The sequence below is a fragment of the Chrysemys picta genome, chromosome 4, assembly GCF_011386835.1.
Source record: "Chrysemys picta bellii isolate R12L10 chromosome 4, ASM1138683v2, whole genome shotgun sequence".
Taxonomy (NCBI): domain Eukaryota; kingdom Metazoa; phylum Chordata; order Testudines; family Emydidae; genus Chrysemys; species Chrysemys picta.
The window spans coordinates 114875798-114997693 of NC_088794.1; the positions used below are offsets into that span (position 1 = coordinate 114875798).

The following is a 121896-nucleotide window of genomic DNA, read 5'->3' on the forward strand; positions in this document are numbered from 1 at the left end:
TTCATAGAAATTAGAGATAGGAAAAAATATGAGGTCTTATCTAGTCCATCTCCCCACCCCATCCTCTCACCAATGCAGGATTGTTCCCTGCCTTTAGTGCTTTAGCCATTCTAGTTTTAAATCTCCCAAGTGATGGAGCTTCAGCCTCTTCCATAGGAAGATTATTTCACTGTCTAACAGATCTCACTGTCTGGAAGTATTTTCTGAAATTTAACCTATATTTTACTTTCTTACATTGATCCCATCACTCCTAATTATACCTGCTGATCCCATCCAAATAATTCCTCCTACTCCTGGCAAATACTTATAGATGCTTTTCATATCCTTTCCACAACCCCCCCCCCCCCCTCTGTTTTAATTTATCCAAAATAAACAGATATAGTTTTTTAAATCATTTTTGGTAAATCCATCTCTCATCTCCTTAATTATTTGTTGCTCCTCTTTGAAATCCCTCCAGTTTGTCTGAGGTATGTAATGCTGAATGTAGTATTAAATTAATGGAGATATCCCATCTCCTAGAACTGGAAGGGACCTTGAAAGGTCATTGAGTCCAGACCCCTGCCTTCATTAGCAGGACCAAGTACTGATTTTGCCCCAGATCCCTAAGGGGTCCCCTCAAGGATTGAACTCACAACCCTGAGTTTAGCAGGCAAATGCTCAAACCACTGAGCTATCCCTCCCCCCCAATAGCCTAGGTGTGGTTGCATCAGAGTTATATAGACAGGGGTTATCATTTCCCAACTTCCTGCATTATTATCCATCTTCTTATGCATCCCAAAATGCTGCCATATTTAACTGGAACCTCATATTTAATTTGTCCATTTTCATCCTATCATCTCTAGGTCAGTCTTGGCACCGCTGCTAAGTTTGCCAGGTTTTCCACTCCTTTGCTCTCCTTCCCCATCAACACAATACCCATCTTCCCCCTTAAACTCCTCTTTCCCAGAAGATAATAAGATCTGGTTAGATAATGATGCTGGATCGTAGTTGTTACCAATCAAGTTGTGACATTACCAATCAAGTTGTGACATTACCCAGGTTACAATCTAGACTGTTGAACAGCTGTGTCACCTCAATTCTCCAGCCTGGTGTGTCTTTTACACTGCTTCACTGTGAGAGCAACCACTCCTGGTCTACTCACACATAGCCTCCAGCATGTAAATTACTCCCAGCTATACTGTATGAGTGCTATGGCCAGCCATTCTTGAATTACACTGCAGAGCAATGCTAGCAAATTCCCAGTCCCAGACTTCCTCCAGAAATGTGCATCTTGTACTGCCGGGTCTCTCCTTCTGGATAATACAGCTCATAGAAAGTCTGTCATTTATTAATAGAAAATTATATGCACAAATCCTGTTATCTCAACTGGAGTTTCCCAAACACTTCAGTACAAACACAATGGTCTAGATAAAAGAATAAAACAAGTTTATTAACTACAGAAAGATTGATTTTAAGTGATTACAAGTAATGAGGCATAAAAGTCAGAATTGGTTACAAAGAAATAAAAGGTGAAACACATCTAATACCTAACTTAACAAGCTAAGTGAATTCAAAGCAAAAGTCTCTCTCACCACACGTTCTAGCAGTCTTACTGGCTGAATTTATTTCTGCCAGGATCCCTACACAGTCCAATGATGCTTCCTTTGTCCTTTAAGTGCTGTCGATGCCATGAGTAGAGATGAAGGGAGAGATATCTTAGGGTGTCTGTCCCACATTCTCACACTTTCCCTCTTCTTTGAGAATCATCTCCTGCTGGGGTTCAGGAGACAGAAAGTATATGGGGATGGGAACCTCCAGATTTTTTTTTGCCATTTCTCACTCAGACCCTTTTTCCTGCCAAAGAATGGCCACTTAAACAAGTGATAGTCCATTTGATTCTGTTGACACCTGATGAGGCATCAATTTGTCTTTTATCTCTGAGGAACTGGTTTGTGGCTGCTTTCCCAGATTTAGAATATGTCTTAGTAACATCATACAGTAGAATCTTATAACTTTTAAAATGTTGCCACACATATTTTACCAGGACAATAATGATCAGCAAATCATGAGTTTTCAGGAGATACCTTACAAGGCATAATTTGTACAAAATTTATCATAGTTTGAAAAAGGGGTGGAAATAGGAATGCAGAATGTCACATTCAATACAATGTGAGCAAATGAGAGATTTTGTGGCTGTGGTGTTTGCAACCAGCCTAAAATGCAGGGGGTCTCCTACTCAAACACTTGGTCTGATACAGCATTTCCATCTTGTATGTGAGTCCCATGATTGAGCTAAGATGATTCTAGTGTGCAGATTGCCCCACTGTGCAGCAAAGTCCCTACTTAAGCTAATGAATTTCTTGCTGCAGGACTAGAGGATTTGCCAAGCTGATTGTGCTTGCCAATTTCACCGTCCATGTAGATGATTTTCTGAATCAGCTCAAGATTTCATGGCTAACCTGACAGGCATGGGACTATCTGAAATGGTGGTAGGCTCAACTCAGACAGCCTGTCATAGATTGGATCTGGTGTTTGGGCTGGGATTGAAGGTTGGGAGGTTTGAAATTGGACCTGTGGTTTGAAGTCGGGACTCGGTTTTCCTGGGAGGGTGAGGTGTTACCCAGGATTACCTGAACTCAAAGCTATGGTAACTAGTCTCTGTTCTCCAGGTGGTGTCAGGAAATAAATCAATGGGGGATACAGCACCTCCATCTGATTGGCACACACAAGAGTGCTTCCACCTAAAAATCCTTGTTTTTATTGAGTACCTCTAAAATCACAATAGTTTAGAGCACCCCAAAATATAATTATCCAAAGTCTGAGATGGTGTTGAGTGTTTAGCAGCAGGGTTCTGGTGGCCGGCCTTCCTCCTAGCCACTGGGGAGGTAGCAGTCAGGCTCCAAGCTCATAGAAATCCTCTTAAAAGAACTTCTCCCAAGCTTCTCCACACTAACTAAACTCTTTTATAGGTAACTCAGAACAAAGCAAAACTCAAAGAAACCCCTAATGGGCTGACTGTTTCCCTACTAACAGCAAAAAAGGCTCATAATTTCTACTTATCAGTAAAGCAACTCCAGCAAGAAACTTATAATTACAGACACCCAGACTCAAAACCAGTTATTCTTGTTCCCTTTTTATTCTTGTGAATCTGTCATTTTATCTACCCCTGTTAGTAACTCTGCATCTGTGCAGATGTTTTTGTCGGCCTAAGCAAGGCCAAATTCTTTCTTGCTACGTGCTGTCCTCACTTCCAGCTTATGGTGCCCAAGTGCAGAAGATGGCTGCTTCTCTTCTCTGGCAGTGACATTGCACTACGAGCTTTCATTTAGTTTGGTCTCTACTGTCACTTCTAGGACTTTTTCAGACTTCAGCGAAATCACCATTTTTTGAAATAGCCACTTTTCAAAGTTCAGTATCTTAAACCGTATTAAGGGCCAGAATGTGCCTGGTCCCTGTGAATGTTCACAACCAACAAAGAGGGTGTAAGAAATGGGGCCATGAATCAGCTTCCCTAACCCTGTACCAGCCAATAGAGCACACCTGACTGGACTCAGAGAGCAGCATCTGATACCCCCTACCCCCTGGAGAACCTTATGGTGCACTCCACCTTCACACCACTCTCAGCACAATGCTGGGCTTTCAAACATGACTAAGCCCTTAATATTTAGTTTTCAAAATAGTAGAAGCAATTAGCCCCTGTTAGAGACCATCACCTTGCAAAATGTGTTTTTATTATTGTAATTGTTGTTATTGTTATTCTGAACATTAAGAAAAAGCTTTCCAAAAGCTGAAAATGGGAAGAATTTTTTCCTTTACTTTTATCAAACTTTAGAACCATCAAACTGATTTCCTGAGAATTTGTAGGAAGTAACTATGTTGCTCTTGGGCTTGGACCTAATTTGCCAAGTCTCAGCCAGGAGCAAAGGTTCTGGTTGGAGTTGTTAAAATTTGAGTTCTTTTCCCTCTGGGATTTTGATGAACCCTTAGGTACCATATAGAAGAGATGTCTGGGTGTTTGGATAAGTGAGAAGCTCTGACAACTGCTGCTCCCAAGGGACTCACCACTCTTAGATTTTTGATGTTGCAGTTCACAGAGTTGGGAGGAGAGCAGAGAGATAAGCCAACATACAATACCACAATAATGTTACATTTCTATAGTGCCTTTCATCCCAAAAGACATTAATTGCAAGAAGATATACAAGCAGAAGTCACTTAACTACCACTGAAATGCAGGCACCTGTAGCATGGTTCAGAAAAGCTATTTAACAGCCCACATAACACAACACATCAACTTAGGTCAGGAAGTGAGGAATAACTGAAATTGCAGGAGGAATTTTAGGGAGTCACAATACAGTTCCCCATACTGCAATTTGGCTGTGATACCAGGATTAACACTTGCTAAAAATGTGGAATTTTTTTATGACTGAAATGGTCAGGATCTTCCGTCAGCATAGCTGTCTCTAACACCAGGCTGGGGCACTGGTTACTGATTTGGAGAGAATAGTGATTTTTACTGAATCACTAGCATTACTTTGTGTAATATCTGGGTTTTCCTTGGAAGTTTCCCCCTTCCAAGTACTGAGCTGGCCCCTGTAATATGTGATACCTGATGAGATGACAGTCTGAGGTAGCATGTCTGCAGGCAGTGAATAGCAGGAGTTGACCAAACCGACAGTGCCAATAAAATGGCACAGGCAGAGGATGAGAATTCCACAACATAATTTCATAATTTGTGCTGACACAAAAAAAGCTACTGGCTGAAGTCTTGCAAGCCTGTCCCCTTTAGGAATAAAAAATAGAATCAGTGATGAGAAGAGGAAGTTGGATAGCTAGACTGTGGAATAAGAATATGCTGGGAATACTTCTTAGGTCAGGCATACAGTGCAAAGTGCTTCCTCACAATCCAATAACAAGGGGACTGTCAGAAACAATTAATTCATTTCCTAGTTGAGATAGTGTCAAGGTGAACTTTTCTGTTGTATGGGTACTAGTAGGTAGTAATTCACTTGGACAAGCTATCTGTGGATAATAATAATAGTAACACTTCTCTAGCACATTTCATCTGAGGACCTCCTAACACTTTACAAACACAAATTAAACCTCACAACCCCCCTATGTTATTAGATCCATTTTCAGATGGGGTGACTAAAGTAGAGAGATGAAGTGGCTTGCCCAAGGTCACACAGTGAATTAGTGGCAGAGCCAGGAAAAGAACCCAGGAGACCTGACTCCTAATTTCTTCCTACTATACATATAAGGTGGCTAAATATGCTGTTATACACATACATGTCCACACACACAAATAGAACAAAAGAGCAGCTAAAGATCACAACATCCAGAAGATAACTTAAAAAATCAAAACACTTTATTGTTGTCTGTTAGTGAAAATACAGCATACTATACATGTAAATACTGGTGTGTTCATGCGAACACACATTCAATGTGGAAAGAATATTGTTTATGTGTGTTCTACCTACACAACTAGTTATTTCTGCAGTATATTCTCAAGATCACGCAGCTCATCACAATGTACTGTGTCTGTTTGTTACTTGTGTACACTCTGGGATCATGCTAGAGCTGTCTGTCTGTAGGAATGACTGCTGTGCACTGCTATGGGAGAAACACAACTTTGATAGCAGGTATTATGCTCCTCCCCCAGGATAGATTAAGAGTGGTGTTCAAGGAAGAAATACAGCTTTCATTGCTTAACAGCAGTCCTTCCAGTCTATTAAGAGAAGTAGTGGATTCCCATCCAGGCCACACTGGCTAATGCAAAGATGACCATAACAGAGGCTTCTTCTCATTATAATAAGCCCCTGGGAATAAAGCACTGTGATAATTTTTGAAATGTGGTAGTGTCTTTTTTTAAGGCACCTATCAGCATGGTGTCTCAGCACTGATATGATGGGGTTTGCTGCAGCAGGACATACTGACATACTGGGCTGATTAATCCCAATAGTAACTCCGTTAACTTCTTTGTTGGAGATACACCATGATGAATGTACCCCACTATACCTGGGCTAGAGGAAATGTCCTAAAGCATTTGTTCTCAAACTTGATCGCACCCCCCTTCTTTGTGTCTGTTGTAATTTACTTGACCTCCCCCCACCAGCACCTGGCCAGCAGCTGCCGCTCTTTGACTTTCCAGCTCTGAAGGCAGAGTGGAGAGTGGCAGCTGCTGGCCAGGCAGCCAGCGCTGAAGACAGCACTGCTGCCAGCAGTAGCGCAGAAGTAAGGATGGCATGATATGGTATGGCCAGGGCTGACAAGGGGGTGGGGGAAGCCGGTACAAATTCCTGGGGCCTGGCATTCCGGAAGGGGGTCCGGGGGCCGGCTTCCCCCCTCCCTCTTGTCGGCCCTGTTTAGCTGGTCTGCACTTGGTAAGGGGCCCGAAAAAATTCCGGGCCCAGCTTCCCCAGCTTCCCCCCCTCTCGTTGGCCCTGTTTAGCCGGTCTGCCCTTGCTGGGGGGCCCAAAAAAAAATTTTCACCGGGGCCCGAACCTGCTCTTGGCGGCCCTGGGTATGGCCACCACTCTCTGGCCACCCAGCTCTGAATATGCGCAGTAATTTTTTCCCTAAAGCTTCTCATGCCCCCCCAGAACACATTCCACGCCCCCCCCCCCAGTTTGAGAACCTCTGAAGAGCCTATGGTAAAGGTATGGCAGGAATGTTTGAGGTAATAATTTTGTTAATTTTTAATACTACTACAAAATGATAGCAAAGTGTCACGGTCTTTGGAGAACCCCACTGTCTTCCAGTGAGGTCTGAACTCTGAACACCACTCAACATGGACGGACCATCTTTGACTGTGTGCTACATCAGGATGTACATTTAAATGCTGCCACTTACACTCTCCTGCCAGCCCAGTCTGTATGCATGCACTTTCTGTCACTCACTCACGCAAGTCACCCCAGCCTATCTCTGTCACACAATCACTCACACACAGCCCAACTCTCAAATGCATCTTTTCCATTCATGCTCACAGTTTTCTTTCCTTGTATCTCTGCCTTATTTGATCCAAGGTCCATTATTAGATCCGCTTGCTGATCCTTGGAGCGGGATAGACAATTGTGCCATGGACTGTGTCATAAGGCAAGGGTTGGGGGTGGGGAGTTGAAGAAGAAATACTCTGAGAAGCAGCCAATAGAGTTGCAATCCTGATAGGCCTCATGGTCAGTCTATTAGCTGCTATCCCTTCATACACCTACGAAGGGAAGAGATCAAGAATAATTGGAGATCAAGAGACCTAATAAGTCCTTTCCATCCCTAATTTCTAGTCTATCAAGACTAGACTCTCTCTGCCTTCCTAGCAGCCTCTTCCTAGAGGGTTTGGCTGCACTAAAGTTTTATTGTTAAATGCTTCTTTCTGTTTCAGGTCACTTTGCTTCATAAAGCTCCAACTTGGAAACCCCCCACAGGAACATATACTTTGCTTACAATCTAGTCATTATAGCATGGACTATCAGCTAAATGGAGAAGGATCCTGCTGCCAGTTGTGGGAGAAGGCATAGGTTAGATAAGAGAGAGAGAGAGCAAGAGAGAGGGGGGAGATAAAAGAGTGAGAAAGGAGCCTAAAGGAGGATTTGAATATTATTTTTCTAATAGTACAGAGACTGTTGCCATGTACACAGGTGCAGTGATGTGTCTACAAAGCGGCAGTATCTCTTCATCTACATGGTTTGTGATCTCCTTATTAATATTTATTATTTGTATTAACATAGCGGCTAGGAGCCCTAGTCATGGATGTGGACCCCATTGTGCTAGGCACTGTACAAGCACAGAACAGAAAGACAATCCCTTATTTCTGTTCAGTTTGCTAGCCAATCCCTTCCCCCCAGAGTCTGCAGTACTGAGAGATGGAATATCCCAACTTTGCCATGTTGCAGCAGAGTATGAGAAAGTAGGAGTATATCAGTGTGTATGTGTTGTGGAGAGTTACTTGTCTTTATGCCTGTGATAGTCACTTCCCACATTTAGTATAGGAATGAGAAGTCCTATTAGCCACCTCTTCCCAAAGACATCCTGCAGGTTCTTCCTCCAGGGCCGGGCTCTTACCACCATCCCCTTCCGCACCTGGTAGCGAGTTTGCCCTCGTAAGATCAACAGTATCTGGTGGGAACAGAAGCCAGCACAGGCAAGTCCAATTCCAAGCCAGAGGTACAGCATGAGAATGACAAACATTTCAGAGCTAAGGAGAGCTCCTGCAGTTCCAGAGCCAGGAGAGGGGGAAGAGAAAAAAGAAACAGCATTTTATACACACCCCACATATTAGTATATTAGCCCTCCAGAAATATTCAACCTGAAGAGTCCTGGAAACTGAATTATATTCTGTAACAATTATACAACTGGAGAGCTAGAAGGAAAAAGAGAATTAATCATTCTAATTATTCTAACTGAAGTATTTAATTCATGATAATCAATGCAACTAATACTGTTGGGGAAAATATTAAAATGGTAGAGGTTAGAGTAGACTAGTGTTTATACTGTTAATATGTAGGATCAGGGCTTAAAGGAATTTTTGTGAAAATTCCACAAAATATAAAATGTATTTTAATCATTGTTAGTAACATTTTCAAAAGTGCCTAAATGACATAGGACTTTTCTACACGGGATGTTTTTGCACAGCAAAGCAGGGTCTGAATCTACAATGCACTAGCTTGCAGCACAGTAGCATCTCTTGTGTACATGGCTACAGCACGCTAAAAGACTTATGGAAACACTGAATCTGAGAGGTACTTCTAATCATTGTTTTGAAAAAGTTATATATAATTTTATACACATATAAGTACTAAAAAATATGGGCAGATCCTCAGCGGGTGCAAATTGGCCTAATTCCATTGAAGTCAATGGAGCTGTGAAAATTTACAGCAGCTATAATTCTGGCCCTATATATCTATCTATATATATAGTATGATATCAGTATATAGGCCAATTTGCACCCGCTCAGGATCTGCCAATATTTTAGTACTTATATAACTATGAAATCTATCATAACTAATTCCTTACAGGTCTTTTAAAAGAACTTCTCTAATGTTACCTTTCCCTCCTGAAGAGAAGAATGTAGGAATGGTGCAGGGGGGACAACTCAAGTTACTCTAATCCAAGCCTCTCTCAGCAGAAGTCACCACAGGGAACCATGCAGGAGTGCTGGCTAGTCTTACAGCCAGTCCTGCCTCATCCTCTCTCACCAGGAGTCACCAGAACAGGGCTGGGTGGCTGGCTGTAAGTAGCTCATGGCTCCTCCAGTTATTGGAATTGTGTGATACAGGAGTTCAGAGTAGATGATCTAATAGTCCCTTCTGGCCTTAAAATCTATGAATTCCAGCTTCTCCATCTTGAAATGCTGTAATTAATAGTCTAGCTGTTGGCTGCCACAAAATTACACTTTGACTTCACTTCAAGTTTTGGACTTGGCTAGGCGAGAACATTCACACAATGGTTTTTTTTTCAAACAGATTACAGCATCTGGCTTTTCAGTCCTGAACACTTGAACCATTAAACATTGCTTTTTAAATTCAATATCACCTTTCTTTTATTGTCAGATCCCAGTAGACATCATGCACAACATGGCAAGGGGAGAATAGATCCCCTTAAGGAAATGAAGAATCCTCATACTAATTCGGTTAGTGAGGGTAACTTGAAATATTGAATAGGAAGGTCAGATACAAGCATGGGCTTCTCAGCATTTATTGGAAGCACAAGAGTGAAATGAACATAAGGTTTATTCATCTTATTCTTAGGTTATCCAAATAAACAGTAGTCTATAGTTTTGTCAGTAGATCCAATCTGACAGACATTTACAAAAATACCCCTCATTTGCCCATCATTACCAGAGACCATTTTAAACCCAAATTTACTTCTGTTCCTTGTGAACCTGATGTGATCTCACTCTTATTGCTGCACATTATTTATGCCAGAAATGCTGAATCGTTATGCTGAATTTATAGATACTGGAACAAATTCTGATATACATTCTGGCTCTTTTGTGCCTCCTGGCCACAACTAGCCAGCTGAGAATTAATCCAGCTGGCATAAAACTAACAGATCCATCTCCTATTCCAGTGGTCACTTGCTGCCAGCATAGGGAGCATGTCAGAGGAGGAAAAGGATGTGTTGGAGTGTGATGGAGTTCTGCTCTGCTGCACTGATCCTCAGTTAATACATGGTCCCTTAGAGTCCATACACTAGTGGCATAAATTAGTGAAGCTTAGGGTTTTGCTCTAACATATGCCAGGGTTGATGCAGATCAGCCCACAGAATCAAAGAGTCATAACCAACACCCTGGTAGCCTCCTCACCTCTTTCCCCCACTCCATTTTGCTGTGTCAAGCATAGCTTAGAAGAGGAGAGCATCAAGTCTGGCGTTATTCATTCTGAAGAAGTTTATCCAATGTTATTTAAAATGTGGTTCTACTTGGAAAAGTGACTCCATCAAAATCTCATGGCAGGGTTCCATGTCTATTGTCTTTCAGTGACTACCATGCCAAAATTGGATACTTTTCTAAGTAAATTTCTGCTTGTTTGTTTTTAAATGCCAGCCTTCTCAGCCTGGAATCTGAAAATCAAGCTGGGTTCCTTCCGGTTCATGTATCATTAGCAAAATTCTGTATCAAAACATAGTAACAGTCCTGTTGATTCATGACCCCAGAATACAATCCTGATCCTCTCCCTGAGCTGAGTGGCTCTGCAGGGGTCAGAGCAGCAGTCCTGTTTTAGTCAGTAAAGTGAGGAGATCTGATTCTGATACACACAGGCTGCAGGTCTGATGGTTAAAAGAATAACATTTTTACTTAGTCACTTTCAGAGTACCACTAGTCTATAAGCTTTCTGTGTAGCGACTTTTCAAATGCCCTTCATTCTAGGGTTTTGTTTCAAATTTAGACTTGGTGCATTTGGAGAGGCTCACGGGCATGGTGAGATGAGGAGGGACAGAACTAGAGGTGCTGAGGCAGATTTGTGGGAGAAGGATCAGGAAAAGAAGTTAGAGGAATATGGGGAGAATTGATGAGGAGCAGGAAAAGATGTGGATGGGGAAAGGGCACCTTGAAAGGCATACAAAGGCAGAGTCAGCAGCAAGAGATTATTCCTCTGAATACATTTGCTTTTGGCGTGGGGCGCTTTCAGAGATCAATGGTGGCTCTCAAACTGTGGTCTGCAAAGAACTATCTGGAGGTCTGTGGAGAGCTGGTTGGTCACATCATACTAATTCTCTTCTTTGTTTCCACCTGCTAGATAGCATTGAAAGAAGCTAACATAATTTCCTAACACTGATTTTCCATGCGAGCAGCTGCTGTACTTGCCACAGGGAAGGGATGTGGGGCGAGGTGTGTTTATTGGGAGGGGAAAGGAAGTGGGTCTGGGCTTGTGTCTAATGAGAGGGGTGACTGGGCTGGGTGATGTCTAATGGGAAAGGAGGTGGGGCTGGTGTGTGTTTTATGATGGGGAGATGGGGCAAGGTGATGGCAAATTGAAGAGAAGATGGGGCTGGATGGTGGTGAATGGGAAAGGCGGTGGGGCTGGGTGTGTGTCTAATGGGAGTGGAGGTGTGACCAGGTGAGGGCAAATAGAAGGGGAAGTGTCCCCCAGTCAATTTCTATTAGGATATGGTTCCCCCCTCTGAAGAACTTGAGAACCAGCCCCAGCCACCCACGGAGGCACCCCTCTGCTTTAGGATAATGAGTGGAATTCTTTCTCCTGCTGCCTAGTTGCACTGGACTCTCTCTGTGCCCACCAGCCCTGCTCCCTGACGCTTTGTCTTTGGCGCTGGGTTTGGGTTTTTTTAGAACCTAATAAATTATGAAGAGGGCTGTGTCTGGAACCTGGCTGGGCCCCAGCCAGCCTCGATTTCAATAGGACCTTTGATCACAGTGCTAAAGTCCTGCAGGAAACGTACACCAAGCCTCAATGAAGAGATCCGTGAGCACAGGAACCCCTCCCTTCCCTTTCCCCGCCCTCCGCCCCTCACAAAGTTGCCTGGGAAAGAGCAGGACCCAAGTGACGCATTTGGGCAAAGGGAGACCATGTTCTTTCTCTGGGAGAGAGGCCGCTTACCTGAGAAGAACTGGCTGATGGAGTGAGGCAGGAGGGTGAGGAAGGCCAGTGGGTTTGCAAAGGACATAGAGAGCACTGCAGAAATGTAAGCCACCCCTGCCACCAGGGAGTCGAGACAAGCCAAGGAGGTGTAGAGGCAGAACATGACGAAGTTCCGCATGTTCCTGCTCCCGATGCAGTTCCCTGTGAAGAAACAGTGGTGGTCATGCCTTTGGGTGACTCTGGCACACAGTCTACAGAAGTGGGTGCTGGGCAAGGCTGAGCAAGGGGACCTGCTTCTGTCCGGCCGGTCCGCCACCACTTCGGCTCCTCCGCCCGAGTTCAGGCACTTGCCAAGGTCCTCAGGGGAGTTCTGTATCACAAGGATGTAGTTCCCCAGGGCATTAGCTGAGAGGAAGAGGAAGAGGGCCCCATGCAGCAGAGCAGGAGAGAAAAGTGGGGTGGTGGAAGGGTCTTTGAACATGCTGGGGATGAAGAGAAAGAGCTGGAGGACGAAGGTCACTAAGGAGATGCACAGGAAGTAGGCTGGAGCAACAACATTGAGCACCCTGAGAACTAGCATTGTGGATTACATTCCTGCAGGGAGAGCAAGAAGAGAACAAACATCACCGCCTCGGACGGATACTTGATGCGTCCATTTCCTTCCAGGTTCCCCATCCCCCCGGCTCCCCTGTTTGCTCCTGGCAATGCCCTCTCTGCTGCTCTCCCCCATCCCTCCCTCCCGTCTGCCACACTCACCCCCTGCAATGAAACCCCCACCAGTTCAGTGGCGTGTGACAGAGACAAGCTCCTTGGGGAACGATCGCTCCTCATTTCCGAGCTGTTACTGTCACAGCCCCCGTGCCTGGCTTCAGGGAGCTTGCAGGCGGCATTGCCACTGAGATTCCAGAGGCTGCGGTGTCTGGAGCCTCTGTCTGCCGGCTGCATCAGCACCAAGCTCGCTCCGCGGCTCCCCTTTTCTCTGCTACAGGAGTTCCTGTTACAGGCAGGGTCAATTTTTGTGTTGCATGTCCGAAGGAAGGTGGGGGAAGAAGGGAAGAGAGAAAGGGTGGTTGCTCTAATCCCCTGCAATACGGATCAAATCCAAAACTCTAATTTATCCGTTGAAGCCACAGATCTGCAGATTACCTCAATGACTGTTGTCCCTACATGCGCAAAATTAGGAAATGCACAAAACAACTGCTAAGTGCTGCCCCAGCTGCAACCTTCGGCGTTGTGCGAGGAACTCTGTAACAGCAACAGAGCGCTGTGCGTGTGTGTCTGGCTGTCGTTATTGTATAGTCAATGCACATGATTACACCAACTAGCAAACAAAATCCCCTAAAAACCAAAGGTACAAAACAGCAGCCATCTCGGCAGGTCCATGTCAGCTCCCCCAACGCACCGATGACTACGTTTAGCTCTTTCTTTTTCCATCCGTGCCAGACACATTTAAAATGTACAAGGGTACAAGGACCTATGACAAATAAATGAAGCAGGGAGCCGCCTGTTCCAGCGCTGCCTGCTTTTTACACTCCCTGGCTGGACCTTATCCACCATTGTAAGGAAACTTCAGCCTGGAACTTACATCGGAAGCACATTTGTCCCTTAAACTTTAAAGATTTAGTAGCCACTGGGAACTTTCTTTGGTGCCAACACTGGCAGCCCCATCCTGGGTCTGGCGGCACCGCTGGGCAGTCTCCAGATCGGCTCACCCCCCCTCTCCGAGCTCCTCTGGCTTGCTGTCTGGCTGGCACACGGAATAACCTTGAAATCCCCTTGCTCGCTGGTTTTTAGGAGTGCATAGTTGGTGCTCTTGTTACCTGGCTGCCCGGAGCTGCTGTGGCCGGAGTCCAAGGGAGCTGGGAAGAAGCTGGTGTCCCTTCGAGGCCAGCCGCTGGCTTAGCAGCAGCGGCGGTGTGAACAGCAGAGGCTCGGGGAGCTTCTCCCTTAGCAGCCCTCTCCCAACAGCCGCAGGCGGCTCAATGGGGCGCTGTCCCTTCAGCACCCCCAGCAGGAACCGCCCTGTGCTTAATAGGCAGGAGCCTCGGGAGAAATAGGGAGCTGTCCCTTCAGTGCCTCCGGCAGGAGCCCTCCTGGGAGCAGTGGCACTGGAGGCAGCTGTCCCTGCAGCACCAGAGTCTTGTGTGCCGCCGGGCCCCGGCACCTGGGATCCCTCCCACCCTACCAGCACCCGTACGTAGTGGGAAGGTGTCCCTGTGCGCCCTGGAGCCTGGGCTCTCTGAAAGCCCATCACTTCCACCAGTTGTAGCACCGTGGAGCTGCTGGCAGTGGGGCAGGAGACGGGAAGGAAGAGGAATCTGAGCTCACTTACCCAGAGCCCAGAGCAGGTCCTGCCCGCTGCAGCCCGGCCGGCTGGAAACTGCTGCTCCAGCAGGTGCCTCAGAAGGGGGGAGGATGGAAACGTCTCGCCTGCTGCCGACGAGCCACTCCTTGGAAGAGCAGCAGCCCCGAGGAACAGATTTGTGAAGGCTGGAAAGTTTGGGAGGGGTTCTCTCTCTCGGCTGGCAGCCTTCTCTTTTTTACCCAGATCCAGGACCTCTGGCACCCTAGTCAACTAGTGAGCATTGAAGGGAGGGGGGTAAAGTGCACTGTGCTGTATGCTAAACGGGTCCCAGAGAACCTGTGCACAGAGCTTTAATTACTCCACGTCCATAAGTGCTGAGTAACTAGCAAACTCTTTCCCCCCCCCACACACACAATGCACATGCACGCTCTCTCTCTCCAAAATACGTGCACACACACACACAAACACCCACACACAAGACATTGACAAACACTCACAACTTGTCAAATAAATGTCTGCCTTTTGAAAGGGACACAAAGAGGCTCCCTGACTTAGTGCTTTGAACCTCTGGAGACCAAGATTCAAATTCTGAACTGGTCACAGGAGAAAGAAAATACAGGTTGGTGGCTGCAAACTGGTCCTAGGATTGATCCCTTTCATAAGAACCATCCTGTGATTCAGACTCATTAGCAGGCTCTGCTTTTGCCAGGGAGGCCCATCACTCACATCTAAGTGGAGTGCATGGCAGGGCAGGACTGGGGTGTACTCCTGTGTCTCTGCTTCTAAGGAGATACACATTGTGAGACAAAGAACTACCCCCCACCACCACCCCACACACACTGTGGGGGTTAGTGACAGTCAGATTTTTTTATTTAATGCTTTTTTGTTTTGTTGCATAAATAACGTTTTTTTCTCAGCTCACTTTCATGATTCAACATATCAGAGAAAAAAACATTTAGGATAACAAAAGCCAGAGGAAGCCAGGCCTGTGCACAATGGAGCTGAAATGAGACATGACTGAGATGCACTTCAGCAGAAATGTGGGGAAAACTGGGCAGCATTCACCCAGCCTTCACTCCCATCCTAATGATCTCCCTGTCATGATCCCAAATAAACAAAATCTTTTAATATTTCCTTGGCTTATTGATTTTAAACTAGAGTGAGCCTTAAAAGAAGGAATATACCAGCCTAGCTTCTACTGTTAAACAATCAGTGTTTTCTTCTTATTTTAACAGCTTACATCAAAATAACAGAAAAAATACATTGAAACCTTTTCATGTAATGGAGGATCGTTGACTGAAGGGAATGAATAACATGAAAGACATTAGTTCTTCCTATACTGGTAGCACCACAAGCTACAGTTTATTAATGAAATGTATAAGAGAAAGTGAGCAGCTTTTCCCACTGGAGTGGTACAGTGGCTAAGTTATGCCTGCTGCTTTCATTAACATGCTCTTCCAGACTTTGATACTCACAATTTTGTGACTAGCAAAATACTGACTTCATATTTAAAATATGGTATAAATTGTTTTTCTCTGTTCACATTATTGTGTTTGTGCAGTGGGAGATTGGGGAGGAGGGGTCAGGATTAATTCTCGTATAATTCCATTGACTTCAGTGGAGTTATATCAGGGAGGAATTTGAGTCTGTGTTTGTGTGTGTGTGTGAGAGAGAGAGATTTGAGAAAAGCTAGACAAATTAGCTTGTCCACTCACTGAAATAACAAGAGCAATGGTTAATTTGTGGGTCTGTATTAAAACAAATGACATCAATATTTACTTCAGGAATTAGTATAATTCTCTCCCTTCCCCTGCCCCCAATGTCATACTGGTGAAAGAAGCTAGACTGATTGAAGTCTCCCATTTTCCCTTTTAGAGAGGCAGTGTGGGCTAGTGTACAGGAGACATGGGTTCTTTTCATAGCTCTGCTGCTGGCTTGCTGGATGCCTTTAGATAAATCACTTGAACACTCCATGCCTCAGTTTCCACATCTGTAAAAACAGGGATAATAACATTTACCTCCTTCATAAAGGCTTTGTGACCTCTGTATGAAAAGCCCTATATAAAAGGGCTAGGTATTATTATTATTACCCATTGCACTGGTACTTCTTGGAGAATGGCACTGTGAACTTCTCCCACACACCACTCCAGAGCCAGCCCCCAGTGTCTCACCCCTGACTTGGAGGGAGTTTGATCTCCATGGTCCACTGACCCTTTAAACTCTCTCCTGAGATAGGATCAATTAGTGCCAAGTGTGAAGGTGATTTCTCTGATGTGGACAGTTGTCTACTAGGAAGTAGACTGGAAATTCACTAACTCATTCCACACAATCTATCAAACAGCCATCATTTGATTGCATCTTTTGGTCACCACTAACCTGGGCTACAGTTGACCATAGTAGATAAAAGTCTCTATAGCAGGGGTGGGCAAACTATAGCCCAGGGGTCGCATCCGGCCCTTCAGACATTTTAATCCAGCCCTTGAGCTTCTGCCGGGGAGCAGGGTCATGGGCTTGCCCACTCTGCACACGCTGTAGCTCCGCGCAGCTCCCGGAAGCAGTGGCATGTCCCCCATCCACTCCTATGCATAGGAGCAGCCAGGGGGCTCTGCATGCTGCCCCCACCCCAAGAGCCACCCCCACAGCTCCCATTGGCTGGGAATCGCCTGAGGACGGGGCAGCACGCAGAGCTACCCAGTGCCATGCCCCCACATAGGAGCCAGAAAGGGAGACATGCTGCTGCTTCTGGGAGCTGCTTGAGGTAAGCACCACCCAGAGCCTGCAACCTCCCTCCCCCGTGCCCCAACCCCCCTGCCCCAGCCCTGGTCCCCCTCCCACCCTCTGAATCTCTCGGTCCCAGTCCGGAGCCCCTTCCTGCACCCTGAACTTCTCATTTCTGGTCCCTCCTCAGAGCCTGCACTCACAGTTGGAGCCCTCCCCCCTCCTGCACCTCAACCCCCAATTGTGTGAGTATTCATGGCCTGCCATACAATTTCCATACCCAGATGTGGCCTTTGTGCCAAAAAGTTTGCCCACCCCTGCTCTATAGTCTATTCCCTGAAACATCTAATCCACTATGCTTGGCCCATGTTAAGAAAAATAAAATGCAGTACCAGTCTATTCCATGTTTCATGCTCTCTGGCTTCACATCTAACAGAGATAATCAGTGAACTCTCACTAAATCACAGCCCAAATTATGTTTTCTTTTATATTTTTCCAATAAAAATGTACATAGCTTCAAACAGTCCCATTAGGTTTGCATTCAGGAGACAGCCCATTGGTTATATTTCACAGAAGTGAGTAATTTAATACATGTTATTTGATTCTATAGTTTGGATGAAATGGATCCCGTCTGTAGTATGTTCAGTGGTGCTTGTTTCAAATTTTCACTTAAGGTCCAAATAAACCTTATATCCTTCCAGTTGATTTTTTTCTAGTCAATTACTTTTCAAAATCTGGACATCCATAGTATCTGGAGGGTTTTCTGTTTCGTTGTGTTAGGTAAAATTGAATGCTAATCAAATGTGGCAGACAAAACCTGATGTCTTCTGTTTAGCCATGAAATAAAGTAAAGAATGGGTATCAGAATGGCAAGATTACCCCACACCACTCACCAAGAGACCTCAGACCTGTATTGATGAGGCCACCAACATTATGGGGCAGAGGGGAATTCAGTACCAGGGCTTTGTTCAGTCCTTAGCTACTCTACTGAAATTGTCAACAAGGGCCAAGAATTCCTAAAATCAGAGACTAAATTTAAGCTCCTGTCTATAATTGAGAGCTGCTAGCCATTGAGCAGTGCTGAAAGGCAGGCGGGATGAACTCGGGAACATAACATTATGTTCCTGTTTTTTGACCTAGGTTGCCAGTCATGCTGTGCAAATTGTGCTGGTGGCTTTAGTGATGAGGACACCGTCAATAAGGGAAAGGATGGAGATCAACTTGCTCACATTAGGGCAACTAAACAACTGATAGAAGGTCATGACTTTCTGATATTATCAGACTTGTGCTGTATTTGAATCTGTGGCTTAGAGATTGAAAATGAAGTATAGGTAGTTCCCCGATCCAGCCAATCTTCATCCTCCTCCTTCTCCATCATTAGCTTTAATGTGGAAATACACTAAATGACAGCAGCATGTTCCCGTCTGTGTGGGCCATGCTTTTGTCTGATTTGTTTGTTTGTTGATGTCTCATTATGTCTTGTCTTTTCCAGGGCTTATAACTCAGCTGTAAAAATATGCTGTGGGCTAAAATTTGGCATATAATATATCTGTGAGGGAACACATTATGTTTTCACTCTTTGTTGCATGCCAAAAATCAGTCTGGGCTAGTTTTAAGGTGTCTAACTGGAAAGTTTGCTACCTAAAGACACATTCTTAACCTGCTGTATTTCAGACATGTCTTTGTATGTCAGACATATTCAGGTCATTAATCCATGTAGTGAATAGGGGGAAAGGAAAATGAAAAAACAGTTACTTTTCATTTAGAACCATATTCTTTTGCACCTGCTTGTGCTAACCTTGTCCAGTGACAGTGTCCTAAGGAACTTTAGCACATGGATTTATAACACTTAGCAGATTGAGCAAGGCACAAAAGGGTCAATAATCTGTGAATTGATAAAGATTTACAGAACAGGCTGTAATGGCTCTTTGGGTGGTCTGAGTCTATCAGGCAAAATCTCCTTTTAAAGAAGTGTCTAAATACTAATTTATGCAGAAGATCAAGATGTTGTCATTCTCATTAGAAAAGCCAAAAATCAAATGGACCAAGAAGCATGAACTCTAAAGTCAGATCTAGATAAGGAAAAGTGGTTGTGTTTTAAAATGTATTCACTATCATATTTGAACTAACATGATTTTAAACAGGACTTTGCACCTAGTTTACACAGGCCAAGTCAAGTTTAAAAATATTATCTGTCTTGATTTGCAAAGCCCCATATGAAATTGGACCTGGCTACCTGAGAAACTGTCTGTCCTGCAGCAACCCAGGACCTCCCACAACACTTCACTTAATGATGTTGCTGCGGACTAATAGGGGAAGGCTTGTGACCATGGGAGACGGAACCTTCACAGGAGCCAGACCAAGAACTTGGAACTCTTGCCACAAGAAATAAGAATGGCCACTAGCCTTGTCACATTCAGAGTCATATATAAGGCCCCTCTCTTCACTCAGCCTTTCCCATAATAGTACCCTAATTTGCTCAGTCATTCATCTTCAAGAAATGCCCTAAGCCCATTTTTGGTGGCAGAAAAGGAAGAGCAAAAGACTAGTATCAAATTTTAAGTTATGAGGGGTGTTTGGATACTGTGTTGGTGAAGGCCATGTAAGTACCTGGTTAGGTAGCTAGATAGAGCAAGGAAATATGAGGCCTGTTAAAAACAAATGTACCAAGTAACAATTTAGCATGTGCTCTTATGTGTCATGAAAGCTGTTGCAGAAATTAACATTTGACTCATTTGCTGCCGGCTGCTGATGTTGGGAAACACCAACTTTCTATGATCAAATAAACTTCAGCAAGCCAATAAATATCTGCTAAAAATAGATAATATTGGAAGGAAAATCTCCCATGGAAACAGGTGGAAAAGGAGCCCCACATGAAGGGAAAGGTGCCCGTGCCTTAACTTAGTTGCAAACAGATGACTGAAAGCCCAGGCAGGAAGGTCTATAAGAGAAAATTTCTCAAGCAGCCCTGCAAAAGAGAGTGGGGGCAAATCAAAAAGAGGCCAACAGCAGAGACCATAACCAAAGGCTCAATCCTGCAAAGTTCTGAGCACCTTCTGCAAGGTGTGAAATGCCCCCAATTCTCATTTTCTTCATTGGGACTTGAGGGAGCTCAGCATCTTTCAGGATCAGGCTCTATGCACCTAAGGTAGGTTCACTCATGATCCAGCTCCCAGTGAACTCAACGAGAATTTATCATAGTATCTGAACTAAATTCCATGAAGGCTGACAGCAAAGGTGCCTAACCACATCAATCTGATTTCTGTGAATCATTTTGTTTAAACCTGATTCTTTTTAAGCTTTTGGGTATTAAAAGCTCCTGAGAAGGCAGCAGTCCCACTGCTCATGGAAGAATATTGTAGTTAGAGCCAGTAGCTGGTTAATGTTCCTTTAATGCTTGGTCATTTCCATGTAGAGTTCTGCAGGAACAGAGCACTTCAGTGAGTATAGAATGTAAAATAATAAATGTAAATATTAATTACAGAAGCAGATTAAAAACCTACATAAACAGCAAGGAATGTGTGAAAGTGATCAGCTAAAACAACCTGCTGTCAACAGGAACAATCACCATCTTCAAGAGCTGTCCACTCCTGCTTGTGTTTACTGCTGCCGCCCCCACATCCTCACACCCACATACCATGGTGGTCTGTTGCTATTTTGTGTTGCATTCTTGATCGAATTTATATCGTACAGCCCAAGGATTTTTAAAGTGTCATGCACATCTAGGGCACCCTATAAATAATAAATAACGATAACACGTTCTCATATTCATAATCGAGTCACTGCCCAACAGATGGTTCTTCTTTTGCTGCCTCCAAAATGGAAATGACCAGTTACTAAAGATAAAATGTTCCTTCCCTTTTGTTGTTTCCCTGGGGCTCTTCCTTGAAGAAACTGCCGCTTCCTAGAGAAAGAAACCTCTCAGTCTGGAAGGGAGTGAAGTCCGATGTGAAATATGACACATTTCACCATGGAGAACAGAACAAATTTCTAAACCAGTGCTATAAAATAGATTGCCGTTGCAATGTGTCCTGTGGGATAATGCTTGTTGCTTCTAGTTTCACCTGGCTGTCACTCTCTACCCTAGAGATTGACTGTATTTCAATGGTGGTGTAGGAATGTAAGTTTGTAAACTACTTTGAGTGCTGTTGAAATGTAAAATATTATCGTTATTATATATGTGAGTACTGCACATGCTTATATTATATATATCTGCTAAACAGTGCATATATCAATGATTCTAACTGAACATATGTTGTTAGACTAAATATCTTACATTATATAGCTTTTGCCATCTTAAAGGCTCCCATAGTGCATACCTATGCAGGGATCACTTCCCTCATTACCAAAGGGCTGCCACCTCTGGGGTAGAACATGGCAGCTGTTTAACAGCATACAAAGATACAATGATTTAAGACTGGAAATGAAGAACTGGGGGAGGGGGGAATCCTCAGCTGGTGTAAATTGTCACAGCACCATTAAGTAATTAAAGCTGCAAGGGAATTTAGGAAGGCTGAGTATAGCTACCCAAATTGAAATTTGGGCAGAATACAAAGATTAATCTACTAACTCTTTTGAAAAGTGCACAAGTGATTTAGGATTTAAGGCAACAAGCAATTAGGACTTCAAGTTAACCTCTCATCTGAAGCCAAGTAACTCCCACCGCAAAGCACTCCCTAGCTGCCAGGCTTGGCAATGTTTCAGTACTGACTCAGGGGCAATGTTGCCACTTACAGAGTCATCAGCACCACTTCCTGTAACAACCTAGCTCTACTTGGGGATCTTCCACACAAACATTGATCAGGCATAACTCAGATAAACTAGTGAGCATTGAGGAGAACACAACCCATGGTGACAAGGCAGTAAGTGTGATCAGTGGCAGTAAGATGAACATTGTACTCCATGCTTATTTTTGTGTCTGAAAAACTATAGTGTGTCTGAGTGCTTTGTGTAATGAATTCACCAGTCTCAGCAGGACTCTGGGAAAAGAAAGTAAGTGCTATCTAGGGAATCCAGGGCCTGATTCTGCTGCCCTTACTTAGGTTGAATATCATCTTATTCTGCAAATAAACCCATTTGCTTTAATGGGACAAATTAAAGTTCTGCTCAGTAGAAGTAAGAGTGGCAGAATCAGGCCTTCAGTTTTGGAATTTTTGAGGCAGCTGGGCCTGTTTCCCTTAGTTGTATGGTCTTGGTAGTCTATTTCCAGGATCTCTGGTGGCAAAATTCACAGAGCAGGGCTCCTACTTCCCTGTTCCCTGAGATGTGCAATCCTGTGTTTCTGTCTGAGGGAATGCAATGTCATAACATCAGTATTCCCATATGTGTTGGATGGAGAGGTAAGTGGAGAGGCGCACACACAGATCCTGCAATGCTGTCTCCCCTGAATGAGCCACTTGAGTTTTTGGTGCTAGGGGACACGGATCTCCTCAGTTTCAGAGTGAATATAGAATAGATGCCTATCTCTTTCTGAGTCTTCCTGAGGATGGGCAGCCTTTTGACCATTTTTAAATAATTTCTGGTGCCTAAACATTGTTTAATCTGCATGTGAACTAATGAGAGACCAAGAGCATGTCCACATTGCAAGTGCAAACATGCTGAGGGTCAGAATTCCCAACACTGCTAAAGCACAGATCCATTTTGCAATATAGACAGGATCTTAAGTATGTCTCTGATCTGTCCTAAAGGCTTGGGCTGTCCAACTCTAACTGTGTAGTAGCCAGGTCCCCCAACAAGGTTATAGCCCAGTCTCAAGTCTGTGCTATTCACTCAGAGGGGTGTGCCCTTCCAGGGAGAGATTGGAAGCATTTAGTGGAGCAGAAAATTGATAGGCTGTTTTCCTGCCTCAGGCAAAGAGAAAAAACCAGTTTCTTAGTGTTTTACGGTAACTGATGACTGAACACAGGAGCCATCACACCTGTTTAATTTAAAACAAATAACATCCTTATTACCCCTGTGAATAAGCCCAAGCTAGTTTCACTGTATTGCTGTCAGGAGCTCTGTGCTTCAGATACACTGGAGAAAGGGGGAACTCTAGTTATTTTTAATTTTTTCCCCAACCCTAGGCCTCAGCCTATAGCAGGGATCAGCAACTTTTGGCACGTGGCCCGTCAGGAAAATCCACTGGTGGGCCAGGACGATTTATTTACCTGCAGCATCCGCAGGTTCGGCCGATCGCAGCTCCCACTGACGGCGGTTCGCCGCTCCAGGCCTATGCGGGCTGCGGGAAGCGGAGCAGGCCGAGGGATGTGCTGGCCACCACTTCCCGCAGCCCTCATTGGCCTGGAACAGCGAACCATGGCCAGTGGGAGCTGCAATCGGCCGAACCTGCGGACGCTGCAGGTAAACAAACTGACCCGGCCCACCAGCAGATTTCCCTGATGGGCCGCGTGCCAAAGGTTGCCAATCCCTGGCCTATAGGAAGATTTTTGAGGGATAAAGGTAGCTGGGAAAATTAATAAAACCAGTCTATGTGCTGCTTGTACAAATCACTTTATCCCAACTCCTCAGTATTACGGGAACAGTTACATTAGGGATTAAAGGGGGGACATAAATCCAAAAGAATTCGAAGGGTGCGAACATCAAGAGAGAGATTAATTATTTAGAGTGGACCTAGAAAGTATAACTAGAAGAAATAGGATGATATTAAGAAGGGAAAATACAGCTTAAATGTCTGAAAAGATTCCCTGGTAGTGAGATGGATTAGGGGAGAGAGACCCATTGCTTGGAACATGGAAAATGGGAATAGAAAGAGGCACTCCCTCTTTGGGATTTTAAAATCGACTGTTTGAAATCCCAGATGAAGCCCACAGATGGTGCTGCTTGTTTAACTAAAACTCCCCACAACCCCCGCCAGTGGACACTGCACAAGTCACAGTCAGGAAATGAGCTCACGCCTAACATTAAACACAGCCAGCATGAATATCTCCATCGAGTTGATTTTAAAAGCTGGTCTTGGCCCTCCAGGACAGACAGTGCTGTAATGGGTAAGACGGCAGTCAAACTCTGCAGTATATAAAAACCACACACAGAAAACCTCCTTATGAAATACACAAAGAGAGAGATACAGAGACCTTAATGTGTTACTACATTGGTTTGTGAGGCACTCGGCTATCGTGATGAGAGACAGAATATAGATGGACACAGATAACCTCTTCTCTCCTACCCAGACAGGATATGCTCACTTTCCCCAAAATATTTTGCCATTCTGTCATCTCATGGAAGGGGGAAAATATCAGACCAACGGGAAGTATTGGTAAAAATGAAGTGTGCAGCATTTCCAGGCCATAGGTTTTAGGAAGGGGCTGGGCTTCAGCCCAGAATCAACTCTTACCTGCTGGCTTAGAGAGATGAAATAGTCAATCCAGAGTTAGTTCAACTTACTCTAAGAACATGTTTCTGGTGAACTCTCTTAGGCTGTGGAATCATCTCCAAAGGGAAGTGCTGGAAGCCCCATTGTTTGAGGCATTTACAATGAGATTGGACAAAGCCCTAGTACAGAGGTGGGCAAACTACGGCCCGCGGGACCCTCCTGCCCGGCCCCTGAGCTTCTGGCCCGGGAGGCTAGTCCCCGTCCCCTCCCCCCTGCTTCCCTTCCCCCACAGCCTCAGCTCACTGTGCCACCAGTGCAATGCTCTGGGCGGCCGGGCAGCGCAGTTGCAGAGCCACGGCCTGACCCGGTGCTCTGGGAAGCGCAGCTGTAGTGCCACCAGCCACTGGTGCTCCGGGCAGCGCGGTAAGGGGGCAGGGGAGTTGGGGCTGTGGATAGGGGTCAGGGCGGTCAGAGGGTGGGGAACAGGGGGGTTGAATGTGGGCAGGAGTCCCAGGGGGGCAGTCAGGAAGGAGAGGGGGGGTTGGATGGGGCGGGGGGCAGTCAGGAGCAGGGATTCCGGGGGCAGTTAGGGGACAGGGAGAAGGGGTGATTGGATGGGGCAGGGGTCCCGGGGGGTAAGTCAGGAATGAGAAGGGGGGTTGGATGAGGCATCAGGGGGCATCAGGGGTGGGGGGGTCTGGGGGTGGTCAGGGGACAGGGAGCAGGGGGTGGTGGATGGGGCAGGAGTACTGGGGGAGCCGTCAGGGGGCGAGAAGCGCGGGGGGGGGGGTCAGATAGGAGGTGGGGGCCAGGCCATGCCTGGCTGTTTGGGGAGAGACAGCCTCCCCTAACCAGCCCTCCATACAATTTTGCCAAAAAGTTTGCCCGCCCCTGCCCTAGTAAATTTACAACAAGCAACAATCATTCATAGGCTGGGAAATTGATTAGATCAGCGGTTCTAAACCTTTACCATACTGGGACCACTCCCTCTTCTATCTAGCTGGGAATCCCTCCTCCCACATAACAATATGGGAAAGGCAGGGTACTCAGCCTCCTGACATCTATTGGGTCACAATCCCCAGACTTAGAGCCCATGGATTAGAAGATCTAAAAGATCTTTTTTCTGTTTCTAAGTCCTGTGATTCTGTGATCGAAACAGTGAGAGATCTGATGAGCAATGCAGCTAGGCTTTGGTACAATTATACACCAGAGCCAGACAGAAAAGAACAGTTTCCCACAGCTGGCTCCACTCCTATCAGATAATCCCAAACTTCCACATACCAAGTAACCAAGGGAAAGGAGGCATTGCCGCACTGGATGAACTCCAGCATCAGGTGTTGTACAGATCTGAAGCACAGTGTCCCACACACAGACCTCTTTAAAGAGCTCCAGATAAGAAGTTTGCTATTGGCCAGTGAAGCTACTGAACTGAACCTGGATAAAACCTCACTGATAGGGAGACTGATAATAAAGCACATGGGACCAAATTCAACTTTGATGTAAACAGGTGCAATTCCTACTCACAAAAAAGGGATTTGCACCAATTACACCAGGCCTGAATTTGGTCCCAGATCTCTACAAACTTTTGCTTCATTTCATCACTTTACGTGGCCTTTCATAACGTGAGTCTGACAGGAGTTGATGTCTTGGGAAGAGATTTGCAATGCTCTTTGGTGGATGAGACATCAAGCCAATTAAATCCACACCTGGCTTCTGGAGACCTCTTTGAGTAACCGTTTACTGTAAATGGATTATAGACAATACTTCTGCCTGAGTGATTATTCCGTGGTTAACTCCAGAGTCCCTCCTACCTGGCTGATATGTGAGCATCCAACCTTCTGTTCAGTTTAACAGAGGATTTAACAGTGAACTACCAGATTATGTTACTTTTCCAAACTAGATGGTTGCAGGGTTTGAAGATGTGGTTTACTCACCCCTCTGTGGTACTGGCCAGAAAGAACAGTGGGGAGAGGAATCCCGCAGCCGTGTCAGGCTGGATTGATCTATTGTTGCAAGTGTTGCAATAAGAAATGAGACACAGTGTGATGTAGTGCACTGAGCTTAGAGTTTTAACCAGAAATCCTGAATTCAAATCAGAGCTCTGACACAGACTTGCTGTATGGCCTTATGCAAGGTACTTCCCTCCTCTGTGTCTCAGTTTCTCCATCTGTACAATGGGGATACAAATACTGTAACTGACTCTACTGCAGGGTGCTGTGGTGACTGCTGTGGTATGTGGATTCTACAAGCTGTAGCCCTCACCGGGTACCCAGAGACACATTCCAAGTAAGGGGGATTACTTTACTAGGGCTGCCAGAAACCAAAAGGTACAAAGACCCTTGGCACAATTACTTTAACAGTTTCAGCACAGACCAACCCAATATCAACCCCGGGGGCAGTCCAACCCAGGAATATAAAGGTAACAGTATCCAGTGGATACCTCAGGCCTCATGCAAGTCAGGGATACACCCTCCAGTCCACCCCTCTCCTGGAGCACCTCCACCAGCCAGAGCTCAGTTCTTTTGTGCATTATGTCACTGGAGCCTGAACGCACTATCCTCCTGACACCCCAGTTGTCCCATGCCTCCTGTGCTCAGACTGCTGCCCTCTAACTTGCTGTAGCAGCTGCTGGCCTTGTGCCAGCCCAGCTCTCAGCCTTACACTCCCTGATCTCAGGCTGCCTGCTACCTGGTCTTCCCTCAGTACAGTAGCCAGTTCCCGGGCTGCAGCCTCTGTCTTGCTGCTCACATGCAACCCCTGGCTCTCTCCTGAGCCAGTCCCCTGCGACCTTTGAATAGCCTATTTCCTGTGATTTAGAGATTATCGAGCCCTTTACCTCTGGCTTGATGTAGAAATGGTTAATATAGCCCCCTCTCCTGGCTCTTTCCCTCCAGCTCAGCTGCACTGGGGGTAAGGTACTCATAGTGAGCCCAGGGGCGGCTCTATGTTTTTTGCCACCCCAAGCATGGCAGGCAGGCAGTTTTCGGTGGCACGCCTGTGCCAGAATCCTGCTGCTTGACTGACTGCCACTTTCACCTACCAATGTATATTTCTGTTCAGTTTCTAAACTGTAGCCCTCTGGCGACATATTAATATAGCCTGAGTAAATCATGAGGGAACTACCACTCAGTGTCAATCACCCTACAATGCTCACTAAATCTTCCCCTGTGGGGTGCAAAGAACTACTGTATCCACCTTTACACCATTGCTAGGTGACTTTCCCTGCCTTCCTTAGGTCTGGGTTTATTTGTTTAACGCTTTGTGAATATCTTTCTGTCAGAAACTGATTTGCTGTTCTTTGTCATTGTAGGGTACTGACTTGAATGAAAAGCACCACAGGCTTAGAGCCAAACTCTGATCTCAACCCTTGAAGAGCTCCCCCACACTACCTCCCTTTAATAATGAAGAGACAGAGCACAAGAAGATTTCTGCTTTGTTCTAGGTGGCATCTTATGTCATGCCCAACACTGTACTATGTGAGTCAGAAAACATACAAGGTGATTTGTAAAGGAGGCAGTGTGGCCTTGTAGCTAGTAGATGGGACTGGGACTCTAGAGACATAGGTTCTAGTCCCAACTCAGCGTCTGTGGGTAAGTCTCTGTGCTTCAGTCTCCGCATATCTAAAACGATGCTCTCGGCTTTGAGATCTAGTGCTGACTAAGTATTATTATAAAAGTAATTTATTTAGGAAGGAAAAATCAAATGCACAAAACGGGGTATAAAAAACAAGCCCGGACTGGTGGGATCACATCATAATACAGGTTTGGGATGAGGGGCAGTGGCTGCAGAACTTTCGGACGCACAAGGCCACGTTCCTGGATCTGTGTGCTGAGCTTGCCCAGCCCTCCAGTGCAGGGACACCAAAATGAGAGCTGCACTGACAGCGGAGAAGTGAGTGGTGATTGCACTGTGGAAGCTGTAGATCATTTGATGATTACCTGTTCTGTTCATTCCCTTTGAAGCACCTGGCATTGACCACTGTCGGAAGACAGGATACTGGGCTAGATGGACATTTGGTCTGACCCAGTATGGCCATTCTTAGGTTCTTACGTTCTTACTTGCAACACCAGATTGCTACCAGTCAGTCAGAATCAATTTGGAGTCAGAAAATCCACCGCAGGAGCCATTGTCATGCAAGTGTGCAGGGCCATTAATCGCCTCCTGCTATGCAGGACCGTGACTCTCGGCAATGTGCAGGACATAGTGTATGGCTTTGCAGCTATGGGGTTCCCGAACTGCAGTGGAGCGCTAGACAACACACATATCCCCATTATGGCACCAGACCACCTTGCAGTAGGCAGGAAAGGTGCATGATGCTCATATCTTTAAGAACCAGGACTGTTCAGAAAGTTATAAGCAGGGACTTTCTCTCCCGACTGGCAGATTATCATTGGCAATGTTGACCCAGCCTAGCTCTTGATCCCCTGGCTCATGAAGGTATACACTGACCATGTCGACAGCACCAAGTAATGATTCAACTACCAGCTCGGCAGGTGCAGAATGACAGTTGAATGTGCTTTTGGTCGTTTGAAGGGTCGCTGGCATTGTCTACTCACAAGATTAGGCCTCAGTGAGAAAAATATCCCAATGATTATAGCTGCCTGCTGAGTCCTTCATAATATCTGTGAAGCAAAGGGGGGAAAGTTTCCATCAGGGTGGAAGGCTGAGGAGCAGCGGCTGTAGGCTGAATTTGAACAGCCAGACATAAGGGCTATTAGAAGAGCTCAGCACGGAGATATATGGCTCAGAGAGGCTTTGAAAGACCATTTTAACAGTGAGCTAGAGCAGTGTGTATTGTTATAGTGTGCTCTACCTGACCCTGCTCTTTTGTGGCCTGGTAGGAACTGTGTGGCAAGTGCTGTACATGCAGGAATATAACATTGTCAGTGCACCTATTCATTTATCCTGTGAATTGTGTGACACTGTGCAGTAACAGATAATTGGTTGCTTTCAGAACTGCTGAGTATTTGGCAGTATATGTTGTGAACTAATAAAGATGAATTATATTCCAAATAACATAACTTTGTTCTGTAATGAAACCAGTGCAAAAAATGTGCAAATACATCAAAAACTTAATAAAACTTAATAGATTAAGAGAACTGAATTTATGAAGGGGAAACAACATTCCTGTGCATTTCAGCTACCTATACACCAACTGTGGCTTTCATGGGTCAGCGCATGTCAAGCTGTGATTGTCTTTAATGTCCCCTGAGGTGGAGTGATAGGCATAGTGCAGTGACCCTTGATGCCATGTGGAATGTGGAAGGAGGTGTCGGGAGTCCTGATATTGAGTTCTCAGTGGACTGCAGAGGGAAGCGAGCTTGGGATTGTTGAACCTGTAAGTCCACCAGAGTCTGCAGCATCTGTGTTTGCTGCCTGAGAAGCCGCATTATGTCCTGGTGCATCTCCCCTCTCCTTTTCCTGCTGGGACTCCCAGGCCTTTCTCCTTTCTGCTCTTTCCTTTTCCAGGCTGTCCACAATGTTCATACTCCAGGTCCTGTGCTCAGTCTGATGCAGCACTGGCCTGCAGGATCTCATTGAACATGTCATCCCGAGTCCTCTTCCTCCTCCTCCTCGTCTGGTTCAGCCATTCTGCAGGTGTGGAGGGGGAGACCCTGAAGGACCCAATAGCAGCAGCTGCAGATAAAACACCCAGAGGTACTATTGTCAGTCTACTCACTAAGGAAAGCTAAACTTAGGATGTTTAACTTACTCCCCTTGTTCCCCTAAAGTTTTAAGCACTACGTTCTCACTTCTGCTTGGGATTGCTTGTACACGGCGCCAGTCACTGCACCAGCATTGGTGAGTATGGTCCACTGGGGATTGGGGAAATGAGGAAGGAATTGCTTGGTTGCAGGAAACTAGTAGTAGTATAGGCCAATGTTACTCAATACTGACACTGTTTTCCACAGGTGGTGATGATTTTAGCTGATATCTCACTCCTGAGGGTCACAAAGGCAGAGAGAGCACAGCTGCTGCTGGCATTCTGATGCCACCAGGGCCCATATGCTGCTAGCCTGTGTACTTCAATGGTGCCTGCTGAAGTTATCACTGAGTGGTGTTGGAAAGAGTCCAACCATCGAGGAAGAAATAAGGCAGCCATTCCTAGAAACCTTCAACAGAGGATTGCAGAGTACCTCCATGAAAGTTTCATTGAGATCTTTCAGGAGGATTCAAAGGACTTCCCTGTGTACATAAACTGTTCTGCATGCCCTCCCGTCCCTAATTCTAGAGGGGAATTAAAAGCTAATAGCAACTCTCCCTCTCTTGGTTGTACCACTACCTCTTCTAGCCTGAGTAAAGTAATGAAAAGTCAAAAGATGTGTTCTGCTACTTTGGGAGTTCCATCCCTGTAACTGAAAATGCATCTACACACTTACCCAAGGTTCCTTCCCCTGCACTGGGCTTGCCCATGTTTGACTGGCTGGACTGTGATGGAGTAAAAAACAGGTCCTAGCTCTCTGCACAGCTGGATTCCCTGGTTGCCTGTTCCCCATACGCCACCTCCTCCTCTTCCATGTACACCACCTCCTCCTCCTTGCTGTTCATGGCAGGGGTCTGTGACTGGGGCTCCTCAGAGGTATCCACAGTGCTGTGTAGGGTGGTGGTGGGGTCTCCAATGAGTATGTCATGCATCTCTTTGTAAAAGCAGCAGGTCTGCGGCTCAGCACCGAATCACTTGTTGGCCTCCCTGACCTTCTGGTACGTCTGCTTCAGCTCCTTTGCTTTCACGCAGCGCTGCTGCTGGTCACTGTCATACCCCTTCTCCTGCATCCCTGAACAATCTGCTTGTAGATGTCAACATTTCGATGGCTGGTTCAGAGCTGTGCCTGCCCAGCGTCTTCTTCCCCACAGGCCTAGAAGATCCAATATCTCCTTTCTACTCCAGGCAGGAACCTGTCTGGAGCATGTAGCCGGCATGGTCAGCTGGGCAGTTGCACTCTACAAAGGAGAGTTGCTAGGTGCGCTTGCCAAGCCAGGCAATCAGAAAAAGGAATTTCAAAAAATCGCAGGGCTTTAAAGGGGAGGGAGGGCTTCAGATCTCTGTAACTCCTGGGCAGTGGAGTTCACAATGGTGACCAGAGTGGTCAGTATGGGGCATTGTGGGATAGCTGTTGGAGGACAGTTAGTCAACTTAATGAATGCAGTGTCTATACATGTATTATATTGACCTAAGTACATTGACCGTGGCTTTAAACTGCTTGGGGAGGTGGTGTTACTATGTTGGCATAACAGGGTGCTTAAAGCAGTGGGAGACCAATATAAGTGTGTAGACACATGCACAACATGGTCAGTGCAGGCTGCCTTGCATTGAGTTAACTTTGAAGTGTAGACCAGGCCTATAACTGACCTGACACAAAGCTGAGAGATACGGGATTTGTTCAAGTTATGGGCTTTTCTACACTAGGAAAAATCAGACATGTAATTGACCACTGGCGCAGCTCCATTGATGGGAGTGTACTGCAGACAGTGTGCAGGCATCTTACCCTGCTCAGAGAGAGTGGTTATTAATGTCTGTGCCCTGGTTACTACAGCTACAGGATTACTATAGCTTTCACCATTGCTCTCATGAATGAGGCTGCACCAGTGGTAAATTCCAGGTCCAAATTTTGTACACAGCAGAGTGTCTGAAGATGTTAAAAAAAAGCCCTGACCGCCTGTAGTAATTATATATCTGAAGATGTTTTGGAGAATATGGTGTTAATCCTGGTGTCCATGTCAAATCCAATCTGAATAGCCTATAAAACACTACAGTATTCTATAGTAACCCAGCCATTTACAATCATGTTTCATGATGGTATGTGCCTTTATTATGGTATACTGCAGGGGTCGACAACGTTCAGCACGCGGCTCACCAGGGTAAGCACCCTGGCGGGCCGGGCCAGTTTTATTTACCTGCTGACGCGGCAGGTTTGGCCAATCACAGCCCCCACTGGCCGCGGTTCGCCGTCCCGGGCCAATGGGGGCGGCGAGAAGCGGCGCGGGAGAGCAATGTGCTGGCCGCGGCTTCTCGCCGCCCCCATTGGCCCGGGATGGCGAACCGTGGCCAGTGGGGGCCGCGATCGGCCAAACCTGCCACGTCAGTAGGTAAATAAAACTGGCCCGGCCCGCCAGGGTGCTTACCCTGGTGAGCCGCGTGCTGAACGTTGCTGACCCCTGGTATACTGTATTATAATTTTATAAGGCCAAATATGCTCTGCCTATCAAAATCTCCTGTGTAGTTTCAGTTGGATACAGAATTCTTCTTCACTTCCTGTTCTAGGTGGTTGTATATGTAACTGTGTACTGTTAAACAGCTGTTGCCTCCCATTTGAGAGGTAGTTGCAGTCCAGTCGTGGGTGAAGTGATCCTTTAGGAATAAAGGTTCTATACAGGTAGAAGATAAATTATATTTAAGGTGAAAACCTTGTCAAAGTAACCAGCTTCTTTGTCCCTTTGTCTTTTTGAACATATTCTATAAATAGAGACGGTATCTGTCTGATATTTAGCACAGCTGTTTTTGATGAGATGAACACTTCCTATATCAGACTGACCATTTAGTTAAACTTTAGAGTAAAGGATGGTGCTGTGTGGTTACCCATGCTGCCTGCCACATGTGTTCTAGCAGTGGAAATCTTCAGGATCTCATGTTCACTTAGCACTCCATGGAAGGCAGGGGATGTCCTGAGACACATTTTGAATGCATATCTGTGAGCTTGTTCTGGATTATAATAAAGTTCATTGCATGACATGCATCTTCCTTGCTGGTTCTCCCCAGTCATACTGCTAGTCTAGCTATTCCCCACATAATCCACTAACATTCTCATTAAAACTACTGTACTATCATTTTCAGACATCCCTGCAGTTAGTCTTTCACTGCTGGAAGCATCAACACAAATATCATTTACCTAGTCAGTAGGTCAGATGCTCAGCCTGGAACTTCTTCTAATCTGTCAGGTGTTGAAGGACAGGCCTTTTGCCATAAAAAAGGTAAGGAAGGATTGGGTTGGATCTCTGGCCTCCATGTCATGAAGTATTAGCAATCTCCAGGCAGGCTGTTCACAGGGAAGTATATAATTTGTTTTAAACAGACACAGAAGAGAGAGGAACACATTTTCCACAGCTTGAATGGGCACAAATCCCCATATACATGCACCTGTAGGGGCATAAGAAAGAGATGCACATGCAGAGAGGACATTGGGCATGCTCAGAGCATGTGTGTATCAAAGGACAGGTATGTGCAAATTAGTGAGCAGGGGGTATGGCTTTATCGATAGGGACACTGCTCCTATTTTCAGAATTGTGTGGGCACACTCTGTACCCCAAAACTAGGGTGTTTGAAGCAGGTGCAGGCCTTCAGTGAGACCTCCCTTGGATGTTGGAACAGATGCTGAGGTTCATAAGAGGCAGCAATTGAAGTAGGGAAAAGAATGTGGAAAGACAATGAATCAGGCAAGATTTGGGTGGTTAGTAGGAAGAAAGTGGGGAACAGACAGGGGTCTAGGATGGAGATGGGATGGCCAAGGGACAAGCAGCAATGCTGTGGCTGTTTAATCTCAGGAGGATGAGGGAAGGGGCAGGAGGACTATTAGAGAGACCGCTAGTATCAGCCAGTTAACTGCAGCCACATGCCGTTTTGCCTGTGGGTGGTTTTGGATGCACAGAGCTATTGGCCTGTAGAATTTTATCATTACTATTTATGATGCATGGGCAGGAGAGAACCCAGCTTGGTTCTCAGAGCCCACCCAGAGTTGGCAAGGCTGGTATTTCGAAAGGCCATCCATTTACTTGTAAACCAAGCGGGTTTCACCTGGAGCCATTGAGAAACCATAAACATGGAGCCTTGTGTTGCCATTTTACAGTCCCTTGTCAGAGCAGAGCTGGACTGTAATGATCAAGTAGCACCTTGTAACTAGTTAGCACATTTTAATACAACATGTTGGGGCCTGGCCATGTGGCCTGAGTGGCAGGTGATTTTTGCAAATTGCTTTGAAATTACAAGGGTGCACAGAGCCCCGGCATAAGGGAATCAGCAGGGGGGCAGATAGTTTCACCGCATAGCAGATTGGGCACCTGCTGCTATGCTATACAGGTCCCAGTGGTTTATTCCAGTGATTGGTTTTGTGCTGCCCATGGATCTGCTCAGGCATCCTGGGAGGCTGTGTCCTTACACAATGCAAAATGACTATGATAGCAAAGGAGGGCAGGAGGCTCCTCTGACCGTGGAGCTGGGAGTTGAGCCCTATAGCACAATGAGTCCTTCCTGGGCACCAGGGGGGCAGTAGCTCTTCTGTCACGTGTACAATATTTGTTCTGCTTTCCTTGCCGTCATGAGTCTCAGCCTGGGGTGCGCACGTTGGCCAAAGTCACAGCCTGCTGCAGCCTGCAAATTCAGGCCTCATTTACAAGAGCAATTAATGATTTTCTTCTCTAGGATTTAGAGCGGGGTGGGCAATAATTTTCGCACTCCACGAATTTTGGTAAGTCGTCACGGGCCGCACATTTCTACTCTATTAATGGAGGGGGTGTGGGGTCTGGAAGGGAGTTTGGGTATGGGAGGGAGCTGGGGCAGAGTGTTGGGCTGCAGGAGAGGGTGAGGGGTGTGGGCTCTGTGAGCGAGTTTGGTGAAGGAGGGGATTCCGGGCTGGGGCAGGGGATTGAGGTGCAGGAAGGGGTGCAGGGTCTGGGAGGGAGTTTTGGTGCGGGAGGGGGTTCTGACCTGGGGCAGGAGGTTGGGGTGCAGGTGGGCGTGCGAGATGCAGGCTCTGGCCAGGAGGCGCTTACCACAGGTGGTCCCAGCCGGTGGCACAACAGGACTCAGGCAGGCTACCTGCATGCCGTGGCCCCACGCCGCTCCCGGAAGCGGCTGGCTGCTAGCACCATGGCATGTCTCTGCACACCCCTTGGCAGGAGGGGGGCAGCGGGTCTCCATGCGCTGCTCATGCCTGCAAGCACCATCCCCGCAGCACTGGCCAATGGGAGCTGTGAGGATGGTGCTGGGGGCAGGGGCAGTGCATGGAGCTGCCTCCCCCCCGTCAGGGGCGTGCAGCAACATCCCAGCAGCAGCCGGCTGCTTCTGGGAGTGGCGTGGGGCCACTGAAGGCCGGCAGCCTGCCTGAGCGCCCCGCTGTGCTGCGGGACTTTTAACGGCCGCCCTGGAGATTGTGAAGGGACAGCCAAAGAGCCTGTCAGGCTGAATAGAAAAGTTAGACGGGCCAGATTTGGCCCGCAGGCTGTATTTTTCCCACCCCAATCTAGAGACATGCATGATCTGGGCCAGAGTCAGGAAGGAGCAAATCTCTCTAGGGATTCTCTCCAGCCCAGCTAGGTCTTCCTGCCTTTCATGTGGCTCTGATCCCAGAGGGGACTTTATGGGTAGGGAGGGTGAGCTGGAGTTCTATTCATTTGGGATGGGGGATGCGATAGATAATGTGCTGGTTTAGAGCTAAGGTCAAGATATAAGACCAAGATTTTCCAAAACGATTAGTGGTTTTGAGTGCCTTAGTTTTCAGGAGTCCAAGCTTGAGAAGCCTCCAAAGGACCTTGACTTTCAGAGGCCCAGTGGTCTGCACTTTCTGAAAATCAGGGGTGCTTAAGGCATCTCCAGGTGGTGACCCAAACACCGAGGTTCCCAAAATCACTATTCACTTTTGACAATCTTGGCCAGTAACTTGAAAATGTAACTAATTCTCACGGAGAATCCATGAGCCTGGTTCTCCCCTGATGTGGACTCAGTGTCACTATTTATATCTGTGCAAAGCAGGTGCAAAACTGGGTCAGAACAGGAGCATTTCATGGCCACTCTGTACAGAGATAAAGGATGTCACATGCTCCAAGGCAGGAGAAAGTCAAGCCCACTGGGCCTGGAAGGTACCGTGGGACTGACACCAGCTCTGTGCTACGCTCAAGTAAGTTCAAGCGTTTAATGACTTTTCCCTTGTTTTTGTCTATTACAGGCGCTGAAGGAGACGACAGTGCAAGAAGTGAGAGACATTTTAAAAACTTTCTTGTCTAAAGTTATGATGATTTATTTTTTGTATTGTGGCAGCTCTAGAAGCCCCCAGACCAGGATCAGGGCCCAGTTTCTAGTGAGGGTTTATTTAAGTATATGGCACTGTGTCCAGCCTGTTCTTTATGACCTGCTCAGCAGAGCAGAGATTAGCTGAGTGATGCCTTTGGACTCTTTTCAGGCCTGCCAGGATTGGGCAAAGGAGTGAAAGAGAGAGGGAAGGGCATAGAGAGGGCAGGCCCCATTGCAGAACCTCTGTGCTGTCTGTGCACACTCAGACTGTGGACCTGGCTCCTGTTGGGCCTAACTTTCAAATTGCTTAATTTCAGCCACAGTGTTTTTGAAAACAGACACCATTTCAGAGAGCAGAAAAGCAGCTGCCTGCAGGTTCCACTGCCAGTGGGTAAAGGACTCTTTGAAAGTTTCGCCCCATGTAGGTAAGGAGTGAAAAAGCAAAAGCAGGAGATTGGGAATAGCACAGGGAGCCTTTCGCCCCTAGGCCATTGACTCCAAGCTGTCCCAGGACCCTTGTCCTCAGACACATTACCATGATGGCAATTCTGGTAGAGGGGCTGCCCTGGGAGGCTGGGCGTGTGAGAATCCTTCCTCTGTATTCAGTCAGGATTGCAGGGCAGAGAGAGAAGCTCCCCTTCTGAGAGCAGTCTCGCTCTCGGGCTCTGAAACTGGACCTCTTGTGCGAGGTTGACCTGACCGGGGACTGACAATGAACAGAACTGTGAGCAAAGTGTATTGAACTCCTTCTCCTAGGGATGACGTGGAGAAATAGGCAGGTTTGCTGTGGAGGAATGACCATGTTACCAGAGACCTGATATCTCAGGCTGTGGAGAAGGTGCTACATTTGACACCCTTTTGGCAAGAGGGATAACAAAGAGTGAGGCCTTAACTTGGGGCCTCCTCCATTGACATCAGTGACAAAACTCCCATTGACTTCAGTGGGAACAAAACTGGTCCCTTGATGAGCATCTTACCTTGGACAAGGTGACAGTCCGTTGTTTCTTGTGTGGAACACAATGCACCTGTGCTCCATTATCTGCACCGGTTTGTTTTCAGGTGCAAATCAAGAGATTGTTTTTGACTGATAAAGCATTAAGGCCCTTACCTTCAAAGATATTTAGGTGCCTAACTTCCATGGGAGTTAGGTGTAGAGCTCTGCTCAGGCCTCATTTTAAAGCCTGACTCATATCTGAACCTGAGCTGAGCACAACCAACCTGAACGTGACTTGAGTGTGGCCAGTCCTATTCAACCCAAACCCGCCCTGTCGGATAGCAAGGCTCTAGTTAGGCACCTAAATACCTTTGAGGATCTGAGCCTAAATGCTTTGAGTCCTGGATACCTTTGAAACCTCCATTCTCCTCAGGGGATACCACAGCAGCTGAAAACACTTGAGTTAATAGCCCCTTGATTTAAAAAAAAAAAGGCCTTTATCACTGGAACTCGCTCTCACCCCACTTATTTCAACAGACCCCACATATGATGTTTAGGGAATGCTGCAGGTTGAGCTATTCACTAAGGTGCCTGAGGATTATATACATGGGGGCTGAAAGTTCTTATCCCTGACAGACTGGAAAGGTAAGTTTCCAGCTGATCACACTTTATTTTGTAAGTTTTGGGAGGGAAAGGTTTATTGCACATGTGCCTAGAGCAGGGGTGGCCAAACTGTGGCTCGCAAGCCACATGCGCCTCTTTTACAGTTAAAGTGCAGCTCATGGAGCCCCCCAAACTCCCCACCATTCTCCGCCTACCAGACTGGGGGCAGGGAGCTCGGGGCTTCTGCCCTGCAGCAGGGCGGTGGGGCTAGGGCTTGCCCAGCACGGAGGGTAGGTCTTGGGGCTTCAACCCCATGAAGCATGCCTGCTGGGGCTCAGGGTTTCAGCAGGAGCAGGCCTGAAGCACCGAGCCAAGACAGGTGCCTCCCATGGGGCTGAAGCCCCAACACCTTCCTCCCCTCAGGGCTGAAGCCCCGAGCCCTGACAGGCGCACCCCGGCTCTTGAACTTCTGAAGATTGTTGTATGCTGCTCGAAGGGTCAGAACGTTTGGCCACCCCTGGCCTAGAGCCTAGAATAAGTGCATTTTATAAACTGAAATAGATAAATATAAATAAGGGAGATGGGCCTTAACCGGAACCCAGGCTCCAAACCCCTTTATGGGCTATGGATCTTCATAACTGGAATCCTCCTCCTCCAATCTCTTCATTACATTTTACTGCAGGGGGAAGGTTGTTTTGCTTGTGATGCAGAAATACAGAGTCTAAATCCCTTGGAAGTTCCTTAGATACTGTACATGCAATTCAATTCAATGACGCTTCAGTGGCAAGACAAGCTTCATGAGTGCTGCCCAAGTGTGAAAGAGACAGACCCCTTCAGGTATCTGTCTGGTCTGCCCAGGATGGGCCTTCACACTGTCTGGTGTATGGTCTTCTGTGAATTACTGCTCTAGTGACAGGTTGCCCTGTAGTGATGCCATCTCTCTCCTTTTTTGCAAGGCTGGGCTATTCTCTTTATGGGTAAAAAGAAGAACAGGAGGACTTGTGGCACCTTAGAGACTAACAAGTGCCACAAGTCCTCCTGTTCTTCTTTTTGCGGATACAGACTAACACGGCTGCTACTCTGAACTCTTTATGGGTGTATCTGATAGAACAGTCTATAAATTCAGATAATACAGTGAGGGACACAGTATCAGAATTAGATCAGAAACAGAACAGGTTTCCCTCATCACGTCTGTGGTGAAAATTCATTCCTGATCATATGGGGATACATATTTCTCACCCTCCCTTTTACACCTTTAGCTTCTGGTCCGTGCTTCTGTATCTGGTACACATCTTTCTCTAGCTTTGGGCTCTGGCGTGACAGGTCTGTGTAGGGATCTGTAGCTGTTTAGCTTGTGTGAGATTTGCCTGTCTCAGAGACTCATCTCTGGATGTTGAAATGCAGCCAGATTTTCAAACGTGGTCACAGACTGACCCAGAGGCCGCTTACAGAAATGTAGGCCCCAATCTGCTCAACATTCTTCAGTGATCGTCTGTGCGTTTGGTAATTTTCAGACAGTCCCTTAGCTGGGTAGGCTGGAGCGGGGGCGAGTTGTAGGGCTGGTTTGTTTCTGCTGCATTATTGCAGAAGGGAGGAGCTGAGGGGGAAGAGCCCCCGAGGGCTCCCTGCGGCCGACTGTTTGCACCAAAGGGGTTGTGCCCCTTTTCTGCTCATGTCAAAACAGGGAAGCAGCTCTGATGGCCATGGGTCCCTGGGGCAGGGGTGGGAAATCATTGCACAGCGCGGATCATTGCACACATACCAAATCACCACGGCGGGGAGAGAAAGGGGAGCTGATCTGGTCTGTGGTTTCTATTGCTGTTGCTATAAAGGGAGGAGCCCTTTATAGTTGCAGCTGGTACTTTGCAGACTGTCCCTGCGTGGGTTTGTTGTGGTGCCCCGCCGGGATGTTTGCATAGGCTGATGTAGTTAATCCAGGTTCCTTGCCAGGTCCGGTTAGCTGGGGAGTGCTGCTGATCCGGGAGGGAGGGGCAGAGCTGTGCAGCTGGTAGTTCGCAGACGGTCCCTTAGCAGGTGGGGCTTGCTTTCTGCTGCTGTTGATGGTGAGAAGGACTGAGATCTCAGCTGCCCTCTTGCAGGTAGGGAACAACATCTTTTCATCTCTCCCCTCAGCCTGAGCAAAGGGGGACAATCAGCAGCAGCCATTCAATGCATGAGTAGAGAGAGGATTTCAAAGGAGCAGCTCCAAAGGGCAGGTTGCCTTTAATTGATCCCACTGTTTCCTGGGGTAGTGGCTGAAATATGCAATATTATCATTTCTTGCCCAAGAAGAGGTGAGAGGGATCTGGACTAGAAAAAGTGGAGGAGATTGAGGGAGAGGATATTGTTTCATTTGGAGCGGGGATGTTCCTTTTGCTCAGTGGATGTGTTTTCTCCTATGCGTGTTGTTTTTAGCTCCTACAGAGTTAGTGGAGAAAACGGGCCAAAATTGGGCTCAGACTATTAGATCGTGTGGAACAGAATCTGATATCTCATTCCATGACAGCCTGCACAGGGTCAGAAGGACCTGGTGGAACAAGGTGCATTTAAAACAAAAAATCAAGCCCTAACAAAAGGAAAAAGAGAGGAAGGGAGAGAGAATCTGTGTGTCCCCCCTAACGTTTGGTTGGAAGATCCTGACTGTAGGTGGGGAAGAATCCCTGTGGCTCTTTGAGTGTTGGAAAGGGGCTGGAATTTTTTTCAGCTGGATAAATTAGGTAGAAAAACCCCAAAGTGCTGACAGAACATGTTAATTTCTCCTGCTAAAGCCCTCCCTGTACAATGTGGCTGTCATTTATACACATACCCATTCTTAATGAGTTCATTGAAGGCACTCTGATGGCAACTTCTGTGACTTCTTGCTACTCCTTATCCTAGTGCCATGTTTACCACTCCAAGAAAGCAGGGGGTGTATCCGGGATGCCGATCGTTATAGTGATGGGGATGATTTTTGCATAATTACACTCTTATCTCTACTTTTCTTTTCCATAGAGTGGTGTTGATAATAGTAATACTTATAGAGCTTTTCAGCCATAGATTCCAAAGCACTTGCTAAAGGCAGGTGAGCAGATGTAAAAACTGAGGCATAGCCCCATGAAGGGACTTCTCTGAAATCACACAATAAGTCAATGATAGAACCAGGAATAGAGCTCCATTCTCTTGACTCCCAATCTGAGTCCCTGTACACTGAAGTGTGTCGCCTCCTTCCCTTGATGGGAGATAAAATATCATGCTGCCTCCACTATATCATTCCTTGGCTTGTTGTCAGTTTCCCACATCATCAGGGCTTCACAATCCTCCTTCCTGGAGCTGTGCCTGGTGATATTGGACATGCCAGGAAATGCTTCATGCTGGCAATAAAAAAAAGACTATTCTACCTCACTTCACATAAAAACACTGGGTACTGAGAAACTGATGACTCCAACTGAAAGTAGCTATGGGGTTGGGATGATCTAATGCTCTGGCCGAACTGCTCACTCATGGCTTATGACTTCATCCAAAGCTGTCCACAGATACGTAACGTCGCTGTTTCCCTTGCTTGCTACCTCATTCAGTGTAACAAATGGCTATGTAACACTGTGTATTTATAATATATGATCATTTGCTAATAGATTATTATTGAGGGGGCACAGCCTTGTCTGGCCAAGGTTCTGTCTGTGTGGGTATCTCCTTTTAACTGTTTGATGAAAATCTCACTGACTGATCAATGCCCTAGTGTTCTTACGTTCCAGACAGTTCCAGTAGGGAATGGTGTTGGTGTCTAGATACAGGTTCTTCCTGCAAACTTGGCAATTCCACTCTGTGACTGGGGGGACAGGTGAAGGAGGATTCTACCTAAAATAAAGCTCAGAGAACAAGCATGAATAGCTCCACCCCCCCAGGGACTCAGCTGGGGAAGTTATTCCCCTCCTAGAAACATACAGGGGCTGAATGATGATGTTCCACTCCAGGCTAGGCTGAATTTCTGTGGGGGTTGAGTGATTCCTAGGTATGTGTTGTGTGGCCTGAGAGGTGCTGTGGGAAACTGCATAGCTTTTATTGTTTTTGGAAAAAATACAGGAAAAAGAGTCAGACCAGAGCAGAAGGCTGTACAATGGATGGTTACAGCCCATTGAATTGTGGGATGGGGACAGGGAGAGCCCTGCTGGCCCATTGCTATCCTGACCCTCTTCCGGCTAACATGTCTAAACTGGCATAGTACAGGGGTGGAAGAGTGGGTGGACATGAGGAAATCTCTCAGGAAGGAACTGTCTTAACTTGGTCCAGCAGACATCATCCTGCAAAGCAATGCAAAAAATCCAACATTTCGTGGTCTCATTAGCAGCCAAAACACTCTCTTTCAGCCTCTCTGCAATTATGATTCTTTGCCTTGTTTATGTAGCAACATCTTGGCCTTCCTGCAACTACAGTGTAACCATATCTGAATGCATGTAAACCCTTCATTTTACATAATAAAACTTGACACTTTGGTAGCATGTTCTCATCTTCAAAGATTGTCACAAACATTAGCTAATCCCCAGTTCAGGCGTCACCAACAGCTGGAAGCATACAAAGATGAGAGATTGTAATAACAGCCCTGGTGATCACTGTTAGTTATTACGTATACAGAGCCAGAGGTGTGCATGGTGCTTTACAGACAAATAAAACATGACAGGTTTTTGCTCCAGGAGCTTCCAGTTTCAGTTAAACTAAACCATATTTGACACTGTCTCCCCCCTCTCATAGAAGGAGGGATTGTCAGTGTTTTTGAATATTACCCCATTTCTTCTAGAAAACACATCCCTCTTTTCATTGTGCTGTTTTAACAAAGATAGAGACAACTTTCTAACACCCACAACTGGATTTAATTGATATTAAACTAATCAGTCAGTCACATTAACTCTTATGAAAATATCAGGATTCTTGTGATGTAAGAGCTAGCTATTCCATACGAGTGATATAAACAATATTGCATTCTACATTCATCAGTCTTGCCTTCCTAGAAGCAGCGCTTCTTTACGTTAAACACATTTACAGCAATTAAACTAGTGTCTTGTACCTCCACTTTGAGGAAAACATTGCATCACTTATGAGAGAGGCCTGAGGAAAAGCAGGTTTGGTTTTAGATTATTACAAGACTGCGATTCACGTTTGTTCTATGTTGTTCGTAATTCCCCAGTTCAAAAAGTCTAGAATAAATTTACTTGTGACATTCGATAAATGAAGAAGTAGCCTTGAATCCATTGCTTGTTAAACTCTGTGCGGATAATGTTTTCAGATGAAAGGTCTAGAAGGTGTTTGGGGAGTGGAAAGTGGGTCTGATAATGGAATGTAGAATCCATCAGGACTAAGGACCAGATTTGTAAAGGCATTTAGGTGCCTTGAAGTGCAGGTAGGCACCCAGTGTGATTTTTCAGAGGTACCTAGATGCCCATCTCTGTGTGAAACCAATGGGAGTTAAGTGCCTTTAAAAATCCCACCAGGTGCCTACCTGCATTTGTGGGTGCCAAAATACCTTTAAAAATCTAGTCCTGAGTCATCAGTTCACATGTAGCTCTGATTAGTAGTTTGACAGTGACAAAATACTGTTAGCGGGTGGTAACATTATTTATTAGTTTATAACTGAATCCCTCCCCTAGCTAATTATGCCTGTAGGAACACTTTCTCTCTATTTCAGTAGTTCCTAGAGGCTGAAGATCGGGGTCCCATTGTGCTAGGTGCTGTACGTAAACATAGCAAGGGACAAACTCTTCAGAGTAGAATCTAAAGGGCCAAGACACACAGAGCGGGAGGGGACCAGAGCCACAAAGGTGAAGTGGCAGGTTACTTGCAGAGCCAGGATTAGACCCCGGGTCTCCTCATTCCCAGTCCACTGCTGTAGCTCCTAAATTACATTGCCTCCCCGGTGTAACTGGTAGTTACACAGACCTGTGATCACGGTTACTCATCCTCCTGAGTTTGTCACACGCATTTGCTGTGTCTCATCTTAGAGCTTGTCTACACACACACATTGTACTGCTTTAAGTGCACCGGTATAGTGCGGATACAGTTATACCGGTGCTTATTCCCCTTCCCTTATGGGAATAACTGATACTGGTATAAGCACCTTTATACTGGTATAACTTCGCCTCACCCCATCCAAATAATTATATGGGCACAAAATCTGTGTATGGATCTTAAATCAGACTGTAAGTCCTTCAGGATAGGGATAGTTAGTCCAGCACCCAGCACAGTCCCAGCTGGGGCCTCAGAGTGCTACCACCATACAATTTACTACTAATAAAAAGTGCCCCTCTAAGTGCCTGACCTTGCTGCTCTCTTAGACTATCCCTTGGCAGCTCTCTGCTATGCAGCACATAGGTGTGTATTATCCTTGTGTTGAACATACAGAGAAATCCTTCAAAGAAAAGCCAACATCAGTGTGACATTAAAAGGCTGGTGAGGCAGAAGCCAGGAATGTCAGGCTGAGGCAGATATTGGAGGCTGCTGCAATGGACGTAATCCAAGCAACGAAGGAAGGGCACAGCATCATCACAGAGGGAATTTCCCTGCCCTGGGTGTGGGTGGCAGGGTTCCTGCCAAAAGCTGCCTCTTCTCTTGTGTGGTTTAGGTTGGCTGTAGGGAGATTAAGGTTGTCTGAACTGCCTGGATGAGAGAGGACAATATAACCCTATGGGCTGCTCCTCTACTGGCCATCAGCCACCAAATGCTTTGTCTTGTCAGTTTTATGACCAACGCAGGATCTCCAGCAGGTGACCCTCATGGTGCAGTTCATAGGAATGGCCTGAAGTTTGGATGTTTATGCAGTTCTCTCAGACCTTTGGTTCAAAATCTCAGACTCCTTTTGAGAGATTTCTAGATTTCTCTGCCTCCAGCTGCATTGGGAATCCACTGAGAGTAGGGTGACCAGATGTCCCGATTTTATAGGGACAGTCCTGATTTTTGGGTCTTTTTCTTATATAGGCTCCTATTACCCCCCACCCCTGTCCCGATTTTCACATTTGCTGTCTGGTCACCCTAACTGAGAGCAACGTTTCCTGGAGTGTGTCAGTACTTCAGCTTCTGTTTTCTATCAGAACCTGAGAGGGCAGAGCTGGGCAGGAGGGAAATATAATGTCAAGAAGGGGGGAAATAACCAAACTTTTTGAACTGCAATGTGAGTGTGGGTTTGTGCCTTGGGCAGTTCTGATTGCACATGTGACAGAGTGCTAGGCGCTTAGAGCTGACTCAGCACTCTGGTTACCCAGGCTATGTCTACACTGCAATTAAACACCAATAGCTAGCACATGTCAGCTGGCTTGGGCTGTAAAATTGCAGTGTAGACCCACGCATCTCGTTCACCCTAAGGGGATCTGTCGTGGCGAAGGTGCCCCTCAACGAGGCAGACAAGATCATCCGGAAGCTGGTGAAGAAGTGGCTGTTCCTTCCCCAGAGAGCCAGCAACGAGCTGGTCTACATCGCCCACAGGCACGGCGGCGCCAACGTCCCCCGCACGGTGATCTGTGTGACGTCGCGGTGATCACCCACGCCTTCCGCCTGCTGACGTGTCCCGACGCCACAGTGAAGAACATTGCGGTGAATGCCCTGCGTGATGCGACAGAGAACCGGATCGGCAGAGCCCCCTCGAACCAAGACATCGCCACCTTCCTGAGCGGCTCCCTGGATGGGGAATTCGGACGGGACGGGCGCGACATCGCATCACTGTGGTCCCGCCCTCACAACGCCACGCGTCGCCTGGGGAAGCGCATCGGCTGCCGCTGGGAGTGGTGCGAGGAACGCCAGGAGCTGGGAATTCAGGTGCCGCAGATCAGGTCCGACGACAACACCATCATTACCCCGACGGCCAGGGGCTTGCTGGAGAGGACTCGGAAGGCCGCCATCCGCTCGCTGTACGTGGAAACCCTGAAGCGTAAACCGGACCAGGGTAAAGTCTTTGAGTTGACCAGCAAGTGGGACGCCAGCAACCACTTCCTCGCCGGGGGCAGCTTCACCCGTTTCGCCGACTGGCGGTTCATCCACCGTGCCCGGCTCAACTGCGTCCCGCTCAATGGAGCCGTCTGCCACAGGAACCAAGACAAGCGTTGCAGGAAGTGCGGCTACCCCAACGAGACCCTGCCCCACATCCTGTGCAGCTGCAAACCCCACTTTAGAGCCTGGCAGCTGCGCCACAACGCCATCCAGAACCGCCTGGTGAAAGCCATCGCGCCACGCCTGGGGGAGATCTCCGTGAACTGCACCATCGCCGGTACCGAAGCCAGCTACGACCTGACGTGGTCGTCGCTGACGAGGCCCAGAAAAAGATCATCCTCGTCGACGTCACGGTCTCCTTTGAGAACAGGACTCCGGCGTTTTGCGAAGCCCGAGCTCGTAAGCTGGAAAAGTACGCCCCCCCGACTGACACCCTGAGAGCGAAGGGCTATGAGGTGCAGATGGACGCCCTGATTGTCGGAGCCCTGGGCGCCTGGGACCCCTGCAACGAGCGTGTGCTGCAGACCTGCGGGATCGGTCAATGCTACGCACGTCTCATGCAGCGCCTCATGGTCTCAGACGCCGTCCGATGGTCCAGGGACATCTACATCGAGCACATCACCGGCCACCGACAGTACCAGGAGGCGTGGGCCAGAGTGACATCATTCTCCCACTACGAGAAAGGGACCAAGTGACCTTCTCCGTTGGATCATATGAACTGGAACCATAAACTCCCTAAACATTAAATCTCACCAATTGAGGGTCAAGCCATCCTCATCATCATATCCACTCATTATAATCCACATCCGAACATAGCCACTTTATTAACTTCATACCCTCATATCTCAATGTCTGTACTTTGACCCATCAACCTTTTACCCCCAATCGGGGATATTGCAGATTATGTATTCCTTATGCCACCTTATCTTAAACCAAACTTTGCACCCTCTATAATCTGTATGTTATTCCCTGATAACCAGAAACTTCTATGCTCAAACTCTGTTGACTATTTTTTTTAAGATCATCTTAATAAAATTTTTAAAAATGTTTAAGATCAGGCTGCAGCTTGGGCTCTGGGACCCGGTGAGGACAGAGTGTCCTACAGCCTACCCTGACTATCTACACCTCAATTTTACAGCCCCGCAAGCCTGAGTCAGCTGATACAGGCCAGCTGTGGGTGTTTAATTGCAGTGTAAATATATGCTGAGGTACTAGCTATCTACCCCCTGGAGTGGATTTAATTGGGGGAATGGGTGCTCAATGGCTTAAGTAGGCAGGAGGCTGACAGCTAATGAGAACAATCAGCCGGGAACAGTTAAAAGACAGGGAGGAAGGCAATGCAATGAGGGAGGCTGGCAGGGGCTAGGGAATAAGGATCCCAGGATGGTGAGATTTTGTACTCTTTTCCCGGAAGGGAGAAGTTGACTTCTAATTGTATGTTGCTGCACGAGACTGTCCTGGTGACCTGGTGAAGAGGACCCATCCAGCGAATTTGTGGTGGTCCAAAGGGCAGAGAAGGGAGCCTGTTGCACCACTATTGAGGGCTTGTGTTTTGTTGTTCTGTTCTCTTATCTTAAACACTCATTAAACTGATTAATCCAGGATACTGTATTGTTACTGAATGGTTTCTATCAAATTTACTTGTTCTTTCTCTCCTCCCCACCCCCAACACCTCCCCAAGGTCTTTCTTTTCTTTTCATGTTCTTTCCTCACATCCTTTTATGTTGAGAATCAAAAAATGAGTGAATACAATGTTCGGATACTTGCATCTTTAACATTTTACTGCCTTTTTCTCGAGGTGGGTCTTTCAAATCAGTCCAGCCACAGTGGAGACAGTGCACTCGCTGGGTGTTTCTACTGACATGATCTGCAGTGAAATACTTAAGCGTTGAAATGTCTGGCATAGCTGTTAGGTTTCAGAATTAACTCGCCATTGCAATTACACCTCCCAAGACCTGCTGCTTCAGGCTCTCTGGCTGCAGACTCGGTGCCGTGCTGACTCGCTGAATCACAATCAGGAGTTTTTCTTCACAATCAAAAGGGCTGGAGGTGAAATCCTGGCCACACTGAAATTCAACAGAAGTTTTGCTATTGGCATCAATGAGGCCAGGAGTTCACCCTTATTTTGGTGATGGTGGTTTTCATTTAAAAAAAACCCTTAAATTTTGCAGAAAACAGCAGAGATGCAAAAACTCTTCTGAGAGCCTCACTATAAGGCACTGTTTCCATGCTGTGCCTCTTCCTACGTCCTACTCTTGCAGCAGCAGAGCCAGCATTTTACAGGTGGCACGTGGGGATGGAGAGGAACTGAAGCACAGAAAGATGGCTTGACTGGCTCAAGACCATCTGGTGAGTCAGTGGCAGAGATGAGACTAACCTCAGGAATTCCTGGCTCCCAGACCAGTGCGCTGAACACTAAAAGGTGCTACCATTTTCAGCTTTGTGTGTCTGTTTGGTTTAGGAGTCTGTCAGTCCCCAAATCTGGGCAGACTCCACGAATTAGGGTACGTCTATACTTACCCGCTGGTTCGGCGGCAAGCAATCGATCTTCTGGGATCGATTTATCGCGTCTTGTCTAGACGCGATAAATCAATCCCAGAAGTGCTCGCCGTTGACACCAGTAATCCTGCTCCGCGAGAGGAGTAGGCGGAGTCGACGGGTGAGCCTGCCTGCCGCGTGTGGACCCGCGGTAAGTACCTTTAAGTTCGAACTAAGATACTTTGACTTCAGAGTTGCGTATCTTAGTTCAAACTGGGGGCTTAGTGTGGACCAGCCCTTATAAACGTTTGTTTTAACACCAAGTAGCTGAAGATCATTTCTCCCTTCTCTTGCTTCCCAAGATCTGAGTTCAGGGTGCAATGATGGCCCATGTTGCTAAAATATGAACCAAGTGAGCAAGGCAGGGAGGGCAGTTCTAGGCTTGGTTGGTGCTTGGGATATTGTCAGTTGCAATGAGAGAGAGGCCAAAGCTGAATCATTTGCCCTAGACCCAGGGATGATGGAACAATTTGTATAGTGGAGGTGCTGAGAGACATCGAAACAAACTGTAAACCCTGTATATAATGGAATCCACTTCAAGCCAGTGGGTGCAACTGCACCCATAGTTCCAGCCCCTATCTCTAGACCTGAGCTTCCCCAAAGTCTGAGGGCATTTGGAGCTGGAATTTGGGTTTAGACTCAGCTCTAGTTTTCGCATAGGAAATCGCCTAATCCTGATCTTGGGCCCTGGCAGATTATAAAGTCTTTCAATTCCCTTTGTCCCATTTTGATCCAGCTGTGGGAGGCAGAGGGAGCAGCTGTGTCAGCAGGGTGATGTCTCTGTTCCAGGGTTAATGGGACTAACCTGTGTAACTGGATTTCTGTAACTATGTGTCAGGGACTGGCCTGAGGCCTGCGTGTGTGAGAGAGAGAATGGGGCATACTCCAGATAAATCCTCTGGACCAGGAGCACCCAAGGTTTATTTTTACTGTTTTGAGTTTTGTCCAATGCCACATCTGTTGGAGTGTAGGAAAGAGTTAAAAACGAACTTGCTCTGCAGCCTTGTGTCAGGTGCTTGGCCTGCTGCCTGGGCCAAAGGAAACATCCTGTACAGAGGATGCACAGCTCACCATTTGCTTAATCAGTGACAGAAATGTATTGCCCATGAGGAATATGAATAGCAAGTGTGACAGTCCTGGTGCATTTGGGGACACAGCTGCATCTCAAGGCATCCCTATCCCATTTATCCCCTGGTGGGAGAGGGGTTTCCACACCTTGGCCCACCTAGGTTGACCAAAGAGCAAGTGTGAAAAATCAGGATGGGGGTTATAGGCGTCTATATAAGACAAAGCCCTGAATATCGAGACTGTCCCTATAAAATCGGGACATCAGGTCACCCTAGGCACACCAGAGCTCCAAAGAAATTTAGTTCCTACTGGGCACTGGCCATCTCTGTAGGCAGTTCCCATCATTAATCGATGGCTGTATAGGACTAAAGGGAGTGGGATTTGGGGGAATAGCTTTCCTGAGCAATGTGAAAACACCTTTGTCACCTCCTCACACCCTCCTCACAGGGCTTCTCTGAGTCTCTTCTTTCTTTATATGTCTCTCTGTTAGTCTTTTGCCTGATGCCCTGGGTGTTTCTTTAGACTAAACTCCTATGGGGGTGGGGCGGAGGGAAGTGGGGAGTGGTTCATTGAAGTGGCTGGATTGTAGTCTGCAGTGGGGGGGAAGGGCTGTGAGATTGCAGTGGCACCCTGGCTGGAGGAGGGCTGCAGACCAAACCAAATGTCCATTGTGCTCTGAAAAAGCTAGGCCTGTAGCCAAATGCAAGTTTTTGGCAATATTTTGTGTTAGTGTCCATATAGTGTGTGTGTATTCTGAATTTCAAGACCCTAAATGCGAAGAAACTGCCTGATGACACCGTTGTCACTGTTGAGCATTTTGAAATATGAGCACTTACTACCACCCCTTCCTGATTCACAAGCCAAGTGACAGTGAAACCCCTTTCATTGAATTTCAATTATTTTTAATGAAAACTTCAAACTAATATTTTCTTATGGAACATAATTAGCGAGGAAGCGCATATGTTGTGTCTGTATTAGCAGTGTACCTTGCTTGCACGCCCCCTCATCCTCCCGGAACTGAGACACAAGGCTTATTCTTCTTGTACTCTGAGCCTGCCACTTAAATTCTTACATATTCATTCTTGAGAATTAATTTTCAAATATTGGACAGTTATAGACACTAACAGCATATAAACCAAAGACATGGTCAGCTGTTTTCTTCATGCACCATGGTCCAGGAATATGGAATGGTATATGCAGTGACATGTACGTTGAAACCACCTTCATGAAGAATGGCCGCGGCCATGGTGGAATCACTGAGATCACCCTGAAACCAGAGACTCTTGAGATTGGATTGTTAGCCTCCACATATGCAGCTACTGTAGCTGGTGGAAGACATTGCAAACATAAATGGCAACCAGGAGGCGCAAGTACAAGAGATCCACAAAGAAGGAATGAAATAAAGGATTTCTGCAGCTGCAAGGGTCACAGGGAAGCCACTAGTAAGAAGCTAACGCTGTGCATTGATTCCTAAGACGCCCCCCGCCATAAGCCCTCACAGGCAATAATAAATGTTGTCAGTGGTACAGTGGCACCACCATCAGTCAATGTAGATGACACAGGTATAATTGGAATTCACCAAATGCAAGAATTTGAATGTAGCTGTCCCACAGGGTTCTATGACACAATATCAAGGTTAGTAGAGACATTGGCAGTGACAGCAAAGTATGGACAGGTTGGTGCAACAAAGGTAGTTAACACTAACATTTATTCAAGAGTGATGGGCCTACAAGCAAATTCACGAGAGGTTGACATCAAGAATATTTTGTCACATGAGTAGGCTCCTGTACCAATGTCAGTGTTTACTGACACCGGCGACATGAGAATTGGCAAGGCTAAGGAAGCAGATGTTAATAGACATACTCCACAAGAAGTCACCTTCATGGCCATTGAGGGTTCTGGAGTTCTTTGGGTATTACGCTGGCCAGCAAGTGGTATCATCAAGGACGTTGTGACCAATTTCAGATTCTACCCTGAACACAAGCAGTAGGTGATGTATATCTTTTCTTTGACATGTACCAAGATTTCAGCACAAAGTGTGTCACAAGATCTAGCAGAACTACAGAAGCACGCAGAGTGCATTAGTTGAGCACAAGTACACAGCTGCCTCCACAGAAAGTTGTCTTGATGGTAACTGACAATAAGAAACAGCTGATTGACATCATTTGTACAGAACTCATTCGAGGCAAGAAGCTTCACCAATGACACATTCCAAAGCACAAGCCAGTCATCACAGTCGGAGACAATACTCCAGTTTAAATCAACTGGGAAGGTGGGGTGATCAACCGAGAAGATATGGCCTCCTCACATGAAGAACCTGACAGCATCCCTGTCCAACAAATGGTGACGGTTGCAAAAGAGAAACTGGTGGGAATATCAGTATTATCAGACGACACCAACATATTTGTCTTACTCTTGCACCATTGCCTTGAATGGGGCCTAACATCTTTAGTGATTAAGAATGCCCCGAGAGAGCTGTAATAAGCATCCATGCTATTGCGGATGCTTATTATTGTGAATCCGATGAAGTGGGCATTCACCCACGAAAGCTTATGCTCCAATACATCTGTTAGTCTTAAAGGTGTCACAGGACTCTCTGTTGCTTACCACAACATTTACCAAGACTGTTAGCTGCCCATGTACTTTCAGCCTCATATGGTAGCTTCCTATTTTGTCCTTCACAAAGGCACTGTGTTGAAGAGTCTGCCAGCTGGATACACCCTTTCTTTGCAAGTGACATCAGTGCAGCAATGCCATCGAACAGACAACCAAATTCCTGGCTGCAGGCTATGGACAATGAAATTGTGCCACCATGGCAGAAGTACAGCTGAAATCATGGGCAGCAAACATCAGCACCAACGCTCAGCTCCTTACCACTCATAACTGAAGCACTTACAGAAAATGTAAAATGAGCGCATCTTCAGGCAAGTGTGTAGAAAAGTGTTTCGGATCTAAACACCCCCCCCCCCCCCCGCACTAGATCCACTGCAGCATTTGGTTAAAATTGTAATAATGATTTTGTTGACTATATATATTTATAATTTGAATATTTTTCACATTAAAAAGAGTAGCCACTGTATCAAATGAAAGTGAGGTCTGTGCTATATCCCAAGGCCCCTCCTCATACATCACTCTCATTCAAATACGTATTGTTAATGATTGACATTGCAAATGTTAAATACTTGCATTTCATGTATTTAGAGCTTTTCCACCATGATTTATATGCCCCAAATTATGCAAGCTTTTACTAATTGGGGGTGGGGGGTTGGTGAGGGTGAGGGATGAAAAGACTTAGCAGTGATAGTGTCATCAAGCAGATTCTTAAAGTGTGTGGTCTTGAGATACAGAATCCACAAGAGAACCGTGTATGGCCCCTAACGCAAGGTGGACTGGTGTGGCTGCCGGACTAAGCCTGAGATTTTCTGTGGTTGGCAGGAGCCTCTTCCTGAGTCTAGGGTGCGGTGAAGCTACCCACAGTGGGGCGGGGGAGGGAAGGATTATCTGCAGTATAAGAAGTGGTTTCTAGATTCCAAGACACTGCATAATAGTTTAATAATGTAACATTGGGGTGAGTGGCTTGCCCAGTCCCCTCCCTCTCCCAGTCCAGAGGTCCTCACTAACTCAGTAACCTTGAAGTGTATTTGTCACCTTCCAGCATTAGAGAGAGGGAGTATTGAATCCCAAAGCGCTTAGCTTGCCACTGAATGCGGCCTTCTGGGAGCTGGGCAGTGACAGCCGTTTGACAGCACTCGGCAGGACAATAACTTTTTGAGCAGGAAGGAGAATGGCGTCCATCTGAAATGGGGTGAAACATAATATCCCAAGTTGGAATTTAGCCCAGATGACTCTTGTGAAAAGTACCAGGAGATCTTTAATGAGCACAAGTGGTTTGGAGGTCAGTATCACACCTCTGATAGAGAGTGCCTCCATGAGCATGGTGTCCCCGAGCAGCATGGAGGGGCGCTGGGGTCAGTACTGATTCCAGTGCAAGAGTGCCCCTTACTGAATCACCATGATCAGTCCCTATGCACTGGGGTGGATTTCAAAAGCGCTCAGCTTCCCAACTCTGGCTTTTGACAGTTCTCCTCTAAGGTTTCAAGTGGTAGTTGCCCCAAAGCTGCTGTCCCCTCCCAGACTCATTGCAGTGAGTCTCTTGCTGTCCAGTCATTGTAGTTCTGATCTTGCTTTCCCTTTCACTGCCAAACACTCCATAAACCATTATCTCCGGTTCTGTGCTGGGCCTGTTTCCTGCCTCTGACCCTATGAACTTGCAGCAGGTGTGGAACATTTTTTTCTGTCGCACTTGGGCTCTGCCTCAGGATCTCCCGTAGGTGATGGGGGACGTTCTTGTATAAAATACTTGAGTGGATGCTGAGCTCCCAAAATGGTCTCTAGACTTTGCCTTTGTGATCTTGTGAACCTGGGTCTGAGGTGTCCCAGAGGATGGGTGCCTGGGACTGGAAGATCTTCCAGCAAGAGTGCACAGCGATGTCCCAAGTATTAGCGTCAGGCTGCTTTTTCCCGCTGTTACCTGCCGCTGACTGTGTGAGATGCTCCTGCCTCAGCACTGGAGGGGGCCTAGGCTTAAACATGGCTGCCCATTGTGCTTACAGTGACTCTGCAAAGGCAGCAAATGGAGATTACTAGGTGGTCTGAGCCAGTCGATTGCTTTGAATCCATCCAGGATGGAGGTAGGAGAATCGGAAGGGGAACACAGCCCCCAGAGTGGAGCAGAGAGCAGGGCTGCTCTCTGAAGTAGGGGGGCTTACAACAGAGCTGGGAGCCAAGATGCTAGGTGCTAACAGCCTGATGCAGCTCTCACTGGCTTCCATAAGAGCTGGGTTGGGTCCAGAGTAAGGGCTTGTCTAACAGCTCTTTCTGACTAACTAACGTTCGGATACCTGTATTCCAGGCTAAGGGTGCTTACAAACTCGATAGTTCACTCCTCTCCTGGGCACCTCCTTGCAACAGAAGAGACAAGTGCGTGTAACCTCAGGGCCTCTTGTCCCAACAGTTTGCATCGCATTGTAGGAAACCATCTCTCTCTACTCCCTGGCTCTCCCTCTGCAATGACAGGGCTGGAGCTCCCATGTCGCGAGCTGCTGAGCCCTCTGATGCAGCCAAGGCCTGTACTCTGGCAAACTGCCACGCAGTCCTGTGGCAGATTCTGCTGCAAGCTGAGTGTGCTGCAGCATCCTCACTTAAATTTTAAACAAGGAGTTTATAGTGAATCACATGGGAATAAAACCATCACAACAGGGGCATCGGAGTTATTTGTTTTGATACTCCGTTTTCTTTCCCTTGTCCCAACATAGTCCATTTTCAGAGTGATGCCCATTTCTGTACTGACAAGGCAGAGCTTTGTTGTGGAAGTTGCCCAGGGATCAATGGGGATTTGGGCAGTTGAATAGGGGTCGTTTGGGGGTTTTGGCACCTGGGAAGGCGTGAGAGGCAGATTGGGTTTCTGTGAGAACACATTAACTGGGCAGCTCCACGGGTGGACTGGCCGGTGATGTGTTTGTGACTGTGCCAGCACTGCCCCCCTACTGAACAGCATACATCAGGCCCCCCCAGGTGTATATTAAAATTCCTTTTTTGAGTTGTCTTCCCCGCCGGCCCAGGCGTGGTGTCCTAGCATTGGCACTGCAGGGTATGTGACCTGGCAAGCCTGGCCTCGGGTAGTTCCAAGCTGTCCCGGTGTCCAAGGCTCACCTGAGATGAGTAACGGGAGGAGATTCGAAGCGACTCTTTTGCCCTCTGCTGCAATGTTCTTTTCTTTTCTTTTCCACTGCAGCATTAATGCTGTGGAGCATGTGCGGGATGCAGCTGGGCAGAAGGGCCTGAATCTTGTTACCCTGAGTGGTGCGCTGGCAGCACTTCAGCACATGCTGAGCCAGGCAGGTTTTCACCAAATGGGATTGGCAAGGGGCATGTAGAGCTTTCTAATCCTCCCCACCCCCCACATTTGCCATCTGTGAGATTGACTCCCTTCTCTTCTCCAGCCCCAGAGTGCCCCTCCCATGTCCCCTTGTACAAACAGGGTCCCTAATGCCAGAGACTAAATATGGTCCATCCTAAGGGCTCCCAATGCCTCCCAAGCCCAGAGACCTCAGGCTAAGGTGGGCTGGGCTGACTGCCCCCTAAAGTCACCTGCTCCGACCTGAAGCTTCCCCCACCACTATTTTCAGGGTTGATTTCTTGCACATTGGCCCATCCCCCTTCACTCCCCCATAATAATCCAGGATGTGCCCAGCTCTCCGGCCTAATCCATAAAGCGATGCCAGTTCTCCCTGCCAGCCCACTTTCTTTCTGTCTCTGTCTCTCCTGGTGCCTCCCTCTCCTCCCAGCCTGGCCTGTGCACGTGCGAAGACCTGGCCATTCCTGCCCTGACATAAAGGAAACAGTCTATCTCCCGTGTTTTCTCAGTCACATTAATAGGCTCTGAAACATCTGCAAGTAGCTGGGAGCAGCAGCTAATCGGGTAGTGCTGTGGCCACGTGATTGGAGGAGAAGCAAAGCAGAGCTCAGCAGCTCTGGCTCTGACACAAGGAGGCCCTGATCCTGCAAAGTGTTGAGTGCCTTTAGGCCCCAGGTTCTAAGCGAGCTGGGACCATGCAAGGTAGGAAGCTCACTCTGCCTCTCCCTGCCTAGCTAACTGCCTCCTTCTGAGCAACACAATCTGCAGAAGGGGCAATCCCTGAGTCATGGCCCCCTGAACGGGATCATCAAAGAGCGTTGGGGAGGAGGACTTAAGGTGCCTGCAGACACATTACAACTTGCTCACCTGGCAGTGGCTTGAGATGTGCTGAAAATTCCCAGCCCTATGAACTAGCACCTTCCACCTGATGCCACAGCTGCCCCCAGCATGGCTGTTCCCTGGGGAAAAGGCTGGCAAATGCATGGTGCCTGCCTATGGGTAAGTGGTTAAGGATTTGCTCAGCTGTGTGTTGTGGGCTGGGGAATTCCCCTGGGGTGATCAGGACAGTCTGTATTCTCCGCACTCGCATTAGCATGCTGGGAAAGGCTGGAACACGGAGTGCTCTTCAGAGCCACATGTCTGCGGCTCTCTGTGTGCCTAGAAGAAGCCATGTTATTTACCAGTGGAGTCTGCCTTCTGAGTCCCCCCGAAGGCTGTGTGGGCTGGCTGATGTGTGCCTCTGAGGGGCCCCCAGCTGGTTGCCTTGTCCACAGTCTCTAAAAAGAGAAACACACCAGATGCTTTCTCAAAAGGGAGTTTGCTCACCAGGCATGTTAAGCAGTGAGCAGTTGGGATCACTGAGTGGCTGAAGGGGTGGACAGAATGCAGCTGCCTCCCTTGGATTTGACCTGACTCTGGGGCTGGCTCCCCAATGCCTGGGAGAATGCAGTGCAATCAGGGTGCTGGTTTTAGTCTGGCTTCAAGAGAGCATTTTCATTGGAGCAGCTCCCCCGATCCCTGGAGGGAAGAATGCTACCTACTGAATCCACTAACATCTCTCCCTGCAGCACAGTAAAGTACCCCCTAGCACTACTGGGGCATTGGCTCAGTGTTGACTCAGAGGGAGTATTACCCCCTGCTGAGTCATTCACACCATTCTCTGCAGCACAGCACCCCCTAACACCACCCTGGGGCACTGGAGTCAGTACTGACTGGGAAGAGGGTCCCTCCCCAACACCATGCCTGCAGCACTGCACCTCCTAGCCCCATGCTGGGGAACTGGCTTAGATGGGAGAGTGCCAGTACTGGGACACCTGCACCTCTCCCTGCAGCACAGCTCCCCCTAGGGACTACTCTTGGGGCACAGCCAGCCTGTCTGGAAACAAGGTGTCCTGGGCAACTTTGGGAGAGAGGCTCTTTTCAGAGACCCAGGAATTTGGGAGCTGTCCTGCTGCCCCTGTGAGCCTACTGGACTTCCTCCTTCACTAAACTCTACCATCACGTACCTCCCCAAAGTCAGTTCTGGGACCAGGCCTGAGAGTGTCAAATGCCCTTCACTCCATCTGAGGCCAGTGAGAATTGACGGGACACCTCAAGAATTGGCCCTCTGGAGTGCAGGAGGCCCACAGCTGCCATGATGCCTCTTCCTGCATCACCCGCTCTGCGAACTCGCCCTTCCTTTCCGAACAGCTCCATTACAAAGCTTGTGATAAATGACCCCAGAGCTTTTTTCTGTTCTTTGATGCACACAGTGATGGCTACCTGGCTAATACCTGAGGGTGGGGGAAGCTGGATGTGGCTAGCCGTGCAAACCACTAGTGTCATTTCTGGGTAATCCGTCCGTGCTGATGCTTTATCTGATCTGACAGCTCCAACACCCTCCCTTTCAGACTAGGGGGGTGGTGACTCATCACTGGATCTGGTATTAACCAACTCCATACTCAGAGGCTATTTATGGGCAGGAGAGAAGCATCCTCAGAGCCAAGTTTGGCAAGTACCCTGTAGCAAAGAGCTCGGTGAACACGTGGGCATGGGCCAAACTTCTCCCTTTGTTCCAGATCCTTTGCCTCCACCAGCGCCAAGCGACTGCTGGATGCTGGGAAAACATTCTGGGCATGCAAATGAGCAGCCACAGTTAATCCCATCCTATCTCTTAACCCATGTGCCTTGCAATGCCACAGGAAGAAGCTTTTGGAGCTGCAAAAGGGTGGGGTGGGCAGTGGCCATTCTGGTAGGCATTGCAAAAGAAGTGGGACTCCAGATGAAATTTAAAGAAGCAGCAGGTAGTGCAGCGCCCTGGGCAATCTGGAGAGAGATCAGCTCGGGTAGGGTGTTCCATGCAGAGATGGCTGTGGGAGAAGTGGGCAAAGGTAGGTGACATGCTCAATTGCTCCCTATGTGTTTATTCCCCAGGGCTTTCACACCTCTTCTCGGTGGGCCTGGAATCGAGACATTGCTTCTCGGGCACGTTCCCTGGCCTTTCTGTGGTTTGGGTGGTCACTGTGTGTTTGTCTGTCTGTTTTTAGTCTTGTTGCCTGTGTGGGTGTTGAGTGGAGATGGGAATGGCAGCATGTTCTGCCTGACACTCACTAATCCGCCCACGCCGTCCGCCCGCCCACACATCTAGCCAGCAGTGATCAGTGGCTGAAATCAACAAAGTGCAGGGGAGGTGAAGCAGAATCCCCTGACCCCTCCTCTCAGAGCTTGCTCCCCTTGTGTCCTGCTTCCCAGCTCAGACCTGCAGGGCTCCCCCCTACTGCTCTGTTGCCCCAACTGAGTCTCCAGATCTGGCAGGTCTGAGTCTCTGTGCAAGGGGCAGAATAATTGCGATAGCAATGCTGGTTTCAGCACCCTGTGACGAAGTTCATCCTCCTATGTGCAGCACTCTCTCTCCCTTCTGATTGCTGCCACACAGAGCAGATGACACTGGTATTCCACTGGGAGGGGGCAGAGCAGGGAGTTGAATGCGGGCAGCGGTGAGTGAGTTATGGCCTCATTGGTCTAGGAGATTTAGGTTCCAAAACCTTAGGTGTCCCATAGCGTTGCTCACTGTACTGCTTCAGATCCCTCCTTGACTCTGTGGCCAGGAGACAGCGCTGCCATCAGTGACTCGGGCATTGCCCAGTGCATTGTTTCTGTTTGATAACAGCTACCGAAGGCACACTGTGCTGCAGGGACTTGTTTGTGGGAGACACAGAGCCTGGTCTCCATTTGGGTCCGACATAGCCAGAGTTTGACCGTCTTTGCCACCGAGCGGCTGTTTGGTGCCCTGTGTGAAATGGGTTTAGTGCTTCCTAGTGGGACAAGAATCCACACTGCAGAGCAGCTGGCCCCCGGTGGGCCATTTCTGCACAGGGGCCAACCCTGGAATGGGCTGTGGAGGACAAACTGTTCTCTTGCCCTAGAGGGGCCCTCCCAGGACAAGGTGAGCAGGAGGCTAGCTCTGCTCCTGCCCCTCCTCTGGGAATATACAGAAACCCTTAGGCGCCAGGGTTGTCAAGCCAGGACTAAACTCAATTCAAAGCGAAGGCTGCTGGGGGTGAGTGGGGCCAGGACAGGTGAGGGTGAGAGGGGTCGCCTTCCTGGAGTTGTATCATTCATTCCCAGTGCGTGTCATTCAGCTGGCCGACTCTTCCCTATATCTGAATCATGACCATGCTCACACTTGTCCCCTGGGTCTCTTTGTCCCAGCAGGGCATGCGGTGGGGCCTGTACGCACTCCTAAGCTAACCATGCCTCAGACACCGTCACAGCTCAGTGGGGAGCAGAGCTGTAAAGGCCTGGTAGGAGCTGTGTTATCTGTGTTTGGGGGTTGAGCAATTCTGTATTTTACTTTGTACTGTGCTTTTTTCCCCATGTATCTGGCGAAGCACATGCGAGGGGACACCAGGTACTCCCTTTTCTTGCCTGTATACTGCAGTGAGGTTCCCCTACCCTACAACAAGAGAACACCCCAGTTTTCTTCAGCACTACCAAGAGGGCTGGCCGAACACCGGTGTCAGCTGGCCTGTTTTGAGCTCTGGCTGTTATACGGTATTTGAGAGGGGACACGCTTCCATTTTCCTCCCCACATGGCACAGCTCCCTAGATGGGCTCCTACCGCTTCAGCAAGGAGCATGGAGAGAAAGTGAGTGTCCTAGCCCTCCCCGCCACCCCACGACACTCCAGAATCCCACCAACCCTTATTGAAAACACCCAAGTATTCTACAGTAAGGTTCCCACAGGCTCTCACTGACTCTTGAGGTAGCTGGATTCCCCACAGAGGGGTTATATTTCTACCTGGTGCCTGTTGCACAGTGAAAGAGAGACTCTTCCCAGGCTCTTCTTCATTTCAGTGCTTGTGTCTCTCAGTGTGTATGGCTATGAGTGGGAAGGAGCTCAGCGGATAGAGCAGGCCAGACGCTGGCCAAGGAGAGGTGAAGGGGGTGGGCGTTGTCTGACTCTCTCTGAACGCAGGATGTTTTGAAGCATTTCTAGGTATTAGGGAGATCCTTTACCCTTGGCTGCTGTGGTGTGGTGGAGGGGAAGGCAGGATAACCCAATAGGCAAGCATTGGACTACAAAGCAGGAATCCTGGGTTCTGTTCCCAGCCCTGCCACTGATTTCCTATGTAACTTGGGAAGTCACTTTAACCCTTTAGTTTCCCTAGCTGTGAAATGGGAGTAGTGATTGTCACCAGCCTTTTTAACACTACAGATGAGTGTTAAATGTTGCTGAGGCAGTAGGGTGAATGACACCCAACAAGCAACTGGTCCTTGCCTTGGGGATCTTACAGTCTAATTAGTTAATGTTTGTTTGGTGCTTTGCTAATGTAAAGTGCAGCCTAAGTGCTAAATATTATTACGGTAAAGGCACAGTGTGTGCACAGCAGGATATCGAAATACAGACCAAAGGGAGACTGGAGTTAGAGCAGGACAGCTTCACACAACGAGCACGGGCAATGGATGTATGAGGTTTGGAGGCCAGGGCCTGGTGGGAAGGGAGGAGCTACACTTCCGCTCTCCCAAGGTTCCCCTTTCCTAGTGCTTGTACGCTCCCTGCTGAAGAATTGCAACTACTCCACCTGCTTACCTACATTTGGAGGAAGAGTTGGGGAGAAGCACCATGTTCTGTTTTCAACACACTGCGACAAACAGGCACTTTCAGCCTGGCAGATCCATGTTGTAGATGACATGTGCTCTTAGCTGCTTTTCTTAAAGTCTCCATGAGAGAGAGCGCAGAGCGTGGCCTGACCCTCCATCTTGAATCCTCTTAAACCACTCCCTGGCAGACAAACTTCTTGTGTGGAGAAGTGCAACACACAGAGAACAGAATCCCAGCTGCCTGCTTGACATGTTGCCTCCAGAAGGTTTGTGTTTCTTTAACAAGGGCACTTGCTAAATCCATTTTTCAACTCCAGTTAGTAACTTTTGTGGAAAAGTCCATTGTTTTCATTGCAGAGTTGACAACAGACCCATATTCTTTCCTGGGTTTTTTTTATTTTGCAATTTTTTTTTACAGTTTTGTCAAAATGTGGGTTGGATTTTTTTTTAACAGCAGCTTTCAAATGTTGACATTGTTGTATGCACACACCCGAGTTTTCAGTAAACAGAACTTGTGGAAAACCATTTCAGTAAGGATCAGGACAGAGATTGCAATTAAAAATATTATGAAAAATTTCACAAAAACAAAAAATCTGAGCATGTCAACTGCTCTCCATGAAAACTTTCAGCTGAGAAAAAATGACAGTATTCAACCCAAAACTTCCTTTTTGAAAAATTTGTCAGCTCTACTAAACACATACAAATATCTTGATTGCCAGCCTAGCTATGAGAAAACCATTAGCCCTGAATACACTGGCCCTAGCTGATTGTATGGTCCATAGGAAACAGTAATATCGGATTTATATGCTCTCTGCTGGGCTTCTGCCAATAGTCTCTCGTACACATGCACACACATGCCTGTCTGACATTACATCCAGAAGAGGGCAGTGGTGATACAGACGCAATAGCCACTACAGAACATTTCCTCCAGTCTCAGTAGCACCATTCTTTTAAGGGATCTGAAATGTGTGTGGTTGAATTCCTATCTGCTTCTTACAAAGGCAGCTCCCCATCCCTCCTCATCCTCACTACCACCTCAATATGAATTACATTTCACAAAGATGCTAAGGCTGCAACTCCTGGAATGGCAGGGGTATAAACACACCTGCATGTACCCTGCACAATGAGATAATGGTAAACCTTGAGGGTGTGTGCAGGGTTGTGGAATAAGCACCAAACTATTCATATGAAGATCACAACAAACTTTATATACAGGGATCACTTTATCATCCGCGAAGATACAGCCACCTCTGGGGTGGGATGAGACAGCTGTTTAACACACTACCTACCAGTTCTAGAGAGGAATGAAGGTGAAAAGCATAAGCCAGTGTAAAATGAGGATGCTGTACCATGCATGGGGGGAGGGGTTGTGAGGCATAGGTAATTAGTGTTCATAAAATGCTTTGAGAGCCTGGGATAAGAGGCAAAATTTATAAAGAGCAAAGTTAAAAGGTGATTTTTTTTTTACCCCAGGAGTGGTCTCTTTTGCGAACTTCCTCTCTAGCCAAACATACTCTCCTCTAATATCCCTTCATGCTTCACAAACAACTTCCTATTTTCAAAGCACTTTCCAAGCAGCCTCCCAATCCCTCTTGTGAGTTGGCTCAGTGCCATGATCCCTGTTTTACAGATGAGGAACTGAGGCACAGAGAGGAAAAGTCCTCACCTAAGGCTCACCACACAGTGACTGAGTGGCAGAGCTGGGATTAGAACCTAGCAGCTCCCAGGCCTGTGTTCAGACACTACGCCATGCTCCTGCTTCCCAGTGGGGGGCAAGGTCTTGTAGTATTGTACCAGTCTCTCACTGAAACGTTTTTTCTGGAGAAGCTACAGCCGATGCCAATCAAACCCCATGCAGTAGGGAAGAGCCCTTCCATGCTCTGCGGTGACACTGCTCTGACCCTTGCTGGCTCTGATCCTGGCAGGTAACCAGCTGCTTATTACATACCCCAAGGGGCAGGACAGGAGACCATTCCACCTCCCTTCCTCCCCTCTCGCAAGCTGTGCCCTCGCTAGCCCAAGCCAACAGCCTCCCTGCAGCAGGAGTGACTAAATAGCTAGTGCTGAATCGTATGAATTTGATGAATGACTGCAGTGGCGGGGTGGGGGGAGTGAGGCTTGTCGGGTCCTCTCTCCCACTGTGTCTGTCACTCTAGATGTTGAGCATCCCTGCTTCGTGTGGCACCATGACAGCGCAACGCTGCTAGCGCTTGGCGGTAGAGAAGACTGAACTAGGCTGAGGGAGGACGTTGATTCCACCTGGAGGACCTTGGTGCGGCCATGGCCCCCCAGAGCAGAATTAAGCATAGAAATGAGAGCTGGGAAGGATGCCCTGAGACATCTAGCCCATCCAACCCCCCCTCTGTCAGCCAGTGCAGGGCTGTCCCCGGCATCCCCAGAGATGCAGGAGGGAGCAGAGAATTAGGGGCAGGCTGCCAATTCTTCATGCATCAGAGCCCACACACATGCCGTAATGGCCCCAATGTCCTGAGACCCATCTCTCGTCTTGTGTCTCCAGAGACTTCTGACCACAGCTGCTGTGTGGAGGAGAGTTTCCCAGCTCCCAGGCTGCTCGTGGGAAGTTTAGCAGGAGGTGTGGGGGGAAGGGAGGAATTGACAAAACCTTTCACCACCCCTCCACAAGCAGCTGCTGCTGTCCTCGGAGTGATTCCGTCACTAGCCCCCGGTGTGACCCCTTCCAGCCACCTCAGCCGGTATGTGACATTACAGGAGACTTTTGCCTTTGTGTGGCTTGTTGGTTTCAGAAAGCAAATCTCGGGGCTCTGCCCCTGGGTTCATGTGACTCTGTAGCAGGGTTTCCTAAACATGGGCCTGACATGCCTCTCTTGAGAGCAGGAAAATCACTCAGGCTTCCCCTGTTGTCCCTCCATTTAAAATGAGGGCTGTGCATGCATGGGGGTTGGAGGCAGTGGAGCCTTTGAGAAGCATCTTTTAATCGTAAATTGGGGCAGCCCTCTGGTTGGTTGCTAGTGTGGGGCTGTTTCCATTGGGGGACCCGATAAGGAGCTGTCTGTGCATTGGTTTGGGGTCAGAATCTTCAAAATTAGCAGCGCAAGATTCCGATCAACCTCCCACTTCGGCTCCAGCCTGCGCTGGCCAGTGGCGGGAAAGTAGACAGCAGCCCCTGCTCCCCTCTGCACCCCTTCTGTGATTCTCAAACTACAGCACCCTCCTTGGTGAGCTGCAGAATGAAACCTTGGGAGAAATAAGTAGGGGGTGGGTGACTGGAGGGAGGTCCTGAGAGATTTGGGGGGGGTGAGCAGGAAGTGGGAGTTGTCGTGTGCATGGGGAAGAGAGTCTCTCATTTGTTCTGCAGATTGAAAGATGGGGTGAGCCCCTGAATTTGTGAATGTTTGTAAAGCTCCCTAGAGCTCTTGGGGATTCTTGGCCAGTTATGCAGAGTTAAACTGAGATGTCATGGGTGAGGTTCGTCTTGAGTCTGACGAGGGATCAGTTTCCACTGCAAAGCATGAGACTTGGTTCCCCTTCTATGGCTCCCCAGAACTAGCTTTCAGGAATCCCTGAGGGGCAGCTTGGGTCACGGGCAATTGGGCCATGGCTGCTGGAGGGCTGCATCCAGTGGGACTTGCTCCCCTCTACACACATCTCACTCCTCCCCTTCACACTTCTAAAAGCAAATCTGAACCCTCTTTCTCCCCTTCAGAATGTTTTCAGTCTGGCCTGATCTGCCCCGTTTTTATCACATTTCCTTCTCCCATTTCTCCAGCAGCTGACCCTCTACATTTGTGGCATTCATTTCCAGTGTGACAGGGCAGTGTATGCTAATGTTAACTCATTCTGTCATTGATGAAGTGGGTGCCCTGAGCACCATGGTAGGGCACTTGAAAAATATCATTTATCGCACTCATTTAATGTTGTTATTGGTCACAAAATTATCCAGCCCTTTAGAAGAAAACAATCCAGCATCTCACACTCTGCCTTCCTGCAGCTGTGAGTTCCACAAGTTGATCATACAATGGGGTGGAGGAGAGAGGGAGTCATCCCTTTCATCCCTTTTATTTGTCCTCAGTAAAACTGGCTCTTGAGTTTTGCCAAGTCCTTAGCAGCAAAGGAAACTGACTCCTCTTTAATCTCCAAGGACTAGACGGAACCCTCTTGTGAAGAATGGACTGATGCCACGTTCCTTTGCACAGTATCTTTCAGACCAACTACTTATGGAATTAGGTACCAAATAATCAGCAGGGCAGGGTGACGCTAAGAGGCCAGAGAGAAAAGAGATGGAACATGGATCGGGTGGAGAAATATGGGGAGGCTGTTGCAGATTCTGGGAGCTGCAGAGGGTAATGCTGTCTCACCAACTTGGTAGCACTGTACAGAGGGACAATGAGGAGCCTGGTAGTAGAATGACAGAGAAGGTGAGCGGGGGAGTAAAAGAGGGACAGGCCTGGAGGTCCTCTGAGCTATAGCCCTGGAGCTTTTAAAAACAAAGACGGCAGATTTGAATCATCCCCTGAAATGCTCCTGGAGCCAGCAGTGCTCGGTGAGAGGGCGGCAATGGGACTGCTCCTCCTTGTGCATTGGAGCAGGTGGTAGCAGCACTGTGCAGGTGCTGGAGTCTGGAGAGCTGGAGTCTTGGGAGGCCATAGAGAAGGAAGCTGCCATAGCAGAAGTGAGAGGAGTGGAAGGTCTGGCTAAGATGTCGGTAGAGGCGCAGCGGCAGCAAGGCTGGAAAGGTGGTAGGGTCAGATTGCCAGACAGGAGAGGTAGGCACCATGGTTAGAGACCGTAGGTGCAAATAGAAGATTTGAGTCAAGGGTGGAGCTGGGGCCGAATCTGTGTACAACAGACCCCTAGTGATCCTAAGGTCCCGGGGGTTCCCCAGCCCTTCAGACAATTGAGAAAGACATTCCAGCAGGGTCTCTCGATTGCAGATTGCTGGCCGACTCCCCTGATTATAGGGGACAGCAGGAGAGGACATTAGTAGTTTTGTGTTAGGTCTCTGGTCAGGGGCTATAGGCACCATTTCAATCAAAGCATTTCTTGGTGGGACAGTTGCATGTGGAATCTGGGTCTGATGGGCAGTGTGTAGTTCTTTGAGAGAGGAATACCATGTAGTCCTAATGCAGAAGGCAACATATCCCAAATCACTGGGGTCTGATCTCTTTTCAGGACTTGGAGGTAGTGATTTTCACACATGGCTTAATTTCCCTAGCCCATTAACAAGGTAATGACTAGATCCATAGGCTATGTTCACCTCACAGAAGCTCACACTGTGTAAGGGCTATGGGATGTGAGAGGAGGCTCAGATTTCCTGAATCTGCTGGCCTGGTGATTGGTCCCAGATCTGATCTCATTGATGGAGAGGCAGATTTTCTGCTCACATCTGGGATCTGATGGGATTAAAGCCCACTCCAAATGGCTGTGAGCAAAGGAAAAGTTTCCCAAACAGATTCCAGTAGGGATAATCAGAGTGAGGTAACAGAGGGTCCTGTGGCACCTTTAAGACTAACAGAAGTATTGGGAGCATAAGCTTTGGTGGGTAAGAACCTCACTACACCCCTCTGATACTTGACAGAGTGAGGTAGAGACTCTGGGATATCAGTCTCAAGGAGCTTGCCATCCCAGCACTAAGGTATGGGCTCAGAGAGGTGGGGGTAGGGGGACTTGGTAAGGTTGAGTAGGAAAATATGGGAGGAAGCTTTTCTTGCACCAGTAACTCCCTCTGCTGGAGACCCAGCTGGCACTGCAGAAATTTACCCTCCTGACCACTCCTTGGCACTGTGATGCCTGGATCATGAAGGAAAATGAGCAGAATGCCAAACACTGCCTAGTGCTGAGTTGATGTTCTTGGGGGCAAAGAGCAGCATGCAGCTGAGGTTGAAGAGGCTTCCTGTGATGTTCCCATCTGGTGTTACCTGGACCGGTGATCTGCTAGGTCACTCCAATCCTTGACTCTGGGAGCCAACCTGACCCTGCTCTGCTGGGAGAACCCCCCACTCCTGGGCTATTCATGCACAGCCTCTGGCATGTAAACTGCTCCTTGGATTGTGCAACCAAATGACATTAGCCCATATCTCTGGTCCCAGACACAACCCTAGGAACCTCCGCCTTGCAGTGTCCAGTTATGCCTGCTAGACGCTGCAAGCTTAGGTAAGTTCATCAGTTTAACAAAGAAATTGATATGTACCAGGTTTGTTATCCCAAGGGGAGTTTTTGACACGCTTCAAACCAAACACACTGCTTCAGGTAGAATAAACTCACTACTGAAGATAGGGCTTTACCCCGAGAAGTGTGGGCATAGGCGCCGACTCCGTGGGTGCTCCAGGGCTGGAGCCCCCATGGGGAAAAATTGGTGGGTGCTCTGCAATAAGCAATGCTCTGCACCCACCAGTAGCTCCCCGCCCTGCCTCCCCGCCCCAGCTCACCTCCGTCTCCTCTCCTGAGCGCGCCTCTGCGTCCTGCTTCTCTCCCCTCACTCCCAGTGCTTGTGCCACGAAACAGCTGGGAGGGAGGGGGGAGGAGGAGGAACGCAGCGCGCTCAGGGAAGAGGCGGGGTCAGGGTGGGGATTTGGGGAGGGTCCAATAGGGGCAGGGAGGGGGTGGAGTTGGGTCCGGGTCAGGGCCAGGGGCGGGGTGGGGGGGACATGAGCACCCACCGGCCCCAATAAAAGTTGGCGCCTGTGAGTGAGGGTGAATTTCATAGAGAGACAGAATGAGTAAAGACTTTACCTCCTGCCCAGTGGTGCAAGTTGGGTGGTACGGTATGGTACGCTATACCAGTAAGCTATTTATAGCCAGTACACCACACCGGAAAGTCACAGCAGGTGCATAATGTGGGGCTGCCGGGCGGCCCCATGCTGGCAACTCCTCCGGCGCGGCTGTACCACCCCCAACCCTTTCACGCAGCTGCGTGCCTGTGTCTCCTGTCTGGGGTCTGTACAGCAGCCCCACCAGAGGACAGGGCTGGGGGTGGGGCTGGGAGTGGTACAGCCGCGCTGGAGGAGTTGCCGGCGTGGTGCCACCCGACGTTCTGCCTCTTTTGCCACTGGGGTTCCGGAGCGCCCTGCGGTTCAGAAGTGTCCAGTGCAGCGGGAGGAGGACGGAGCCTCCCCCCGCCAGGTAACATGGGATGGATCATGGGGAGGTGGAGAGCGCGGGGCACTGGGCTGGGAGCACGGTGGGGTCAGGTGAGGAGTCATGTGGGGCACTCACATGCCCCCCCTTTAACTGGGTGGTAGCATACCAGTAAGAAATGAATTCTACTTGCACCACTGCCCCAGCCCCACAGTGTAGTTTTAGTGGGTCCTGCTTTGGGTATCCTGTTCCCCCATTGCACTCCCCTTTGCCCAAGTGCGAAATTGGGAGTGCCCTGGGCAGGGCATGGTGTATTTGCGCCTTCCTGCCAGACTGAGTTGAAGCACTTTAGAGGTCACTGTGCCCTCCTCTGGTAAAGCCACATCTCCCACGATTGTGCTGAGCTCAGCACTGGGATATTGACGTACCTGTTCCAGCCTGAGCTTGTTATTGATCCCTGTCTGTGGTGCTGAGTCAATGTAACCAGCTCAGTTTCCCTTGCCTACCCCTCTAGGGTCACCACTGACCTTCCACTGATCACACAAAGTCGTAGGTCTGAGCTTTAGCAACTCTTCCCAGTTTGGGGGGGGGGGTTTAAGGGACATTGATTTGACAATGTATCTCTCCCCACATTCCACTCCTGCAAGCTGGAGGGAATTCCTCCAGCACATACCTAGGAAGGGCAGAGGGGAGAAGAGAGCAGGGAAAGTGTAGCTCAGGAAGCAGTGTGATCTAGTGGCCAAAGCATAGAACTGGGAATCAGGGCTGCTGGGTTCTAATCCCACGTCTTTGGTTGGCTCTCTGTGACCGCCATGAGCCAATCCCTCTTAGCCTCTTTGTGCCTCTGTTTTCTTACCTGCAAAACAAAGCTGATAGCCCCACTGGGAGATAGATAAGGATTATGATCAGCTCTAGGCAAATACTGTCCCCCAAAGTGGCTGACTATTCATATGAATTTTACAAAGGATTTGCTTTGCTGTGTTCATGGTCTTTGTGCATTCACTTTCCATGAATACCCTAGCAAGTGAGTTTGCTGGCAGGGATGTTCAAGAGAAAGAACAACATTCACGTAAAGCAAATTTCATATTTATAATGGGACATCTGATTCTTCATGTTACGCTCATCCAGTCAGACACCAGAAACAAACATGTCCAGAAATTTGCAGAAATTGTCTGGCAAATCACTTTGAATAACACATCTAAAAGAATCGCAGGCCATTCATGGACAGTTTATGGACAGGAAAAAAACAAAATATGCCAAATGAATGATGAATTATGCATGATTCTACCCATGCTAGCTTTAAATTTATTTAATTCTTTTCTTGGCTGTAGTGACCTCCTTTGGAGGGTCTCAATGTCCTGTACAATGTGTTGTTATTAATGTGGGAAGGACACAAGATCTGAAGGAGGAATATTTTGTCCAAACACAAATATCTGTATTAAGTGAGAGAAACTCAGGGCAGGTCACAGATTTATCTATAAATTGGATACAATTTCTTATTTTATTGTGTATATATTTCTTTGCCGTCTTTAGGACCTCTCGCTTGTCATCTTGGTTAGGCAAGCAACGCACTGTGACTTTTGCTTTTCTGCTAAACTCTTTTTTTATTGTAACCTCATCAACCAGCCCCCGCCCCCAGCTCATTCAGCTGTTTCATCCACCTGTTGTGCTCTGCCTGACATGCAGATTGTGAGCTCTCTAGGGCAGGGACCATTGTCTTTGGTCCATGTCTGTACAGCGCCGAGCACAGTGCGGCCCTGTTACTTGGTTGGGGTTCCTAAGTGCTATGAAAATACAAATAATAAATAATAATAGAAGGTTTTCAAAGAACTTTATAGACATTAAGGCACAAACCCACGTTGTAGATCAGAGTTATCCCCATTTTACAGATGGGGAAACCGAGGCACAGAGTGGGGAAGTGATTTGCCCAGGGTCATACAGTGAATCAGTGGCACAGCTGGGAATAGAACCTGGGCTCCTGATTTCATGTCTCTGGCTTGTTCTATTAGAATATGCTCACTTCTTAGTATAATCTATGTGGCCTTTCATCCCAAAGACGTTTACAAATTCTCTGTAATCCCTGCATACAACATTGAAATGCAACCACCTCTGGCGCAGAACACAGAAGTTGTTTTACAGCACACAACAATACTACACAACAGTTTAGAACAGAAGGGAAGCATAACCATGCATCCAGCTGAAAATTTCAGGGGAAATTTAGGGAGGCAGACTCCTAAACACATCCAAAATAAGAGATAAGAGTTTAAACCAAAATCCTTTATCCTATTAAGGGAAGTTGGGCAAGCTAGTTTTGGGGTACAGAGAGCTGTATTCTCCTTGGTTATTTATACTTATGTTATTCAACTGAACAGCTTGGAAAGGGGTAAATCAGTGTCTAAAAGGCATTTAACTCAACCCAGTCTCCCTTATAAAGAAATTATTTAATATGCTGCAGTCGTGGCCCACAATACTGCTGCATACTGTGGTATTAGCACAGTGTTTTAGAATACCAGAGTATTTCACAATGATAATGACATGTGGAAATTAACCTATGCTTTCCAGTAGTAACCTTAAGAACATCTTGTGGGTCAGAATTAAGAATCCTTTCAACATATGTATCGTTAATATGATTATGACTCTGTAAATAATTAGTGACCTCTCCGTTGAAAGAGTTCATAAGCATGTCTTGCAGGACAGAGCTAAGGTTGTCATTGGAATGTGTAAGGTGAAATTACCGCACTATTATTGCTGACCAAACGTATGAAGCAAGAATCATAGAATATTTATGTAAATTACCTTCAGCTGGTTATTCTCATAGTATGCCTGTAGTTATGTAGTTTGCATCAGAGTGTTAATAACTTCTGCAGCTTTAACTGTAAGGAAACCAGGATGTTTGTTTTGGAACACCTGAGCTGGAAAGGTGCCTGGTGCACTGGTGTCTGGAGAAGGAGACGTCTGGGGTGGGATTGAGGTTGATTTAAAAGTTCTGGATAATGCACTGGAGCCAGCTCAGGGCTCTGGGCTGTGTGATGGGACTGGAGGGATTGTAATGAGGCTGAGTTGGGGCTGCGCTTGAGTTGCAGAGGGGCAGGGTACTGGGCCTGGATGGGAGGAGGGTAGAATGGAGCTGAACTAGAGGGAGGGCCTGGGTGCTGGGCAGGGGTGCTCTCTTTCTATTCCTAAAATTTCTTACAATCTATAAAGTGCAGCAATAAAAAAGTGAGTTAAGCTCAGGGAGCTGGGGCAGGAGTTGGTTTGGGATATACATGGAGTTGAATTTGGGGGGCACACAGGAGGTTTGCCTTTGGGAGGCATGTGGATAGGAAAACTTAGAGGGAAATGAAATGCAGCATGTACAGGAAGAATCTGCTTCTGGCTGGACGAGGATCAGCAAAGCTATAATCTGCTTCTCTAGATAGCTAGTGGGGAAGGGGGCAGCATCAGGGACCTAGTCGGAAAAGACAGCATCCCCCCATCCCCCGAGTAGCTGTGTCCTTTGCTCACCGGTTCTCCCCAGTGGCAGGAAGAGTAAGTAGTGCTCATAAGGAATATAACATAAGGAACATAAGAACAGCCATACTGGGTCAGACTAAAGGTCCATCTAGCCCAGTATCCTGTCTTCTGACATGCTCAGTGGCCACTGCCAGGTGCTTCAGAGGGAATGAACAGAACAGGTAATCATCAAGTGATCCATGGAAACAGTCATGGGCTCTAGCTCCAGGAAAGCGGGTCAGAGGTAGTACAGGAGTTGCAGGTTGCTAGGAGCCTCCTTGTTTATTTGCTAAAGATCCAGCAGCTCCGTCCATCAGAGACTTTCTCTCCTTGTTAACAAAAGGGAGATGAATTATTTAGCAGCTGAAAATGCCAGATGGCGACAGTTCTGTTGTTTACCTGGGGAAGGGAGGGAGGGAGACATGCACCCAGCAGATGAACAGATTGAGTGCAGCTCTACAGGGAAGTGCCTAACCCTCACTGGCCCTGTGCCTTCATCTGCTCCACTCATGCCTTGCCAGCCTTCTGTGGGGGTTTTTTTCTCTTAGAAACCAATGGCCTGGGGCACTGGCAGGCTGAGAAGAGGGCTGCAGTAAATTCCTTTGTCCCCAGTTCACTTTTCAAAGTGCTTACCTTGCTCGCACTCATATGCACCTGCTCATTCCTTTTCCATGGGACCACTTATCCTGTGCACATGGAATCCCATTTCCAGAGCCTCTGTCATCTCCCTGGGGCTCTCCGTATCATTCACCCTGACTTGGTAAGGGAAGGAGGAGACAAGCAAGGAATGGGAGGCAGCCATGTAAACACAGCCTTGGGAAAGATTCCTGCCAGTCCAAGAAGATGACATAGAACCTCTCCTGATGGGAGGCCAAGTTAATGGCCTGCAGCCATCCCACCTTGGGCTGGGATCTTGTCAGACTTCACATTTTAAGCAGGATCAGGCCAAGTCAGTACTGGAGAACCCAAGGAGAACCCAAGGTGCTGCAGGGAGCAGCGCAGGTTACTCAGTCACAGGCATTGAGTTGGTACTGACTCCACTGTCCCATTGTGATGGTAGGGGATGCAGTTCTGCAGGGACTAGTGGGGGTAACCCAGTAGGAGGAGGTGGGAGTGAGTACAGGACACAATACCCCAACATAGTGCTAGGTGGCACTGTGTTGGATAAGATATAAGGTCTGAATCCTTGACCTCTCCTGAGGACTGAAGCTTCTGGGGCACTTTCCCTGTCCCCATGAGTCAGCATGCTAACTAGATCCACAGGAACTTTTCCCAACCAAACCCCAAACTGCTCAAGGCTTGGCGAGTTCCAGGTTTGAAGGTGGAAGCCAAAGTGTTTTGCACACATACACATATTTTCTTTGAGGCTCTTCCATCAGTACATGTTGCTGCTCCTGTAGAGAGGCAGATTTTGTTTGCAGAGAGATTTGCATTTGGTTTTGTAGCAAAACCAATCATATCTGGTCCCAGGGGAGCAGAGCACCATACGCATCATGCATGTGCTTAGTCCCATGGGCAGGTCCATCAGGTCAAGGAAAGCCCCATCCTCGTTGCACAGTGCTGAGCACAGCTGGTTGTCTTGGTTTTCACCTTCATTGTTGCTTGGATCAGACCCATAACATAAGGCCAAATTCCAGAGGGAAGTGTGGTCTAGTGGGTGGGACACTTGACTGGGACTTGGGCAGTCTTGGTTCTATTCTGGGTTGAGCTGCAGGGTTACCTTAATCTCTCTCTGCGCCCCTGTTTTCACTTTCACCCTTCGTCTGTCATGTCTATTTAGTCTGTAAGCTCACTGGGGCAGAGACTGTCTCTTATTGGGTGTTTGTACAGCGCCTAACATAACAGAGCCCCGATCTTGGTTGTAATATAAATAAAAAGAAGGGTATGAAACCAACACTGACCAGCAGTGAGACCCGGTTTACCAAACTGCTTGTGAACAGACTCAGGGGCATTTCACCTGGCTCTAGCATTAAGAGTAATGAGGATATTAGTGCTTGGCACATGTGCAGCACGTTACATTACTGTAGCACACTGGACACTTCAGGAAGGTTGAAACGAGACCAGCAGTTTGCAGGGAAATTGGCATGGCCCGGTGCAGCAGATAGGGGTGCGACATCATGAGGGGTAGAGGTAGGAAACAAACGTGCCCAGTAAAACAGTTGTGAGGCACCTTCCCTTCTCCTCACTAAGAATAACAGTTCATGGAACAGAACCGAGCCCCAGTCAGCCTGTCCTAGGGATCCAGGATTTGCTGCACCAGATCCAAGCATTGCTCCCTGGCTTTCCTCTCCCCAATCTCTCGGGGAGAGACGGGGCATGGAAAGGAGCAGGATGCCAGTAGATGTGGCCAGTGCTGGCTACATGCTCAGTGTTCATGGAACGAGGTGCTCAGAGCTACCTACGGAGCCATCATTTTAAAACAGTGCAAGACCCTGCATGCCACAAGCTGCAAAGTCCAGCCCCATGGTGCCAAGACACCAGTGACTGGAGGCATTAAAAGATGGCACTGGGGGTGGAACCATATTGACTTTAGGCTGCGGCACCACAATAGCGCACCCCATAAGGTTCAATACAGCCTGCCAACCCTATCAGGCCCTGTTCTCTAGGCTAGATCCTCTCTCATCCCTACAGCAGCAGGTTTAGTTGGATCCCAGGGCCTTGCCTCTAAATGCACAGATACTAAGCACAGTGCCGCAGTGACACCACTTCACCCTCTACTGATACTGGAGAAAACCACAGACCCAAACCAGATCCTGTGTTTCCAGGACTGGGCTTGGGCCCTAGATGTCACCTGTTGCTGCCAGGAGGGGGAAGGGGATGTTGTGTCATTCTTCTTGTGACCATCAAGCCAGTGAGAGTTGCACAGGAGGGAACCAGCTGAATAGCAACCCTAAAATGTGCTCAGAGCCACCGTGCTTCTGATAAGCAAATTAGGGAAATAGACGAGCCTACTATGAGGTGGGTGCACAACTGGTTGGAAAATCCTACTCAAAGAATAGTTATCAATGGTTCCCAGTCAAACTCACAGGGCATATTGAATGGGGTCTCGCTGGGATCTCTCCTGGGCCTGGTTCTATTCAATATCTTTATAAATGATTTGGTTAATGGCAAAGAGAGCACACTGATAAAGTTTGTGTGTGATACCAGGCTGGGAGGGGTTGGCAAGTGCTTTGGAGGGCAGGATTAGAATTGAAAATGATCTTGACAAACTAGAGAATTGGTCTGAAATAAATAGGATGAAATTCAATAAGGACAAGTGTGATGTACTAGACTTAAGAAGGAATAATCAATTCCACACACACAAAATGGGAAATGACTGCCTAGGAAGGAGTACTGCAGTAAAGAATCTGTGGGTTATCATGGATCACAAACTAAATATGAGTCAACAATATAACACTAGTGCAGAAAAAGCAAACATCATTCTGGGAAGTATTAGCAGACACAAAAAGTAATTCTTCCACTCTGCTTAGCACTGATAAGGACTCAACTGGAGTATTGTCCAGTTCTCAGCACCACACTTCAGTTGGTGCGGACAAACTGGAGAAAGTCCAGATGAGAGCAACAAATATGATTAAAGGTCTAGAAAACATGACCTATGAGGGAAGATTGAAAAAATTGGGTCTGTTGAAGTTTGGAGAAGTGCAGGCTAAGGAGGGACATGATAATCTTCAAGTGCATAAAAGGTTGTTTTAAAGAGGAGGGTGATGTATTGTTCTCGTGCACTGATGACAGGACAAGAAGTAATGGGGTTAAATTGCAGCAAGAGCGATTTAGATTAAATTTTAGGAAAAACTTCCTAATGCATGGAACAAAATACCTAAGGAGGTTATAGAATCCCTGCCTTTGGAGGTTTGTAAGAACAGGATAGACAAACACCTGTCAGGGATGGGCTAGATATTACTTAGTCCTGCCTCAGTGAAGGGGACTGGACTATATGACCTCTCGAGGTCCCTTCCACTTCTATGATTCTATAGGGAATCCATGTTGGCAGGCGGCCACTTAGCATGGCATGACAAACAGGCCTTTAGAGAATTCTTACTGGTTCTCACACATATCCCTGGGTCCCTCTCACTGGGCACTGTCATCTTTGGATCCTTTGGGACCCCTGGCTTAGCACTGCCCCCCAACCCTCTCACTAAGCACTGTACCCCATAGCCTTCTGGGGGTCCCTCACTAGATCCACCCCATAGTCCCCTCTCTATTGAAACAAGTTAAAAGAGTTGCAATTAACATTTGTCACATTTAGAAAAGTTCCCCCTGATCTTGAAGCAGCTTCTGCTCCTCAGCCACCCAAAAAAGGTTGATTGTAACTTGCACAGCTGGATGGGATGGGGGAGCCTGAACACTTGTCAAGTGCATGGCCACCTGCTGCAGAGTGCATTAATGCAGAGGAGCTTGCAAATCTCATAGGGCTTGAGATTTTTGTTAACCCTTCGTACAGGTGGTGAGGGAGAGCTGGTGGCTAGAAATACAGATTTCACTGTGCTTGATTTCTGGAGCAGCAGATTCCTGGTGGGAGACTCTGGCCCCTCTGTCTCCAGCCAGTATTTTTTATTATTTGACCTGTTGCTGAATCTGGAATCTTGATTCCCTCTGCTGCCACTCCTCCAATGCACAGAAAGGCCATTCTGCACTACCTGGTATGCTGAGTTATGTAGCACTGCCAAAGGCTGCTCAAGCCGATCTGCTGCCCTAGGCAAAACTTCAGCATTCTGCCCTCTCCTACCCTCTAGGACAGAGGTTCTCAGCTGGGGGCGGGAGGCATGTTAGACTTGTCAGTGGGGGGTGCAGTGAGAAAGTGAGTGAGTCGTTCTGTGACCTGGCACTTGGCCCCCCACTTTATCACTGCACCCCTGGCTCATGGGGTCGCAGTGCCACTCAGCTTTAGCCCAGCCTCTCCTGCCCCTAGGCAGCTGCCTAGTTTGCCTTTAGCTAAGGTAGCCCCATAGCACTTCTCTGTTTAATAATAATGATGCAGACTGTTCCCCCTCCGGGTATTGCAGAGATGGGAGCTTTGGAGAGAGCCCTCTTCTAATCGGGTCACTCCTGACCCTCTGTGAAGCATGGCGCTGTGCCAATGGAGGTGCCATCTTTTATATGAAAAATGAAGCTGCGGCCTTGGCTGTCTGTGCCCACTAAAGATTTCATGGCACTTAGTAAAACTAGGAATTTTAATCCCAGAGCCCAGTTTGGGTAATTCTATTCTGCCTCACTGAATTTACACAGCAGTTCCAGCAGCAGACAACAGTGGTCCCCAAACTGGTGCTGGCTGCTGCTCCTTGTTTCTAGCTGCTAAGTCACACTCTTAAAGGTGAATAATACATGTAACACTTTTCTAATGCAGCTTTCCTACTAAGGCAATCTCTGTAGCTGCCTCAGAGCTGTTAGCTGATCCCTGGTGGGACTGGAGGCGGGGCCGGGTGATGGCGAATGGGTGTCTGTCAATGAAGATATGGCCCTTGCAATTAAAACATTTGAGATCCCTGGCATACAGGGTGGTTCTTCCACAACTTGCTGTGTGCTGTTAAATGTTACACCTCAGAAGTGGATGCATTTCAGGGAAGAGTGAGTGATCTCTGTCGGGCAAGAGCAGTTTGGGAACTTTCAGGATGAAAGAGGCTGTAGAAACATGTGATGTTATTACTGAGAGACTCTCCTATCCTCTAGCTTGGGACAGGATCAAAAAGTGACTCACACAAGCTACCTACCTTGGTTTTCTCACCTACCTTTTGTCGGAGATGCTGTACCTCCTAGATTTCTTCCCTCCCCCCCCCCCCAACAAAAGGCGCCACACTGAGAATTTTCCTAATATGTTTAATATGTTTTTTAAGGTTCACCATGACTCAGTTTCCACACAGGCATTCCTATTAGTCCAAAGGCCACTTGATGTTCATTGCAACCAAAATACAACTATAAGCATATATATACACACCTGTATTCCCTATCCTAGCAACAAAACAGTTTATAAGCATTGGCCAAAATCCAACAGGTGCAGACCTGGGAGACACCTTCCCATCATGGTGTGGCTTGAGGCATAAGGAAAAGCTCTGACAAAGAACCCCTAGCAAACATTATACATTATAACAAACAAGAGATGTCATTGCTGGTTGCTGGACCTTAGCTCAAATCAGATGAAGCAGTTTAGGGCTGCACTCTGCTCTCCTCAGGGTTTTTCCCCTTATCTTACTTTGCCATATTTTTCGCCAACTAACATTTCTAGCCAATGATTTACTACCACAGCTAGGTCCATGCTGACCTGTTAGTTGTGGTTGGCAATGTGTCGTTTTGTTTTAACACAGCATTTCCTAGTGAAGACAAGTCCTGAGGTGAGAAACTTGGAAAAATAATTCTGGGCTTGCAGTGCAGGGAAACAAGTGCTGGGCAAGGCCAGGATTTGAGTAGCTGTGCGCAACCCCACTGCCAGTTAGGGTGACCAGATGTCCCAATTTTATAGGGATAGTCCCAATATGTGGGGCTTTTTCTTATATAGGTACCTGTTACCCCCCACCCCCTGTCCTGATTTTTCACCCTTTCTATCTGGTCACCCTACTGCCAGTGCCTCTGCCCCGTTTCCGACAGTGCCTCCAGGAGCAGGGAAGCAATGAACTCTGTCTCTATGGCTGCTATGAGATCAATCCCAGGCACCTCAGGGCCAGAAAAATATCAGCAAGTTGGGAGGCTGTCAGAGGAGAGCAATGAAAGAGATGGAGGGGCTGGTTTATGAGGAAAGATTACAAGAGCTTGGTATGTTTGGCTTGGCTAAGCAATGACCTAGTGGTGGGTAGTGGCTCACAGGTGTTTGAAGGGTGGAAGCCCCAAAGAGAGCAGGGGATTGCTCAAGGGTTGAAGTCATTGAAGGTGAATAGCAATAAATATTTCCTAACAGCGAGTTCTGTGAGGCTGTCACGTCATCTCCCAGGGGAAGCGGTGGGAGCCCCATTGCTTGGGACATTGACACCTGGACTGTAGTAAAGCCGAGGAAATATCCCGGAGTGAATAGTCCTATGCCAGCAAGAAGATGGACTGGAGGATCCAACAGGACTTTCGTATCTGTAGTGTCAAAGATTCTGGGTATTGGTAGAGGGGGGTGAAAGTGTAATTTATTGGGTTGCCACAAAAGGTCAAACTAAGGAGGTGTGGGAACAAGGTGAGCAGAGCCCTGTCTGCCCCTCTCCTACTATCAGTGTCTCTCTTACTCATAGCAGCTCGGGCGAACGGTTCAGTGCCTCGCTCCTGCACACTGGCCACACTGTGATGGCAGTGACTGATTCCAGCCGCCAGGACTGAGTGGGGAAGGCAGCGAGGGACCTTGGTCAGGTATGAGTAAAAATGAGACGGCATCTGAAAAGCCAAATGACAACAATCGTGTGTAGTCTTATGGAGTGTAGCCCTGCGAAAGGGCTTGGAGCAGATGGGAGCTTCCCTGCAGCCAGCCCCCTGTTCCATTCCCCATGGCACCTCCTGCTGTTAGTGGCTAAGACTGGATAAGTTGTGAGCAGCCCACCAGCAGAACCCTGCCCCATTTCCTACAGCACCGCCTGCTGAGAGAAGTTGGGAATTGTGTAGCTGGGAGCTCTCCCATCCTGTGTTCCTGTGCTGATCCCTACAGCGCCAGCTGCTGGGCAAGGCTGGGACTGCACTAGCTAGGAGCTCACTCTGACAGCTACCTGCCCTACACTCATCTCTGTGGTGCCGCATGCTGAGAGAGGCTGGGGCTCTAATAACTGTGCTCACAGCCAGCTCCACCTGCTGGGGAAGGCCAGGACTGCAGTAGCTGTGAACTCCTGCCTGCTAACGCTCCCCCACTCCCCAACTCCATCCTGCCCCGATGGACTCTGCCCAGGTGTTTTGCAGGGTCTGTGTGGAGGCATAGATGGACAGCATGTACTTGGCTGAGCCTGCGCCCGGGGGTGCCAGCCCCATCTCCCTGGATGTCCTCAGCTTCCTGGACCCACTGGCGAACAGCACAGAGGAGCAGTGCTTCAGCGCCCGCTCCCGGAGCACAGTCCTGCAGGGGCTGCCATTCGGCGGCGTGCCCACCGTGCTCGTCATCAACTTCATCCTCTGGCTGGTGAGCGAGGCGAGGAGGGGGGCATGCCAGGGTGCTCTACCCCCTGTCCCCAGCTCCCAGTGTCTGCCCAGTCTTTCGGCAGTGCCTCAAGTGAGCTGGGGAAGGAAAGAGGTGGGCCTCAGGGGTGGGAGTGACTCAGCGTGACTAGAACCGCACACAGGACTTTGAAGTGTGACACCATATCACCTATTCAGCATGGTCAGATGACACAGTGGTCAGAATGCCTGAGCCCTGTCTCCACCGCAGCTCTTGCTAATGGAGTTGGCCAGGTGGTGAACTATGGGCCCTGATTTCCCTGGTGCCGACGAGGCCATGTGTGTGCAGGTGGAGTCCCCGAGGAGAGACGAATGTCATAATCATGGACATGTATGTGCATTACGTGAGCCTGCAGCAGGTATCCGATTCTGCCTGTAGGCATCTGGGTGGGTTCCAGTTTGTGTTGTGCCCATGGTGGGTGTACAACTGGGCCTGGGAAGGTGTGGAAGGGTTGTATTGTGTGACTATATGCTGGGCATACAGCTCTGACTACAGGGTGGGAGGTAGTTTCTTTGTGTGTGGCTCTTGTTCTGTGTGTGTGAGAGAGAGAGAGAGAGAGAGAGAGATGAGGGGGGGCTTGCTCTGGCTATATGGGTATCTGCCTTTCTATGTGTGTATGGTCACTTCGGTTGTGTGCCTGTGTGTGGGTATATTCACCTTGTGTGGATGGGTGTGGGGGTATAGTACTCTGGACTATGTGGGTCTCCGCTGGGGTGTGTGAGTGCAGTCACTAGGAGCCAGTTGCAGCGGAGTCACTGGAGCAGGACCTCAGTTTGGTTTTGAGAGGAGCTTTGACTGGTTCTGCTGTCATGACTGGGCCCACCTGTGGAGGGCAGCCTCTCTGAATGGAGAGGCCTCTAGAAATCAGGTGGCTGGTACATCAACCCTTTGCTTTCTCTCTCCTGCTGCAGCTCCTCCTCCTGGTCTTCTCCTGCCTTCGGAAAGCAGCTTGGGACTATGGGCGCCTGGCCCTGCTGATGGATAATGACAGGTAAGGACTGAGCTCCCTTCCTAGGGGCTGGTAGCGCCTCCCCCTCCCCTCCAAGTTTTTGTGACAGAGCAGGGAGAGGAGGTGCAGTGTCTATTCCCTGCCCTTATTCCAAAACAAGCCCAGCAGAGTCAATGTCAGGGCTGTTGGACGGTGCCAGACTGGCAGCTGTGGGGGCTGAGCATCTCAGTTCATCCCCACGGAGAGGCACAGCATGGGTGGCAGCAGGGCAAGCTTCTATCACAGGCTCCCTCATCCCTGCCCTGGAGGAACACTGGCTAGGGATGGGAGGGCAGTTCAGCCTCCATGGTCCAGTCAGCCTCTCCGCTGAGCCTTTCAAGACGGAGGCCAGTTAGTGGCCGTTGTGCTGCTGGGTTTTATAATGTGGACACATTTCAGGGGGGAAATGCTGCTTCTGGTAAGCTCTGGAGCTCTCTCCTGTCTCCATGCTGCAGGCGGATTGAAGGCAAGTTCAGTTCTGTAGCAGAAAGTGGCAGAGCTGTCTGTGTGCTGGCTGGGCCAGGTTCTCTAGAGTGACACTGGTGGGTGTATCAGAGTCAGCGCCAAGGCTGCGTTAGCTTTCACTTGTAGGTTCAAAGCTAAGAAACATGTTCCTTTCTTTTTTCTTTCTTGGAAAACCAGGAAGAAATAGGGAACATTGCACCAAAAGGTTAAATAACAACCCGCTCACGAGTCCGTTAGCATGTGCAGCAATTATTGAGCTAACACACCAGCCACTAACGGTGAGGGGACCCCATCCTCCACCTCCCTCTCAGCAGTTGCACCATCCCTTGGCAAAAGGTCCTACCCAGGGATGTCAAGGACCTAAGGACCTGATCTGATGCCTGCTGAACGCTGTCGCAGAACAGCTACTGATGGAAATGGGAGAAGGATCTATCGTCAGCAAAGGGGTCCTTGAGGGTTATGGAACTAGCTAAATGCGGGCATGTGGCTTAATGCTCTGGCCTTCTGGCAAAGAGGGCGCAAGTGTCAGAGGGGCGCAGAGCATGTATCTGAATGAAATCTGTGTACTATGATATGACCAGCCAGGGAGTTTGTAGGTGTGGGTTTGGGAGATGGGTTGCTCGGGATGAGAGGATGGAAGGGTGTGGGGGTGAAGGTAGTTTAGAAATAGAGCTGGAGGTGTGGGTGGTAGGTGATGATTGGGGGGGTTCATGGCATCTGGCATCTTGTTGTCATTATCTTACTCATAGTCTGAGGTGGAGTTGAGTGGGGATGAGCGTTTGTGGGGAATGCAGGCGCAATGGGCTGCAGGCTGGCGGGTGATAAAACTGGGAGGATAAGCAGGGAATGATATAGTCTCCTGGATGGTTACTGATACGTCTAATTGTCTCCTCTCCCCCACTTCTGAACCAGCCGAATCCCTCCAAGCACATGGAATTCCTACGAGTAATGATAATGGTGATCTGGTGAATGTGGTTTTGGTAACAAGAAAAATGCCTTCCTGGGAAAGAAAGAGAAACAGCAGCTGCTTTCCCACAGGGGTTGGAGCCAGATCTCCCACCAAAGGGGCAGGAGACTGCCTCAGCACAAAGTGTGGTCTGGCAGCAGGAGGGGAGAGAGTGCTACGTGTTTCTGGTACAGCACTGAGGTTCTCCTGGTGCTCTAGTCCAGTTGGGTGGAGGAGGACATCAGCATTCTCCTGGCCTGCAGATTTCCAGGGGTTTAGAACCCAGCTGGGCCTTAGGACAGGACTCAGGAGAACAATGTGATCAACACAATAAAAAAAAAATCAGACCCTATATTTGTTATTGATTAAAAGAATGTTGGGATTCTGAGAGATGTTGTTCCCCATTTACAAGTCCAAACCTGCATTGATTGGCAGCATGAAACCAGACCAAAATATCAGGCATCCTCCCGACAGGTGCCATGTTCCTCAGCACCTCACAGCAATCCTGCTCCCCACCCCTGCAGCAGTTCCTCTTTCTTTCCCATGGCTGTTATTTCTGGAGGGGGTAGGGAAGGGTGTCTCTGAGAGGTATGGGGCTGGCTCTAGGGAATTCTTTCCAGAATCCTCTTCTGAGCCTCGGTTTTCTTTGATTTTTCTCAAGCGCTGGCTTTGGTTCTAAATCTGGAAATGTGTCAGTGATGTTTTCACTTGTTGGAGAGATTAAAGGGACAGTCAAGATTTAAAACAGCAGACATCATTAAAAATATGGTACTAGAATGTCACGTGGCATGTTTAAAACTGACAGAACTGTAAAAATCCAAGTCACTTTTCCCCAGTGATCCCCTATTTGCTTTACTCCCTGAATTTCACTCCTCCTGGGCAGTGACTTTAGCCTGGTCACTTTCACTTCCTCATTCTTGACACTTTCCCTTGCAAGTCGCCAGGCACTAGCCCAAGGCTGCTGGGTTTGTGGCTTCCCAAACTGCCAGGAAGGCTTTAAAGCTAAACAAAAATGTGTTTCCATTCAGTTAATGGAAACCTTGCTGTTAATAAGGATACCGACATTTACCTCATTTGTAAAGTGCTTTGAAATATACTGATGAAAAGCACTAAGAGCTAGGTATTACTGTATTATTGTAATTTTATTATTAAGTTTTGAAAAACATTTTTCTCACACAATCTAAATTCCAGCACAAATGACTTGACACTGTCCCTTTAAGAGTTTCTCGCTCCCCAAGTTCTTCCTCTTCTACCAGAATAGTGCAAGTGATGTCATGGTGGTGAATCAGTGATGTTGCAGTCACTGCCATAATGATGTCACAAACATGCAGTTATGACCTTGCTGGAACAAAGAGGGGGAACTCTTCTTTAACCAAAGTATCTGCGATAACAGAAAAGAAGCAGGGAAACAACCAGACAATGGAGCCTCATGCGCTAGTGGGATCTTGTTTTTACTTTGATCTGGTGGGATATTCTCTCTTCATTACTTCCAGGGAGTCACAAATGTAAACCAAAGGGGATTTTCCTGGAAAGGAGCCAGTACAGGGAGAAGTGTTGAATAGTTAATATCTTCCCCACACTGCCCCTGGTTCTGAGGAGTTTCCTTTAACTTGTCCTGAAGGTAGTGACCTCACATGGGTTTTGTGAAGTGTGAGCAGTGTTTGTGAACCATAAAGAGAACCTTGAACAAATGGAGCTAGAGGACAGAGTGTTATTATATCATAATAAATCCATGGCCATTCAGAACTTAACAGCATGAGCAAGGAGAGAACTGGGATGCTCCCACTCCAAAAGCATAGAGCCCTAGCACTTCAGCTAGTAAAAGTAAATTAATGGAGATATCCTATCTCCTAGAACTGGAAGGGACCTTGAAAGGTCATCAAGTCCAGCCCCCTGCCTTCACTAGCAGGACCAAGTACTGACTTCGCCCCAGATCCCTAACTGGCCCCCTCAAGGACTGAACTCACAACGCTGGGTTTAGCAGGCCAATGCTCAAACCACTGAGCTATCCCTCCCCTCACAGCTAATGGTGACACTCCATTAGCTGCTAGCACCATAGGGACTATGACCCACAGTGAAATAGGTCTGATTCTGCTGTGCAGAGGGCAGTGACTGCATGCATAGACAGACACACATACACCAATTCGTTACAATATTATCATTGACTGACTTGGTGTCTCATTTCTCCTGTATGCAATGTGCATCAATACAGTTCAATATGTCCTAGACAATGGCTGTGTGTGTGTAACCACTGTTCCCGTGAAACTGAATCTGTGCCATTCGCAGGGGCGGTGCAGTTATTTTCTGGGGGAACTGTTGGGGGTGGCAGGTTCTTGGTGTGCAGTTGCTGCATGTATAGAATCCTTTTGCCACCTGCTGATTCACCATCTTAACAAACTGTCTGATGAGAGCTGACTCCATGCAGCTATTGAGCTGAAAAATCCCTCCCAGCTGCTGGGCTAGAAATGTACAAGTGCTGTCCTGGGTTGGCTGATTTCTCAGAAAAGGGTTGCTTGCTATGAGGGGAAATGTCACTTGGAAGTGGGTCTGATCAGAATCTTGGGTTTTTTCCCTGTCCTTCTTGCTCCCTCTCTTGTGCTTCTCTCTCATTCCCTCTCTTCTTTCTCTCCCCTTCTCTCCATCCTGTGCCCCCTTTATTGCCCTCTCTCTCCTCCTCCCTCTGCCCGGAAGCTTGACGTCACTGTTCTACGGGGAGCAGAGTGAGAAGGAGAAATCACCGTCGGAGACCAGCCCGCCGGATGTCGATAACAAAGATGTGGTGAGTCTCAGTGGGATGTCGGAGGGAAATTTGCTCCATCCTGTGCAAAGAGGAGCTCTCTCTACTACAGGGAGCCTAGGTTTAAAATTAGATTAGGTCACCAGTCTGAAGTTTCCTGTTTAATATGAACCAATGGTGGAGCCAGGAGCCAGGAGCTGCTCTTTATTTTCCTGGGAAGCGGCATTTTTCTTATAGTGAGTGTCAATGCTTGGGAAATCTTCCCCCCCCCCCATTGCTCTAGCACCAGAGGAGCTGTTGTTGGTGTCAGCAGTGGGAGTGCTAGAGTAGACAGCACAATGGTGCTTTTGTCATTGTGTTTTCTAGATCCATTCCCAACAGGGTTAGACCACACGGTGGTAGCAATTCCTGAGTACTGTCTATGTCAGTACTCCCTGTGACGGGTTGGGTCACAGAAACCCCCTGGGGGCTGCCAACTAATGTGCCAAGACTACTTCTGCCCCTGCTTTCCCTGCCAGCTTGGGACTCCAGCATCCTGTCTTGTTGAGCCAGACACACCAGTCTGCTCCAACACAGACCCAGGGTCTGAACCACGTGCCCCGAAGCTGAAGACTTAACTGAAAGCAACTTAAGAAATGTTCCTGTCTTCAACACTCAGATTCCCAACTCCCAATGGGGTTTAAACCCCAAATAAATCCGTTTTACCCTGTATAAAGCTTATACAGGGTAAACTCATAAATTGTTCGCCCTCTATAACACTGATAGAGAGATATGCACAGCTGTTTGCCCCCCCACCCCCGCCCCCAGGTATTAATACATACTCTGGGTTCATTAATAAGTAAAAAGTGATTTTATTAAATACAGAAAGTAGGATTTAAGTGGTTCCAAGTAGTAATAGACAGAACAAAGTGAATTACCAAGTAAAATAAAATAAAACACGCAAGTCTGAGCCTAATACAATAAGAAAACTGAGTACAGATAAAAACCTCACCTTTAGAGGAATTCCAGTAAGCTTCCTTTTACAGACTAGTCTCCTTCTAGTCTGGGTCCAGCAATCACTCACACCCCCTGTAGTTACTGTCCTTTGTTTCAGTTTCTTTCAGGTATCCTTGGGGGTGGAGAGGCTCTCTCTTTAGCCAGCTGAAGACAAAATGGAGGGGTCTCCCAGGGGTTTAAGTAGACTTTCTCTTGTGGGTGGACACCGCCTCCTCTCTCCTATGCAAAGTCCAGCTCCAAGATGGAGTTTTGGAGTCACATGGGCAAGTCACATGTCCATGTATGACTCAGTTTTTACAGACAGCAGCCATTGTTTACATGCTACCCTGAACGTCCTCAGGTAAACTTTTTATGTGGATTGGAGCTTTCCAAGTTTCAGAGTAGCAGTCGTGTTAGTCTGTAACCGCAAAAAGAACAGGAGTACTTGTGGCACCCAAGATTCATTGTCCTTTAAGTGTTTCTTGATTGGGCACTTAATTTGCTCATTCCTTTCTCAAGAAGCTGACCAAATGGTTTATTAAGGCTACTTAGGAATCAAGCAAGTACACAGCCAATATTCATAACTTCAAAAACAACAATGACATATGCATACAAATAGGATGATAGATTCAGTAGATCATAACCTTTACAGAGATATGTTACATGGCATATGTAGCATAACACATATTCCAGTTATGACATATATATACATTAATAAGCATATTTCCATGAAGCCATATGGGGTGCACCGTCACACTCCCTCCATGGAAGATTTCCCTAAATTTCCCAGGGTAGATGCAGCCTGTCTCTCTCTCTCATTCCCTCTCCTCCATCTCTCCATTGCCCTGCTCTCGCTCTCTCAGCATGTTTGTCATACAGAAAAATTTAAGCTCTGGCTAACAAAAAGATGAACCCCTAAAGTGACTTTGGCCATGGCTGTGGTGACATTCCTGGCATCACCTCTTCTCCACAGCAGGTCCTGGCCATTTACCATGAATTCTCCTGTTTCTGGCAGTTTCCCTCTGACTAGTGACCCTGTTCACTTGTCATTGGGAGGGGAGGGGGCATGTACATTTCAGGAGTTGCTGTGTGAAGGACTCTTTCCTCCATGGGGTCAAGTCAAATGAAATCCCATGGGAGTGGCCTGTATCCTGTGGAGGGAGAATTGCCCCAGGGAGGTAAGCTCCTCTCCAGGGCTTGTGCAGTGCTGGGAAGGGGACTGCAGTGCTGTCGAAGGGTCTGTCCTTCAGAGGAGCCCTGAAGCTGAGGACTGCCATGCCAGCTGGTGGAAAGGAAAGCTGCTTGAGTCTGTCCTTGGATTCTGCAGGATTCAAGGCCCCTGTCATCCCGACCTACCGTACTTCTCAAACCCGCTCTCGGATCTCTGCAGTGATGGGGCTTCCCCCTCCTAGCCTCTGCCCTGCCTGCTCTTGCTGTGAAGACAAATTCCCTAATCTCCAGTTTAGACTTTTCCTTCCATCACTTCAGGGCCATCCCTCCTTGTCTTGCCATCTCCTGAGAGCGTTAATAATTCCCTTCATTCACTTGTACTGTCACCCTGACGGCTTCTGTAGGCTGTGATCATGTCCCCCCAGAGTCATCTTTATTCTAGGCAGTGCTATCCAGGTTCATTCATGCCCATGGATTTCCCCCAGAAGGAATGTGGCCTGGTGCATTTATTTGTTGGCTCCTCTCTGCGCTCCTCAAACGTCTTCTCCAGTCCATCTGCTGGCTGCTACCTGGACGCTAAAGGTCCCGTGGCATTTTCAGAAAAACAGAGGTGATCACCTCCGTGTTCTATCCTCGTTGACACTAGTTGTGCTGTCAGAGCTGGTCACTGAGTGCAGAGCAGCAGCTCTATTAGTTTAGCAATAGTTGCCATGCAGCCAGCCCCCAAATGCCCCACTTGGCCACAGTCACGACACTGGTACCTTGGTCCCCAGTTCCCCACAATGTTAAGCACTCTGAGGCCACATTCCATTTCTGGTACCTTGGTTTGCTGTCAACCAGCTGATCCTGTTTATCTTCCCTTCCAGGGATTCTGCTCCTGGCTCATTTCCATCTACCAAATGAAGTAAGTACATGTCCTTTCCTGTCTGCATCGGATGGCAGCTACCTGGCCTCTCTCTGCCTTTCCGTGTATCCAAGACACCACCTGGGTACCACCCATCACCAGTGAATATCCCAGTGCTGCTGTATCTGCTTTGCATCCCTTGATCAGAAAGCACCTCCCCTGGAGGGGGAGGGGAATATGGGCTTTTTGTTCATTACACCCTGCTATCCCTTGTGTGCTGTCCCATCTCCACTCTGCCCTGGTTCTGGTGAGTGCTCCCCTCCCATCTTGAGGGGCATTCAGGAGGCCCACAACATATCTGAAGTTCATAAAAAGTTTGACAGACTTCTCCCCTCCCACCCTCGTTTTTGTGGTGCCCTTGGTTCTGATCAGGTCCAGAAGAGAGAAGGACTGCCCGAAAAGTCTGTTCTCATTTCCAGTGGGGATCAGAAAGGGCTGGAATTCTCCTGAGAGAGACCAGACCCAGGGGATTTCCACCTCCCATTTAGCAGAGTTGGCTAGTTCAGGAAAGCGTCCAGATTTGTTGGTGGTTCACTGGCTGGACTCTCCAAATGCTGGGAGATCACCATTCCTTCTTGTGTCCATGCAGGGATCCAGTCCATGGAATGTCAGGGACAACCTATTGTGTGGGAGTTAGAGATGGGGACGTCCGGTTAGGTGCTTCCAGGGGCTAGTGCAGGATTGTTCCTTTCAGTGTATGTTCCAGGGCTTTGTCCAAGCCCAGGTTAAATGTCCCAAATGATGGGGCTCCCTCCCAGCCCTTCCCTTGGGGACCAGTCTGCAACCCTCTAGATGTCCCAGATGTCCCATTCCACAGGTGCCAAAATGCCATCCTCCAGGGAGAGACTCGGAGCACTCCCCTCCTGAATCCCGTATGTGCTCTCAGGAGGGATGGCCTGAGTTTGAGTCCTACAGTATTTGGGGCTGGTGCTTTCCACTGGAGAGTGGGGGGGTGTGCCCCCTGAGCGGGGAGGGGCGATCTCACATCACCTGCACTAACACACCATCCGCCTCTGTGTCGGTAAGGGATGAGGAGCTCCAGAGCAAGTGTGGAATCGACGCCACCACCTACCTCTCTTTCCAGCGCCACATCCTGGTGCTGGTCATGATCGTCTGTGTGCTCTCTGTGGCCGTCATTCTGCCTGTCAACTTCTCTGGGGACCTCTTGGGTAGGTAATTCTCCAAGCCCACTGGGTGATCCCAGTGGCAGAGCACAGATCCCCACAGCACATGGGTGGGCATCATGCACCAAGCGGGATGGGGGAATAATGATGCTGTCAGTTAGCCGGGAAGATGGAATTCTGAATAAGGTGTGGTGCCTGGAAGATTGGTCCAGTGCAAGGGGTCATGCCTGGGAGATTGGCCTCAAGGGGTGTGGGTTGGTGGCCAGCTGTGGGGTATAGGAAATGGGAGAGACCAGAGCAGCTTTGGGGCTTGCAGGAGGAGGCCAGGAGAAACCCCAGGGAAGCAGCAGAGAGGAAGGAGCCAGGAGGGGACCCAGGCATCTTGTCATAGGGGAGCTGTTTGTAGTCTGGGCCTGAACCTCTTGAGATGCGCGGCGCGCCCATAACCTCCATGCTTCCCCTCTTCTCTTCCAGGAAGCAGTCCAGCTCACTTTGGCCGGACGACCATCACCAACGTCCCAACACAGTACGTTCCCCCCACACCTTGCAGCTGCACTCTCTGCCACTTGTGGGGATGGCTGCCAGGGGCACAGGGTTAGGCCATCAGCAATGTGGGGACTGGCCCCTGGGACCAGGGACAGGGTTTACTTTTACATGGTTCATAAAGATCTGCAAAGACGTGTGAGCACCTGATGGCCAGACGTGGACAGCTGTACAAGAAGAGATGGGAGCCAGCACTCCTACGCCGTGCACTATAGCACCTCCTGCTGGAACTGCCGTAGCTTGGAGCTAGCACCTCCCCAGCCAGCACTCCTACACCATTCAGTACAGCACCTCCTGCTGGGATGGGTTCGGTCAGCTTGAGTTTACAAGTTCTCCTGCCTCATTCCTCCAGCAGCTCAGCTAGTGCTCCTGCAGCATTCCCTCTGGTGTTCCCTATTGGAAGAAACTAGGCCTGCAATAACTGAACTCCCAGCAGCTCGCCCTCCTGCACCCATTCCTTACAGCACCTTGTGCTGGAAGAGGCTGGGACTGCAGTAGCTATGAGCCAGGATGCTATGTGCTTTTGGTTTGCACCGTGATGGGCCGATAGCTTGCTCTCCAGGTGGAGGGGAGGACGGGACTGCAGTGGGTTTGACTGATCTCCAGTAGGGGTGCTGCTTTGTTAAGTTGCAGATCTGTTCCTTTTTCCTGCACAGAGACCGTCTCCTATGGCTGCACAGTATCTTCGCTCTCATCTATTTCATTATCACCATCCTCTGTATGGCTCATCACTCTGTCCAGCTCGAATACAAGGAGGATGAGAAGGTAAGCTGCCCCTAGTCCTCTTCTGCCCCTCCCAACCCAAGGGGAGACCCTGCACAATTTTGCTTGTCCTTTGCCATCTGTGCTTTTGACGGAACCACACTTAGAATACACTAGATCTTTACAAATGGCCTGGAGTTGGGTTAATTGGGAAAGAGAAGGTTGGTTTCTGCCAAATTTCTCCCATTCTCCTTAAAATGAAAGAAACCCTCAGCTTATGCACCATTTCTGCCCCCATCAAGTTGAAACTTGTTTGTGTTGCTATCGAGGGACTGAGCTCAACGCATGTCCAAGCAGTATAAGAGGTGGTAGTGTCTAGTGGTTACAGCAGGGGCCTAGGGGTCAGAGGCTATTCCCAGCACTGGGAGGGTGTGTGCTTGAGTAATTAGAGCCTGGAACTAGAAGTCAGGACTCCTGGTTCTGTTGCCACCTCTTGGAGGGATTGTAGTGAACTGGCTGGGGACTGGGAATCAGGACTCCCGAATCCCAGCGTTGCCACCAATTCACAGGATGATCTTGTACAAGTCTCTGTGCATCAGTTTTCTCCATCTGTGCAATGGAAGAAATGATACTGACCTTCCTTCCAGGGAGAATGTGAGGTGCTGCAGAGCCGGGGGTGTTGTGAATGCAAGACAAAGCATGGTTCTGCTCCCCGATGCCTCTGTCTCAGCTCCTCTTCTCCTCTCCCAGGTCGCACGGACACTGATGGTCACCCGGATTCCCAAGGAGATCACAGACTCCTCCCTTGTCATCAAGCATTTTCAGTGAGTAGAACCGCAGGTAGCTGCTTGATCTGTGCCCATCTCTATGAGCTTCCCTGCCCCTAGTTCTGTTGATTCTTGCTAACTCACTGGAGGGAGATAGGTCGGGATGCCCTTGGTCTGGGTGAGGGGTGAAAACATTAGAGGAACATCAGTGTGGAAAGCAGGTGATGTTGCCGGCAGCCAAAGGTCTCAGGTAATGAAGAAGGTGGTTCTGCCCCCTGCTGGCTGCCATGGCAAAGGCAGGTACAGAAAATGCAGCCATCCTCCCTCTTCTCCATCCAACATTGCCCAGGAAGACTCACCTCCTGGGGTGGTAAGTGCCTGGAGCCAGGAGGTGAGTCTTCAGGAGGAGAGCTGGGATTGCTGGAATTGCCCCTCAGCAATCCCAGCTCTCTCGTCCTTGTGGAGGTGGGGATGAGGAGCCAGTGGGGCTGGGAGAAGCGCGTCTTTTCAGTCTCCTGGGGAGGAGGGTCTCATATATCTGTCTGTGTATGTGCCCCGCAGCGAGGCCTATCCCAGCTGTACTGTCACCAATGTCCAGTTCTGCTTTGATGTTCGCAAGCTGATGAAGCTGGATGGAGAGAGGTGAGTCTGCGCTGGGGCCCTGGGGCCTTGAACTCCTTAGGAGTCCCATGGAGCTATCCCATGGTGCCTGCACATCACCCTCTAATGGGCTCAAGAGTCTGCATGCACACTGCCTCTGCAGGCTCTCCGGAGGCGTCATCCTGCCTGGATCTACTTTACCCTGTAAAAGAACAGTCCTGTAAGCCGGGGGAGCATACCCACATTGTCCACATGGCCTCAGGAGTCCCAGGTGATGGCAGGGGAAAATCTCATACCTTGGCCTCCCTTAGCATTTGTGGCTTCTTTATTTGAGGTTCCTGGTGGCCTTGCCTGTCAGGCAGGCTGTGCCTGGGGTACCTGAGGTCTCTCTAGTGCTAGTGAGCACTGTCCCCTCCTAGTGTTAGCATGGCGCCAGGCTCCCATGCCAGGAGGAGCGTGCCCAGCAGGATGGGCATATCAGGCTTCCCCCTCTGTCCCTGTCCACATTGGTACGTCTGGGGTATTCCTGGCCTGGTGTGCTGTAGGGGGCATGTTATGGAAGACACAGGGAGCATCTGGGTGTATATGGAAAAAAGGCTCCTTTCCAACAAATTAGGGGAGCTCTCTTTTCTGGGAGGCCTCATGAAGTGTCTTCTCTGATCCCATTCCTGGCAGGCGCAAGGCGATGAAGGGACGACTTTACTTCACTACCAAGGCACAGAAAGAGGGGAAAATCATGATCAAAACTCATCCCTGTGCCCGCATCTTCTGCTGCCGCAGCTGCAACTTTGAACAGGTAAGAGATCAGAGGGGTGCGGGGTGGGGCTGGATAACACTCGCCCCCAGCAACCCCCAGGCACCTGATCGGAGATTCTGTTACAGCTTCCGCTCCCCCACTGCTCTGCTTCTGTGACAGCCACTAAATGGTGCTGCTCTCCAGTCTCCTTCCCACCATACATACTGGGGGATGGAGGCTCAGGAGAATGAGCTCCAGCATCTCACACTGGCTGAGATGGGCCAGGGGAACCCTCAGGGCCAGAGGGAGGTTTCCACAGATCAACAAACAGCCCAGAATCAGGCACCCACGCTGGCTCACCGGAACCTGAATTGTGTATGTAGGAAACACTCACCTGCTACTGCCCGCTAGAGGCACAAACTGTCACTTGCAGCTGTTGTTCCAACCCAGACAGCTGTCTCCTTGACACAGATCTTAGTGTTGTTCTTTTGCAAGCAGCGTGTCTGCCTGGAGAGACTGGAATGACGTACAGTCACTCTCACTTTCACACCCACCCCTGGGCACCTCCCCACCACAGCTGACTCACTGCAACTGTGCATCCTGGGTTAGCATTTGTCAGCTGTTGAACACTACTTCTTAATATCTCTTCCTCCAGTACACAAAGGCCACGATTAGTATCAGGGTCCTGTTGTGCTAGGTGCTGTATGTGCCCACAGAAAAACATAGGCTCTCACACTCAAAGGCCCCGATCCTGCAAGTTGCTCCTCACTGGCAGACCCCTGTGTGCACCAGCACAGACCCCGCCCACACAGAGCAGCTCCATTCAGGATGGGGGCCTAAGAAGACAGGGAACACCTGAAGGGTGTTGGGAGAGGGATACAACCGGATAGAGTCAGGTTTAAAATCCATAGGTGCACTTTCACCTGACAGTTACACAGTGTAAGGGCCAGCTCTCCCTCTATGCCCCTTGTGTCATTCACAGGCTGATGTCTCGTAGGCACCCAGCTCCTCTCATTCCCACTGGTAGCTTGCTCCATGACTGCCCCCCAACAGCCAGTCCAGGTGTTGATGTGACAGCCCCCAGATTTCATCCCCAGTGGTCTGCTGGGATGTCAGTCCCCGTCTCTCTGGGAGGAGAGCTCCTTTAAAGGGATCTTTCCTCTCCCCTGCAGGTGGATGCTGAGCAGTACTACGGGGAGCTGGAGGAGAAACTGACCGATGAGTTCAATGCTGAGCGCAACCGCATCTCGCTCAAGCGTCTTGACATAGCCTTCGTCACTTTCCAGGATGAGAGGATGACAGCAGTGTGAGTGCTGGCCTCAGCGAGAGCCGGGCCGAGGCCCTGCTAGCTAGAACGGCCCTCTGGGCAGCTTACACATTACCCCCTCCCCATGGGAAATCAACCTGAAATTCACACAGCTCTGGGGTGTAAATATAAAAATAACAAGCAGCTTTGGCTTCTCTAGCACTTTCCCCTGCTGGGTTTGGGATCAGGAATGGTTAGTCCGTTCCTGCTTCAGAGCCAACAGGGGTACCCATCCCAGCTCTGGGGTGGGATTGTCAGTGGCCCTGGTGTTTTGAGGCTATCAAGGGGCGCTCCGAGTATTTCCATGGTTCCGTGTGGACTCTGATTTTCAGTAAGCTAAACCCAAATGGTGGTTTAGTCTCAGCTGGACTCTGTCCATCATATCAGCAGAGTATGATCTGAGTATGGCAGAGGGCCACAGCCTGTGATTGTGGGAAGAATGTTTAGGGTGGCAGAGATCCTGAACCCCTTCTCCCTCCCACCCGCCTCCCCGGCTCTTCTCATATATGGGAGTAGGAATCTGTCCCATGAGCCAAGGTCTTCTCTTCCTCCTCTCTCCTGTAGGATTTTGAAGGATTACAGCCGCATCCACTGCCGCAGGCACCCACAGCAATCCTCCGTCACCACGGTGGTAAAGTCCCACAGCTGGGGTGTCCGCTATGCCCCCGCCCCCAGTGACATCATCTGGTAAATCCCCACACAGCTGGATGGAGGGGGCACCAGGGCACGAGGTGGATCCAAGGCTTTAATTCTCCCAGACCTTTGGGAGTGCTAAGGGCTGAGAATCTGCCTCTGCAGGCCTTGAGCAGTGACACCAATGCAGCGAGGTTGCAAGTCTCAGCTAGGCCAGGCAAGGGAGGGGAAAATGAAGTCTCCCGGGCTTTCTCTGGCATTGGTGAATCCAGAGCCCATTGCAGGGGGCACAGAGATTCCATTGTGCTGGTTCTCCTGGTCCCTGGCGATGACCCCAGTTCCAGGTGGGACAGTGCAGGGGACAGTTGTGTTGAGATGGGGTGGGATGGGGACTAATAGCAGGAAACCCAAAAGCAGAAGCCCTAGAATAATCAGAAAGGATGGGGTCTATGTGGGGGGGAAGGTATAGGGCAGAGCGAGCATGGGAGCCAGTGGGTCAGGCTGCTGAAGTGGGGAGAGCCCCTTCCCAACCGGGTACCAGGAGGGATACCTCAGCCACCCACACTGTTGTGCCTTTCCCTGTGCTCCACCTGCTGGATACTCTGTTCTCTTGTAGGGAGAATTTATCTGTCCGTGGCACGTCATGGTGGGTGCGATTTGTCCTCCTCAATTTCTGCCTCTTCATCCTCCTCTTCTTCCTCACCACACCTGCCATCATCGTCAACACCATAGACATGTTCAACGTGACGCGGCCGGTGGAGAGCCTCAAGGTAGCCAATTCCTGCGGGGCTCTGCCTGCTGGACTCAGGGACCCACCTAGGGGGTACCCATCTCCGAGCTTGCCTGAGGAGGGGAGGGTGTGGGCTGTCTCTGTGTCCCCCAAGGAGAGCAGGGCATGCCTCTTCTCTGCACTCTCCATGAGTGGGATGGGTGTCTTCTTGGCAGGGAGAAAGGGAGAGCCCACATGGTGGGCAGCCACGTGTCCCTGATGGAGGCATCCTCGGGTCCTGTCTCTCTGTGAGGTTGTGTGTGGTCCCTCCACCCCAGGCAGTGACCCCATACCCTGGGAGGGGCACACACAACTTCACACATAGGGAGCCCATGTGGCAGGGCAGCTTTGTGAGTGTGCCGAAGCAAAGGAGGTGGGGTGGGACCATTACAGACTGCACCAAGTGCTGGTCTGCTCCAGAGCTGCCATTAATCCAGCCCCTTCCTCCGCAGTAACCTGTGAGCTGTAGCTAGGGGCCTGGGTGCTTGCTCTGTCCCAGTAAAGCCTTCTGTCCTCAGCCTCGCCGCCCCTCCAGCGGTGGAGCGAGCCTCCCAGAGGCCGTGCCACCAGCCAGGCAGGGTCCTGAGCTTGTTTCCGGTCTCTCCCCTGCCCAGAATCCCGTCCTCACCCAGTTCTTCCCCACGCTGCTGCTCTGGGCCTTCTCTGTGTTCCTGCCCTTCGTCGTCTACTATTCCGCCTTCTTTGAGTCACACTGGACCAGGTAACTCACGGCCTTTACACTCTGACCTTTCACCCTGGGGCCTGCCTGCCCCCTCGGAGTCACTCGGGATCTGGATTTGAATGAAAACCCCAGTAGGTACCATTTAGTCCATCTGCAGGGGTCAAGGTGGGATTGGTCCCTACAGTCTGTTCCGCAGGGTGTTGTCCAGTCTGGACTGAACAGGCTGCCAGTCCCTCCCTGAGGAGACAGTTCCGTGCCCTGAGAGATCGCTGAATCTGCCCATGTCTGCACTAGCCAGGTTACTGTGCTAGGTGCTCTGCTGTTTGTTCCCGCCTCCGTTGGTCAGCAGTCACCTGGCAGCTGCACACACAAATGCTTCAGTCCACTCCAGTGCTCTCGGCTACGTTCCAAACAGGCACTGAATTTCCAGGACAAGTCAGGCTGAATGGTTCCCGGTGCAGTCGTTCCCATGCCTGTGGGGATGGAGGTACAGGCGCCCACCTTTTAAAAACTGACCTGATACTGGAGGGGTGTCAAAGCTGCCCCACCTGATGAACCTCCTGTAGTCCCCTCTCTTCTCCCTTTATCTATGCCTCTCGCTTTAAACCTGCTCTCGGGCTGCACTAATGTCTCCCCATGGCCTCAACCAGCAATCCAGCTGTGGTTGTCCAGCTGCGTTCCCTCTCTGCTCCCCTCACAATGTCCCACTCAGCAGCACCCCCTGCAGGTGGCCCAAGCCACCCAGTGTCCCCCAGCCATGCTCCTTCCATTGGCATCCCCTGCAAGTGCCACATTTCTCTCCCTGGGCACTAAATGTGTGCCTCCAGTCTCCAGCGCTGAATGTCCTGAGCTGGTCAGCCAACCATGACTCGTGAGGGAGTGGTAAAGCTGGCCATTGCAGCTTGTGAGATACGGTCAGATTTCAAGCTGCAAATACTGTTGTGGGAAGTGGTGAGAATTGGAGAAAGACAGTGGGATTTGGAGGGTGGGGGACTCCCCGGATGGCTTCACCACACCGTGTTCCCCCATTGTGGCCTCTGCATAGTTTAGGGAGAGAATCCCCATCTTCCCCAGTTAGCGCTCTGCTCCAACAGAGCAGTGTCCCCTTGAGGACAGTCTGATTCCCTGGTGCAGAACTGGACCCAAGCCCCAAGCATCTCTCCCTCCAGCTCCTCTTCTGTCTCCAAAATGTATAAAGATCTTTTCCTTTTTCTGTAGGTCGAATGAAAATCAAGTCACGATGCACAAGTGTTACTTCTTTCTGGTGTTCATGGTGATCATCCTGCCCTCACTGGGGCTGACCAGGTACAACCCATGTGCACAGCCCTCCTCATTCACCTGCAGACTGGGAATTATATACATGTCCTTGGAGCTCTTCATCCTGAGGGATCAACCCCAAAGCATTTTGCAGAGACTGTGTGTGCAGGGATCACTTCACCCACCACTGAAATGCAGCCACCTCTGCAGTGGAACACAGCAGCTCTTAGCACTCAGCAATTCTACACACCTACACACACAGAACGTGAAGTGTATTGTATCCATTTGAAACGTAATAGGAAATTAGGGAAGAAGCATGGAATTGCCCATGGCCCAACTGACCAGGATGCCAAGATTAACTCCCTGACTTTTGGGCAATGTGCCATCGTGTCTTTAATAACCATGTGTATTCCAGAGGGCATCCGTGTTACATCTCCTCCGAAAGACTGCCACAGCACAGCATCCCCTGGAGCAGTAACTCTTTAAAGAGGAAAAATATTGTACAGATCAATAGCTGGTTATTTATCATTCTCTGTGGTGTTGCTCCTTGGCCAACGCCAATCGAGAGCTTTAGAGGCTGTGGAGTAGCCCAGTTTGTCTTTGAGAGAGAACTGACCATCTCCCTCTGGGGAATCTCCTGGTCTGATGTATTGATAGTGTGTATCAATGGCTAGAGCAGCACAGCTACTCACAGGCTATCGCACTTGCACAGACTCCTGCTGAGGCCCAAATGTCTGGCCCGTTAGCCAGAAAGCACTCGCTCCTCCCGCTCAGCACATTCATTGTCTGTCACCGTCCTGTCCCCAAACTCTCCCCTGGTGACCCCTCAGCCCAAGGACCCCCAGCTGCACAGCCCCCTCCTTCCTGAGTATGAGCTAGATCAAGTGACCCTGGGTATTAACCCCCCTCTTGTTCAGCTGATTTGCAAAGGAACTCCTTAGCCAGGTGTGTATGTAGCCTTGTTCTCAGGTCTAGCCAAGCTGTGATCAATTCAGGATCCTGGGATGGGGGCAAAGGTGGTTTTAATCACCTTTGGGATGTCCTTATTCTGAAGCAGGCTGGGATCCAGTTTGGTTCCCAGCACAACTTAGAGAAGCCGTGGGCCTGACCTAACTTGCCATCAGCTGCCTGTGGCACCAAGGGGTTGTTCTATCGGCTGGGACTGGTCAGAGCATAGCGACCCTTCAGTCATATCCCTGATGCCAACAGCTTTATGCCACCTAGGGATTCTGGCTGTGCTGGGGCAATTGCCAAGCAGCTAGTGGCCCTTTGCGCAGCTGGAGATGTGCAAAGGGACCAAAGCATCAAGCCAAGAGCACTCTGCGGGAGCAGCAGCCACTCCAGTAAGATTTTGACATGGCTCCATCGTAGGTTTAACCCTTTCTGTGGAGCGTTCCAGGTCTTGTAACCAGATCCTTCAGTAATTGCCACCTTTGACAGAACAGTGTTTTCCAGCATTTGCACCATGTGGACCAGCTGTTCCTTCCCAGACCAGCCTTGATTATTATCATTATTGTTGTTATTCACACAATGTCAAAACAAAACAGGCTGGGCACATTCCACACCGAGGTCAGGCCCTGTGCCAAAGGGAAGTCCAGAGATGGGTGCGGGAAAGGTGTGCTGCAAGACTTTTTCCTGCTCTCTGCATGTGCGTGGAAGAGAGCGAAAGACTCTTGCCTATTTGCCCATAATATTCTCTCTTGTCTGTATAACACATGTCTAACCAGCTTCTGTTCTCCCTTCTCTCATCCAGTTTAGATCTTTTCTTCCACTGGCTCTTTGACATTCACTTCTTGGATGAGGCAAATATCAAGTTCCAGTGAGTACTGGCAGGCCCTGAACGTGTGTGGAGCCGTGTTTGTGTGGGGATGTGTGTACACGTGTAGATTAGGGGGAGCTGCATGCACAGCTGGGTCCCAAAACAAACACTACAACCAAAAAACACCGACAGTGCAAAATGCAATTCCTCTGTCCCTAGTTTTGGCCCCCATTTCTGAGTGATCCCCTGAGCAGAAGGGGCTGCAAGCTCATGGACCCAGCAATCCTGCAGCTGTCACCCCCTGTGCTGCTGGGCAGCAGCTTGGAAGGATTCGGGCATGAGTCCTGCAGCCTCCAGCCTGGCACAGCTCTTCTCTGGCCATCTGCTTGGGGCACGTCTCATTCTCTTCCCTCCTTGTTGTTTCTGGGGGCAGGTGCGTTTTCCTCCCTGATAACGGCGCTTTTTTTGTCAACTACGTCATCACGTCCAGCCTGATTGGGACAGCCATGGAGCTGCTGCGCATCCCCAGCCTCATCGTCTATGCAACCCGCCTCTGCTTCGCCAAGTCTGAGCCAGAGCGGCTCCACATCAAGCGGGTATGTGGCTCCGCTCCCTGCACCCCCGCACCCACACATTGCCCATCTGCCACATCCCGCCTGGGAACTCAGACCCGCAGATCCTGTCTCCACTGTCCTGGCCAGAAACTCAACTTCTTGTACTCAGGAGGTGGGGCTCTGGTCGCAGTGCCTCTGGGGACAGGGCCGTGGTCTAGGGCTGCTCCAGGAGGTGGGACTCTGATTAGGGTGACCAGGTGTCCGGTTTTCGACCGGAACACCCAGTCGTAAAGGGACCCTGGTGGCTCCAGTCAGCACCGTCGACCGGGCCGTTAAAAGTCCGTGTGGCGGTGCTGCACCACTAAGACAGGCTAGTCCCTACCTGTCCTGGCTCCACGCTGTGCCCCGGAAGGAGTCAATAGGTCCGTCTCCTAGGCGGGGAGGGCCACAGGGCTCTGCGCACTGCCCCTGCCCCAAGCACCGGCTCCATACTCCCATTGGCTGGGAACTGCGACCAATGGGAGCTGTGGGGGCAGCGCCTGTGGGCAAGAGCAGCACGCAGAGCCGCCTGCCACACCTCCGGCTAGGACCTGCTGGCCGCTTCCAGGGCGCAGCGCAGTGCCAGGACAGACAGGAAGCCTGCCTTAGTCACTCTGCTGAGCTGCTGCCAGAGGTAAGCCCATGCCCCAACCCCCTGCCCCAGCCCTGAGCCTCTCCAAACCCGGAGCCGCCTCCTGCACCCCAAGCCCCTCATCCCCAGCCCCACCCCAGAGCCTGCACCCCCAGACAGAGCCCTCAACCCCTTGCACCCCAACCCCCTGCCCCAGCCCAGAGCCCCCTCCCACACCCTGAACCCCTCTGCCCCATCCCCCAGCCTGGAGCCCCCTCCTGCACCCCAAATCCCTCATCCATGGCTCCACCCCAGAGCTCACACCCCCAGCTAGAACCCTCACCCCCTCCCACACCCCGACACCATGCCCCAGTCCGGAGCCCCCTCCCACACTCTGTATCCCTCATTTCTGGCCCCACCCCAGAGCCTGCACCCCCAGACAGAGCTCCAATCCCCTGCCCCAACCCAGCGAAAGTGAGTGAGGGGGGAGAGAGTGAGCCACCAAGGGAGGGGGAATGTAGTGAGCGGGGGAGCAGGGCCTTGGGGAAGGAGGCGGGGCTAAGGCGTTCGGTTTTGTGCGATTTGAAAGTTGGCAACCCTCGCTCTGGTCCCAGTGCCTCTGGGGACAGGCTCGTGGCTGGAGGCTGCTGCAGGAGGCTTGGCTTTAGTTCCAGTCCCTCTATGGCTGCCAGGGGTAAACTGTGCAGAGATAGCAATCAGTGTAGGTCTGGGAAGGCAGCAGGGCAAGGGAGTACATCGTGTCACTCAGTAGTGACCCCACTGACTGTGTGAAGAGCAGCAGCGCCCGGCTCTGAAGGAGAATCCCTTCCATGGTCAGCAGGTGATGGCTGCGCCATGTTGTCTGGGTGGCTTATAAAGGAAGAAGGGAAGCATAAAGGACTGGGAGTTGCTGCCAGGCCCTGGAAGAGGTGCTGGGGAGCATGGGGCCGGGGGTAAGGCAATGGGCTGAGAGATTTGGGGTCAGTTCCTGGCTCTGCCACAGACTCCCTAAGTGAACTGGGACAAGGCCTGTCATCTCTCGGTGCCACAGTTCCCCATCTGTGGTGTGGGGGCAATACGTCCTTTCTCTGCCTTCCATCTGTCCATGTAGGGTACGAGCTCCCTGGGAGAGGAACTGTCTTCACTATGCGTATGTATAGTGCCTAGTGCGAGGGGCCCCGATCTCACCTGAGGCCTCCAGCTAGTGCTGTAACACCCACGATAGCACTAGGCTGGAGGCAGCAGGGTAACTGTGCTGTTGGTTGTGCCTCAGAGCCAAGCCTATGAGTTCCAGTTCGGGCTGGAGTACGCCTGGACCTGCTGCATCTTTGCTGTCGTCATGACCTACAGCATCACCTGCCCCATCATCGTCCCCTTTGGTGAGTGGCTGTGCCAGTCCTGTGAGCTTCCAGCCCGGCCCTCAGCTTCTCTCACCATCTCCTCTGGGCCTGGCCCCGGGGCTGGAAGCAGCCTCGCCCACACCCATGTTCCCAGGAGAGTCTGTTTGCTCCCTTGGGAGGTGAGATGATCATTAGAAGGCAGCTCTGTCTGGTCTCACTGGCCTCCTGCTGAAACACCCCCCCCCCCCGCCACACACACACACACACACTGTCTTGCAGTGACTGGAGAACCAGCCCTGGTACAGAGAAGTGAGCAGGGATCAGCTGCCAAATCCCCAATCACCACTGGCATCAATTCCAGGGACTGTTCTCCTTGACCCAGCCCCTCATCCCTTCTCCGAGCCGTGGTGCTCTCGCCTCACCTCCCTTTGTCCAACAGTGGCACCTGTCCTGACCCTCTTTCATCCTCCTGGCCCAGGTTTGCTCTACATGCTGCTGAAGCACATGGTCGATCGCTACAACATTTACTACGTGTACATCCCCACCAAGCTGAACCAGCGCATCCACTCGGCGGCCGTCAGCCAGGTGGTGGTGGCACCCATCCTCTGCATGTTTTGGCTGCTCTTCTTCTCTGTCCTGCGTCTAGGTAGGGTGGACTCAGGGCAGGGACTCCTCCGGCCTAGACCTTATCTGCATCAGAGCTCACTTCTCCAGGGGACAAGCATCCAGCTAGTGACCATTACCTTCTCATCAGGAACAGGAGGAGGGGGAATGGGGCAGACAGGGAGAAAAGAAATGGGGTAAGGGTAATGTTGGTGAGAGCTCAACTGTACTCACCGTGTGGGGGGAGGGCTCAGCCAGATGGGGGGAGATCATGGCTGGTACTTGTGGGGGGTATTCAGCCAGATGGGGGGAGATTTCGGCTGGTACTTAGGGGGGCCTCAGCCAGAGGTGGCAGAGATTTTGGCTGGCACTCAGAAGCTCTTGTGGCTGGTAGGAAGTGAAGCTGGTGGACTCTGATGCAGACTCCCATGCTGGCTGGCTGTTTTTCTCTGCTCTAGGTCCCATCCGTCCCATCACCCTCTTTACCTTCGTGGTTCTTCTATCCTGCGTCCTCTTCTCTTTCTTTGGCCTGTGTCTGAAGAAGCTGCAGCCAAGGAAGCCCTCCAGCTACCAGGTGAGAGAGGGAAGCAGCTGCTTTGGTCCCAGGACCTGATTCATCGTCTCTTTGTCCTATGTCTTGCCTCTCAGGGGCCAATATGCACTGAGGTGCCTGAGGATTTAGTTGCATCTGGAGCATCTCCCCTCTGCCCATTCACCATCACCAGCTTTGGGTGTGTCTGTGCTGCAGTTGCAGTGGCCCAGCTGAAAGTGGCCCTTCTTGTCTCCAGATCATAGGCTCTGGGCCCCACCCTCCTCCCCTGTCAGCGCTCACACCATGGGCAGCACTAGGAGATGCTGCGTTGTAAGAGGTGCCAGCGCTTTGAGCTCCATTCTGCCACTAAGTGCAAGTTAGAGCTCACTGCACTTCCCAGCAAACCCCAGTCTCCTGGCAAGCAGCCCCCTGTAATCCAGGCTGTGAGAGCTCAGAGCCGAGGGGCAGCTGCAGCGTCCCCCAGCTGCTGGTGTCCAGCCCATCTCTGTGAGCTGTAAAACGAGCTGTGGGTCTATCTCTGGGCAGGTATCGCTGATGGGCGTGGTCAGCTCAGTTAATCCTAGCTCTCAGTGGCTGCAGACATGATCCCTCCCTCTCCAACCCCATGGGCTCAAAGGGCTGTAGGAGGGTGTATTCCTGGGGTTTGCCCCACCACTTTGGGGAGCTGATCCCTCCCTCCTTCCCTCACTGCTTTGTATTCTCCCGCCATCTGCCTGCAGATGTCCGAGCAGTCAGAAGGGGCCTTCAATGACACGGAAAGAAGCAGCATCTCCTCAACCCCTAACTCAAATGTGAGTATATCCACTCCCCCGCCCGCCGCCCACCCCCTCCCTGGCCTCACTCACCAGACGCCTCGTTTCGGGAGTCAGCTTCATGCAGCGTCAAAACACTCTGATGCAACGAACCACTAATCCCTGAGACCAGGAGCACTGCACTGAGACTCCCACAGCGACCCAGACGTGCCTCTACCCCGGCATGGCCACTCATCTCCTGGTGCGCAGCTCTTGTGAATGGAGGGTAATACACTCACACGCCCCAGCCTCATTGGCCAATCAAATCCCGCCTTTCGTCCAGCCTGGATTCTGAGTGGGACCGGGGTTTCTTTCTGATCCTCGCCTCTAGCCCATTGTCTGCTTTGTGCCCCAGATGTTCGTGGCCACGGTGCTGCAGGAGCCGGAGCTGAGCCTGACGCCGGCTGCCTCCCCAGCTCACCAGTCCTACGGCACAATGGGCAACCGGTTGGAGCCGGTGGAGAACAGCGAGGAGGGTGGCCTGCAGAGCTTTGAGACGGAGCTGGAGACTGTGGAGGGTGAATTCAGAACCGGGCCCGTGCTGGAGGACCAGGTCCATTACCACTGAGCGGCCGCCCACAGCGGCAACACCAGCTGGACAGAAACACCGACATCAAGTATTGAGAACGGGGGGGAACTCCATCTTGTAGGCCCCTAGCTTCCTGAGCTGCCATGTCGACCCTGCCGCCAGCTCTCAGGCTCTGGCGAGGGTCCAGTGCCGCTAACAGGACCAGATGCAATACTGCTGAAGAGCAGCGGCTTTTCTGGCCTGCGAGAGCCCAAGCCCCAGTGCTGGGGTGGTGGCCTCCTGCTCATGCACACAGATAATACTGGGGTCTAGGGTGCAGTGGTGGAGACAGAACTGAACCGAGGGAGAGACCCCAGGAGGCCTCCTGCTTCCATCCTGTGCTCCAGCTCTGAGCAGCTGAAGCCGATTGCTAGTGCATCTCATGCTCAGTAGCCTGCCTGCCATCTCCTGGCTTTCCCTTCTCCTGGAGTCAGAGTCAGCCACAGACCTCAGGCACCCCTCTTTGCTTTCCCTACCCTTCCCTCTGGTTCAGCATCCCTTTGGGAAGGAGGGGTGCAGGAGAGTGGGTGGCCCCATTGCGCCAGGGCAGACGTAGCTGTGAACCTTTTTTATCAACGTATTTTGGGAGATTGGGGGGTGGGCACGGGATTGTTCTCCTGCTGCCAAGGGAAAATGCCCAGAGAGCACCAATGAATGTGTCCAATGCAGAAGCAAAGGCCTGCAGCTCCTTGGTTGCCACAGGCACCAACCAGACTCAAGTGCAGCTGCCAAACCCGTAGCTTTGTGGTGCGCTCACTCGCTGCCCCAAGGAGCAGGGCAGGGGAGTTGCCCTTCAGCTGGGCCCCGGCGCCAGGCCTGGGTGTCGTCTGTTCCTTCCCCCCATGTCTGCTTGTGGCTGTGTGTGTGTGTGTGTGACTGCTGAATGCTGTCTTTGGGGCTCCTTGCCTTGGTTCAGTGTCAGAGGTGGGGCCCGTCACCTGGCTCCCCATAGCACAGGGTAAGGGAGAAAGAGAGAGGGTGGGCGCCAGGGGGAACGTGCTGAGGCCAGGATGGAAAAACAAGCAGCAAAAGGAGAGTTGTGTGCCCTGAAGCATTAACTCTTTGTACAGCAGCATGTTCCAGACTGCCGGCTCTTTGGGCATGACCCCCAGAGATGCATGTAGGCTCCAAGGGCTTAATTAAGGAGGCAGCTGGGAGTGGGGGGGGGGGGGCTCAATACGTGCAGGGGGCTCTATAGGTGCAGGGGCTTATGCATGTGATTGAACGAGCTCCTTTGGGGAACCCTCCTAGGAAATCTCTGCCCCCATCACCTGGATTTGAGAACACGGCGCAGCCTCCCGCTGGAAATTCCCAAGATGGCTAACGAAAGCTTGTTGTCACTTTGCTGCTGGATGGTCACTCCCCCCTTTTCCCCCCAGCAGCTGCTGCTGCTGCTGAATGACCTGCACTGGGCAAAGAGCTAGGGGAAGGCAAGTCAGTGCCAGACTAGTGCCACTGGTAGAGGACTTTTATACTGCCCAGTCTCACCACCCCTCAGAAATGCAGCCACCTCGGGCATGGGCTGCTGCAACTGTTTAACAGGTACCCAGCAACACTGCACCAGTGCTAATGCCAGCATCCAAAGCATGGTTCTGTCCAATTGCAGCATCTTATAATCCAGGGTCAGTGACTTCTTATGCCCCCTCGCCTCCACCCCAAGCTCATGCTGTTCCCCCAGTGAGACCGGCATCACGCCTTCTGCCATGCATGGAGGAGCCACCTGCCCAAGGCTGAGAGACACAAAGCATGCTCAAAATGTTTGGAGACTTGTTGGCATGGCAGGCTGCAAGCAAGGTGGGGTGTTAGCTGTAGGACCCCACGCCACTTGGCAGGTTGTTGTCACCTTCAAGATCCACCTGTGCAGAGAGTCATAAGCCCATTTGAAGTTGCAGGATGTTCAGCTAGGGGCTCAGTTCAGCTGCAGTTTGTGCCTCAGGGAGGGGTCAGCTAGTGCTTACTCTTGAGGGAATTCTGCACCAAAAAAATAAACATTTTGCGCACAATAAAATTTTGCAAAATTCTGCAAATTTTATCTGTCAATAATAAATGTGGCAGCGCCAGCATGGCAGTGGGGCGGACAGGCACTCACCCTGCAACACCGCCCCCCCTCCCGAACCCTATCCCTATGACATGGATCAGTGGTGAGGCTGCTCCAGACCCTCAAGGGCCAGGCCTGCCCCAGAAACACCCTGGGGCTCTGGGGCCCTCTTCCCCAACCCCTGGCACACAAGGTGTGGGCAGGCACGCTCAGCCCAGCAGGTGCCTAGTGTGGGGGGATCCACATGTGGATTGAGAGGGTTCTGTATGGGGGCAGTATGGGTGCAGGTGGCTCAGCGAGGGATCCGGATGCATGGGGTGGGGTGGAATCTCGATGCACAGGGGCTTGTTTTGGGGCAGAGGGTTCCAAGTGCAGGGGCAATGGGATGCTGCAGGGGAAGGGCCAGGTGCTGTGAGCTCATCAGCGTGGGCTAGGTACAAGGGGCGGGGGCTTGTCAGGGTGGGGGTTTCAGTGGGTGTGGGTGTGGTGGTCTGGCTGCAGGGGTGGGGGGGTGGATGGAGGGGTGTTGCAACAGGGTGCAAGGAGGCTCCAGATGCAGGGGGTGAGGCTCGGCAGGCTGAGAGTTCAGGTGTGGGCGGCTTGTTTGGGCAGGTAAGGCTTGCAAGGAGGGGCAGATGCACAGGGGTTAGGCAGGCACCAAGTACAGTGACACCCCCCCCCCAGTGGCTGAGGAGTGATGGGAGTTGGAAGTCAGGGGGGGGGGGCGCAGAGCATCCTGCAGCCAGGGTAGGTTTCTGGGGGTGGGTCTGACCCAGCCTGGGACTAGCAGCTGACCCGGCGGCACTGCTGTGGTGTACGGGCATGCAATGACTTATGGTTTCCCTTTGCTTCCCTGTCAAAAAGTCATTTTTCTGCAGGGAAGCAAAAAAAAAAAATTGCCTGGGGACATGAATTCTGCACACACACACTGGCACAGAATTCCCCCAGGAGTATATGAGCACCAAGCCTGGTAGCTACATAGCTGACCATTCACTGAGCTGTGCAGCTGCAGGCTGAATTCAGCCCTGCCAACAACTTGCTCCAAGTTGCGGGCGGGAGGGAGGCAGGCATGCAAGCTGCCCTCTGAACACATTACAGAGTCCTGTCTGTCACCACAGCCAACAAATAAAACCGTGACTTAAAAACAAAGGGTGAGGGAATTAAAAAATATATTGGCTCCCCTGCTGCTGTCAAAGCAGCCATGATGCCACAACCCTCTTGCAGAAACTGGGCTCTGGGCCCATGGGCAGGGCAGTTACCACTCCCCATTCCCAGAGCTGGTCTGGCTGTGGGGATGATGCTGGTGCACAAATGAGGATCCAAGCAAAAGGGAGCGGGCCTGGTCCCCTTAGTGTGGTTAGAAAGGCCGGGGTGGTGGTGGGGGGGAAGGCGGTGAAAGGGGCACAGCTCTGTCCCCAGGTGACAGGACACAGGCAGGAGTGGGAGCATTTACTGCTCAGCATCTAAAAAATGTTCTCCAGTGAGCACAAGGTGAGTATAGTAAGCCAGGCAGCCTGTCTGCACCCCTGAGGGTGGTGGGTGGTTGAAGGGGGCGGGGGGGCTCAGCTCCTTAGGGCCGGGCTTCAGCCTCCCACGCACCCCTCCTGTGTCACATTAGCCCTCAGTCATGCCCACGGGTGCCAGAGGGAGCGTGCTGATGGGTGGTATGGGACATTGGCAATGAAAAGTCATAGTAGCACTGAGGCCAGGGACAGCAGCTCCCAAGAATGGGACTTGGGATGGCAAATTTGGAAGGGGGGAGTGGGGGGGAATGAGCTCCAAAAGCAGAGATGCTGATGCAATGGATGACCCTCCCATTGTCTGTGTGCACATGGCCACATCACAAACCCCTCCTGGACTCAGTGCCTGGAGCACTGTTGGTATCTCATAGCCCATGATAACCCCCACCCCTAGCAGCCATTCAGCCAAACACTCATCTGTCCCTTTGCATATACACCCCCATCCATTCCCCACCTCATACAGCCCCATATATACAGTGGTGTCTGCACAGCTCCACCCACCTCACCCCAGCCAGCTACTCCCTGGCCATCACCACCACCCCCATCCAACTGAGCCCCTGTCTACACTCACCCTGTGCTGTCTCCACCCACTGGTTGTTCTGGCCCAGTTCTGTGGGAAGGTGGAGTGCTCTTTATGCTGCTTCTCCTGTTGGAGCCAGTTTGATGCTATCAGCACCTGATCAACTAACCTCAACGCCTCTCGCTCTTTTGCTGTTTCTCTGGTATGGAAGCAAAGTGCCTGTGAGTGGCATGGTGTCCTTGAGGAGCTCTGGTTCCTTGTCTGACTTTCCCTTGGCTGTCACACTATAGGAATGTGCCAGAGTTCTGTACCTTTCTTGTTATTTATTGCTATGACCGTGCCTTGAATAAAATGACTTCGCCCAGTCGTTGCCTGCAGTAAATGGCACCTGTTTACACTGCATTACACTCACCTACGCAGCAGGAAAGACAGGGAGGTGTGATGTGAAGGACATTGGCTCTGGGAGAGCCTACACAGGGTTGCTGTTACGATGCATAAACATAACCCAGCCCGTTTTTAAACCCAGAGCTTGCATTTGCTCTCCGGCCTCTCACAGCAGTGAGTGCTCCAGGATACTCACTGCAAGAAGACGTGGCTCCTCCTCCTTGGTTTAATTTACTGCCCTTTAATAGAGATGAGATTCTCAGGAAAACAGCTCCCCTTCCTAGCAGTCTGTCTGGCCCAGTACTGAGGGACACATTCCCGTCCTGTCAAATAAACTGATCCTTCTCGTGGACTCCCGCCTGGGTTGCAGACTGGACTGACCCAGCACCTGTTCCCTCAGACTCAGGTTGCAAGGGGTTGGAATGTGATCTCCATAGGAAAGACCTCAACTGGATTAGTTGGGTCCTTCCTGTAATATACTGAACTTCCCAGAATATGGGACAGGGCCAGGTAGAGATCCAATGGGGGTAGAGACTCGTCCTGGCAAGCCACCAGAAGAGGAGGCTGCTCACAGTCAATTGTGCAGATGTTCAAAATGAGACCATGTTGCCATTCAGCTCCATGGGGCTCCTGGGGCTTGTGTTAAGCCCCAGGAGCCCTGTGGAACTGAAGGCCCCACTCCCCTTTTTCAGGGGGGCGGTGCATGTGGGGGAGCATTGCTATCTCCCAAATACCACCAAAAAGAACCATCCCCCAACGCCAATTGTGCCAATCTGTGACCCTCCTTCTCTTTTGTTACCCGAGGAAGGACAGTGGTGAATTAAATGGCGACATTTAAATTATCAACACTGGGCAACTAGCTCCTAGATGAGTGGAGCAATTCCCACCTCTCAAAGCTATTGTTCCAAATTCTCTGCAGACTCACCTCCACTTTGGGGCCCCTCCATTCACATTTTTTGAAGTTTTTATCACAATCAGAGCAGCTAGAGACTTTTTCTTTTCATGATAGCTGAGGGTCTGGAGACCACTACAGCAGCTTCAGAGAGGTACCAGTGATGTATATGGGCACATTCCAGCTGGTTCCAAACCCTGGCGTGGAAGTACCTTGCTACGGGCTCCACAGATCTGCTGTGCTGCTCCAGCCAGAGGGGAGGAAAGTTCCCCACTTTGCCTGATCTTCTACCACTATGTCAAACTGGAAGCACTCCCTGTGCACACCCTTCCCACACTCTTCGGGAGAGGTGGTGACTGGGCATTCCGGGAGACAGAGGAACCAGGTTGAAGTAAAAACATTTTTGGCGAGGGAGCCGATGGGTGAGAGGGGCCATGGTGAAAAAGATGTGCCTGGGGAGTGGGGTGGGGAAATGGACAGACTAGGGGAGGAGGAGAGACAGAACAAGGCGTATAGAATAGTGCCAGATGCGACAGCTAGGCACAGTCACATTTCCCTTCAGAGCAGGGCTGCAGGGAAGATCTGCTGCCCAATCTGCCACCCATGCAGATTCAGCCTGGAACCTGGAGCCCGGCACAGCCGCAGCTGCAGTTAGCAAAAGGCTGAAGGCAGCAGCCTAACTGGATGCAAAGGAAAACCTTAGGTAATGCAGCCTGCAGTGGGCTCCATGTAAATACTGGGTCATGTAAACTGGCTTGAGAGCCAGCCTCTGCCCTCTGCTGGCTGGAACCAGCCTTGCTCCCATACCTGTGTGGGTACACTTGTGTGCGCTCCTTTCCCCGCGCTATCTTGCTTCTCAGCCTGCACCTCCTTCTCCGCCAGAGCCACCTCCTCCACTCACCAACTGCTCATCTGCCTGCGATCCAGCAGCAACAGCAGGCACCACAGCATTGCCTGCTGGGAGAGCAGTTTTCCCGCAGGGCTGCAGGAGGTGAGGGGGCTGCATGAGCGTCACACCAGGGGCCTGATGTTAGGTGTACAGGCCCCTACACCACTGCTTTTGAAATGACAGTAGAGGAGTGAAAATTAAGCCCCCACCACCACCAGCACGTAGAGGAGTCAAAATAGCCTGAGAGGCTTTAATACATTTATCTCCCTTCAGGCTCTCCTGGCCAGGCAGCCTTTCCCCTTTAACGGCTCTCCCATTCAGAGACAGCTTGGAGCAGAGTGTTGAATGTGGCAGGCAAAGGGTTTTCTTGCTTCTCGCCTTTCCACCCCATCTTATGTAGTAAGAGCCCTCCTGTGCCCCAAAGCACTGACGGTGCACAGGGCCCAGCACACAGGGGCCTCTAGCTGCTGCTGCAGCACTATTCATGCTAGTGCTCATCCAATGCCGCTCTCCTTGGGACTCCTCGCCACGCTCCGGGCAGTGGGAAGGGGTTACCCAGTGAGCTGTGTGCTGCTGCAGGCAGCCATCTGCCCAGGCAGGCTCACGGTACTGTTGCCATGGAAATCAGAGCTCCTGCTTCTCCTGTCATCCTGATTTTAATAAAAAGCAGGCAGGATAGAGACAAATTACCCTGAGCCTCCAGCAATGGAGAGCAGCTTTGACTCGAGAACCAGGCTGTACAGACCTGGGGGGGGGTGGAACTCCAGTGACTTTATACACAGCAGCTGTGCATCTAGCCCGTAAAGTTGTTAGTGCCCCACTCTGCCCATTGCATGGGCATTCTCAGGAGCAAAGCTCGTGAAGGAGGGAGGCTAGTGGCGCTCACAACCATCAGGATACAGGCAGATATGCCAAACCCACAGGAAAAATGCAGAAATTGGGCTTAGTTTTGGCTTAAGTGGCTTGTGAGTTGCTTGTTGGGTAGTTTTTGGCTTGTAGCTTGGTTGGCTTGTAGCTTATTGATTCTTTTTTTTAAATCGGATCCCGGCAAGGGGGGGCAAGCAGAGGCAAGGGGGGGGAGAGAGTCAGGGGTGCACAATGGGCCCATCAGTCCCAGACTGCACACTGGGGGGGGGATCTAGTCAAATGGAGTGTTGGGGTTCTTAGAGATTGGCTTGTTTTGAAATAGGATTAGCTTGATTTTTGGCTTATTGTGGAAGTCGGAGTGCTTATTTACCACGTGAAAGTTGGCAACTATGAATACAGGTAGAGTGCATGGCCAGCCCTGAAGTGGGTGTAGGGAAAGAGGTCTGACGCACCAGACAGGAGACAGATCTGGCCTAGGGGGGGAAGTTTGGGGGCAAGGGGGTAACTGTGGTACAGAAGGTCATATGAGAAGGTGCATATAGGGCAAGGAAAGCCTGGTGGTAGTGTGAGGATCTGATGCAAGTGACCCCATCCCCATGAGAAAGTACATGTGGCTTTGGGGAAGGTTTTCAGGGATGACAGATAGGACATGAGTGACAGGTGGGGACAGGTAGAATCAGGAATTGTTTAGGCAGGTGAGGTAGTGGATATTATGAGAATGAAGCTCTTGGGGTTCCCCTGCCAAAAGAAAAACGGATGCGGGAAGGAGAGGTCACCAGGCTGAACTGTGGTGCAAACCACAAGTGGGGAGCATGGAAGTTGGTGACAGTCCCTGACTGCCTCATCCCTCCCCAGGGATTGTGGGGAGAGGAAATAAGAAATTAACAAAGCTCTTGCGGTTGCTGTGGAGTCACTCTCATTACAAGTTAGTTAACACTGGCTCCCTCAGATGATTTTACAGCCCAGTCCCGTTCCTCTCCCACTCCCCACCCCCATGAACTGTAGGTCCTACTTAAACAAAATAATTGCTGTTATTTAAGTGTTTCATCACAGAATGGACAATTTCGGGGGGGGGGGGGGGGAGGACAGACCGACCCCCGGAGAAAGGTCTTTCCCCCCAGTCTTCTTCCATTTAAAGGTTAGCATTAAAGATTTAGCATAGGCGTTGAGGCCGAGAGCGGGAGCAAGAGCCCTCTCTGCACAGTGTTTGTAATCACAACCTCTCGGCTGATAGCTCTCACTTCCCTCTCTCCGAGCAAAACAGGCAGCTCAACAAGGGTCATCCGACACTAACACGATTGTTTAGGGCACTGTTATTCTGCACTTCAGAGCACTCAGTCACTCAGAGAAACCACTCCACTGATTACAGTCATTTGCGTGTGAAACTCTCACAGCTGGGGCTGAAAAATTACATAATGCAGCCTGATGCAAATGACATAGCCAAGGCTTGGCCGTGGGGGGCATAGCAGAATAGGGTAGAAAGCCCCTTTGGCTAGAGCATCAGTGTGACTGGTGGCCTGGAAAATGCTGCTATGATAAAGGGTTAATCCGACAGGAAAGGCATAACACCCTCAAGACTGCCAGCGTGCGCTACAGAGATGACGCTTCTCTAGTCTAGGACACATAAGCTGTTTTGCTGCACTCTCCAATCCTGAACACTCCTTTAGCCTGTCTCCAAAGTGCATATAGAGTGGTCAAAGCACGAGGTTAGAAGCCTGCAGGCCTGGGTTTGCTTTAAGACATCCATGTCTCGGTTTCCCCCATAATCAAGTGGGTATAATACCTGTAGAATCTACCTAGATCTCAGGCATGATGCAAGCCCTAAGAGGTGACTTGTAAAGGGGAAAAAAAAGCCTTTTTAGCCTTTAGCTTAGGTACAATATAGAAGGGAGATGGGGCAAAACCACAATATTCCTTAATCCAAAACAACATAGCTAGCGTGAATATTTTGCATAGTAGGTGCTTCCAGCAGGGCTATCCCACTGCTTCAGTTAGCAATGGTTCAGTTCCCCAGCGTAGACACAGCTGACAGCAACTTGAGAATTAGCGCAATGGCATGATCACGGAAGTGAGAGAAGATGAACAAATTGAGAGGGGAAGGGATTACTGGTCTACTGCTCAGAACATTTTGATCCCATTAGGGGCTATTTAACATCACTGGTTAACGAGCCATTAGTAGAAAGGACGTTTTTGTTAAAGATTCAACAGCCTGCGTGCCCCTTCCAATAAGAGACCTGGGAAAAAGTTCCCAATAGACATCTGAGGCCACCGAGCAGTCCTCCAGCAAAGCCAGGCAAGGCCAGACTTGACATTCGCACTATCTCCAAGATTCACACAGAAATAAAACAAAACCCTCCCTCGCCCACTCCTCTTTTTCAACCTTTCCGGTCTTTTATGTTGAAATCATAAATAAGCCAAAAAGGCAGAGACTCGTTTTTAAAAAAGTCCTTTGCAGGTCACCTTGTATCAGTCCCTGGCAGGTGTGATTTAATACTAGCATTGTTGCTATACAACTGTCTATTAACACAGTCCAGACAGGGCTAGGAGGCATACACAAACAGCTGCTTTATTTCTCTTAGGAATTACACAAAACATGGCAGAGAGCAGGTGAGCTTGAGGGACTATGAAAGCTGGACAGGGGGTCGTTCATACCCACACACATCTATTCATCACACGCAGCTGCCCACCCAGCCACAGCACGCACAAACAAGTCTTTGACCTCATAGGTTTACAGCAGCAGAGAAGGTATTGGATATGCACTGATCACCTTTCAAAACTCCACAGGGGAGCACCTAACTCTCCCTTCCTGGGATATACAGGCACAGCCAGCACTGGTCTCCTGGATCCAGGGCCAGCTTCCCCCTCCCTAACTAGCCAGGAGTTGCAGGTTAGAGGAGAGCTACCACATCCACCCAGCTTGGCTTACATAGAGAGAGAGTAGTAAGGGGGAAGATCTGGTGCCGTAGTCAGAGCCTGCAGAAGAGGGAAAGAAGAGTGGAGCCCAAAAACCTATAAGGAGAGAAGAGGAGGATCCCTCTGGATAAAAGGAAGCTGCAGCCATCAGAGATGCAGTGAACTCAGTGAGCATTTCATATCCAGGACACCCATACTAGCCTCCCTAGAATATGCAACTGAGGATTCTCTAACTGGCCGACTGGCACAGAGCTGCTCCAAAACCACAGACGTGAGCTCTTGTTACAAGGTGAGGGTCACGAGGGCACTGGGTAGCAGTTACGTTAACATAACAGTGAGTCGTACCTACTCCGTGCTCGGATGAGAGATCTGCATGGAAAATCCAGGTCCTGTAGGAAGCAGTGCTGGACGTTCAGTAGGATGTGCTCTTCCCTCAGTCTGTACCAACACCCCAAACAGGGTGCGCTGTACTTCTGGAGGAGCAATGTCTCAGATAAGACATACAACCGAGTTCCTAGCCACATGGGGTCATTTAAAATCCCATGGGACACTTTTCACAGGAGTCAGGATCTTATTCCGGGGGTTCAGGTCAAATTCCAATTAAAGCAATTATTCTACCTCCTGAACATTCCTCCCATATTTTCAATTGGATATTGGTTCTTACTCAATTCCTGTCCTAAAGTGGGGCACAGCATTGTTGTATGCTGTTAATCAGGTGTCTTATTCCACCCCAGGAGTGGCTGCATTTCAGTGATGGGTAGGAGTTCTCCCTAAGGGCCCAGGAAGCTATAAATATGTAAATGATCAGTAAATGGGAAGAATTCCAGCTATATTCTCTTTGGCCAAGAACCAGGATGATTTTTGGAAGCTGCTCCCAGGAGAAAGCTGCATCTGTCACTTTAATTCTAATACAAAGTCTGTATTTGTACTTACTTTATGTAATTTACTTTAGGGGAAGACATTTTAAAAAGCACTGATAGCTGCTGCATTTCAGCTGGCTTTCAGGTTAAATCAGCCAGCCAACTGACTCCAAATGCAGCCAGCTAGCAGCTCAGACCTGGTAAGAGCCGCCTTACACTGGGATTAACCCAGTTCCACCTTCAAAAAGCTACACTGCTCAGCCTCTCCCTAGGAAATACACACAGCTGTGATTAACCTTACATGAGGAAGGGCCTGGGATCTATTCTAGGGCAAATGCAGAGGGAATAAAGAGCAAGGATTAACCAACCTGCAATGACTCCAGGAGAATATTTAGGTGGAGAGACAAACTTATTGGAATTTGAGGGAAGGCAGCTTCAGTTTGTGACAAGCTCATTCCATCTCTGTGTGCTGAGCCCAGCTCTACCCTGCCCCCTGGAAGTGGATGCAAGGGCTCATTGTAATTAAGGGGGGGATCGTCGTCAGAGGCAGAGATGTGGGTAATATCAAAGCAAGACAGAGAGGGCTACCGAGATGGCCCTGGAATGGGTGTGGTTGGAAAGGAGAGTCAACACTCTCCTCGGAGCTGCTGCTGGGTTAGGAACAGGAAAGCCAGAGCCCAAACTTGCTAGGTCTATTCCCCCTCTTTACGTGCATCCCAGCCACTGCTCATGGCTTTCACCACGGAACCATACAGCCTGGTCCAAGCCTCTCGTACGTCCGGGCTGAAGGCAGTACCGAGGCATTTCTCCAGCATGAACAGCAAGGACTCTCCCACTGCCTGCAAACCAAACAGAGGCACCAGGATCAGAGGTCAGAAGCCTCAGGACAGCCATGATGTCAGTTTTTTACCTGCTGAATTTATTCATCTCCTTTGTGAGCCTTTCCTGTTGTATTGCCCAGAACAGGACAACACAGCTTCTCTAGCTCCTACCCAATAGGTGCCCCATCACCACTCCTGCTTCCTCCCCATCTCTCTAATCCTTCTACAATTTTCCAAAATGTCTCCAAGCCGCCCGCCCACCTCTTCTTGTGGGCTGATTCACGCCCTGCTGACTTCCCTTGCTCCACACTGCTTTGTACCCACTCCCCTCATGCTCTCAATTGATCTCCCTCATAGCTCCCTTTCTGAAGGGAGCACAATCCAGTGCTGAATAAAACTTTTCAGCAGAAAGGAGTGGGGGTGAGACTCTAGGCAAGGTTATTAATCTACTTTAGCTCCCAGTTGCAGGAAGTCTGCACTCTTCCCTAGTTTAGCACCGGGGAGGCTGGTGATGACATTTGAAAGTAGGTAGGCAAAACTGAGGCATACTCAGAAGCTATTTACAGCAGCAGGTAAAGATCAGAGTGTATCAGACTAAACTGGATAGTCAGAGCCCATCCTACCCTGGGAAGTCTCCACTACATGGTACACTATCCCAAACCCAACCCTCTTTATTGACATGGCAGTCCAGGTGACTCCGTATAAATAGCTGATCTGACATGGAATAAACACACTGGCTCCCCACAGAACCTCCCTCATCCAGGCTGCTAGAAACAAACCCCAGAGCGGGATAATTATCCACCAAGTAATGGGAATTCTAGCTCAGTCTGCCAAGGACTATTGCTAGTGGCACAAGACATCACACTCTGAGAGGTAAAGGAACGAAGCCTATGCATCGTCAAGTTAACATGCCTGATGCTTTCCATAATCGCAATTCATTTATCTAGTGTTTCTGCTCCTGCTCATTGGTAGGATGGGGGGGAAGCTGGGGTCTGAAATGAGGGATAGGGGTAGCCTCACTACCTGGAAGAGGGAGGGAAGGTGAGAGCTGGGGCAACTGATCACACATCTGGCAATGTCCTGGGCTGAGGTTCAGTAATCCTGTGCCAGGCAAATGCAGCCTGAGATGTAGCTGCATTCCCTTGCAAATGGCACCCCAAGACTCTGCCCATCGAGCTTAGGATGCGGGGCAGAAAGAGCAGGGAATACAACTCAAGCTGCTAGCACAAGTCCACCTAAAGAGCAAGCATGTGGGATTGCTCCCCCTGAGCATGCCAACGGTCACCTTGTAGGTGCTTCAGATTCTGGGACTGAGTTGGGCTGCCAGTTTTCTTGCCCAGCAACAGAGTTAAATAACCCAGCAACATATGTGCAGAAGTCCTAGAACCCAGCTTCATGGCACAATGAGGAAATCATACACTGCCATTCATGGTGGATCAGGATGGCACCATGGGTGAAGCTGGGAGAATGCTGTGGCAGAAGTAGCATGAAGAGAGAAGATGCCTCACCGAGAAAGAATCCACCTTCACACCAACTGTCTGGTGTTTCTTGCCCAAGTTGGAGAGATATTCTTCCAGAGAGGACAAGTTCTCCAGGTGGGTCACAGCAGCATCTATCACCAGCATCACCTGCAGGGGAAATCCAGAGAGGATAGAATTAGCAGAGAACATCTGCTGGGAACAAAATTTCCAAACAGCCTTCTCATCATCATTCTTAGCCTGCTGTACAGTGAAGGCCTGTTCTGCTCCATTATGCTAAAGAGCTTGATCAGAACTTCACGAAGCCTGATGAAAACCTGTATTCTGTTGAAAAACAGTGTTTTCCACAGCCCTCCCCACCTGCGTACGTCATCTCCTTCTTCTGGCAAAGGCAAACTCAAGGGCCACTCACCTTATGTGGCTGTTATCCTACCAGATCTCACAAGCTAAGCAGGACAGCAGGTGGTATGGCAAGTGGTGTTGGTGATTCAATACGGGGCCCTCTTCTCTCTGTGACACTGTGATGCTGGAAATGTAGCTTGTTGGATGAGAACTGAAGCGGAGGATGTGACCACAAGTGACCATTACAGCTCCCATGACCCTTTTGGCAAGCGTTGGTCAAATTCCAACCTGGATAATTACATTCTGCCTCCCTAATTTTTCCTTTCAGTTTCAGTAGAATATGGAATTTTTCTTCATTTCCTGTCACAAACTATCGTGTAGCACTGTAGTGTGTCACTAAATAGCTGCAGCGTTCCACCCCTGAGGTGACTGTATTTCAGCGCTGAATGAAGGGCTTCCGCTATGCTGCATTAAACACACCAGGATCCTCCAAGATGATATATAGATATTTTATTTCCCCATCTCTATCCTCCATGTCTGAGGATGAGGTGAATGTGTATAACACTGTCCCTCATGATGGGTCCTATGATAGGTAACTTAAGGGGCTGTGGACTCTTGCTGTTGCTGCAGCAAGAGAACCTTCAGGAGGAGATTGCTGGTGGCGCCTGCCCTTTAGTTACAGCAGGAACTTTGCCCATGGCCTCTCTCTCTAGATAGGGTTTTGTATCATGCTATCACTGCGATATCTAAGTGCTTGGACTGTCCCTGTTCTGTGTGTAGGTAACTAGAGAACCTTCAGTCTCTACTGTGGTCAGTCCTTCATCATCTAAGCAGCACGAAATTCACATGCAATAAGAACGCAGTCCTTTGATTTTCATTGAATCAATAACTGCGATGAGAGCGTAAGGACACATGGCACCCAGCCCTCATTGCTGTACACATGGGGATTTGCCCCTGGCAGAACTTCACTAATGTCTCTGTATTTCAGGGAGTGAGTTGCCTGACATTTCATGGCAAATGGACGTAAGAGAGACCTGCCCTCCAGTGCAGAGTTTGCTACTCAGGGCTTCTCCCGTTCAGGGAATTTTCTCTATACTGTGCATCACTGATCACATCGGCCTCTTCATCCCTTACCTTCCTAATGTGATCCAGGAACTCGGGCGATGAGAGGCACTCCTGAGGGCTGGAGAACTTTTTGCAATTGTACTGAAAGAGGGGTAACAAGTCAGGGTCCAGATCAAACAACCTGCAACAGAAAGAGAAACCCCAGACTTTTCACACTCCTCATAAAGTGACTCCACCTTCACCAAGAGGATGACCCCTCCCTACCGATCCATCCAACAGCCTCCACCAGCACCACCCAAAGGGTGACCTGACTTCACCACCAATCATGTGAAAAGCATAGAGTTCTGAAAGGAAGATTAATAATTTGGGACAGTTCAGGTCATCTCTGGCTACAAAAAGCCTCTGTTACTCTAGCCCAAATCCCCATTCCTCACTGGTAGGTTTATGGCTCCCTAGCATTAACTCCAAGCCATTGCTGGAATTCATCCTTAGCCTGACCCTGTCTTGGCTGAAATCCTTATTTGTGCCTGTTTGCCATCTCAACTTTTGCAATTCCCCATTTTATAAGTGTCCTGAATCCCAACTCGACCAACTTCAGGAAGGCCCAGAATGCTGCAGCCGGATACCCTAGTGAGCAGGGTCATATAAACCCCTAGCTCGCAGACCATCACTGGCTTCCTATTTAGGCTCCTTCCACCAACTTTTTCAGCTTAGAGTCCCTGTATAACTCGCATACTGGTGAAATGAACAAGAGGTCAGGAAGATGCAATGGATCAATGCCATTCCTGGGACTCTGTTGTCTGGCAATTCACACAGACATACACACAATGGCCAATTTGCTTTCTCCCTAATCTCCTACAATCAACCTCATCTGAGATATTTACATTCAGCTGCAACATCCGCCCCCCTTTCACAAAACTTGTAAACATCCCCTTAGATAGCTTCTCTCTTCAGTTCTGTTGGGCCGTGTTTTTTTCCCAGATGCAACACTCCATTCTGCACAGGCTGTGAAGAAGTTGGGAGCTCGTCACGAACTTTTTAGATCCATAATTTTAAAGGACTTTTCAGGTATTTTTCTATCTCCTTCCATTCTGCTAGTCCCTACTTTAGGGGCTCATTTGCTTGGAAGAGGCAGCGAGTTGGATTTTCAGCTGCTCTCTCCCATGCACCTTTTCCTCTGTGCTGGGATTGAACCTGGAATTAGTTGATCCTCTCCCCAGTGGCCAGGTCTCTGTCTGTGTCTGAAGACTGCAGTGTCACAAACAATTAGGAAGCCACTTAGATACACTCCACAGAGTTGAGCATATACACAAGGAATGAGCAGCTCTTTAAACAACAGAAATATCTTTTCTGCTAACAAATGAGGGATATTATTGCAAAGGCACAAAAAATACACAGTCTTCTACCCCATATACTCTCCCTGTTCTCCTTTTAACAAACTTCTAGATTTAAATGCAAACAAGCTTCTTCATAATCCTGTTCTCTCCAGGGTGCAAATCACAACAAATGGACAGAAGGAGCAATGAGATGAAGCCAGAAAAAAATAAATCATTGCCAAGGAGAAGAAAGTGTTTCTGATCAGGGATTGGAAAGCTTCCACTGCTTAATTCAGGGATGGTGGTCAGGGAGAGAGGATGGTTAAGAAACAGGCTAGCAAGTGCCACAGGTGCTTACTCCATATCTGGATGAGTTACCCTGCTATAGATGCCTCCTGTTGCTATAACAGCCTGTTACTCACCTGGTAAACAAGACGATGCCATGCTGCAGGAGGTTGCTACTCACTTTCTGCCAGCTCTCCCGGATCAGCGCCTGTTGTGTGCTGGATAATCTTCCACTCTCCATTTTATTGTAGAAAGAGGGAGGTTAAGAACAGAGCCAGGCAAACCTTACGTTTCTTCTGAAAGTAACTGCACTACTTACTCTGCCCTCTGAGTTACAGGTGGCACTGATCTCCTAGTAATCCAAGTATCTAAGGCTACCAGTGCCTCGAGCGGAGATGCACACACACCATTCACTCCCTAAGTGCCAAGGATGCTCTTCCCTGCACAGTGCACAAGACTTTGTGATCACATCTCTGGGATTTCCAAATAGAGCAAGAACTCTTCTCCTATCTGGAAGCAGCACAGGTGGGTTTAGAAAGAGCCTCTCTCTGAGCAATTAGATGAAACCTGAGTGCCTTGGGGAAGATCCATATTGTTCCCTGGTGTCTACGAGAAGAGAATGAAGGACTCGTTGCTTTCTAATTGCACCCTGCTGTTTGGTTACCACACGTTTCTCTGTGTCTCCCTCTCCCAGTCTTTGCGCAGGGTGATAACTGTGCTCCTGACTCGATCCCTGTCACACACTATCAGGCGCAAGGATCTGGAGCTAGCTCCTTTCCCTTTATCAGCAGCACTTTCCCAGCTGGCTGTCTCGCAGAGCAGCGCCCAGTAGCAACACTTTCACCGATGCTCTTAAAGAGACAGTGTCACCTTTCTTTCCCTCCCTTCCATCAATCTTTTTAAAGCCATATAATAAATAAATAAATATTGTGCACTTTGTTGTATTTTCCCCACACACAAAGAGCAACTATAGACTTTCAGCCTCCATACATAAGAGATGATTTAACCCATTTTGGTTGACATTTTCCAACCAGCTCTATTGTCCAGATGGAGTAAGAGACACAGAAGGGAAGAAACTTACCCAAGGTCACATAGCAAATCAATGGCAGCTCCAAGACTGGAATCCAGCTCTTGCAATGCCCAGCTCTGCTCTAACCATTAGACATTGCTGCCTCTGAATGTCCCCTTTCTTTCTGCTATTTTCAATGATGCTCTTAAGGTTACAGTAGCCCCTTGCTTCCTGTCACTTTCATTGACATCCAGAACCCTCTCAGGCTCCTGGTATATCCACTGGTAGGTGCCTCTAGAGATTTGAAATGTCGAAAGGGAACATAATCACATGTTTAATTTAATGGAAAGGAAACCAATTGTACAGGGCAAAGCATTTAATAATGGACCAGAGACTTTTCAGCTGTGGCAGATGCCTTCAAAGTATATTCCAAGTAAAAGCTCTCCTCTTAAAATGGCCTAGTGACTCAGACGGCAGTGAGGCAAGTGTAGAGAAAGGAAACAATCTGGCAGACCTGGGTTAAGGAGCCCCTCGACAGAAAGATACTGTGGACAGATAGCAGAATAATCATTTCAGGTGGGGGTTTCAAAAGTGCCTGAGTGACATAGGAGCATGTGTCTCATTGAAAGTCATTGCAGTCTGCTCTGAAATTACAAACACGCAGCTATTAATGAGATTTACCTTGAGAAGAAGACATTCTGAAGGCCAGGGAGCCTGCACCGTACCTTCAGTATGGGCTGTAAGTGTTTATAGCCAATGATGATACATCATTCCTCAAGAGCATTAATGTTCGTTCCTAGAAGGGGGAATATGTTAAACACAACAATATTGCATCCTCACTTCCATCCCACCACTCTTGTCTTCTCACTATCTCTTCTGAAGGGCCAGTTCTCTGCTGCTGTAACACCTTTGACTTCAGTGGAGTCAGAATTTGGCCCTTAGGTTGTAAGATCTTCTGGGGGTATCACAATTGTCTTTATGTTTCATAAACCTCAGCACATTCTCAGAGCTCAACAATGCAATA

General features: G+C 49.3%; 3 protein-coding genes across 11 annotated transcripts; 1 reads left to right on the forward strand and 2 right to left on the reverse strand.

Annotated features, from left to right (window-relative positions):
- Positions 1-3705: 3705 nt before the first annotated feature.
- Positions 3706-12605, reverse strand: ZDHHC22 (zinc finger DHHC-type palmitoyltransferase 22). Its single transcript, XM_065593399.1, has 2 exons — positions 12030-12605; positions 3706-8180 (listed from the first exon to the last, which is right to left on the reverse strand). Exons 1-2 carry the CDS (start codon positions 12589-12591, stop codon positions 7915-7917), a joined length of 828 nt encoding a protein of 275 aa, XP_065449471.1. The 5' UTR covers positions 12592-12605; the 3' UTR covers positions 3706-7914.
- Positions 12606-37798: 25193 nt separating this feature from the next.
- TMEM63C (transmembrane protein 63C) lies at positions 37799-105700 on the forward strand. Of its 9 annotated transcripts, none has more exons than XM_065593403.1 (25): positions 37799-37926; positions 78687-78801; positions 79328-79555; positions 80503-80582; positions 81957-81989; positions 84682-84769; positions 87739-87776; positions 88803-88945; positions 89375-89426; positions 90100-90208; positions 90896-90969; positions 91474-91554; positions 92188-92308; positions 93421-93554; positions 94119-94241; positions 94804-94957; positions 95571-95677; positions 96857-96943; positions 98649-98714; positions 99088-99250; positions 101092-101197; positions 101637-101804; positions 102220-102335; positions 103034-103105; positions 103461-103807. In XM_065593403.1, the coding sequence occupies exons 3-25, from the start codon at positions 79358-79360 to the stop codon at positions 103671-103673; spliced, it is 2526 nt and encodes an 841-aa protein (XP_065449475.1). In that variant the 5' UTR covers positions 37799-37926; positions 78687-78801; positions 79328-79357; the 3' UTR covers positions 103674-103807. The 9 variants fall into 9 exon arrangements, with proteins under 9 accessions (XP_065449475.1, XP_065449477.1, XP_065449478.1 ...); XM_065593405.1 differs by having other exon boundaries at positions 37841-37926; positions 78690-78801; XM_065593406.1 differs by having other exon boundaries at positions 37841-37926; positions 78690-78801; positions 79339-79555.
- Positions 105701-113326: 7626 nt separating this feature from the next.
- On the reverse strand, positions 113327-120725 carry NGB (neuroglobin). The gene is made up of 4 exons (XM_005301643.5): positions 120001-120725; positions 118332-118443; positions 116886-117005; positions 113327-115395 (listed from the first exon to the last, which is right to left on the reverse strand). The coding sequence occupies exons 1-4, from the start codon at positions 120102-120104 to the stop codon at positions 115249-115251; spliced, it is 483 nt and encodes a 160-aa protein (XP_005301700.1). The 5' UTR covers positions 120105-120725; the 3' UTR covers positions 113327-115248.
- Between the last annotated feature and the right edge of the window lie 1171 nt (positions 120726-121896).

Coding starts and splice junctions, on each gene's coding strand:
- NGB (XM_005301643.5), bottom strand. CDS start 120,104: ATGGAGAGTGGAAGATTATCCAGCACACAACAGGCGCTGATCCGGGAG. Junction 117,006..118,331: donor TCCTGGATCACATTAGGAAG/GTAAGGGATGAA, acceptor TTTCCCCTGCAG/GTGATGCTGGTGATAGATGC. Junction 115,396..116,885: donor TGAAGGTGGATTCTTTCTCG/GTGAGGCATCTT, acceptor TTTGGTTTGCAG/GCAGTGGGAGAGTCCTTGCT.
- ZDHHC22 (XM_065593399.1), bottom strand. CDS start 12,591: ATGCTAGTTCTCAGGGTGCTCAATGTTGTTGCTCCAGCCTACTTCCTG. Junction 8,181..12,029: donor CATCAGCCAGTTCTTCTCAG/GTAAGCGGCCTC, acceptor CTGGAACTGCAG/GAGCTCTCCTTAGCTCTGAA.
- TMEM63C (XM_065593403.1), top strand. CDS start 79,358: ATGGACAGCATGTACTTGGCTGAGCCTGCGCCCGGGGGTGCCAGCCCC. Junction 80,583..81,956: donor CTGCTGATGGATAATGACAG/GTAAGGACTGAG, acceptor CTTCTGAACCAG/CCGAATCCCTCCAAGCACAT. Junction 81,990..84,681: donor AGCACATGGAATTCCTACGA/GTAATGATAATG, acceptor TCTGCCCGGAAG/CTTGACGTCACTGTTCTACG.